The sequence below is a fragment of the Rhyacophila brunnea genome, unplaced genomic scaffold (genome assembly GCF_057557595.1).
Source record: "Rhyacophila brunnea isolate RB1 unplaced genomic scaffold, BYU_Rbru_1.0 scaffold_9, whole genome shotgun sequence".
Lineage (NCBI taxonomy): Eukaryota > Metazoa > Arthropoda > Insecta > Trichoptera > Rhyacophilidae > Rhyacophila > Rhyacophila brunnea.
Window position 1 is genome coordinate 1,303,768 of NW_028233361.1, and position 144,179 is coordinate 1,447,946.

The 144,179-nt window shown below is 32.7% G+C and overlaps 1 long non-coding RNA gene across 2 annotated transcripts; it reads left to right on the top strand.

The window, feature by feature from the left end:
* Window positions 1–3,771: 3,771 nt before the first annotated feature.
* On the top strand, window positions 3,772–85,560 carry LOC147063158 (uncharacterized). 2 transcript variants are annotated; one of them, XR_015072094.1, is made up of 6 exons: window positions 3,772–4,128; window positions 50,073–50,278; window positions 53,510–53,705; window positions 74,198–74,311; window positions 80,406–80,527; window positions 83,882–85,560. It is a non-coding gene; the product is annotated as an uncharacterized LOC147063158 (long non-coding RNA). The 2 variants fall into 2 exon arrangements; XR_015072095.1 differs by having other exon boundaries at window positions 83,885–85,560.
* Window positions 85,561–144,179: the final 58,619 nt, after the last annotated feature.

Below are 144,179 nucleotides of genomic sequence, written 5' to 3' on the forward strand. Positions count from 1 at the left end.
CCAAGTACACTCCGTGATGACGCTGTATTTCTGAGAATAATTTTATTCATTACTTGCGAATCCATTAAACGTGTACCTATTATCTATGACGAAGTGAAAACTTTGATGAACAATGTAGATGGCGAGACGAATGCCTCTGCTTAAGAGGGCTCGCACATCAGAACTCGCCGCATGCGTCTTACGACGAATTCGTCGATGTGACGTCATCGTAAACCAAGAAACAAACGTTATCAAATGGAGCTTCGCAGATTGGCCGTTGCAACTGCAACGCGAGACGATCCGCAGATGCAACATGTCGCATGTCATACAGCCTGCATGTTGGATCTAAATAAAGTCGACTCCGCGCAAGCGCACAGCTGCACAAATGGCCATTTCTCTCCAGACTGTCTCCGCGTTCGGAGCAGCCACGATGGGGCGAATGTCGATATCGCTAGGCAGATGTGTGAGGTTTTATCAAGGAACACCGCCTGCCCGTTCTCGGAAGCTATGATTTATGGCGGTTAGGCACACGAGGCGAGTTGTGATGTGCGAGCCGGCTAAGGCATGCATACAACTTGACAACTATTTGATGTAAATGTGGATGATGAAGTGATTAGATGCAGACTTAGCTATTGGTACGCAAGAACCATAGAACAGATAATAAATAGAATACCGGTAGGCTATATTCAATACGCCGCATCTTGATGCAGGGTTTTGAATGTGTGAGTGTCCTACGAAAATGAAGGACGCATTATGCACATGCAATAGTGTGTGTAATACCCTAACATTAATAAATGAGCGCAAATATTTAATGCATAAGCCGAGAGCAGTTTTCAGTATTCGACGTAAAACGTATTCTTGACACGTGTGTAAGTTTAACCCGGATTCTTCCTTACTCGAGTCGGTTACCTGCTATCGCCTTAGGGTCGTATGCATGAGATTCCCAAAAACCTTATAGGCTATATGCTGCACGTTTGTATGCATGAGTACAAACGTAATTCGTTGTTTAATGTGACGTCATCATGTGTCAGTATATCTGTATAATGGCAATCTTACTATATTTCATTCCCCGATCAATAATTCAAAATTTTGAAATTGTAAATGTGTCTGAAAGTGTGCGAACGGTACCATATAAATTTAATAATAATAAATAAATAATTATTATGAACTTTAAATAATTTATCAGTTATTTTAACACATTTATTTTATAATTCTACTGTATGAAAGGATAAAGTATTGATAGTAAATATTTTCATTTGGTGGCAATACTGAATACATATATATTATTATGACTAACTTCACTACAATTATGTGATGTCAAAACAGAATAAGAATAAATGACAAATCCAAATGGATTTAGATATTAATAATATGTAATGATCTCTGTATAATATTATCATTTATACCAATCACCGTATGACAGCGTTTCCCAACCTTTTTTGGCTCGCGTACCACTTGGTAGTAGGTTACACGCTTAATTGTACCATTTCGTAAAAATAATTGTATTTCGAGAAATTAGATATTCTATTTGCATTATAAATTTTATAGGGTGACTATATATTTCCCAAACTCAATTTATTTAAGTTTAAAAAAAATACCGAAGGTTTTATTTTTTCTGATAAAAATGAGACATTTGAACTTTACATATCACAATGTTTTTTTTTTAAATAAAAGGTGCCAAAGCTCATTTCTTGTCGAAATTCAAAACCAGGACATTTAAAGAAGTTTTTTTTTAACAACTAATTTTTATTAAAAAAAATTACATGGAATTAAATTAAATTATTTGTAAAAAAAAAATTAAATCCGCCGCAGGCAATTTTTTCCAAAAATTACCGATATTAATAGAAAATATATGTACTTATATAAAATTAATTAAACACGGTAAATGTAAAAATTCTTCTGATGAAAACGAGACAATTCAAACTTTCATTTTTACAAATTTACAGCAACGCCGCAGGCAAAATTTTTCTTTTAAATATAATAATATTAATGAAATTGTATTTTAAAATATTTTCACAGATTAGATTAGATTTTTTCTTCAAAATATCAGTAGATTGACAAAAACGTATGAAATTCAACGTTTGTGTTTAGTGAAATGGTGCATATTGACATAATCTCACAAGTGGCTTTTTTAAAAATATGTAAAAAGTGACTTTTATTCATCACGAATATCATAATTTCTTCTTTTCCTGACCAAAATTTCAGTAGATCTACTGAAATTTCAGTAGACATGGCAACACTGAACGCAAGCCGATTCTGCGCATTTTCTAAATACGAATAATCAATAAATTTGCATATCTACCACCCTACCAACGTAGGACGTTCATTATATTATCTACCTCCTGAGGAATCCAGTCGCACACACGAAAAATTGTTTGGGGAGGTACCATTTAGAAAAAAAATACATAATCATTTATTAACTATTGATGATTAAATATTGATTTTGAGATGTGATCGAGAAGTATCGAACCTCGATAAATTAATTTTCCTAAATTCTCATTTCTCGATAAATCATCGATTTAAAAAAATATACTACTTAATAATAGATATAATATAAACACATATATTCTTTATATCTACTACAACAGGCCAAGATGCATTATGATAGTAGTCTAGTGAAACAGTAGTGTATTTAGTAATATAAGTGAAACACCCGTACTCTGTCAAAACATCAGGTCAAACAATTTATAGAGATGAATCCGAGGGATTGGAATTATTTCGTCCTCCATCAAATGTACCAAACTAATCAAATACTCCATGTAGGCCTCGGTCAAGTTGGCATGATCAATTGGGGTGACATGTGGACGGACCCTGGCAAGCAATCTTTGGCCCCTTACAAACCAACCCACCCCGCGCCATACTCGGTCTTAATCAAGCGTATCACGAGAGCCTACGTCTGCTGGGAAGCATCACCAGTTTTTTACACCTAGGAATGTCCCAGGTGCAGATACACAAGTGTTGTGTTGCCACGCACTCAAGTATGCTTTGACTGATTTTATGAAGACTCTCTTTTAAGAAGTGCCCATGGGAGAATGATGCACGGTTAACTAATAAAAAAACAAATGATTCCAATTAAGTTATTGATATAGGTATAGAATGGCTCCCATAAGGGAAGGGCTGACAGAGCTCTAACATTAGACCATGGGTTCACAAACTTTTCCTTCAAAGGGACAATTTTGAAATCAAAAAAAATTGGCGGGCCGCCTTTTCTTTTGTAAATATTTTTTTTTTTTTTAAAAGGCAAAAAATATTTCATTGTATGAACTTATATCTTTAACTAAATAATATACTTACAATATTATTACTCATATTAATATACCTACTAAAAAATAATATTGAAATTTTTTCACCATGTGATTTATGCAATGATTTGTTTAATTTCTCAAATTTTCTGGACCATTCATTGTTGCTAGAGAATACTTAATTAATTTTTTTAATATAGATAATTTTTAATATTCGATATGAAGAAAAACAAATAATACGGAATAAACATAAAAAGTCAGGCAGGACACACTTTGCGAACCCCTGTTTTAGAGCGTTTTTAATAGTCGTATTGGGAGTAGTGCATTTTATTTAAATTGTGATTAAGTATATTTTAAATTAATAACTAAAAAAGATTGTTTTATAATGACGTAATATAATATTATCATCGCTATCAAGTTAAGGTGGATAATATAATAAACGCCCCTCGTATCTACGCCGTAGGGATTAAATGTGAAGAATTCACATAATATAGGTAGTATATAAGGCTATCAAATTCACTTTCACTCCGCAGTTGGTCTATGCCGCAGTTCAAGTTCACCGGTGTGGTGTTATGACGTGTCGTATCAAAATGTTATACTTTTATAACTAGTCATTAAAATCGTGATCCCCGTTTTATTAGATAATTAAGGAAAATCCATAACAAGTTTAGCAATATCTATTATATTATAATGTGTGTTAAAGTTATATATACCTACCACGTGCATTAAAAGTGTGTTTGGGTTACAAAAAATTTATGCGTAATCATTTGTATGTGCACGAAGTTGCATAATTATGAGTGTATGCACAGGTATACAAGCCTACATACCTAGGTATATCGAATATTAATCGGCACCAGCATCCTGAGATCTTACCAAATGGCTCGCGGGGAGAATAATCAAAACATTGGTAAGTACCTGGACTTATGTGTCTAATCTCAAACAAATACTATTTATTATTAATACATTGTTTTTTTTACCGTGTTAGATCCTAAGAAAATCATATCGCACCCCCAGTAAAATACTGTAGTAAGTCAAAATTGGCATTTTGCATGGGAGCCATTAGAAGTTTCAAATATTCTTTGTAAATACAGGAAAAGTCTGAATGTAAAAATTATTACTCATTTTTATGGAAAAACATATACAAACGGAGATTTTTGAATATTTCTGAGTTACGACTGTATTTTATTAGGATATTTGACAATTTCATGTTAAAATTTGAAACAACTCAATACTTTCTATGTAAATTTCCTTACCATCACTCTAATAATTTCAACTAATTTGTTGGGCACTGTAAAGGAAGGTTTTCAAAATATTAAGTTATGGTACAATCTTTAAAGATTTATTGAAAAAAAAAGAAAAATACAACTATTAGTTCAAAACAACAAAAAAATACTTAAATATTTAATTGAATGGGAAAATAAAATTTTTACATACGATTTTTAATTTTTAAACATCACTTGGAAGAGAAGCAAAAAAATCATAATACAATTCACGATGTTTAGCGGTGCAGAGGAAAGCAAATCCTTCTTTTTAATTGTCGTTATTTTTGGCCACTCTTGATATGCTTTGGATATATTGAGACCATCCATTGGTAACGGTTTACCTATTTGCTGTTGTCGAACATTCAATTTCCTACATTCTTCATGATAACTGGGTTTAAAAAAAATAATGTATGGATAGTCTCTGTCTACTTTTATAACTTTAATCTTCTGCCACAAAACTTTTTCTCCATTTTCATCCGTGTTGTAATTTTTACCGATTTCATCTGCTAGTTTTTTTCATGTTGAGAAAATTATTTGTCGTCATGGGTTTAACTATGTATGGTTGTCCTGTTTTCTTACTTGTTTGTACAATGGTAATCATTCGGCTGGGCATAAATATTGGTCCACTTTTTAGAGCCCTAGTCTTCTGCTGCTCAATTGTAGAATGGACGATATCGCCTTCATTTTGTTTATGCCCGGTGACCAAAAACTTATGAGAGATCGTTGTATTTTTTTGTGAATTCCCGGTGGCATATAAATACATTGCAGCAATGTATTTATTTTTATTCTGCCCGGCACAATTGTCACTGTAAAAAATAAAATGCTCATTGTGGTGATATTTTTCACATGCATTGTAATCGAGTACACAGCTACCAATTTTATTGGATCCTCATGCAGCTTGACTCTCGTCCCACATGTATCAGTTTGCAATACTTTCAGTGATATTATAGACTGTACGATTGTACATTGCCAAACTTTCGTTTATAATAGAAAGTTGACACATTTCCGCAAGGAAGCGGTAAAACAGCCTGCAAATCATAATATACAGCTACATTAATGACGCTATTTTGGCCATTAGTTCGGGACTCTGCTACGTCTTTGATCTTTTCATCCCTTGCCTCTTTTTTCCAGGTTGATGTGTCTCATATTTTTCTTGAAGTTGTTTTTTTTTCATCTGTTGGTGAAGAATTATTGTATAGGTCGCATTCAACGCACACATCTTTTTTTAGGCTTAAAAAAGCCAATATTAAATTCGTCATTAAATATGGATGCGTGTAATAGTGTTCTTTTCCAAATGGCATATTGCTGTCAGCTTGTTGTTTTTTGTATAACCGATACATTTCAGCAATTGTTAATTTACCATCTAAATACAATTTAGACGTCTGTGCACGCAAATAATGTTACTCGATCACTGGGAAAGACTAAATGTGAGCTCTTATATCATTTTTTTAATCATCACCAATTTTTTGTGATTTTTGTGATCTCTTTGTTCTGGAATTGGCGTTCCGGAAAGAAGATCTCTTGTTTTTCACGCAGTGGAGCAGTACCTTTCACTCCCCCCAAATGTGTTGATAAAGTATTTTTTGCATACTTCTTGTATTTTACTTCTATTTAATTGTTGATAACAAAAATTGTTGCCTCTGCTGCTTCCAGTTTTTTTTGTTTGAAAACTTTGGAACAATAATATCCATGCAATTAGTGAGAAAATTACGCTGTATCTCAAGATTTTCCTGTAGTAACTCTGTTACTACAGTATTTTTTTGAAAAGTATTGTTTTAGTTTTTTAGAAAGCTTCTTGTAAAATACTGTCGTAACTTAGTTACATCACTATTTTATTATCTATTTAACAGTATTCGGAAAGTAATGTACTGTATTAAGTGCTTTCTCTCCGACACTATTTGAGTTTGAGATACGACAGTATTTTATTAAAATAGCAAAAAAAAATACGAATCCAACCACATGCATAACCCGAAAACGTCAATTTCAGACTTACGACAGTATCTTACTGGGGGTGCGATATGCGCCTTAGTAAGGGAAAGTACCAATGCTATATCGTACCACCTCAATATCTCTAAAACTAGCCAACATTTTTAAAGACTAGTAAAATTCAGCAAAAGGTAACCAAGTTCATAATTGACATGTTATGTTTGAGTTTGTTATTGAGTAATTTCGCTTTTTTGCATACTTCATCTATTTTTTCGGATCTTGCGTAGGTGATTTCGTGGGTGAAGCGGTGAAGGTAAGTCTTTTAATTTTTTCTCAAACAAAGTTTTGCTAACATGTTCATAAGTTTAATATTGAGTCACGGTTAAAATGTTTTCAATATATAGCTTATGTTTTGGTGATATTAATTTTACAAAACTCAGAATTGGATAAATCGGAAAAATCAATCACCCATGATTTGGTAAGTCGTACCGGTACGATTTACCTTACGACAATAAAACCATTAGTTGTTTTGTGACAAACTGTTTCATTTCAGATGACATCGACAAGAAAATACTACTCGTACCAATGGTATTTTGCCAATTATGGCCAAAAATATTTTAGTTTCCTGTTTTTAAATGAAGTTGAACCTAGGTACGATCTATCCTACCAGTTCGGCAAATCGTACCGAAAGCCTTTTTTGAAAACTTGATATTTTAATAATATGTTCCAGTTATTAAAAAGCTTTTTTTTTAATAAAATATCTGAAATTTGATAAACCTTCATTTAAATCCTCTTTCATTTTTCAGACTCTTTTCAATCGATAAATAAAGGAAGTTAAGTACGAAGTGGTACGATATAGCATACCTTCCCGTATCTAGTTGTATTAAAAGATTTTTAGTTTTACAAGAAACACGTCATGTTAGCCACTTGCTCAACCTATTAGAATTAGGTCCGTACTCTAGAACAGTGGTACACAAGCTTTTTGAAAGAAGGGCCAATTTATCTATTTTCTAATTTTTCACGGGCCGCAAGGGATAAAAGTGTTGTAAAATAATGATATATTAAGTATAAGTACTAGATGGGATACTTATACATTTTATGTTTTATTTTTAGTTTAATAGTTAAGTACATAATTTTATCAGCAACTTGAATCACTCTCCACTCCGCATCACGTGCATGTTTGCACGATGGAACTTAGTAGTGAGATTTCTGACACTGCATACTGGCAGCAAGCATTTTGATGTCGGGTTCAATGTTTGTGGTTGCTATCCTCAGTACAGTACTGAGGTTATCATTGTTCAAGCGGCTTCTGTGTTGAGACTTGTTTAGTTTTAATAAAGAAAACGCTTGCTCGCAAATGTAGGTGCTTCCAAAAAGACTTGCACAAAGCGCAGCCATATTACGTAGGGTGGGAAAGTGCTCTTCAGGATGATATTTGTAAAAATTCTGCAGATCGCCTTCCTGATATTTCTATCTCATTAATCGTTGTTCTGCAAATCGATCAACTCTAGTTGCAATGATCAGCCTCATTGATGGATACTGAGAAGGGGTTGGCAAATGTCTTAAACAAGTATCGGTTACGATTAAAATCACAAATTCTCCTTTCAAGAAATTCTTCAATTCGGATGATGTGGTTATCATACTTCTGGCTGGAATCAATGCCATGTGAGGAAAACATTTCTTTGCAGTGCGGAAAGTGGCACAATTTATTTTCTTTCAGCTGTAGATCAAACAATTTAAGTTTTTCCTGGAAGGCTGATACATTGTTTGCCAAGTCTGAAATAGATATAATGATTTTTCTCCTGCAATCGAAGAATGGAATCATTAAGTCGGTCGCAAATTTATACCCGTGAAAATATAATCATATTAAATAGAAATATAATCATATTAAATAATAAATTTACACCCACGGTGGCCGCGCGGCTTAAGCGTTGGACTATCACGCCGTGGTTCTCAGGTTCGAATCCTGGGTCTGGCAAGTACACATATTGTTTTTCAATTTGTGTGCGAGTCAGGGTATGGACCTATGAGGTTGAGCAAGTGGCTGACATCCATTTCTCGTAAAAAACAAAATCTGTTAATACAAACCTCTACTCTGTGCAGGCACATATGATCCTATTAGGATCGGACATGGTAGGAATGAAAAATAAAAATAAAAAACTAGCATTAGGTTTTCTATCAGTGACGATTCAGATTATATACCGTTGCTACTGCATAATTTTTTCACATATCAAACACAGATTTTTATCATATTCAATGAAAAATTTGGTGATGAAGTACTTGTTATTTTGGGCCGCAACAAAATGCCATTTCGCGCTGCGTTTGTGCACCACTGCTCTAGAATCTAGATCGCAATACACATTGAAAAACAATATGGGATTTTTTGCAATACCCGGGATTCGAACCCGAGTCCCACGACATTATAGGCCAGTACACTACCGCACGGATAACGTGGGCATTGTATACAGTATTCCTACACTATCCTACATACCCACTAATATTTACTATTATGTGAATGTTCATAGTATCTTCAGCTATATATTATTAGTATTATTACATATTAGATTACGTATATCACCTTCAGTTTCCATCGGTACTTCTAACATAATTACTAAAATCCCATAATTTTAAAAATACGTATAAACGCATTAAAAAAAACAACGTGTAATATCAAATTGCTATAACATTCATCAATGCAAAACCAGTTACTTTACTTGTTTACATGTATTCAGGCACCATTCGGTATCATATTTACTATTACCTCACATCACAATATCTATCACGATTAATTGGTGCATGATGAGATAATCACGTGGTCGCGTCTTCTAATTAATGATGTCTGTGTTGAATTTGTTTAGAAATAGCGTAAACTAACTTAAAACAGTTTCTCACTAAATTATTATGAAGAAAGGGGACTACCCGCGTTATAGCAATACCGCCTATGAAATAAACGTCGTACACATCTAACAGTGGGTATTGTTAAATTCTAATTGATTTAAGCTTTACACTGCTCCGTTTGAGTATTTTTTTTATTTTTGCAAACAAGGGTTTCGCCTTTCGGCATTTTCAGTCAATACCCATGCGCACCCACCAATGGTAACGCACTGGATTAGTATCTACAAAACTTAAATCAATTACCTATCTATAATTGAAATTCAAATTCGATCAAGTAGGTACATACCCTCAATTGTCAATTAAATTTTCTAAATATTATTACACTTTCCAACCTAAGAAATTGTCACTTTCTAGTTATTTATATTATCCTATTATTGGAAACTATCATATTTTTTTATTATAAATGCAAATTTAATGCATCATACCAATAAGGTACGTACCAATAATTATAGTAGTGAAAAAATCACGGAAACGCTCACATAAAAACAAAAATCACATAATTATGTATTATGTCTTCGTGGGAAGTCAAACCTGGAAACCTTGCTGTAAGAAACCAGTGCCTCGCGCATTGAACCACTTCTCCTTCTTCTTCTTCGTCCATATCCGCCTCTTAGTTGGAGCATATAGACACCACGCGGCGCTTCTAAGAATCCCTGAAAACGTAGTTGATTTAATTAGTTACTTGGAAAAAATAAAACTATACATTACTTACATTAGATAATATTTGACCGTATGCTAGACAAGGAGGGGGAGGGGTTCATGGGAGGCATTGCAAGTGCCAAGTGGTATACATATCTACAATTAAAGTCACCTTGTGGAATATTCAATCGGCTCGTCGGGTGCCAGGACTGCCAGGTGGAACATAGGGATACAGCGCGGCCCCTCAATATAATCCAAATCGGTCTTCTTGCGTTTCTCCATATCAGACTCCGTAGTGAATCCAGTAGAGTTGAAGAAAAGCAGGCCAGATTAAGATTGATGAAGCATCCGTAGCACGCGTCTTTACCTTATACCTACGTGATAAGTTTTCCTTTCACGTCTCAAACCCTAAATAATATTACTGAAGTGATAAATCCAAAATGAAACAGATCTACTATGCAGCAACCCCACCCGCTGTTGAAAGGCATGTCTTGATATGATCGGGGAATATAATTATCAGGGGTCTCCAAACTTTTTGATCCGAAGGCCGCGTTGCCAGCGCGGTGGGCCAAGTCCTGAGATGACTGAAAAAAGATTTCTATACATCATATTAAAGGATTATTTTGTGTTTTGGCATTGCTTATTTGTGCGAAAAAACACTTTAAAAAAATTGGTAGGAATACTAAAACTGACTATAAATCCGATTTTACTGATAAGCACATTAAATCACTTTTGACAATCGGTACTAATAAATTTGAGCAATAACTGCAAACAATTATTATTGTCAGCGGAAAGGAATAGTTCCACAATTATTCTCATTAGGTAATAAACCCCCATTTATTGTGTAAGTAAATACTACCTACATAATAAGTATTATTATGTTTATTTTTATTTAATATAATTTATTGAGTCCAGTGTTACCGACCCTATGATTAGGATAATAGTGATGGGAAAGACATAGCCGCAACCAATTTGTAATAACAAAAACATTACCAAAGCGAACTGTTACTGTTAAGAAAAATCCTGATCCTTGATGCCAGCTCTTGTTGACGTTGAGATTTTACTGTATATATCCTCGATCCACCAACTTAGTCCAGTCAATCTGTACTTTATGGTTGCAAAAGGTCGGGTAGAAGATTTTTTTTTTAAATTTGTATATATGGTAATGAGTGACAAGAAAACGAATTTTGCCAATTTGGATGACTTCGGCACAACTTTTAGCGGGCAAAAAACCGCAAAATTTTGGGCGTTTTTTTGGTTTTAGCTTATATCTCAAAAACGGTTGGTCGTAGAAAAATATTGTTTTACACAGAATTAAAGCTTATTAAATTTCCTAAAAATATTTATAAAATAAGTTTTTTTCTATCTTTAACTGTAATAAATAGCCGATAACGCAGTTTCCAGTGTTTCCTCAGTTCTACACGCATCATTGTACAGCCTCATAAGTACCTGTTCTCCTACTACAGCTATTTCATCAGTGCTGGTATCTGGATTGTTGAATACTGTGACCACTTCCTTCAACTGAATATTCTTCTCCAAAATATCACACAATTTAATCTTTCCATGGCCAAATAGAGAGGATGTTGTATCACACCCACTGAACGCGTGTGTGAAAAGAACGGTACGTGCATCATATTTAAACGATTTTGTCGAGAACAACACATCTGGTTTACTTCCCTTTCCAGGTTTTCGAAAGAATAAGTTGTCCAAGAATTGTCCTCTTGCCGACATTAGTACAAGAAGGTCAATATCTTCACCTATTATTACTACGCTTTTAAATTCATTTGCTTTTGAAATGGCAGTAGTTACAATTAAAACATCGGCATCCTCTTCTGCCTCGTTCACTTTTATGCCAACCCGTGAGAAATGTATTTTAAGTAGTGTTATCAAGCAATTTATTTGTATTACTTTCGTTGCTCAAAAAAAGTTCCTGGTCCACTTGATTGACAGTGTTTCCTTGAAACATAATTTCAGGGCATGGTTTTAAATTTATACGGCGTAATCTTTCTACAAACTTTGTCCCACTGGATGCAGCATTGGATGGATATCCGTCAAATACAACTTCATTTAGTAACTTATAATGTTTTATCAACTAATCCGAATACATCTTCGCAATGTCATCAAAGCATGAATTTCTGGGCCAAACTACTTTATGTAGGAGCCATCCGACAACCACAATAAACTGATTGTTAATGTTGGTGCTGCGATTCTCAATGCTGGTGAAAGTAGAAATTAGAATGTGGCCCTTTCTTCCGCTCCCACTAACCGTCCTCCCATCCCCACGCACCATCTGAAACATTGCGCCCATTGACAATAAAGACTAGTTTGTAAACCCAATCTAATTAACTAATTAATAAACCCCAAATATTTTTTTTAATAGGTAACTAATATTTTATTATTATATGAGTAGATACCCTAATAATTTCAATTCTTAATAATTTTAATATTACTGACCATATTTTGAGCCAGAAACATATTCTTAAACCAATAAAAGGTAATTATATGATAATTTCAAATAACAATAACAAAATATTTAATATCAATAGCATATTAACTGAAAAAACCCAGCGAAATTAATGAACTTTATCTAACTAGTCACTCCATTACCTGTGGCCCAAATTCCTCGAATGTAATAAGCCCACCATTACCTACCCAACCTATTTATTAAATGTAAAAATAAAATAATAATATTGAAATATAAGGTAATGAACTTTGTTTTTCGTCTCCTGAACATTTCACATATTGTTGATATGGACAATATAATCCTAGAGCGACGATATACTGTTTTCAACAGCAAGTATCTCATAAACGGTCAGAGATAGAAAAAAACGTATTTTATAAACATTTTTGGAAATCTAATAAACTTTAATTTTGTATACAACAATATTTTTGCTACGACCAACCGTTTTTGAGATATAACCGAAAAACCAAAAAAACACCCAAAATTTTGCGTTTTTTTTTGCCCGCCATAAGTTGTGCCAAAGTCATCCGAATTGGCAAAACTCGTTTTCTTGACACTCATTTACCATATGTACAAATTAAAAAAAAATCTTCTTCCCGACCTTTTGCAACCATAAGGTATTTTTCGGTCTAATTTGACGGGACTAACTGCCTGTAACTGCAAATATAAATGTAAATAAGTACCAAATAAATACACAATCCTAATATTAGCATTGCAAATTTCCATGTGGACCGTTGAGGTATTGCATTCGTCAAAGGGATCATAATGGTGTAGGTAATCAATCGCTACATTTACTTCAGTTTCTGAATTATTGAAAGCCATAGTGTATGTATGTTTATTATCCTTCTTTGGTGGTATTTTCGATATTGATTTGTTCAGACGAAATGATACCATCTTCAAAATAATGCCTTTGACGCCAACTCGTTAAGATTCCCCGAGAAAGAAAAAAATACTCAGCGTGCATTCGACGCGGCACTAGGAAATTATCATGAAACTATTACGAAAACACTACAATAATAATATGTAGGTAGATAGGTACCATCTGCCTTTAATAAAAACTGGATGAAAAAATTGAAAAGATTTTTTTTCTTTCTCAGGCCTACGTAGGTAATATTACAATACATGAATAACCTCGATAGAAGATTCAGGAAAATTTTAATTGAATTGTCGGAATACCAATATGATGATTAACTTTTATAATCATATAAAACATGAATATTTAGAACAATCAAGTCTTTTGTTTTGCAGAAAATGTTCTAATGCTAAACACATATTAATTTGCTTTGATTTAATAGGTTTAAATTAATCACCCAGTGACGAGTCTTCGCCACTAATGGAAATTAGTTAATTCATTATTCTTAGAAATTCTTTTACTGAGAAATTACTCTCAGTAAACTTGGTCTTATATTATAACATGCGAACCGTCTAGCAGAATAGATTCAATATTGACATTTCAGTATGTAAATGAAATTCATTTTTCAGTTACATATCTACAATATCTACTTGCAATCGCCTGTAGATGCGTTGGCAAAAAAGAATAACATGAACACACAGGTACAATGATCACCCTTATCGCAATGTTTGTAGATAAGTTTTTTACCACATTTATTGTTTTTCGAATTAATGAAAGTTATAGATGCATGTGCAGACAGTATCCACTAGACGCGGATATCTATGGATAAGGTTAAATTTTCACATGAACAATGTATATTGTCCAATTCACTTATAATGTAGCACTCATTTCTTAAGATCACTTGAGACGGTGCGTCACTGGCCATTTAAAGGTATTTTAATAATTCGAATATTCGATATACAATAAAATAAAACCGTTTCATTTATTTATAATAAGTGTCTATATGTGGAGGAAATATCGCCTGCGAGACTGCTTAGAAAATAAGCTATGGCAATATTCATTTCACTGGGCTTGACATTAATTTCTCCAGTGGTTCTGGTGTCGGTGGAACACAGAGTCGAGGAAAAAATATTTCAGTGTAATCAATTTGTTATAGAGAACAGTTTTTGTGCTCGAGACAACTTTATATTTAGGATTTGTCCATCGCCGCCACGTGTTGTATTGAATTCCAATTAATATTTATTTTAACATTTTTATTTCACGTTCAATTAATTACAGCATTCCAGCCGCTATTTACATTATTTTTCATCAGGAATATTATAGTCTTCTGCGTAGATACTTAGTACCTATTGTCAGTCAGTCACGCACCATCTTCTGATGGTACGTCACTATTTTTTAATCCTAAATAAAACTAGGTATAACATCATTAATTTAGTGAAATGCAATTTCACTTTGTTATCGTGTATACATCATTTCGTTTTTATAAATATTTAACCACCTGAATGGACGGATTGTTTTTTTCTATCCATACCTATAAGTATATTTAAGATCTGTTCTTAATCAATACTTTCGACGCATCATTTAGAGAAGCAGTCGATAAACCATCTCTTATTTCATCAAACAGCATTTTCGGTAGCTCGCGTACATTTGTGATTAACACAATATCTCAGTTAGCCATATTGGTAAAGGACTATCTTCAGCGAGTTTAATAAAGTGCCAAATTGTTTTCGCCGTTCTTTAGTTTTGATTAACATAATAATCTTATAAAATAACTGATTCTTTAGTCGAATATTTTTTATGTGGGTACAAAGTACCTAAGATTTGATATTAAGGTAAGATATTAGCACCAAAAAGGTTGAACATTGATAGGACAACGTTAACATTTATAAATTCAGCCATTATATGTGTGTATTTTACACTACTATCACATCTTATTGGTGAATATACATTGTAATAAATAAAATAAACCACAATATTATGTAAGTGTAATGATTCCACACAATTGAATAATACGCAAAACCAGTTCTGTCCGCTTCAATATGACATTTTCTAATTACATTTTTAAACGGATTGTCTTCATGGAACATTTTCTGAGTCTAGTACATATAGGTGCATAATGTGGATGTAGCTGGACAATTTAAGTACCTAGCTCTCATGATTATTGGATATGGAGACCATTGATTTATTGACTGATGGTTCATCATTTAAAATGTCTTGTATCTGAAAACATCCCTGTATACCAATGTTCAACCGTTATCAATTTTACCAATAATTTTATCATTAAATGCACAGCCATTTAAAAATATTGATCAGATATTCATGCTTATAAATTTTCCTGTAAACACACTTCGCATACAGCGATTTCACAACACGTAATAATTATTCTACCCCAATAATTCAAAATCAGACGATAATAATAAATGTACAATATATAACGATGCTTTGGTCAACGAGTAGGTATGCGATTTCATAACAAAAATCTCCACACGAAAAATCGTTCGACAGGTGTACCTATCTATAGTCTATGGTTCGATACAATATCTTTTACAAAACTATCACAAAGATCATAAAGTTATTGAGCAGTGATCAATACAGCTTCTTCCGTTGGTTGGATGTACCTACGCATAAAATTGACATGACGCGATCACAACAAATCCATCGTTGGAAATTAAAAATTATAATGAAACAGGCAACAGATTTTAACTTGCATAGTGCCAATAATAAATTTCTATCTTTTAAATGAGTTCAAATATTTTTAATTTTCGCATTTGTATTACAGTGGCTAAGTGTGAGGCCTCAGCGCTAGTGTTCGGCGCAGCGTTGAGTATTGTGCGCAACTCAAACGTATAACAGTATAAAATGTATAACCAAAAAAAGACATTGTTTACGAACATTTTCACACACGGACCTACGTTTGAGTTGCGCAAAACGCTCAACGCTGCGCCGAACGCTACCACTGAGAACGTACGTACTTAGATTCTTATGTACAAACCCATTTTACGAGGAAGGGAAATTATTCATTCGATCAACTACCGTGCTCCGGTTCAAAAACACATTGAAAAAACAACATGTGCATGTACAGTAAAGGTGTTGCCTCTTCACCCTATTCAATCGTACAACCATATTGAATGGAAATATTATGTAAGTAAATGAATATAAATTTATGTAGGTATAATTAGTACAAAATATTCAAGAATTTAAATATTATTAGGTAGGTATATAATTGTGCTTTCCATTTTTTGGTATTGTTTTGTATCGTGATTTTTACAAAGGATATATTGTACAATAATATAGGTAAGTAGGTACAATAAAGAGTGCCTCAGACAGAATAGGTATCTACTTATTTTACTCAACTTTATAATGTACCTATGTATTATTAAAATGCTGTTCAACTTAGGTACAGTACAATTGAGTAGAATATTCTTAATATATTATGAAATCAAAAAATTATTCCACATTTTTTAGTCCCATTTCTACACAATAAATAATCCATGAGCAGGGCCTCCAATGTATGGAGATAATAATATCTAGTGGGAATTTATTATATATTCTACCAACTTAATATTACATTTGATGCATACCTACAGCTGACAATAATAAAAGTCGCCATCTACCACCTACTAGAGTAGGTAATTAATTATTACTAAACATAATTCATTCATAACATAACCAGATCATCGACGATAAAATTATTGTAATTCTACTGTACGTAGGTATCTACCACGTAGATACCTAAGATTTATTATTAAGTTTAATTACGCATATTTACACATAATCACAATAAATATACTTATTATAATAGCGCCTGTACACGTGCGTGGATTTACTTGCACCAATAGTGAGTATTTTAAACTATCGTGACAACAACTGTTTACCTACACGTAAAAGTGCTGACTATCTCTCCAATCTCATTCTTCAAGGGTAAAGGCCGGTTCGGATTAGTCGAGTAATTTAGTCGAGTGGCGAGTAATTTAGTAAAATCAATTAGTCGAGTAAATCCATTTTGTTCTATTTTTTCGATCGAGTAGCGATTCCCACCACCTCTCACTAAATACTAAGCAAACCACGAAACAAGTCTGAACATGTTATCTGTAGTCAAGTTCATTAGTTGTCATAGAATTCTTTCCTCCAATTCTTCTAATATAGCCATTATAAATGAAGTTATTAACTTAACTGTTTTTTGAAAACACTTCGAATCAGATTCATCATGCAGGTTCGAATCCTTCTGGGTGTCGTATTTTTATATAAAAAAAGATTTTTTCTATTGATTATGTATTTCTTAGAAGTTTTTTTTTTTAATTATGTGCCTCTTACAAATAGAATGTAAAATTCAAATTCAAAACAAATCTTGTAAATTATACGTTAAATTAACTCATTCACGGACCTGTTAATTACAAATTAATTACCACATTTAAATAAAATTCTAATTATGTCCAACTAATTGACATCGCATCTGTTGTGTCGGACGCACGGAATGAGTTCAAGAAACAGTTATTTATTTATTTTTGCTTTGTTACGTTGATATTTATTTTGATAAGTCACTCACTAATGTACTGTGTTCGGACACTTTTCAGTTACTAAATCATTTATTGGTAACTAAATCAATCGCCACTCGACTAAACTACTAGACCAATTCAAGCCGGCCTTAAGCGACACGAGGTGTTGTCATTTTATATTTGATAGTCGTAAAAATAATCGGTTAACCTCAAAATGAGTCTGCGCAGTGTATCTAGTTCGTTTTTTTCCGGCAGGTTTGCCACTATTGTTCTACTGCGTAGGCGCAGATATCGAACAAATCCAGCGTAAAAATTCAGAAGCTTCCGAACTTCTTTGATTCATGCATCTTGCAACTTGCAGGATAATACATGTTTACACTTGCATTTTCTTTATGGCCGCGATAATACTTACGTAGTCAGCAGTAAATCCATTCACGTGTAAACGGGATGTTATATCAACTTATAGACATCACTTCATTATGATTCTATTTATAAAATTGTATGTGATCATATAATGTATAACTTGGCAACACTGGCAGGGGGTAGGCACCTATTTATTAGGTTTATTGTTTTTTTTAATTCTAGAAATCATGTAGGTAGAACATTATTGGAGGTACCTAACTTCGTAATGTGACCAAAATAATAAATCGGCCAATTTACCAAATAAAAACTTAGTACCTAGGTAAGAACTCAGAAGAATTCAGAAAATTTGTCAATATATTATGATGGTTTAATGATGAATTTTTATAACATAACGAAACTTACTAGTTAATTACGATTTTATATGCAAGTGGAACTTACATAGGAACAACGAATTTGTATGTAAAACAAAATATATTATTTATTTGAAATAAATATGTTTGTACCTATCGCAAAATCATAATACTTATATAAATATCATCTTAGAACATGTAGGAAAGTACAACCTCCGACAACCAATGCATTAAATTTGGACTGTCGATTCAAAAGATTTTTATGAAAAAAGTATCATACTGTATGTACACTTTACTAAATTATTTCTGATAGATATTAATTATTATCATCAAGTATTTGGAAACAAGTGGGTGAACTTTTTCCATTCCGAGTGGATCTGACGATGGTCCTGAACGTGTAACGTCGAAGTTGGAATGCGCCAAAACAGTAGAGAAAAGCATTATGTTTACACTGACCACATTAATTTATTGTAGCCACATTTAGATATAGGTATTTTCGACCACTTTATATTTGGTGAATACGAAGTGAAAGATAAATTTTATAAATAAAAAGCAGCAAACAAATTTCTCTAAAATAGCAAACAATGGTTTGGCAAAGTAATCATTAGGATAGGCGACGGAAAAAAAGAGTGACGAAATCTAGCAGTTTCGGGGTGAATTCTGTAAAATTTTAGTTATAGTTTTCTTTAATTTACTGTCAGTAAATGGTATTCAAAACCCATTTATAATGGGATTAACCAAATTTGGTATAATAGATATGATGTATAAAATAGAAAAATCAATTATAATACTATTGTCCCTAGAACTACCGCGTACAGCAAAATTATATATGTGTATTGATAATTTACAAAAGAAAAATATAACAAGTGGCGATATAATGACACAGTTGTTAAGTATAATCTTTTTAGAAAGTTTTTCTTTTGTCGGCATGTCGAGCTCTCGACATACTTGTGAAACAATGTCACTATTCTTCTTAATTGAGTATATTACTTTCATACCCATAAAACACAACGGAATTAAATATAAGTGTAAAAAATAATACATCATTAACCATAATTGCTTTTCTTCATTTATAGAACACATCTTAGTTACATTATCCATAAATCTAAAACGAGGAATCGGTTCCGCCAACAACACTGCGAATGTTATTGTCAATAATATTATTGAATACACTGTAAAAGGTGTATCCGTGCTTATGTCATCTGGGAACATCTGAAATGAAACAAATAAATTAGGATCTCTGGAACAATATTATAAGAGACCGGAGTGGTAAAGTTGCCTAATTTTATTTTTACATCAATACGCTGAGGTATTGAGATAGGTAAATAAGGGACATGTTTTGTTTGAAACATAATGGGACTACGGCCTTCATATAACCAAAAAAAATCATTTTGCACCATGGTGCATGGTGGAGTTGCAATAAGTATATACTATGAGGGTAACACATGAAAAATGAATCGATAATAAATAAATCAGACAATTAATTAAGTACCTGGAATAGTGTCATGGCAAAAACATTGTCCCTGTGTACCTAATCGTAATGATTTTTATGATAACATACACACGACACACCTATTCAAAACGAAATTATTATCATTACCAAATTCTACTAAGTTCCTCAGCTACCATTAAGGATATAAAATAACCTGTTGCTTACCACAAGTCCGGCATTTAGGGCGGACCCACTTATGGAGGCCCCAAACGTTGGTAGTGTTTGGAGACCTCCAAAAAATTTGCATTCACTCGTTGACCACTCTAATTTCAATCTCCATACTTCGTATACTGTTGATGGTATCGATACGAATGATGCCAAAAAATCGCACACGGATTGCAAAATCCGCAATGCGTCTGCCAGTGTAATCTTCGTATTGTGATGATACCAAGTGCGGATATTCTAGAAAAAAAATCTTTTTAAAATATTTTTGTAAAGAAGTACCTATCTCTTCTCGAATTCTAATGGCAAAATCCTCAAGAGCAAGAGGAGTAGAAGAAGATGAGGAGGCTTTCTTCCAGAAGTAGATCAACTGCGCATCATGATTTTGTACGCTTAATCCACCCAAAAAAATCCAGCCATAATACTCAGTTACTCGATGGAAACAGTTTAAACATGAATGATAAAAATTGCATTTTTTTAAATTACAAACTATAAGTAAGTACCTAAGTGTCCTAAATACCAACCTATTTGTTCTGTTTATGTTAAAAAATACCTAAGTCATTTATGTGGTTCGACCCTAGTAACTGACGTAAGTTAGTAAGTTTTTTAATGGCTGACCGCAATTTTGTCAGTGACACACGAATATCGCCTCTATTCACGACTTCGTGTTGGCTACCATATTATATTGAGAGCAGATGAATAATCTACACTCTACAGCTACACGTTTTTTTAAAACAAGATATTGTGGAAAACTCAATGAAATGTAAATTAGCCCTCTTCGAGACATATCGAAATGCACTCGCGATTTTACTACTTAGGTATCGAGAAATTATCGTTATTTTATTAGGTAGGTACCTATTTGAGTTGATATCTTCAATCAATTTGGAGGTCTGAGATTTTATTTTTGTTTAACTTTAAGCCTTTAAGGTCAATTGCGTTTGAAACAATTAATATCTCTAGTCTCTACCATATCACTAATGGAAATTTCATATCCTCATGAAGCGGTTTCGAATGCTCAATACATAATATAGGTATGTAGGTACGAAAAAACTCGCCGTCTTTAATACCTAATATCACTGACTTTTGCGCAATGGAACTTGCGTTAAGTCATGATGTCCCATTGTCATCCGCTTTCATTGCATTGAGCTTTCCGAGAAAAGCAACAATGGCATCTTTGCACGTTACGAGATTATTTTTTTCGCGCTATTATTTAAATTAATAATAATATTAAGTATCATGAATTTATAATAATTTATGTAAGTATTTATTGAATGTTAATTTTACCATTGGTAATCATAAGTATTATAATCACCTATATTATTTTATTTTTACGGGGCACAGAAAGCTCTAGGGTGGCAGAGTTTTCTGTGCCCCCCACCCCTCCCTCATTAAAAAATGATTTTTGGCATATCGCCCCCTCGGCATATATTTTTGTGGCCCACTGTTAATAATACTGATCTGCGTATACCTAATATAATATTAATAAAATTATGGAAGAATCACATTGGCGTAGCCAGTATACTTTGGAGTAATTTTTGCATTAGCTATATTGAAAAAAAAATCGTAAACAAATATAAGTAAGTAGGTATTGTTCTGCCATAGTGATAAAAAACACTAAAAGATCAAATTATTATAATGTTGAGTTGTGCAAACTCCTAATAATACCAGATTTGAATTGACTTTTGATCGATCTTATCAAAATACTTATATATATATATATATATAGAATTATAATACTCGTACTATAAGAGTAAGTAGGTAGGTAGTCAAATACTTAAGTGTATGTAGTGTTTTCAATTGGTTCTAAAATCCAGTGAGGATCCTGGTCCGCCCCGCCTGGTTGCCTCGCAAAGAGATTTCACAACTTTGTTATACGAAAAATGGATGTTGACCATTTGCTCAACAATTTATTTCCGGCGGAATTCAAATTAGCAATACCCGATGCGGGTAGACGAATGGTTTTCAACCAGACATATTTACATCAAGTAGAGTAGTTTGCGTGTCAAAGTTCTTAAATAAACCTCGATAGTACGCTTGTACTCTAATACATACGCGGTATTCATAAAGGCATCCAGGGAAGAAGAAAAACAATTTAAGTCCTTGCTCTGGGTCCAAACATACATTGAAAACCAATATGTGATTTTGTTAGACCTTGGATTTGAATCTCAGAGTCGACACATTACCGCTTGGTCACAATTATTGGTGTCGTTTTTGCATATTACGTATATTAGTATATATTTTTACGAACATCTTACCATTGTCAAAAAAAATCCATTCGTAAGGCTGCTCAGCGCCCAAACAATTTTGTATATATCATAAAATTGTACGTACAAATTTTGTTTTATAATTTCTTGTGACACATTTTTAAACTCCATCTAAAAATAAAGGAAAACATTTTATAAGTAGTAGTAGGTAGCGCAACTTTCCGCGTATCATTCCGAGAGGTCAAATGAACGGTTCAAACGAACTAATTACGAGTACCTAAAATAAAACATTTCATTTCAATGCAATTTAACCATTAATTATAAATATTTTATACCATTAAATATTCTAATAAACTTTTAAGGTGCAAAATTTATCAAGTTTTACACAACAAAAGTTAAAAAATTGTAGGCGGATGACCCAATATTGTCGCTTGTGTTTTATAAATTATGAGTTAAACTGCTTTTGTAATTATTGTCAGCAATAATCTGCACATTCTAGAATATATTATAATAAAAAAAATAATATATAAATCTACTATTAACCGACGCGTAAAATGGCAGTGATTGATTACGCGCCGTAGTAACAGTAACACGTGTTCTACGTTCCATTGAATTTCGTTTATCTATTATGTGCAGGATCCCATAGACTTTTCGTATACATAATATGCGGAACGCATTCTGACAATTGGAATAGGTTTAAGGGTCACAAAGATATATAATGTCGATGTTGCCAGGCGATATTAGTGGTAAATTTTTTTTTATTGAGGTTTTAATCTTTTTTCTTATAACCCACCAAAAAATGTTCTGTGTTCTTCAATAAAACCATGACCGAATCAGAGATTGACTGAAAATGCAATAATTGTACCATGCCATTGGCATGTTCGTAGAAAGGTTCGTCCCATTTGAAAAAATAAAAATAGCGGGTAGTGCAATGTGTTCAAAATTATCGATTCTTAGGATCCTCCTTGGCTTAAATTATGTTATTTAGTAATAATTTTGTATAGAATCACCCAGATTGGTTTCTTTACCATATATATGCATATGACATTAGTTTTAGTATAATGGTCAATCCAGAAACAGTGTAGGTTGCACATATAGGTAGGCGAATAAATGAAATAACGATAACCACTAACCACACTAAGTGCACTTTATTAAAAAAAAAAGAAACAAGTCAAGTGTTCAAACCTTAGACAGTTCAAACTGCTTTAAGTATCATTATCACAGTTTTTACAAACACTACTTACAGATTTGCACAACGATATAGATGTCAAAGCCGATTTCTTATAACTACATGATAATTTACGGCAGTTAGAATTACATTTGCATGGTTTAACTAAATAATTTGGTAGAGGTTCATTCGTCATTTGTCTTGGATACAAATTATTTTCTCGTAACTCATAGCCAAGTTGCAGGAAATTAATAGGCTCAAATAGTAGATCAGATGAGCTTTTCCATAAATAAACTTGTGCTGAAGCCTTTAAACAGTGTAAATACAATGAATCAAATGTTCATATCACTCTTGACAAATTTAAACTAAATCCAATATTTTGTGAAATAAATTTATATCGAAGTTCATCCGCTGTTGTTTTTTGTTTACATAATAAATAAGTGCATACTTTTTCCAGGTCTTGAAACTGCTATAGTCCGTTCTACGACCATGCCGATGGCATGGCATGGCATGGTACAATTATTGCACTTTCAATCAATCCCTGATTCGGTCTTGGTTTTATTGAAGAACTCAGAACAATTTTTGGTGGATTATAAGAAAAAAAATTAAAACCTCAATAAAAAAATTTACCACTAATATCGCTTGGCAACATCGACATTATATATCTTTGTGACCGCAAAAACCTATTCTAATTGTCAGAATGCGTTCCGCATATTATGTATACGAGAATTCTATGGGATCCTGCACTATTAGTGATATCACTCAGATACCTATCAGTAATACATATGTAATAATAATAGAGGAAAAGGTGGTATCATGCCCCCCCTAAGATTTTCGTATTTCTGATATGCCATCTAGCGGTGTATCATGACATATCGTTCTCCTATGTACCACGAGTCCAATGTATGTATGTACAATAGCAGAACAAAGTACTAAGATGTACCTACAGACAAATCAAAAATATAAAATGATAACCCGCATCAATGTAAAATAGATATACAGAACGAAGAAATACTACACTAAATCAATTTCAAAATACCAACTATTTCACCCCACAAACCATCCTACAAAAATGATTTTACTAAATTACCCGACTAAATTTGACTGTTAATACGTGTTTAGCTACTAAATTACTCGACCAGTCCGAACCAGCTTGGTTGGTAATTAGGTATTATCTACCAATATTTCACAACATCAAATCAACTTTTCGATCGGAAATAAAATAGTTGGGCCAAATGTACCAATAAATTGTTTAGAGCCCATAGACTATTTCCAATTATTTTTCACCAATTCGTTAATAAGTAAAGTCGAAAAACTAATAAATATGCAAATAATAAAATTAGAAGAATTAATCCGGGCAATTAATTCTATATGGAATTCGTAGAAAATGCAACCGATGAAGAATTTAATGCATTTAAGGGTTATTTTAATTTTATGGGAATTCGAACTCATCCTGACTTACCAATTTTTTGTACATAATATACAGCGTATTCGCCATTTTTAAAAACCATCTTTAAGAGCGTTTTTTACAAATATATTGAATGTTGCACTTAGGTATACGGCAACCAAGAAATCAACTGCGAGGAAGCAAGTCATCAAAATCGAATTAACAAAGTCGATATGTATTTATATGAAGCATTTGGATGATAGATTCCGACACTACTTTCCAGGAAGATAAATAGTTGTACTTAGATGAATCTGTGGTCAATTTTAAAGGAAAATTTGTTTCATGACCTACAACCTAAACAAGCCGACTAAATGGGGTATTCGTTTATATGTATTGGCTGATTCTAGTTGTGGGTATATTTATTCATTTTCAGCGCTCGAAATGGAAAATTTTACGAACCGGAGCGCTCGACCATTTTCTGAAGATATTTACATAGACACAAATTTTATGTGTATTTTATAAAAATAAGTGTTTAGAATTTCGAGCCCCGCATTTATTCCATATTATGGCTCACTTACAACTGAGAAATTAATTAGACCTGATCTCCAATTTACGCCCAGAATCGTTTTGCACTTGTATAAAAATCTATTACAAACAATTCCAGAAGCTTAAGGTTATTGTATGTACACCAACCGGTTTTATACCAGCGTTCCGCTTTCAGATGAACTGTTGAAGCTAAAAACAGATTTAAGAGGGACAATTATGAAGAATAAAAAAAATTGCCGCCATCCATCAAAAAGCCAAACTTAAAACAAGGCGAAATAGTAGCATATGGAAGTAATGACGTCATGGTTCTTGCTTGGAAAGATAAAAGGATTTCTAACAATATTATGCAATTGGCATTCTAATGGAACGCAAATAATAAAACGGATCAAAAGAGGTGGAATAGAAGAAGATATTGTTAAACCAGAAGTAGTGATTAATTACACTAAATATATGGGAGGTGTCGATAGAGCAGATCACTAACCTAGACATACTGCTTCCAAAGGAAGACATTGAAATGGTGGCGTAAACTCTTTTTTTGGGGTTTAGAAGTTTCGGTGGTGAATTCATGCATTTGTACAAACAAAATAAAGATAAAAACAATGAGAAACCACTGAGCCATCTTCAATTTGTAGATAAACTAATTATTAAACAGCTGGTCGGAAATTACAGAGAAGGGTCAAAAACAAAAAGAGGAAGACATTCAATACATCCGGAACAGCGGTTAAATCGCGTCAATCTACATATTATAGCCTGATATTCAGAAAAGATATAGGGATTGCGTAGTTTGCGGTTATGATAAGCAAACCATACACGTACAGTTTGAGTAGCAGGTTGAACATAAAAAATAAACCAGTATATCGGCTATTTTCAAAATGTGTTTTCCGCTGTATTCCTCATAACCGAACTGTACCATAAGTCCAATAAATATATATATATATATATATATTTAGTGAAGTGTACCATAAACCCATCTCATCAATAATGGTCACACGAATGATCAAATACGATGTCAAAAAAATAATGAAGCCTTTTTCAAATTCATAATTTTGGAAAATACGTTTTTTTAGATATTCAAATACTACAGCCGATTCTATTGACGTTTCTCACTCACTGGAGCAGTAATTAATTATTTTTTAATACCTATATACATCACAAATTTTCTACTTTAAACATTTTCAAGAAAGTCCCGAATTTTTATCAGAGTAACTGATACGTTTTGGAAAAAAGTGAACAGAGTGGAAAAGGTTAATAGTTTTGTCGCGATAAAACATAATAATCTATATTTATTTTTTAATCGAAAACGCAATAGCTACCTATACAATATATCCACCTGCTACATAGGTATATCATATCGTAATCCTATTGGAATCATTTCGACACCGACTAGGTTTTGAACTGAGTTCCCTGGCTTTGAAGTACGTACAATGAAACATTAAAAACGGTAGGTACCTAGATAGTGATGACTTTTTAGCTAAGAAAAAACCCCGATTTAATAAATATTTTTGCGTGAATTAAATGTCAATGACACGGAATTTTTCTTACGAGTATATTAATGTGTTAACTGTTATCGGTGAACGTTAACATAATCTCTCTTGTTATTTTTACTTTTTCTGCATATTGTTCTACTCAAATGGTCATATAATCGCCTAAGAATATATTATAATATCAGAATTTAATAAATAGTACAACTTTTGTAGGTAGGTACCAGTAGCGAAGGGTGGAGGTAGGCTGTTAAGATCCGTCATAAATAGTGCATATTAAACTTTGTTAGTCATACGTATTTGTTTTTACTGAACTAAGACTACAACTCACAGATAATGTTGGTTAATTTAAAAAAATCAATAAAACCCTGCCTAAACCAAACCATATTAGTCTTGGTATATTTTGGGCGTTACGACAAAATTGTGCACACTTTTTCCTTCAAACTTATTTGTTTTCGTTGGATTAGGATTGCATATTACCCATATTGTTGATTCATTTTTTCTAATTCATTAAGCCCTGCCTAAACCAAACAATGATAGGTAATACATATTATTCTATCTATAAATATTTAAAATATATATGATTTCATTGCATAATCTCAGATATTTTATAGATAGACGAGTATTTTTTGACTATTATCTATTATGGCTTGGTTTCACAGGGTTTAATTGAATTTTAAAAACTAACCAACACCATCTATAAATAATTGCAGTCTACTTTCAATGAAAACAAATACGTATGAATGACAAAGTTTAATGTGCACTATTTATGGCGGATCTAAACAGCTTACCTCAACCCTTCGCCACTGGTAGGTACCTACATTCGATAATATTCCGTTCTAAAAATCAGACATTTTAAGTGATTTTCAGTTTTCCCCATATTTTTTCATCAATTTTTACATCAATAGTAAAATATTAAACAGCGGCCATTGTAAACATTTTAAAAATACATTGAGACATTCAATAAATGTGAGAAGTAGATATTTCGTAAAATATTGAAAACTAAAGTGATTAATTTTTATAGAGATTTTCAAAATAAACATTAAAACTTCATGAGATGGTTTTTTAATGACTGCACATATAAAGCTGTGTCGCAGTGACAATATTTATATTTGATTGCATTTTAGTTTCATTTTTAAAAATCCATTTTGATTGAACAATGAGTTTTCAAAAAATAAAATTCATATTGGAAATAAGATATCAAAAGTTTTTATGCTTAGAGATACCTAATTGTGCGTATAGAATCGATAGATGTGATTATGATCTCAGACATATTTTAATCAAGATTAAGATAATATTATGAAATGGAAATCAGTGGCAGTAATTATTAATATCTGAAAACAGTTCATGAGGAATTAGTAAAGGTTTTAGTATAGATTATTAAAAAAAATTCAAATTTCTAAGATCACTGTAGTTAGGGCACCGCCTCTGCCAAATTTTAATTGAATATCGTTATGTTATCACTGCATTACCCTAAGTCAATGACATTAAAAGTGCATCAAATTGTCATGGGTATAAGGGAAATACAAAATACATAATAGAACTTCACAGAAAAGTTGTGGATTTCAGCATACATACAGATCCCAAGTGAAGTTAATAAATACCAAGTCTACATAAAAAGGGTGTAGGTACCTACTAACATAAAAAATGAACCTTGTTTCGTGGTAATTATCAAACAAAATTACCTTCACCATAGTATACCATGTACACCATAGTAATGCCGAAAAAACTCAAATTTTTGAAACATTTAATCGTTCACTATGTCAGTAATGTTTCAAAAAAAATTCAATGTTGTTAATTTATTTATTATATAAAATTCTGTAGGTAGGTACTTGTAAATATCGGGATTTAGTACTACTTTTACGTACGGGAAAGTACTTTTTTATCAATATTAAATTTTATCGGTTTAACTTGCATCGTTGGAGGACAAAAATATTTATACATTTTACATAGGTACCTACTTATATACTTTCAACTGCTACCCACTATAGTACGAAAACATCTTCTTGGCTACGTGTTAATACTGTGAACTAACATGCTTCGCCAATTTTAACCGCATCTCCATTATAAACTAACAAACGCCTCCCATTTAGTAAAAAACAGCGCCTGGAAGCGTAGCCAAGAAGATGTTTTCGTACAGTACTTCCAAACTGAGCTGGCGTTTCTTAAAAATCTCAAAATGTTGCCGACCACTCTCCAGATTTCTCACAGCACCACAATATTACTTAAAACATCTCGAAATTTTTCTCCGAAAGTATTACGGCATTTCACACATATTCTTCTAACATATTTTAATTAACTAGATTTCAAAATATGTCTTATTAGGGGCTAGACGAAATGAATTAATTTATGCAATCTAACTCAATGCATTAGCTGAAAAACTTAAAACTGAATAGGTACATAAAAAATCCACTGATTACAAGGGATGTTACAAAATATTATAATTATTGATTAGAATTATCGACCAAGATTGCATGGATCATTCAGTACTAACGCTGGCATTTGTGACGATATTAAAAACACGTTTGATTTATTAATTTCTTATTTCGATGACTAGCTTTAATTTTTAAGAGAAAAATGTTATATTTTTCTAGTGATTCGAATATATAATTTAGTTAGACATCTACTCGTGGTGCAATTGTTTTTGTATATAAGCTTTAATTACACTTTAATTTCCTAGGTATTAGTTTAATTTATGTATTATCTGTAAAATTACGAAAAAAATATTAATAAGTATACCCACAAGATTTACACCTAATTTATTTTTAACAACGTGTTGGTTATGTGGAGGTTGATACTTATTCTAATTTATAATTTTTCACATTAATTATGTTATTGTTAAACTTGGCTATTTACCGCCAACTCGTAGATATATATTTTTTTAAATAAATTTTATTTTTAAGTAATTTAAGTTGTTGTTTTTATTTAATAAAACGCATTTTTTGTAGTACTTATTCCACTTTTAATCAAGAGATTAGGACCGGTTTCGTTCGCCTCAGAGGGACATTTTGGAGGGAGTTGAAAGTGGAATAAGTACTACAAAAAAATGCGTTTTATTAAATAAAAACAACAATACAATGCAGTTCCACCATGAATTGAGAGTTAAGAAAATAAAAGTAGTTTTAGTGTTAATAATTAGGTACCTACCATGTATTTATTACTGTATCTAACTGAATTTAAAAAAATGTGAAGTTTTAGTAAAGTAAATTATTTTATAAGTGTTATACGGTAAAAGAAAATAGTTTAATATCTCCCGCTCTACTATTAGTCTGTCGTATAAATTTCGAGTAGATAGGTATTATGCGGTTACACAAAACACATACATTTTATTATTCCTATTAGTTATTATTATGAATAAAAGTTTTTTAAAGTGATTTTTTGCTGGTTGGAAGCACAATTGAGTTTTATTTTATTAGTAGATGCATTCCGATACCGACTGAAAAGAAATTAACTTTAAAATATTTATGATTAGTAGTTTCACAAATTTCTTTTATGTTGAATGAAACGTGGATTTAATTAAGAAAAGAAACACTGCACAAAAGATTTATTTAAATATTTGTTTAATTTAAATATGAATTCCATATTTTAAATCGTACATACGACCTTAGGTCTAGACGATTGAATACTAACTGGTGAAGTTGTCTATATATAATGCATTCCATATGCAGACATTGTGCAACAGAGACGGGAAGGCAGGGCGTGTATGCGCACGCACAAAGTGATACCAACCGTACGATAATTATATAGTACGTTACTATTATTTTAATTCCGCGAAAAATGTAAAATACTATAATTTTAAAGGATTCAAGATGAAAATTGTTCCTGTGCCATACCTATATGTTTCGCTAACTAAATTATGTAGTAGGCTCCTACCGACTTAGAAGTATACGTAAAGAAAAATATAAGTAAACAAAAAAATAACACAACCTATAAAGGTTTTAAAAATATACCCATTATGATAAAAATCAATTTATTCTGAATTTTAAATATCGAAACATTAGGTAATGATTATATTTGTAAAAAAAGAATTGCAAATCTATGGATACATGCTTTCTCCTGCACCACCCGCTACGTCTCAACACCCTTTCAGGCATATACCATGGCGTAACGAGAAGCGTCCTTCAACACTGTGCTGGGAGCATTAGCTTTCAACCTATGTCTCTTCCTGATTGACAGAATATGATGTTCCGGCATCAATGTTGAATAAATTCTGAAAAAAATACATTACTTTTAATTATAAAGTTGAATGATCATGTCTATGTATGGAAATACTTTATTTTTAAGATTTCGGCTTCATGTATGAACAACACAATAGTATACATAATTATAACAAACCTGAGTTGGAATTGCATGTTTATACAATCGACGAAGCCCACCCTTTGTAAAGAATAAGTATTCACTTAAAAAATGATTACTGCATACAGTGGCTCCTTTTGTGGGAAACTAATTTGTTTCTTGCCTGGACCAAGCCTGGACCTTTTTATTATATCATTCCATCTCTCTTGATTAACAGCATCTCTAGGAAATCTAAAAAATAAGAACAACTTATAACAACATCCTTATGGTGATACGAATCCGATAAATAAGTGATAAACAATAATTAAAAACTACCGCTATATTTTATACACCAGCAGCCGTAGCTGATTTATTTATTTAACAAATAAGCTTGAATACGAAATAATAAAATATGTGTATGCGATTTATTGCAAAACACTAATATGGCTCTAAGAATCCTGGTTGTGAAACATTAGTTTAAATCTTTAAATATTGTATTATTATAATCTTTCTCTAATAATTTTCTTGGTGGAACGACATGTTATTGCTCCCTCTATCCCCTCTTCTATTCGTCACGTAGCCACGCCCAGTGCATACTGGCTGGAAGGCGAGGAGTTTGCGAATTTCGCTTGCCATATTTTATACTAAACTTATTGGTTTATTATAGTACCTATTTTAACATAACCTAACCTATCCTAACACATAATCCAGTATATCGGTTATTTTAAAAATTTTAACCGTGTTTTATTTAGACATGAATTTTATTACCTATATCATTACTGTACGATTCCTACACAACATTTCACGGTGAAGTGTGATACGGTGAACTGCATACGTACAAATTTCCGGACATAGGAGTATATATTTCATTATGGTTATAATATTTTGAAAATAATACCGGAATTATCCATATTACGTCATGTCGGATTGTTAGAAGCCGGACTCTGAGTTAGAGCGAAAAAACTTTTCTTTTCTTACAGAAATAGGAGCTTTTCGGCCTGTATTATTGATTTATGAGGTCATACGTCACACTTGACTGACAACTTAAGGTGATACATCAGTGAAATGGCAAATAATTTTCAACTATAGGTGCGACGAAATTTTGGACTCGCTGCCATTCGGAGAGATAACGTCGAGTTGGAAACACGTCAATTTGTTTCGTGGTGGTGACGGGCGTATTAATTCTTAAATCGTGTAAAGATGACTAAAAACGTTACCCATTTACTTTAAAAAGAAAACACGTCAATGAATATTTTATTATTCTACTGATAAAACAATAAACAGAACATTAAATGGACACATGTTGAATTTATATGACAAATTATATTTCGTTTGACATGCGTCATTTGCACCCGCGACCCGCAATCCGCGCATCGCCTAGCCACGATCTTTTTAGACCGTGCCTCAACTGAGGTATATATAGCCTTAATAGAAAAAGCAAGAAAAAATAATGTCACAATTTTAAAATTGCCTCCTGAAAGATGCTTGGAATGAATCATTGGTGAAATGGCAAAGACTACACGTAGGCTCAAAACTGCCCAAAAATGAATTTTCAAGAATAATCGTGGAAACTTGACTACCAAATAATCAAAAACGGATTTAAAAGGGAGGATTCAGCCATTTAATTGAAATGTTTAAGGCTAAGACAAGTTTGACCCTATGATTGACAGCAAAAGTATTACGGAAACTCTAATTGATTATGAGCACTGTATTGATCAGGGATCATTTGCAATGACACAATCTGCGGATGAATTAACACATCAAAAATCAACAGATTCTTCAATATTTGGCGAGGAAAATAACACATTTATTCAAGCACCTTCTAATGTAATATAATGTAATGTAATTGCATATCCAATGTTATGTGTGTTTTATAAAATAGATTTTTGTTATATGACCTATCTAACTTGGACGGTCAAATATTTTTTTCTACGAGTCGGAGCGATAATTTTGGGGATTGTGTGAACCGTAACGGCAGTCCAGTGCGCTCCCGTCGATTACAAGCCCTGCTCTTATAGTGAAAGATAATCTCATCAACATTAATCGCCTATCCAATGAAAAAGTCCACAAGTGCTAAAATCTTGATTTTATGCTTTAAATGCAAAAATAATCATAATAATATGTTTCGTTCATATAATTATTATACTGCAAAAATACCAGAATTATAGGTAATTAGAGGAAAAAAAGAAAAATATCTTCATTCTCGAGATATTTCATGTTAAACCTGTATTTTAAGAGATGCAAAACTTCAAATGAGACTTTCTCGGAATTATGATTTTGCAGTTACGATTCTTTTGTATTGGGTGGGCGATTTGTTCAGTTTACTTACCTTACCACCCCCTGTTACTGAGTCTAGCCGGTCCCACTTTCTTGAATACACTAGCCGCATACAACTAACAATATTACCGATACCACGTCATTAGTAATAGGAGATTTTAATTTATCAAATATCACCTGTTCTACGACAACAATCATTACTTGATTTCCTGTCTTTCTGTAATCTCACACAGTGCAACACACATAACCGATTAATAAATAGAATTCAGATAGACTGGCTTACCCCAATACACAACATTTTGACGCAGGGTTTTAAATGTGTGAAACGAACATTATAGACGTGCAATAGTGTGTGTTGCAACCTTCAAATATACCAATATTAAATGAGCATCAGTGCATAAACCGACAGCAGTTGTCAGATGTTTAGTACGATGTATTCTTAACACGTACCTATTTAATTTTATCCCATATTCTTCCACACTCGAGATCGGTTGTCTATTACTCCACACCCGTTAGGTATTTCAGTTCCCATTAATTAGGTGTTACCTCATGCAACAGTATTCGTAATACTAATAACAAAATACTAGATTTTGCTCTGACAAACTCACTCTTTGCAACCCGGATCTCATTCAGTACTGCTCAACTGCTCTCTTATCTGAGATGGATGAACACCATCCACCACTTGAAATCTTTGTTAAATATATAGTATAATAACACACCAATATACTACCACAATATCATTCTTTCAATTTCAAGTACAATTAAGTCTAAATACGAGGAGATAAATACTAAATTGAATGACATTTACTGGAACTGTTTACTAAAATTATACACGCATGTGGATTCCAAGCTAGAATTTTTCTATGAACATTATTATGAGCTCCATCAATAAATCTAATATGCCTCTTCTTAAACCGAATAACATTAAATATCCAACCTGGTACTCTTCGGCCCTCATTAAAACGATCAGTGAGAAAACAAAATTTCACCAAAAATACATAAAGTATAGAAACCCACTAAACAAAATACCTTTTTAATCGAGTTTTTATCTGCATATATTTTATGTATATTATGTCTATATACTCGTAATATATATATATATGTGTGTGTGTGTTTCTGTTTTCTATAACTACTTATGTGTTTTTTCTTTTTTAAACCTTTTCAATAACTCTCTAATTAAGTAGATACTTATATTAATTATTACAGCTGTACCTATTATAAAAGTATTCATTATTCTATAGGTATATTATTATAACTATCCTTATTTACCAGATAATAAACGAGCCAAATTGTCGGATAATGATATTTACACATGTTTACCTATCGTTAACAATTATGTTCGTCTATTGTATCGCCGATTGAAAAGGATCTTTGTTGTATGATGATTGGCAACCTCCCGAGAGAATATTGGATTATGGTACTTTGGCTATGATAATCGGTGTGAACATTATTACCACAGGTATAGGTGTTTCGTTCTACATCGGCACTGTTGTACGCTAAAATTGCTTCGCATCTGTGTTGGTATTATTTGTGTGTATGCATTAAGCCCTGTAATAAAACCTTACTTAGAACCGCCTGCAATTATTACCTTATCATCAATTGGTTATCCGTGCAGTTTAGGGGCATAAAAGGCGGAGTTTCTATTGTTAATTACAGTTGCTGGTAATAAACATACCATAAACTCATTCTTAGCAATCGTCTACAGTGTGTTCATATAGTGATTGTTATCGAAACGATACGCATACTGAATTATAATGTCCCGTTTAATTAGTCATACTATTAATGCCCAAACGAAGGAAGTTATATATAATATATATACATACGTAAAAAATAAAAACCAGATGTGTAGTGAAAGTAGTGTTGTGACAGAAGTTTCGAATGCATCAGGAGTTGGTTTAAGAACGGTTTGGCGTGTTTTAAGAGAAAAAAAAACAGGGACCTTTTTGAGTTCTAAAAAAAGGGTAGTTAAAAATAAATAAATTAATATTGATGACTTTGATAAATCTGTAATTCGACGGTGTATTCATGACTTTCATAAAAATCATAAAACTGTTGCAACACTGAAAAACATTCATGCCGTGTTGAAAGAAGATATTAATTTTAAGGGTGGAATTACGTCATTAAGGAAAGTTATAAAAGATATAGGATTTAGATGGAAAAAAACAGAAGACAATCGGAAGCTGCTCATGGAAAAAAGTGACATAGTTTTCAAAAGAATTGAATATTTATGAAAAATTAAAGAATATCGTGTTCAGGGGAAATCTATTATATTTACGGATGAAACTTACATACATTCCACACATACCACATCATATTCTTATTCTGACGGATCGAGTTCTGGTTTTAAGAAGCCGATTTCAAAAGGTACTCGCTTAATAATTATCCATGCTGGCGGTGAAAATGGATTTGTGCCAAATGTTTTATTAAAATTTATATCTAATTTAAAAAGTGGCGATTATCATGACCAGATAAACTACAGTAATTTTGAAAAATGGTTAAAAGAAATGTTAATTCCTAACCTACCACCTGAATCTGTTGTTGTTATAGATAATGCATCATATCACAATAAACTGTTGAACCCAGCACCAACATCAAGTAAAAAGAAGGGTGACATAATTCAGTGGCTACAGGATAATAATATACCTTTCTCATCGACGATGATCAAACCGGAGCTTTACAACTTGGTACTAATGAATAAATCTCGGCATGTAAAATACAAAATAGATGCTATTTTAAATCAGCACGGGCATTCTGTACTGAGATTACCAGGATTACCTCCTTATCACACAGAGTTAAATCCCATAGAGAACATGGTCTGTTGTTAAAGGTTATGTAGGAAAAAACAATATTGAAATGACAATGACATCTGTAGATAGATTTGTGGCAGAAGCCTGCAATCAATTACCTATAGAGCAGTGGCGAAATATCTGCGGTCATGTGGAAAAAAAAGAACGCAGTTTTTTGGAATACGACATAAGAACGGATGAATTGACCAGTGAGATTATAATCCACACCGCAGATACCTCTGACGAAGACGATATGGATACGCACACAGACAGTGACTCAAATGGGTGACATCAACGAATACCTTCAATAAATTATGTTCTTCCTACTATTTATATTACTTTAACAGCGTATCATATTGTGTACTTATAGTTGAAAATGCCATTTGTAATTGTGCTCCGAAGTTCTAATGATTGCATGTATAATTAAATGACATTTCCAACAAAAGTATGTCTTTGCGGTATTATAATTGTCTTTAATTGTTTAGTTCTCTATAAATTTATAACTAATCTGTTAAATAATGATAGTGATATCGTTAAGGCTGCTAATTCATAAATTCCAAAACATTGTATTTTCCCAATTCTAACTAAATAAATATAAAATACACGATTAAATTATGTTCTTCCTATTATTTATTTTACTTTAACAGCATTATACTTATAGTTAAAAATGCCATTTGTAATTGATCTCCGAAGTCCTAATGATTGTATGTATAATTAAATGACATTGCCAACAAAATTATGTCTTTACGGTATTATAATTGTCTTTAATTGCTTAGTTCTCTATAAATTTATAACTAATCAGTTAAATAATGATAATGATATTGTTAAGGCTAATTTATAAATTCCAAAACATTGTATATTCCTAATCCCAACTAAATAAATAATAAAACACGATGTTTTCATTGAATTGTAACTATAGGTATAAGTAAATAATATATAGGTACCTATGTTCTAATGTACGCATTTTTATTCTATATTTTATTAAAACAATAAGTCATGAAAATATGCTTATTTACCGTTATTCTTCATGCACACCCTGTGTCAATACTACCAAAGAACACCAACACAACTGCAAATCGTTTTAACGCATAACAGTGCCGATGTAGAACGAAACACCTAGGTATACTGTAATATAATATTCTCGTGCGGGGGCTGTCAATCATTTATTAATACTTCACTCAAGTTTTATTACCTGGAATCCAATTAGCTCTTCTGCATGAGTCGCCAATGGATGATTATATTAATTAAAATATGCTAATGAGATCGAAATATTTTCCAATAATGTGTATAATATAATATTTATATATTCTCGGAAATTATCGTTAAGAATTCGCATTCAAGAATAAATAATCAGGTAGGTATAGCTGTACTTCAGTCTAGTGCTCGTGTTATCAATACCATTATCTTGTTTTTTTAGTCATTTCTAATAATATAATAGTGGGAAGGTTTTGAGGTAATATTCTTAAACTTAAAGCAATAACTTGTTCTAATTGTACGGCAACTGTAATACGGTACCTAATTGTAAACAACGGTTTTTGATACACCTATCCGCTAAATAAATGTTATCATATTAGTTGATAATAATAATAAGTATGTAATGGTCACCCACGGTGGCCACGCGGCTTCTGCGTTGGACTATAAAGCCGTGGGTCCCAGGTTCGAATCTTGGGTCTGGTAAGTACACATATTGTTTTTCAATTTGTGTGTGTCAGGGTATGGACCTAATAGGTTGAGCGAGTGGCTGACATCCATTTCTCGTAAAAAACAAAATCTGTCAATACAAACCTCCACTCTGTGGAGACCCATATGATCCTATCTGGATCGGACATGGTCAAAAAAAATGGTCTTATGATATGTATAACTTGTTACTTAGTTAAAGTGGGTTTTTTTTATTTTAAATATAAATATGTTCCTTTAGTGCAGGGGGGGGCAAACTTTTTGGATGGAGGGCCAAATTCAAGAATTCAAAATGAGCGGCGGGCCGCAAATAAAATACACTTTTTAGATATACACTATTAATTATCACGAAAAATAAACATTACAAAAAAATTAATGAGAAAAAAAAAAGTTTGTTCACATATTATATAGGTTGATCCAAAAATAACGAACATTTTTCTTGCATAATCTTTAAGTTGATCGAATTCGTCTGAATTAAAGGCATTGTAAAATTTGGAGATTTCTTCACGACGATACGGTTCTCTTAAATCAGTGTCACACTGCAGATCAATAATTTCAAGTTGTAGCTCTGTTGGTACACTATCAATATCTATTGAAAATGGATCGCGTACTATTGCTAAATTTTTCGGAAGTCACCAAATCTTTGTGAAAAATTGTCATTCAGAGCTTTAAAAATTTTACCATATTCTTCAAATTTATGTTCTGGTATATTCAGCAACTTCAAAGTTGGAAAGTAGTCCTCGTTATTATTCGATATTTGTCGAAGGAATAACTTGAGTTTTAATTCAAATTCATTCAAACTTTTTACCATATCATGGGCATATATTTTTTTTCCTTGCAACGCGGAGTTAAAAGTATTTAAATGTGTCACGATGTTCAACGTAGAAAATAGTGGTTACATAGTGTGAGACGAGACGCAAGGAAGACGTACTGAGATAATACATTTACGAAACAACAAATTCTTCAAATTTTAATCTATTGTAAATATTTTTTTAAAAATTATAAAAAAGTTATTCGTAATAAGAAGTACAAAAATTAATGATGGCGGGCCGCAAAAAAATACCCGGCGGGCCACATGCGGCCCGCGCGCCGCAGTTTGCCCCCCCTGCTTTAGTGAGTTCCTAATAATATGTAGTTCATTATGGAAATATTAATATTCACTTACTTCAGCTTAATAAGTAGGTAAACTTAATGCGATTGTAATATTTTTTTATAAGCTACTGCAGTGGTCTCGAAACTCAATAATGATGAGAGCTACTACAGAAATTTCCTGGTGAGCTACTTATACATATTCCTTTTTTATAATGTTTTATCATCGTCTTTTATCGTACCATACATAATATTATTATATTATCTACTTAAAATAAATTTGGACATCGTACTTCAAATAAAACATAAAATGCTTACTTTAATAATTACAAAATAATAATTTAAAATCTAACCTTGAAATAAGTGTGAATAAAAGTAAAAATAATTAGTGAAAAGAATAGTATTTACTTTTCTCCACAATTTTTTCAATTCTTGGTGAGTAGGTACCTACCTTTTCACTCTCATCCGAATGCAATTATGAAGATGCAGGTACATCTGTGAGTATGTTTCTATAAGTATTTACTTTTAACCGTCTTCATAGTGGAAAACATTGATTTACATAAGTATTTTTTTTTTTTTTTTTGATTAATTTGAGAGGCAAATTTATAAATTTGATGAAATATCCGACCGTTTGGCGATCACTTAGCTAGGTAAACGTATTTGATTTATTTTGAACAGTGGATATCTTAGAAGTTTATTTAATTTTTATTCAAAATTTCAATAAATATTTTTTTACATTGGTTAGCACAAATATTTGTATTAATGTTGGTATATTATTCTTTCCTTATTGACATCTAATCTAACGAAAACAAATAAGTATGAATGAAAAAGTGTGCACAATTTTGTCGGATCGCCGAAAGCATACCAAAACTTTTATGATTTGGCTTAGGCAAGGTATAATTGATTTTTTAAAATTAACCGACTCCATTTGTAAGTTGTAGCTTAGTTAAATAAAAACAAATACATTAACTGATAAAGTTTAATGTGCATTATTTATGTGGGATCTTAACAGCCTACCTCCACCCTTTCATACTACTTTAGAGCAGATAATGCAGAAGCCCAATTAAGACTTAATTAAAAAAAATGTTAAACCTGGAATGACCTTTACAATTTTCAAATTTAGCAAAACAATCGGGGATATCTGAAAAGTTTCATTTGTTACTTTTGACTGCTATTCTGTAAATTATTGAATATGTATGTGACTCTATGTCAGTGGCGCACCCAGGATTTAATATTGGGGGGGCCCAAGGACGAGAATGTAAATTAGTCCCATAGGCTCTTTTTCTTCTTCATATAATTATTTTTACATATTTTCACAATATATGGCGATATATTTGTACAGTTTCTCCTAGTTTTTATTAAATTGGAGGCATAGTGGCGGTAACCGTTGAGCGTGTCATCGGCGACTGGCGGATTGGAAGTGACTAACAGCGACCATGCTGGACATGTGCACTTAATATGCTAAAACATTACTCAAATAATATCGGCTGTGCTACCCGCTTGGTCTAGAGCAGTGTTTCCCAAAGTGTGGTACGCGTACTCCCTGGGGTATGGGAAGAGTTTGGTGGGGGTACGCGCTGTACCGGGGTATGGCTGCGCCTGGTGCAACAAGCATTAATACAACATCCATGCTAGAAGGTTTATCGCATGCGGAAGAAGAGAAATTGTTGGAATTATTAGCTTCAGACAGATTCTTGCAAAATAAATATAAGGAGCGTACTTAAACATCATTTAGGTTGCAAATGCAATATGTTTATCCAGTTTTAACAGAGAAATTCCTGAAATACATCTTACTTTTTCCAACTTCATGGTGTGGAACCGCATCTCAGATCAAAATTAATAACCAGGGAACCAAATTACGATGATCTGTCGTTTCAACATAAACAATTTAATCCTTCTCATTGATTACAATGAATGTTATTTTTTATAATATAACTTTTATTTATATTTTAGTATGAATGAATTTATTTTTCGTTTATTATTATTTTGCTTATGTACTACAAAAGAAAAATATAAATATATTTTGATTCTTATTAAAGTACTTATATGCATTTTTTTTGACGAGGGGTACTCAGTGTTACGAGAATTATAGAAGGGGTATACAGATGTTGAAAGTTTGGGGAACACTGGTCTAGAGAGCTACAATATTTATGCCGAATTCCACCGGAAAAAATGTTCTTTTGATTTACACCACCACTGACTGTAGTGGGTGTAGTCGTTCTTTTCGCCGAATGTATATCGTAGATTTTTGGTTTTGTATTGAGGTTCCAAAATATTAATTGAAAATGGACAAAAAAAAGTATTATTGCATTTAACTTATACACAAACCTCTCAACACAACATCGCTTAATTTTTCGTCTATCGGTCTTTTGTCTATTGCACTCGGTGTACCTACACCATGGCCCCCACATCCTGAAACGGGCCCTCAGGCTAGGGTATTTGACGGGCCCCCTATCCACCGCTTAGATTAAAGGCAGTGTGAAACACTATTTCTTTTTTGTGTTTTAGCTCAAATTGAGGGTACTTATACAGTGAATTATTGGCGATTTTTAATACATCTACTTTAAGCACCTACTGGAGCTATCGAGTATCGACACATAATAATCAGAAAATATAATGGACAGTTATATAATTTAAAATGTTCATGGTCATGAAGTATAATAGGGCTTAGACTAAGAGAGAGAATTAAGATAGACTTTTTTTTCTATTAAAGCTAATTTACGAGGGTGGGTCAATAATTCCTTAGAAAAAAGCATTAAAACAGTTTTTATTTTTGTATTTTTTTTTTATTTCTCAACATGATCTCCTTGGAGCTCAATACACTTGGTTAGACGTTTCTCAATTTTTTTTAAACCGTCAGAAAAATAAGTTTTCGGAAGGTCCTCAAAATAAGCATTTGTCCGATCGATGACTTCTTCATTTGAAAAAAAACGTTGTCCACTTAGCCATTTTTTTAAGTTTGGGAAAAGGAAAAAGTCACTCTAAATCTGGCGAATACGGTGGGTGGTCGACCAATTCGAACTTCAATTCTTCAATTTTAGCCATTGATCGTAAACATGTGTGAACACGGGCATTGTCCTGATGAAAGAGGATTTTTTTCCTGTTTAAATGAGGCCGTTTTTATTCAATTTTGTTTTTTAGCTGGTCCAATAAAGATGCATAATAATCCCCTGTTATTGTTTTTCCTTTTTCCAAATAGTCAACGAAAATAATTTCACGTGCATCCCAAAATACAGTAGCCATAACCTTACCAGCTGATTTTACGGTTTTCGCCTTCTTTGGACATGGTTTGCCTTTCGCAATCCACTGCTTTGACTGTTCTTTCGTCTCGGGAGTATAGTGGTGTATTCATGTTTCATCTACAGTCACAAAGCGACGAAAAAAATCATCCGGATTGCGTTGCATGAGTGACAACAGGGCTTTAGAGGCCACCACCCTATTGCGTTTATTGTCGACTGTGAGCAAACGCGGCACCCATCTTGCAGAAATTTTTTTCATGCCCAATTTGTCATGTAAAATAGAAATGACGCTACCTTTTGAGATCCCTGTAACCTCAATTATCTCACTCAACTTTAATCTTCGGTCACTTAACACCATATCGTGGATTTTATTGATCATTTCTGGTGTAGTCACCTCTACAGGACGTCCTGAGCGTGGTTCATCCTTTGTTGATGTACGACCACGTTTAAATTCATTTAACCAGTTATAAATAGTTGCAAGTGAAGGAGCAGATATGCCGTGAACTAAATCCAACTCATTTTTTATTTCCTTTGCTGTTAACCCTTTTATATTAAAATGTTTAATAACAGCTCTAAACTCAATTTTCTCCATTTTCCATTTTTCCATTTTCCACAAGCAAATTTTTTTTTAAATGTACGAGAAACACACAACAACCCGACCAATCTGATTGAAACTTTGCAGCATACTGAATCGGTAGTGCCGCTGCATGAAAACAAACCGCTTACAGTACTAGTCGCGCCACCTGTCGGCTTTTCTAAGGACTTATTGATCCACCCTCGTATGGTGTGTGTTTATCTCACTTATCTGGTCAACGCGACACGCCGGCCCCCCCACAGCCCGGGCCCTCAGGCTAGAGCCCTGTCAGCCCTCCCCAGCCATGACCTATACCACTCTGGAATTCGGGTGGACACGGAGAATTTTTTGACAGTTCATTAGGGAACGGGTTTCTGAAAAACCCGACATTAGTGTTTTGAAATTTTTGTGTTAGAAATTAAAATCTAAGAAATTTTTCTAAAAAGTGTGCTGGAGAATTACAAATCATTTTTTTGCCGTGTTATTTGTCTAAGCCCAAGGTATAGTTTCTTGACTTTAAATTTCAATGGGTAAAATCATTCCGATGATTTTCATATTTTGGGGGATGCCAGGGCCCCCTGCCCCCCTTGGGTGCGCCACTGCTCTATGTACAGCTACTAGTGATGCTTCACACCTAGACGTAGGGATTCATGATCCGCCTGATTAAGACCGGGTGTGGTGCGAGACGATTTTTTTAGTAGTAGGTAGGTATATGTATGTTTTGTCACCTCAGCTGACCATATCTCACTCTGCAGCGATGCTACAAACGCGATCTACGTGCTGCATATTTCACATCGTAGGAGGTACGAGACGTTGCTATAAACACAGGAAAATGCCACTCCGGTGCTGAATGAAAATGAATGATATTGTGAAGTAGCGTAGTTAATCCTAAGTACACAAACGCGTATTTTACAATAACAATACTAATATTAACTTAAACAATAATAAAATTAAATGGTTCGTAAAATTACAGGTTCTGATTAAGTATTCGAGATAGCTTATAATAAGATGTACTATACGGAAGTAAAAGGTTCAATAAATAACGCAATAATAATACAATTATGTTCAATGGGAATATTTTTACGAACACATTCTTACAAAGACAGCATCCATTCAATCGGAGATGCGGATATCGTATTTCGAGAAAACCATTCAGCTATTTCTCTCAGCTATTCCCAAGCTCTGTGTAGGTACCTACCTTGTATTTATCTAGTATGCGCTCCATTATTGGTTTGAAGTAAAATAGAATTTAATAACCTTTGAATATTTTATTATCGATTCTCAACAGAATGAAATAAATCCAGAGCTTTCGCTGTAAGTTTTTTTTTTTACGATTGATGGGAAAAATCTTTATTTTGAATAAGCGCATGATAAAACAGATATAAGATAATGAAAGTACTCCTCGAAGAGAATAGTAATGATATATATTGTTGCCTTCTTACTCGAATGCATAAGCACAGCATTTGTTTGAAAAGTAATAATAGACATGGAGACTCAAGAGTCAATGAGCCACATCAAACCTATGGTTCTAATAACAGTGACATAAAAATGTATAACTCTGACCATTTCTTGTATAATTTTTGTTTGAAAATAGGGTGACCAATAAATTATTCTAAAATAGTAATAAGTAACATATTATTGTGTTGGCCACTCAACCATCCTGTTGTGTCCAATAAACAGTCAAAACTATGTTGTGCAGTAATATATAGTAGGCTTATAAAAATCGATAATTATCATTTCTGTACTTTGCCTGAAGTTATTGCAATCCAACAAGATATTGGTGTAAATATGTGGTCTAAAATGAAAAAAATATATAAGTAATATCCAATAGAAAAATAATTTAAAAAATGATTGTCTCATACTTAAATACTACTGTGTGGTCACCCGAGTAACCTTTTTTTTCAAACGAATTATTTAATTTTAAGACGGCATGTTGGAATCATTTTCTTCTATATTAGGTAGTTTATGAAATTGTCTATATGCCCATCAATGAATCAATGAATAGGATTAGAGTCTACTATTCCATAAAGGTTGTGGTTCTTTTAGGGACGTTCTATTTGTAATAAAATTAATTTTATTCGATTGTTTTTCATGACAATTATTAATGTGGTTGACGATGATTTGTCAGTTTTCTTAATATTTCTCCACACTCTGAGACTCCAAATTATTTTTATTCTTGCAGTAATTCTTTTGTCTACGGTGTAACTGTAGAGTGTAGACTTGTAGAGTGTAAGTGAAGGTGGAGACTGTACACAGTCTACCTACACTCTACATACTTATATTACCTGATTATTCTTGAACTGAATGGTTTGCGTAGGAGTCGATCCCAATGAACAATGTTTTAAATTGCACCGATTAAATCCCGGGCCATCAATATTTCAATGAATGATTTTGCACTTCCATAAATCGTGGAAAAATGGCCAATTTGTGCTGGCTATTTATAGGTACGTACCTATCACGCTACTTACGATGTTTTGATTGTACAGTTGGCATTGGAAAATTACTCTCTCATATTAATTTGGTCCTCACGTACCAACACTCGGTTTGTTTCATATTATCATTGACTGAATTCTGACTTCACTAGATTTAACAAAATGTTGTTACTTCTGGATAAAGGCCATAGCACCTACGATGACCGCGCGGCTTAAGAGTTGGCCTAGTATAGCGACGTGGGTACCAGGTTCGAATCCTGGGTCTGGCAAGCACACATATTATTTTTAAATTTGTGTATGAGTCAGAGTATGGACCTAATAAGTTGAGCAAGTAGCTGACATCTATTTCTCGTAAAATAAAACAAAATCTGTTAATACAAACCTCCACTCTGTGGAGGCCCATATGATCATATTAAGATCGGACAAACTCCTATTTTTTTAAAACCTCGGTTCCAGGTTTGGTTCTAGTAAAAAAACAGGTTTAGTGAGGTTGTGGGATCGGTGATATACTATAATCACTATTATTAGTGTTATGTTGTATGAATGATAGCTAAACGTCGGTAGGTACCTATATACTAATTATACAAGTTATTTTTATGTACTTATACTTATTTCATTCTATAGGGTAGGTATTATTGAATATCGCTTTTGCCACGCTATAATGATTCTAGTATAGCGACGTAATTTTTGAACATCTAATTTAAAAACATATATACTTACATTGATAAGATTATGTACTTAATAATTTATTAGAGCAGTAGTAATTAAAAATATAAGACGGGTGATGGTTTGAAAGGGTAAAAAAGACCTCAATTATTATGACTTTTGAAAAAAAAATCTCCACCTATGTTTTTACTATTGTCAGTAAAACTATTTCCATTTAAGTACAAATCATTCTTTCTAGGCATAATATTCTGCTATCATAACTAAATGGCCTTCTATGACATCACATAACATAACATAACATAACATAACATAACATAACTGGTAATATTCATAAAATCCATAACAGCTTATTAATAGTACTGCAATTCTCGTTGAAATAATATATATTTTGAGTTTTCAGTTTTCAACCCCTACGTCTTCGCTGCCACGCGTAGTACAAAGTAAACGTCGGATGTGTTAATGTTATTGAAATTGAATCTCTCGCCCATTCTAAATAGAATGTAAGCACTAAGCGAAATTGTATTTCCATCGAAAGTTTTTGCAAGTCTTCAGAACAACGCTGTGTATTTCACCCTTTGTTAATTAAAATTTGCAAGATTTCTCTACCTACATCGAATTACATACGTTTTGATGAAATTAAATAAAACATATTATAATATTGTAATTTATAATAAGTACCTATAAGTATATTATAAGACTGGTTTTTTCATGTGTGTTTAACATAATGTACTTAGTACATATGTTAAACACACATGAAAAAACCAGTTTATTTTAGCTCCCGTCATCATCAGCATATTCACTTGCTGGATGAAGGCCTTTCCAAACTGATTCCACTTTTCTCGGTCCTGTGCGTTGCGTTGCCACGTAATTCCGCAGAACTTTATCATTTCATCGATCTAGCGGCCTCTAGGTCTACCTTGCGGATGTTTTGTACCTCTTGGATAGCACTGGATGACTAAGTTTGTCCAACGATTGTCGAAGAAGGGACAATTAGCTCCTGTAAAATCACCAAAACATGCCACCCACAACACAGCATTGTTTGGATTTCCCAGGGATTAGGTACATGTAAATTGTACGTATGCATATCATCACGACACAGTTCATCGTTTTCTTTGTACCGAAATCAGATGGCCATATAGCATTGAGATCGCGTTGTTATTTATATTAACAAATATACAGATTGAAATTATTTGTTGTAGAACACGTTAAAAAGTTATAAACATTAATTAAAATATACTGGTCCAGTGAGTTTTAATTCGTTGCTATAGTCGTTTAGTGCTCCTTGGGTACCACCGTATGACTGCATTTGTCCAGCAGTTGTCCACTCCCTGGGCGACATATCCGGCCCATTGACATTTCACCAGCACTGTGGCCTCTATCACAACGCGTTATTGTTTGCCTGATGCCTCTTTATAGTTGGATTTTTCTTACATACATATACATGATCCATGTTTCATGCATACATGAACGCTGGTAGCGCATGCGCATATTGGCTAAACACTAAACTTTACCTTTACACGTTAGGAATAATATGAAGCCACTTTGGAAGAGAAGATACTATTCAGGCGCCCAAATGCGCTCCATATTAGTTTGGTTCTGCGATAATCTCGTCATACATACCAATGTCAATTGACATTTAGTTACCTAATATAAACGAACCTATCTGTTGACCTACTTGGCTTGAGTGCTATTGATAAGGATCGCTTTCGCATCAGCAAAGCAATTAATAATTACCTTTATTTGACAGATATTTATTTTTCGCGAGGACAACAATGTCATCTGCAAAGTGCAAGGGATTGAGTTATTAGCCGTTAATAACTATTTGTCTTATCAATTAATAAAACGCAATTATTATTATTTACAAATTACAAAGAAATCTCAGCTACAGCTATGACGCTTATTAAAAATGAATTTGAAATGCAAAAAATGACGACAAAAATAAAGCCTTCGGACGTTCTTATCAAAAACGCAAATTCATTTTATTATACAGGCGCGGTAGCTAAAGAAATCAACAATTCTGAGGTTTGAAGGTTTTCTTTAAAAAATAATAGTGAAACGGTCGAACTCGATTTTCAGATACCTACAAATTTATTAGCACTTTCTTAAAACATTTTAGATTACTTATATAATATAACAAAATATAATTCTATTAAGGGTGACCATAACCACCCGAGGCCAGCGAATTTGAAAACTGCAATGTAATACATTGTAGGTATTGGTAATTTTCATTTTAAATACCTAATCAATAAAAAGTCAGATTATAGCAATTTATCTTGAAGGTAAATAAATAAAGATTAATTCACATAAAGTGATTACCCCACGATGGCCGCGCGGCTTAAGCGTCGGCCTATGGCGTCGTGGGTCCCAGGTTCGAATCCTGGGTCTGGCAAGCACACGTCATATTCTTTTTCAATTTGTGTATGAGTCAGAGTATGGACCTAATAGGTTGAGCAAGTGGCTGACATCCATTTCTCGTAAAAACAAAATCTGTTAATACAAACCTCCATTCTGTTGAGGCCCATATGATCCTATTAGGATCGGATATGGTCGGAAAGTGATTTTATATCAAAGATAAAGAACTCATCATTCTATAATATATAGATAGTAGAGGTGAGTTGAAAATACTGTCACCAGTTTGTGTACTCAAGTATCGAATGAAACTACCCATTCTCAGTACGTGTGGCCCAACAAACTTGTTCCAAAAAACTTGTGATGATATCATCGCGAGTCGCTGGCTAGTTGGTAGACTTTCAATACTATTAACACTAAACGCGCGCGAGCGAGGTAGCACTTGAATACAATTATATTTTAATTTATTAGTCAATACATGCGAGTAACATCATCTTATGTATGAACAAATAGGTTAATAATATAATATAATTAAAGAAAATTCCCTCGGAAATGTGGTGAGGTGACTGAGGTGACGCAGTTTACAATAAAAAAAATCATTGTTATTCATTTTATGTTAAGGTGACGCATCAGTGAAACGCCAAATAATTTTCAACTGTACGCGCGACGAAATTTTGGACTCGCTGCCATTCACTGAGAGAATGTTGACCCAGGAACACGTCACTTTGCTGCGTGATGGCGACGGGTCAATTAATTCTAAAATCGTGTAAAGATGACTAAAAACGTTACCCATTTACTTTAAAAAGAAAACATGTCAATGAATATATTATTATTGTTACTAATAGAACAATAAACAGAACATAAAATGGACGTATGTTGGATTTATATGACAATTAATATTTCGTTTGACAGGCGTCATTTTCACCCGCCACCCGCAATCCGCGCATCGCCTAGCGACGATCTTTTTAGACCGTGCCTCAACTAATGCATGGCCTTAACAAGAATATTATAACATAACACAACACAAAAACAACTCATAAATTTAAAATGTGTTTAAAATTTTATAATAAATGGGACATTTCGAAAACCCCAGCTCAGTGTATTTTTAGCGATTCTATTAAAGCCGATATTTCAAATACTATGGAGTTAAGTTTTAGTTCCAGTTTAGTATGAGACTTATGTCGCATACGCACGCCAACCGCTCTATATAGTATTCCAAATACTAATATGTATTTTGGAACAAGTTTTGATACTTAAATAGTACTTAAAGATTTTAGATACTTAAAAATAAAGTATTTTTTTATACTGGTAGTAAGTATACTTAGTCTTCAAAATCGACCAGTTTTCCCACCTCTAATAGATAGGTATATGGAGTCTATGTGAGCGAATGCGAAGCCGAAAAAAGAATCCCCCGTCTACCGATTAAGTTAGCTGCAATTATTATCAGACATAAAAATGCCAATTACTAATACTTATAATTAAAACATAATAGTAATTATGTTAATATATTTAAAAATAATGTGTTGCAGGAATATCTTCTTATTATTTTATAAAAATGATTTTAGAAAATTACTTATTAATTTGGCCATTGAAAATATATTTTAAAAAAATGTGGATCAAACAACTGAAACGTCAGACACATCTGCTGCTTATTGCATAGTAACCGTCATTACATAATTTTGATAGGCAAACCTCACAAGGTGTCACCCTCAATCACATAATAATTATGCAACATCTTTGGTGATTATAATAATATTCCTAGATTTTACGATTCTCACTCTCTCTTATTTTTTGTATTATAGGATGCACCCGTGTACCGGGTGTTCCAATGAACCAGATGGAAATCGCCTGCGGTAAGGTAGTCGGGCTGGGGAGATGGCTGAGAAGATGTACCTACCTACCTACCCACCTGTGGCGCCAAAAACGTGATAGCATTATTTGAAATCAGCCAGCCCGCTGTGCGATTTAACATGCCGGAGAGAACACTGTGAACATGTACATAATTAAGGTAAATTATTGTAGATTGTAATATATTTTATATCAAATCAAAATAATTTGGAACACCGTCTTCGATAAAATACGATACTTTGTAGCATTGTATTTTGCGGCGTTGTAAACAAAATCATCCACAAAGAAATGCAGAGTATGATAGGTATATACAGAGTGGTCGGAAGAAATATATTTAGCTCTCATCAAACTATACCGTATTTTGGAATCCTCAAGATGCTAATACATGCCAGTATATTATTGTCTTTCAATGCACAATCTCCTTACAATTCAATTACAAACTTCAGGAACATTTTTTTTGATAGCATGCTTCGAAATTTTAAACAAATATTGCAGACTGGTAAAACTATCACCGGTGGCTAAAAATCTTAAGGTTAAAGCGAGCATATCTTGAGCCGATATAGCCTTTTGGAATTTAGTATCTTTTCTTTGGATTGAAGGTGTTACTATACTGAGCAGATGTTCAAAATTGACGAAGATATTTGCTTAAAAATTCTACAATTATACATATTTATCTCTGTTTTTGTTAAAATTGTCAAAAACGAGGAGGCTTTTTAAAATTTAATGAACGAATATGAAAGCAGCACTTGCCACTGATTCAGGTGACATGTTTGCTTAACGTTCAGATGAACCATAGATAAGATACTTGAGCATGAATACTGCGGAGCACATGCGGAGCGACCGTGTTTGCAAAGCACGTCACACGTCTCCTTTTGAACGGTTACAGGTTCACGGAACGCAAATGGTTTGCGAACGTAGTGGATACGCGGCTTTAAGTCTATGGGTATGGAGTAACTCAAATTCGCGGATTAATTGCGTGCATGAAAGTAAAATAATTGTTTTAAATTAATACGGTTCCCATGTAAGTAAGTATTAGTCTTTAATAGGTTAATGTAAATTTTAACATGTACGAAAGTAAATTAATTTTATTATATTAATATCTACTATCGACCGAGGGGAGGGTACTTGGTGGAGTTTGAATTTAAATTTTAGTTGATTAAAGCTTAGTACTATTCCAATTGAGTCGTTTTTTTGCGATCCTGGTTTCCCTTTTCGGCTTTTTCAGGTACTGTCCGCACTCACTGTTAAATACGTACTGACAACGGAAGCACTTTCGCATAATAACCTTTTATAACAGGAAGTAGATCCTTATTTTAGAATTATGGAATTACAAGAAGTTCACAGCATTGTCCTAACGGAAAAACGAAAATTACTTTTAGGTATAACTTTACTGTATAATAGATAATATATTTTCTACAAAATATAATTTCATCATCGTCGACATTTTTCGTCTGCTGCTCGACGAGTCTGCTGCTGGTTGTTGAGGAATAAAAATAAATCATAATAGGTAGGTACTAAAAAGTTGGAGCATATTATATTTTATATTGTATCACTTCCGGCTTCATTTTTGTCAGTTTTTAACTTTTTTAAATTTTGTATTACAATATGTTGAACGTAACTTATTTAATTTTGGTTTAACCAATAATTATTGTTTTTCATAGATACTATTAACAAAGCATTGTAAGCAGCTTCTCGTTTGTTAGCATTGTGGTAGGTACTATAGATCATTTTTATTCCATAAGCAAACACAGTGACGATAAACTGAATTCAGTTCGTGGTTTTTTGACATGGCAGGAGATTCGGGCTTGACAGGCTATCGAGAATACTGACACTTGGACAGACGATTCTGTTTACAGTCAGTTTTCATAGGCAACTCTAAAAACCGATAGAAAATCCATCCTCTATTCATAATATGCATAAATACAATTTTTTGTTTGGAATTCTTAAAAATATACTTATCTAACTCTGAAATAAAATATAAATCTAACCTAACCTAACGTATTTAAAATATATAAAACACATATTCGGGAATTGAAAATCTTACATTGGGTAGATATCTTATTATCATATCTATTAATATCATGCAAAACATGTACCCTTAGGCGGTTTTGAAAGCATAACAATAATTGAACACACATAATTTGAAAACACCTCAGATATACGTATGTAGGTATACCTACTAGAAAATAACTTTTTGAAAAACACGTGCTTTACCAATCGAGCCATGTGGATCCTATCTAATTATGATAAGTAGTTTTTTACATTTGGATTAAGATAAACATAAAGGAACCTGGAGAAAACTAAACCTGAAAACCTGAAAAGGAACTGAAAATTTGATAAATAGAGATATTGAGCTTCAAAGTGTTTACCTACTTGTTTTTAGATACTTTATGTAAATATCATGAACGTGAAAACTATTAAATACTGTGGCTATTATTAATATTTACAATCTATGTTACCAGTTAAACAATATAGAATGCAGTGATATAGCTTTGGTTGATTTTCAATGCAAACAATCACTAGAAATTATTTTACATGAAAAAATCAACAAACAAGTTATTCACTTTTTATTATTCCGTATCACATGCAAAGTCAAATTAATAAGTTATGCATCATAAAACATAACAAAAAATAACTTAATATAAAAATAGAGCACTCCATATTATGATAAAAAAAGACTTCGACTACTTGCCTCTACTCTACTAACTAATTAGCAGTTTTCATAAAAATTTAGACGTTTAGAATATCAGCTGTCTGTTAAACAAAAAGTGAGAAATAATGTTAACAAAATGGGAACTAGGTACACCGATCTCGTTAGCAACTTAAAAATTGGAATATTTTTAGGACTAATTCCCTTTCATAACTTGAAATAGGTGGGTACCTACCTACATAAGTATATTAAAACGTTAATTGGTCTTCAAGTTTATGTCAATCCATTTTTGAAGCGCTTTACAAATTGCGTTAATTTTGGCAGTCGGCTGACTATTTTCTTTTTCTTGCGCAAATTATAATATCTACACTTATAACTTATAACTACAAAAAGTACCCGTCTATATACACTTAATATCCATTCCTTTTATGTACGCTATTATTTTTTCATTGTTTTAGGAGTGTCAAATAAATAAGTAATTTTTATAAATATTATATGCCTACTTATTTCAAAGCATATTATTCATATCAAAGGATAGATTCAGGCTGATGATAATGATGATGACTTAATGAAACAGCTATCAATATTTCAAAAGAATTATTAACAAAATATCTGTTCCCAAATCAATAAGTATGTTCTTATTTATTTAATATGCGTAGTGTCTTGTCTACCACCGACATACATGTGAGTTCCTCTCCATTCTTCTGGGTATTAATACTTACTTAATTGTATTGCTTTCAGCACACCGCGGCCTGAAGTGAAGATTCTTTGAACATCTCTACAGTGGAGTGCGGTGGTGTAGCGGTCGACGTGAAGTCTAGAGTATACAATGGCGTCCATATCACGTGACCAACCCAGATCAGCAGTTCATCTTCACACGTCCTCTTTCATCTCATCTCATGCATAACAAGTTACTCCAAGTCGTGATCACCGCAAGGTATACTGCATACAGCTATATATTAACTAGTCTTTGTAGGCCTGCATAGTAGAGTCCTTACAACCTACGTCAATCATATATTATATAGGTAGGTACCTAGGTAATATGAAAAAATAAAAATGGTCTTGCAAATTTTGCCAAAGTACGGCGATAATAACCTATGTTCATACCAATATTATGCCGGGTCCACACTGGCAACATGTCGCCGGCAACCTCGTTAAATTTTACGATAATTATCATAATTGCTTAAGAAATTTTACGATAATTATGATACTTATCATAAAATTTAACGAGGTTGCCGGCCACATGTTGCCAGTGTGGACCCGGCATTATGTTCAGCTAGGTAGGTACATACTGAATCAGTGGCGGCCGGTGATAATAAAATTAGGGAGTGCAGTTAAAGACATGCATTTTCCTTTTTGTGGTATTGAAAAAAATCGCCAATAGCCTTCAGAGTGGAGGTAGGCTTATGCTTAAATATATAATACATCTTGGGGGCGGGTTGAGAAACGAAACGACGCTCACATTCACTGACAGCATTTATTTATTGTCAAAAAAAAAGTCCAAGCTTCTGGATATGATAGGTATGATGCAAAAGGCATACAAACTCTTTTCGATTTTTATTGTAATACATTTCATATGTGCCAACGTAGTTTCCACGTTTGACACTCCTAACTTCCATAAATTATAACTGATGCAAGTAGTTTAGACATATTATGTCATTGGGACAAAGCCGTAAACTCCTCATTTGTGTAGCTCCGATGGGTAGTACGCGGGTTATGGTCGGTTCAAGTTCACATACTGACGCAATTCGGGAATATCTTATACTCCCCTTTCGGTTATTTGCATCCCACATTCCCCCCATATACCTACGCGCTGTATCATTTTGATAAATACTATGGACCGGTGATTTTTCAACGGGATATAGTTACTATCTGTTAAAAAATTGCTAATACTTTTGTACACCTCAACTCCAGAATTGCACTCCAAATGGGACTGATTTGAAAGACGTATTCAAAATCAAAAATACTTCGGTAACACGAATATTTTATTTGATAGAATAATTTATATTTCTTTTCTTCAATAATTGACATTGGAAAATTGCTTTGTTCATCTTCTGAAAAAATATTTTATTCTCTTTTACGTTGAAAAATAACGCTCATACTCATTGAAATACATAATATTGTAGAAATTTTACAATGTAACGCTTTCGTTAAATAACTATTTCTCTTAGAGTAGTATAAGTAGGTACGTAAAAAGTTGTAGTATGTATATATTATGCAAAGGTTATTAATAGTTTATCAATTACTTACAAGTTTACTTTGCTCTAGGAATAATAAAATTATTTAATTTTTAAAGGTATAGTAATTATAAAATTGGTATTTGTATGTTGAGATTGCTACACCTAACTTAATGATCACAATATCACTCTAGTCGATATTGTGATCGATTCAATATTATATGGCAAAGAACGGAGCATTTACCTCATAACGTACGAAATAATAATATAATAATTTGAAATATTACGCGGAAATCTTGTACCGACTTCAAAAGCGTTTGTGAGTTGTATTATTCGCGCCAGTCAAACACAGTATTGTCGTGAAATGTCGTATGCGCTCGTAAGCTCAGATTGGGAGGAACAGTGTTCCAAGTGGGGTAAATATTGCACGTTCGGAAATAAAAAAAGATCACAACTGAGCCCACATTATCGGAAGCGTGAAAAAAAATCATCGCCAGGCGGTTCGATTTCTCTCCTGCACAATTAATACTACGAAAGACGTACCTATGCATACATGCAAGCCGCCAGAAATTACGCGCATGTTATGCGTGCAGACGGCGACAAATTAAAGTTATTTTACAATAACTAATTCATACAATATGTAGGTATTTTAATACGTACTTATTATTACATAGTTATGCAATAATTTGGGAGATCAGTGCACCTTTACTCCTATACAAGAGCCGTCCCTGTACTGAATAATTTTACAATATTTAATGTTTCTAATACAACATTATCATTTATGAATGGAATAATAAATTATAAATGTAGGTACCTACGTATACGTATACTTAGTATGTTCAGAAATATTTCACGTTTAAATTATTGTTACATGTCATGATAAAGTTTAATAAACGTTTAGTATGTATCTATCAAACTTTTGCAACAGTAATTTATAAGTCACTAACCACAATGAAACGTTGAAATTGTGCCACGATAAATCTAAATGTAATCATGAAGTTACATCAAAATATAATTTTTCAGAAATTCAGTTATATACAAAATTAATTGAATCTTTCATTCATTCGGTAGATACTACACTTAATACTGCAATGAACTTAAAATGAATGTCGTTACATGAAAATGTAATAATATACCTAGTTTCGTAAATATTTTTTTTTATAATACCGAATGGATTTAAAGTCTTCTCGGCGTCAAGGCTAAGATCAAAGTATATTGAAGTTTATCTGCCGATTTTTTCCCCAATATTTTTGTGTGCTGGAAAATTATGCAGTGTATTGCTTTCTTTTCCTAGTCACTGTAATTACTTTTTAAGTTATGTGTTTGTAATTGTATTATTAGTAATCGGATCACCAGTGAGAGAGGCGGACATAATTATTTCGCAATATAATGCATAACGTAATGTATGTATGTCATGCCCGACCATTTGTAAAACAATCATCCAGTTTTACTCAATTAATACCGCCTATAATGGAATCAAATATACTCATCAACTCATATCTCTTGGCTACAATTATTGTTCATATAAAAACAAAATTATACCTAAACTTGAACATGATAATTAAATAACATTCGACGTAATAGACATTGAACGATGTCGTTTTGTTTCTGTGTTGTATTCCGCACCCTGCTTCTATACAAGAAAAAGATTAAAACCATTGAAAAGGCCGAAAATGGGATGAACTGAAATTTATTTATTTTTCATAATATTAGATATATATTATAAAATTTAATCAATACCAATCATTTCTCATTTTCAATCATTTAAGCTGTAACGTATCTATATGTTTATAAAGAAGTGGGTATCGGGTTTAAATTGAGAGTCTGGCACATTCACATGTTACTCTATTAACTATTTGATTAACTAATGCTTTCTGAATCCACTTGTAATTAGGATAAACAATTTTTGTGGGATTCTAATGGAATCGATCCACTGTAAGATGAAAGCCTCTTCTAGCTCCTTCCACTCTTTCCAGTCCCTAGTTCTTTGGCGTCTTTATGAGACCGTCGATCCAGGCGGTTTACGACGTCCCTATGGTATTTTAATACTTCTTGGGTACCACTGTATGACATATTTTATTTAGCGGTTGTTCATTCGCCGAGCAACATGCTGGCCCATTGCCATTGTATCAATTTCGTGACTTCTATCCCACCGAGTAAGTATAAGTTCCCTTGTCTGCCTCTTCATCCATTGGTTTATTATGTGATTCACATTTTTCGTGTATACGAGTATACGTGAGTACCTACTGGTAGCACTTGGTTGAACACTTAATGCTTTGAACACAGTGGCCAATAGAAAGTCACGTTTATATACTATCGAAGCGATACAATGTGCCCCGTTTAGGTCTACCTGGTCTGCGAGCAACCTCGTCATAATATAAAATATTTCCTTTGTCATTATTACGATAATATTATAGTATGGTGGTTAAAAAGAAATGATCTTCGCTTTTAATTTTGCAATATTTCGATTATTTTCTTTGCAATAAATGGGTTATGAATAACGCATAAAGGTTCAATAAATAAAAATACATATCAATATTTACATTAATATATTGTTATGTATCAATTTTATTTAAATTCGTATTTATCTTTTGAAAAAATATTTATTTAGACATGAATTATATGTCAGTACTATACGACCCAAAGAGGTTCGACGGTCTTTTATACGGCCATATATTTATGACACATCATTATACGGTGAAGTGTGATACGGCGAACTGTATACGTTCAAGTTTCCGGATACGTTTGCAACCAATGCTGAAAATTCTATAGAAGCGCTTTCCCTATAAATTTGAGTGGAATTGGTTAGATTGAGAAACGACGGGACGCTAAAACTGACCTTCGCCGATGTTACATTGGCTATTTTCTGGATTTCGGTTAATAAAGAATATCCTCGGATTTCCGACAAGGCTATCGCAGTTCAGCTCCCATTTCCTATGACATAAATCTAGGTGAGCAAAGTTTTTCAACTCAAGTTATAATTTAAAATAATTAGCAGTCTTGCTTGAAAGGTCTTGACCGACAACTTCGGGTTGCTCTTTCAAATATCAAGTGTCAAGTCAAAATATATAAAACTTTTACGGTCATTGAAACAAGCTCTATACTATCTATCAGTGGCGAAGGGTGGAGGTAGGCTGTTAAGATCTGCCATAAATAGTGCACATTAACATTTTTCAGTCAAATGTATATGTTTTTATTGAAATAAGACTACAATTTACAGATGGTATTGGTTGGGTTTTAAAAATCAATTAAGCCCTGTCTTAAGCAAACAATAATAGTATTGGTATATTTTAGGCGATATGACAAAATTGTGCACATTTTTTCATTCTTACTTATTTGTTTCCGTTAGATTTCGAATACGTATTACACATATTGTTGGTTCATTTTTTTAATTCATCAAGCTATGCCTAAACCAAACTATAATAGATAAAAATTATTATTCTATCTATAAAATATCCAAATTTATGTATGATTTAATTGCATAATTTTGAGTATTTTTTGACTATTATCTATTATGGCTTGGTTTCGCAGGGTTTAATTGAATTTTAAAAACTAACTAACACCATCTGTAAAATGAAGTCTTATGTCAATGAAAACAAGTATGTATGACTGACAAAGTTTAGTGTGCACTATTTATGGCGGATCTTAACAGCCTACCTCCACCCTTCGCCGGTGCTATCTATGTATATTTATAATACCAATACATGGAAATATGTATGTAAATTTTTAGTTCTTCATTGTGTGTTTTTTTTGTACTTATATTTAATTATTTATCAAAAAAAAATAATATAAATTAATGTAATTTTGGTGCATGGCCCCCACTAGGGGGGAGCTGACAGGAGACCCGGCGTGGCAGGTCAATCAGATAAGTGAGATAAACACAAATTACTAATTTGCATTAATAGTAACAAAGTCGCCTGCGGCGCTATTTTACTACGCTGGTATTAATATTTTAAAATATGCGATTGTAGGATACAATTTATAATAATTATTATGTTAATACTCGACAATTAATAAAAATATTCTTAAATTCAAAAAATGTGAAAAATTGATTGTTTTTTTAATTAGGTACAATAAAAATAAATCATTATCAAGTCACCAATAATTATTATTTTTGTATACAAAAATCAGTTTTCCTTGAAAAAATGGATTTACGATAGATTTGGATAATTAATGTCGGTGTGCGTCTTATTTTAAAATTAGTTGATTAGACGGAATAATTATGTTATAACGAGATAGATATACGAAATATATCGTTTCTAGAAGTGATCCGGAATCCATTGCAATGCATCCAACTTTTTCCCCCGTAAATTCAAAATGATAGTACTTGCGGACTTTTATGTCGTACATAGTACGCGGGCCAAAATTATAGTACATATACTATAATTATGGTACGGTTGGCATCATTGCGCCGGACATAAGTACACCCACCACTACTCCCACCTTTCGCAAGTCTTTCCTCTCACCCCGCTTCATCTCGTAATGCCACTCGAGATTCGAGTAGTTAGTCAGTAGTCAGCCAACTCGCGGACGCATCCACTCAGTGAATCAGGTTGTGTTCAATTCGTAGGCGAAAGATTAAAATGGATATGGATATTTTAAACAAAAAGTCCCCCATGCCCAATGAAGTAAGTAACATGAATTAATATACTCATATAAGTCATAGACCGTATTAATGATTGTAGTATTTTTTTTTCGTTAATATAATATAATATACATAATAATTAATATTATTAAGTAAACAGGGTTTTCTATTTTTAATGTTGGAATTTTTTACCATGTTCTATCCTTAGAAGATCGTAAAGGCCTTCACATGGTGAAGGTTATTTCATTTTGTTTTTTGCAACAAGTTGATGTTAATCACCAGTGAACAATTAATGGCATCTTCTGGTTTACCCTACTGGGTGTAGTATTAGTGGCAAAAGGTGGAGGTAGGCTGTTAAAATCCGATATAAATAGTTCTCACTAAACTTTCTCAGTCATACGTGTTTGTTTTCATTGAACTAAGATTATAATGTGCACAGAGTGTTGGGTTATCTTTTTTAAATCAATTAAACCCTGTCTAAACCAAACTATAATAGTTTTGTTTGGCTATGGGTGCTCCAACAAAAATAGTGCAAAATCATAGGTACCTGTTTTTTCCGTTGAATTAAGAATACATAAATTACAGATTGTATTTTTGTAATATTTTTAAAATTCACATAAAACAATGTACAAAAACAAGTATCGCATTAATTATAAAGTAGTAGAATATTTTGAATAAATTCTTTATTTTTTTTTATAGATATATTGTGTGGCCCAACGCTCAGTAATAATTTTTTGGCCGACCAAACGATTTGGGTTGGACATTCCTGCTCTAATTAGTCTAATTATTAGGTGACTACTCTGACTCCAAGCAAACATGTGTATTTTCCAGACCAAGGATTCGAACCCGACATTATAAGCCGGCGACTGGGTGCCAATCGGTGAAATAATTAGTTATTAGAATAGGTAGGTATACCTACTAGTTACCTTAATATTATTCGCACTATTTCGACGGGGGTAGGAAGGCACCTACTAGGTACCTAGAGTACTGAAGGGTGGAGGTAGGCTGTTAGATCCGCCATAAATAGTGCACATTAAACTTTGTTAGTTGTACATATTTGTTTTTATTGAACTGAGACTACAATTTACAGATGGTGATGGTTAGTTTTTTAAAACCAATTAAACCCTGCCTAAACTAAACCATAATAATTTTGGTATAGGTAACTACTTTGGGCGATACGACAAAATTGTGCACACTTTTTCATTCATACTTATTTGTTTTCATTGTCATATTATTATTACGCATTGTTGATTCATTTTTTTAAATCCATTAAACTCTACCTCAGGGGTTCACAAACTTTTTCGTCAGGATAATTTTGACATCAAAAATATTTGGCGTGCCCGCCCTGCCCTGTCTTTTGTAAATATTTTCTGTTTTTAAAAAACATAAGTAGCAAAAAAATAAAAAAAAATATTTTATTATGTAAACTTATATTTTTACTAAATATACATTAGATATTATTACAGTTATTAATATACTTACCATGTGATTTATGCAATTGTTTGTTTGAAACGAAATCCTGCAATCTAGGCTCAAATTTTGTGGTGTGAATACGCAAAACAGATGCGATATGGTTGTCTGTTAATTTTGATCTTTTGTTTGATTTAGTAATGCTCATTGTAGAAAATGTTTTTCCACAAATATAGGTAGTACCTACTTCCAAATAAAGAATCCATTTGATGAGCATGTTTAACTATATTTGGATATACCTCAAGTGAAAGTCCTTTGTAGAATTCAATTAAATTCATATCACGATAAGATGTTTTTACTTCCACGTTATCTTGCAAATCTATTAATACAAACTGCATATTTATGAGAACAGCGTTCGGGTTACATGAAAAGGGATCTTGAAAAATATTAAAATTCATTTGATGTTTCTTAACATCCAGGAAGCACTTTTAGAAGGAAGTATTTTTCTGATCACAGAATACTGGAAGCCTTGGTAGATTCATTCAAAAGAGTCTGACATGCTTCCAAATGACAAACATTTCCAACATCGAATTGTTGTTGAATAAGTCGAACATTTTGGTCTGAAGCCTTCACATAGGTAATTAAAGAGATCGGAAATATCCACATTATTTCTTTGGAGTTTTATATTCAACTCAGTGAGAATTCCAGTAATGTCAAAAAAGAATGCCAGGTTACACAACCAATTAATATCGCGTAACTCAAGAAGATCATTGTGATTTTGACATAGAAATTCTGCTACTTCTTTCCGCATATCGAAAAAGTATTTTAATGTGACACCTGTACTCAACCACTGAACAGCTGAATAATAAACCACATCTCCAAACTTGGCTTCACACTCATTAGTGAACTTCTGAACTTGACGTTGATTCAAAGCATTATTTTGATGAAATTAACTGTTTTTACCACAACGCACAACATTCATAACATTATCCATACGCAATCCACGAGCAGCAAGAGCTTCTTGATAAATAATTCAATGGAAATTAATAATATTTGTTCCGGTTCCTTCAATAACTTTTTGTATAAAATAACAAAGTGTGACCATTCAATCTTGCCAGAGGACACCTATTTAATTTTGTAACTGTAGTTTTTAATATTCGATATGAAGCATAAAAAATAATCCTACAGATTTAACATAAATCTCGCGGGACACATCAAAAAGTCACGCGGGACAAAAATTGGCCCGAAGAACACACTTTGTGAACCCCTGATCTACCTTAACTAAATTAAAATAGAAAATATTATTCTGACACCCCGTAAGTCCGAGTAGGGAGGGGAGACGGGGCCACGCGGCCGATCCGACCTCCGCGCTCGACTCTCCGGTCCTCGTAGCGTGCCGTCGGCAGAACGCGGGAGCCACACGACCAGCTTCCACCTTTCGACTAGCTCAGAATAGTTCAAGGCGGTCAATAGTAGCTGGTTTTTAGTTCGGTAGAGCACGTTCAGTGTAAGGTAGGTCTTGACAGTTGGGGGTAAATGCAGGATTGACGGGATGGTAAAATGACGAACGCACGTTGTTCGTAGCACAAATCGTTGCCGAAAGTTTTATTATTAATAAGGGTTCACAACAAAAACAAAAAAAATTACATACTCAACAGAATACACAATTATTAAGTTTTCACAGTTTATAAATTTTGAACAGCCCTAATTTTTTTTTAAATGGGCGCCTAGGCTGTCAATTAAAATCTAAAGGATCTAATCCTTCCACGTTCGTAACACGTGTACGCTGAAATTATTCTTTTCACAATAGGCGAAAACCCTAGGAATGGTTCGCGAGGACACACAGTCCTATCCAACGACCTCGGTGGTACTACTTTCCTTCTCCCCTTTTCGACCCCTCGTATCCTTAGATGGATTAGGCGAGAGTCTCGCACCTCTCTGATTGGCCGGTCAGATCAGGCGAAGAAATTTTATTCGTCAATTTTAGGGATTCCCCAGGAGGCCTTTCGCGGGTTAATCCAACCCGCTTATCCGCCCGCGGCTACCGACTGCATTTGGCAGGGGTAAAAAAATCCTGGACTGAAAACTTCGCGAACACACTTTCGTTCACGAGGTTTTACATATAGTGGATTACAAACAAAAAATAATAAAATAATACCTATTACATTTAAAAATATTTATCAGAATAACACTTCCGCAAGGAAATTCCACGATACATAATTCGAGATACTTGTCGACATAGGTACATAAATTCAATTTCACTTTTCACCAACAGTGTTACTAATTTTGAAATACCTGCAATGATAGTTATCATTATTACAATTGATACAGAAGGGCCGTCGGCTTCAATTGAAAGTTATAAAAATTAACATGGGTAATCCACAACGAAAATTTACGGAAAGAATGTAATCTATAATAATCATTAAATTATTAGTTAGACGCAAGAGATATCAAAATAAAAATGTAAATAAAAACAATACCTCCCACGGGGGGCAACCTAATAAAACAATTCACTCGTAAAGTTTAGCACTCCTGGGTTACACCGGGAGTTTCTTTACCTGCGCAGGTATATTATTTTAAAAAAAAACCCGCCTTCTCTTGCCTTAATAACGACCCAAGGTTTTACCTGTTCAAAATTTTGTAAAAATTTAAATTTAAATTCCCGCGCTGTGTCCTTTAACTACGTACTCATTACATTTTGTTTCGAATTGTTATCAATCTTGCGTGATCAGCCTCTATCTCGCGTATCTGGTAATTTGAACATTTATAGGTAATTAATACAAATAAAAGTATAGAGCATTCCACCTGATCGAGCAGCGACAAAGGGAAATCCGGTTTGGCGGACTACAAAAAACATGAATGTGGCATCCATAACTTCGCTCGTACTTTACCCTTAAGGGGTCCTCTATTCACGTATAAACGTGGAGGTATCAATTCTATATGATAAATTTTCAAAGTTATATGTGATTTAATTGCATAATTTTAGATATTTTATAGAGGCGAGTATTTTTTGACTATTTTCTATTATGGCTTGGTTTTCAAAGGGTTTATTTGAATTTTAAAAACTAACCAACACCATCTGTAAATTGTAGTCTTATTTCAATGAAAACAAATACGTATGACTGACAAAGTTGAGTGTGCACCATTTACGGCGGATCTCAACAGCCTATCTCCACCATTCGCCACTGGTACTAGGTAGGTATACTACCTATAACTTGATGTATCGTATCTTGAATAATTGAATCACAAATTTTCATTTTGCCGTCATACTGGGATATATTTTAAGTCCCCCCTGCTGCCATCAGCCGTGTATTTCTTTAACGGTGAGTTATTTTTTAATGTGCACAGAGTAACTTATTTAAGAAAACCTGCATTTAATCAATAGTTACGGAACTAATAACATAAAAATATTTTTCTACTTAAAAATTAATTTACAAATTAGAAGATGTAGCGGCCATTACTTCGAAAAGTGACCCACAAATGGCGCTTCTCATTTGCCTGGAAGTCGCAATATGTATTTTAAAACAAAATCGAAATGCGTGTTTGAGATCCCAACTGGTTATTGGCAAATTTATATTTCTTAAGTTCACAATACGCAAACATATTATTAAATGTTATGCGAAATAACGATATCGAAATAAAAATAATAATGTTTTTGTTTTTTTATTTAATCAGCATTTTGTAGGTATATGACCTATATTATAGCCTCACTCAAGTTCATTTTAAACAGTCAATTGTAATTTTGTTATCAGAATTAGACCACAAAACGTTTATAAATGTGTATTAAGGTGGAGGTTATATTAACGGACTTTTCGTGAGGAATGGTTATTAGCCACTCGCTTAGCCCATTTTGCACCCATGGCAGCCAAGTTCAGGTTCAGGTCGTCTGTAAAGCCATGGGTCACGGCCCACGGATTTGAATCCGAAGCTGAACAATTAATATAGTAGGTACCTTCATAGGTAGGTATGTTGTTTTTTGAAGTATGTGAAAGTTATAATGACATATTACCTACCTATGTTGCTTTTTTCTGTTAGGTTAAATCTGTGCTCAAAGAAAAGATTGATGATATCTGTGTTCCATGTATGTGCAGAATTATTTGAAAATTGTCTTCTGATTCTGCTATAATAATATGTACCTGTAGGTACAAGTGGAGAGCTATATACTTTGCTTTTGTCCACTTCACGGTTGAAGAAAAATACACTTTGATTCAGTGGCGAACTCATTTTCCATATACCTAGCAGGCAGTGTACCTACCTACTATTCGTACATTTTTAAATGGTGCGTATTTTTCACAATTTGTGTGTAAAACGTCAACCAAAGAATTTTAGCCTAGCACTTAGTAGGAATTCACTATGTCTGTGTTTTTAGGTACCACTCAGTGGTGATTTATCGATTAGGTAATATTTTTAACCCTTACAAGCTTCGTGGTTTCATTATTATGCCACAGTTTTGAATATTTTTCACGATTCGGCGTTGTGGTATTTGTCTCCAACCACAGTGTTATTATTATTTAACGGACGCCATCTATTAGAAAAAAATATAAGATTTGAAAAATTCCATTACGCTATGGTAATGTAGGATTCTATCTGTGGCCTCATTTGACATTTGCTGCTTGTTGTGACTAGACTTGAGTATTGTAAGTATTTTTGAACTGCTTGTAGACATGGCTGGTAAGTACTTATTTTGTACATACATTATATACAGCAGATTGAGATTATGATATGTATTTATGTTTTTATGTTATAAGTTGATTTTTATAGTCTAAATATAGTGTGGTATATATTATAACTAACCTCAAAGCTGCATACAATTGTAACAATACTGTTTTTTTTTTTAAATTGACAGAAAAAGCCATAAATGGTGGCCGAGAATTTTCCGGCATTTTCTTGACGTAGTCGTTGTAAATTCATTTATTACCTATACACAACGATCCACAGATTCCAGCATGACCTTAAAATTTTTTCGACTGGCTGTAATAACTGGTTTGATACGTGCTGGTATTGAAATAGATCAAAAGGATAAACATTGCTAACGGTAATGCTTTCAAAGTGCATTTTCCTGAATATAGACTTCAAGAAGATGTGATTTGTGTAGTACCAGAGAAAAACCTCGTAGAACAATAAATTGTAGTCTGTATTTTACTATATATGGTAAATACATTTTAACTTTCAAATTGTTTTCTTCGAAAATACATGTTAATCATAATTTTAGTGATATTGCTGCTTTGTGGTTTATTAAATAAACCACCTAAAAATCATACTTAGAAATAAAAAAAATACGTTTGAAATTTTATTTTACATGGTTTTAATAAAATTTACCGAAAAAAAATCTAAAAAGTTACAAAACTCACAAAGCTGCTTGTAAAGGGGGCTCTAAAAGATTACAAAGAGAAATGACCATGTGTCTAATAGTCAATTTTGCTTGGCAAAGAATATGCCTTTTTTTCCAGAAAACTTTTATATTAGTAAAATGTCAGATAGTCTATAAAACCAATTTCGTAAAAAATGCACTTGGTCACTTTCTCTTGTATGACGACGATATAATTATAGTATCCAAATCGATCAAAAGACAAAGACATTTAGGTTTTGTTAATACTGTGTACGTTCAATCTTGGAAATACATAGGTTTAATTAATGGAGTAAATAATATTGTACCTAATATAAATAATAATGTGAAAGTAAAACAGTTTTATTTATTTATGAAAAGATAACAAAAACAAATAATACAAGTTCAATTAAAATAAAAAATAACACTGTGCTGACAATAAATACAATAGGTATAAAAAATTAAAGATTTGATTAATTAAAACATTATTATGAATAATATTCCCGAAGTAATACCAAAGCATGAAGGGTTTTTTTTAGTTTTTTCTGATGTTGTTACGATTATTTAAGACAGCAAAAAATGGTTACCTATTTATTATCTGGTGATTCCCCCTGTGACCAGTGGGTCTCCAGAATAGCATTTTCTGGTAGAAACGTCTCGCTAAATGTTTCTTGACATATTTATTCTATTTCTCAAATTCATATCACGGATGTTACCAGAATCAGACATATTATGTGGATTCTTTAAATTTAAGTTAGGTAAATTATTTACAAATCTAAACGATTTTCGTTTATAAAATTTTGTAGAATCAATATTGTGGTTAGTGTTTACATTTATTATATGAGATTGCTGTTTCTGATAGTAAAGACTTAATGAATGGGTTAGCGAGATTAAAAATAGTAAATTAAATCATAGTTTAAGGCCTTCCCGCTTCATAAATCTAATTAGTCAGCCAAATAAGAAACTGTCGTAAAAAGTATGAGATCATGGTGGAATCACTTTGTCAAAAGTGCGAAGTATTGTTATTTTCCAATCTTTCTGATTTTTATTAATTTAGGTATGTGAAAAAATAAAATGAATTAGCAACACATGTGTAATAAATCAAACTTCATTTAAACTCAGTTTATTTCTAATGGTAGTTAGGTATATGTTATTGAGAGTATTTTGTTCTGTTATATTTTCGTTTTTATTTTATTTTCCATAAAAATTGATAAAAAAAATCAATCTCGAAAGTTTCGAGATTATGTTTACCAATCTCGGGATCGGAATCCCTAGTATCCAGGTAGAGGTAGATAAATCAGCAGAAGAAGCATTTTAATTCTCTTGAGAGTGGCTACATTTTCTAGGGACCTTCGTCACTTCGTCAATTGGTAAGGTACTATCAGCGCCGGCGCGAGGTTATTTGGTGCCCTAGGCAACGTTTATTTGCGTGCCCCCTTTTTTACAAATTGTCTCATTTTTTCGAAGTAATAAAAAAACATTAACGGATCATTAGACATAATAATTAATAGACACTTATTAATAAAATAATTTTAGATTCTTCCAAAAATTTTAATTTAATAAATCATTATAAAACGAACACACGCGCACAAGAGAAAAATCATAAGAAAATTATAAACTCTTTATTTTTAATTTAATTTAATATTTTATTCCACTATAAAGAGCAGTAGGTACTTCTGGTGGTGGCATGGATTTTGAAAGTCTTCGAGCTACTGCTAGAAGCTCACTGCATATATTGTTAGCATCAATATCTTTGTTAGCATTATGAGTCAAAGCATTTTCTAAATTTTTGCAGTTGACAAGTAGGTATATCTGCAGGTGGGAAGCCAAATAATATATTATGTTGCTCCAATTGTTTGAATCTCTCTTCGATAGATTGCATAGCCATATCTAAAACTGGATAGTAGAAACCTATGTTGTATTGCTGTTTAGGTTCTTGGGATGCCTCGTCTATAGCTTCATATTGAAAGTGCCATTTCTGTCTTCTCCTTCGAACATGTTTTGTGTTAAATTTTGGTTCTGTTTCTAGCATCTTTGCAATATCAGCAGCATCAATTAAAACTTGTTTATAACTTTCATCACTCATGCATCTTAATAAATATTTTTTAGTTAGCTCTAATTGATTTGAAGCAGAATATATATCAATATCCTTTCATTGTAATATTTTACTTGCAATATTTACGTCTAAACTAAAAGAATATTATACCATGCGGCAATTAACACCATAAATTAAAAATTGCTAATTACATCAGTAAGGGCCGTTGCTTCAATTCGGGAAGAATTTACAGATGAATTATTCAATATTGGGTCATCAAATATTATATCTTAATTAAAGGCTTCAAAGATTCAATTCGTCTCTCCTACCTTGTTTTGCTCAATGGTTTGAGAGTAAACATTGGGATACGGTTAGATAAAACTTTCCAATGACGTGTCGACCCAGAGAAATAATTATATATTTTTTAAACTATATTCATATAAATTGCTGAGATAAAACGTATACCGTCTCTTTTTATCATGGATTAGCTTAGACCGCCTACTTGGAAATGTCGTAGTTTTAATAAAAATTGTCGATAGAAAATAAAATATTTGATTAGCCATCGGAATCTTTTTCGAATCTCGTGGCGAGAGACCCAGAACCGCCTTGTAAACGTTTTTAGTAATTAGGCTAAACAATACACAGCTGTGTGACAAAACCCCGGGATTTCTATCGTTTGTACCGTTTGTATCTGACTGTATCATTTGTATACCTGAAGCTGGCCATGGAACGCCACCAGATTCCAAATCCCATCACTACTTATGACACATAATTACAAAAAACAGATAAACACGTCAAAATAAAATAAAACATATAAGTAATTTAAAATTATGAAAATATGGAAATTAATTTCAGTTCTCCATTTATGTGCCCCCTTATGTTTTGTGCCCTAGGCGGTTGCTTAGTTTGCCTATATGGACGCGCCGGCCCTGGGTACTATACATATCTACCTATCTAGGTACTACATACCTATAGTTTATTTTAGTTTAAATAATATACTGTTTTTCTACCAAGCTAAACTAAGTTTAAGTTAAGTGAAGTCTAAACAGTTAAATAAATTGGGTAGGTATAGTGTGTACCTATTTAAATTATGGTCTGGCAAATTCACATCTTGTCTGTCAACGTGTGCTGAAATCCAGAGTAGGTAACATACTTATTTGGTTGAGCAAGTGGCTAATATTCTTTTCTCATAAACATAACCTCCACTCTGTAGGTACCTATAATATGATCTTCTTAAGTTCGGACATGGTTAGAAAAAATTAGACGCCTCATAAATTGTGATCCTGTACCTACATACTAATAATAATGTATTATTTAATCCCAACACCCTTGTCCGATGACTGATGACCGTTTCTAACTTGATGTAAGAAAATTTTGACTCTTTGAATAGGGCAGCAATGGCAATAGCAATGGCACTTTGGCTGCTACGATGTTTTTCAAAATTCGGGCGAGGATTCCTACCAATAATTGTGGATAAATTAAAGTATTGTATTATTTTTAGACACCTTACCACTCTAATTGATTCTGCGAAATCGGAATATTATGAAAACACGTTTTGTAATTAATTTATCTTTTTGAATAGATAATGAGGCAATTAGATATCCCGTGCTGCATCTACTGTTAAAAGTAATTGACATATCTCTTTTTTGCTCCATCATACGGGCGATCGTGAGAGCGAGCGAAATGCACGATCCACGCACAGAGTTTTGATTTTTGCCAGTTATTGGAAACAATCGGCTATCCTACACGAGGGATAATACAAAGTAGTGGAATTAGAAAACTACCCGGCTGAAAAGAAAAATTTTGCATGGTGGTCTCGTTAAAAGATCGCGTAGAATATACGTGATTTGTGAAAAAGATCTTTATGGTGTTTGTTTATTGGACTATTTTAACACTTAGAATGCTACGCAACGATATATAGTTGTTTTTGATAATGGCCAAAAATGCTAACAACGATCGTCGTTTTGCTTTTGATGCCTGAAATGTTAAGTTAATTTGGGAACATACTACTGCACCAGTGGTACGAAACATTGTTTTATCTATTTAGTTTTATTGTTGTGTAATATAACCCGATTCATATATGTTTTGGACTGGGTAGGCTTAGAACTTATAACTATTGTATATTTTTTTCATGGCATCACCCTTTTTATAATAAAAACAATTCCAAATACAAATTTCAGTTTACAATATAAAAATTTGTTTACAGTCAAATTCTTGGTGGAAGGACAATGTTTTATTTTATTTTATGGATTTGAACCAATGGGAAAGTCTTTTACTCAACTCAGTGTTTAAAGTAAAGTGGATTTGTGCTTTATAAAAACAGTTTCATTTATAAAAAAATAATGAAATAAGATCATTTGCAATACATATTTTAAATGTTCCAATAAGCAAACACCATAAAGACCTTTTTCACAAATCACGCATATTGTATGAGATCTTTTAACGAGGCCACCATGCATTTTTTTTCAGCCGGATAGTTTCCTAATTCCACTACTTTGTATTATCCCTCGTGTGGGATAACCGATTGTTTCCAATAACTGGTAAAATTCAAAACTCTGTGCGCGGATCGTGCATTTCGCTCGCTCTCGCGATCACCCGTATGATAGAGCGAGAAAGAGATATCTCAATTACTTTTAACAGTAGATGCAGCTCGGGATATCTAATTGCCTCATTATCTATTCAAAACGATAAATTAATTACGAAATGTGTTTTCATAATATTCCGATTACGCAGAATCAATTAGAGTGGTAGGGTGTCTGAAAATAATACAATACTTTAATAATGTATCGACAATTATTGGTAGCAATCCTCGGCCAGATTTTGCATAACATCATAGCATTGGGAAGGCGGAATAACAATTGGTGACCAGAAAATAAACAACTTAAGATTCGCAGATGATACCACACTAATCGCTGCTCATGAAAGAAAACTCACAGAGCTGCTACACCGGGTAGAGGAAGAGAGTCGTAAATACGGCCTCCTTATTAATTGGAATAAGACTAAGTTAATGGTTGTTGATCTGGCTAACCTTCTACCAACAGCAAGTACCTACACTCCAAAACCTCGAAACAGTCAACGAGTTTGTTTATCTGGGATCGACTATCAGTGGAAAGGGCGGATATGAAGCGGAAATAAGAAGGCGCATACAGATTGCAAAAAAATGCGATGACTCGTCTTACGGAAGGATCGGGAAATTTCGATTACCACAAAAATGATGCTTGTGCAAACAGAGTGTTCTCGATATTTCTATATGGAGTCGAGTCGTGGACCCTAAAGGCAAGGGAACGGAATGCAATTGACGCCTTTGAAATGTGGTGTTGATGCCGAATGCTTCGTATTTCATGGACGGAGCACAGAACAAACCGGTCAATCATCCATAGACTGAAGATAAAGGAAATTCTCTCGACAATATGTCTGAGACGAGTTCTGCAGTTTTTTAAACATATTGTCAGGCGCGGACCGGACAACTTGGAGAGACTGGTGGTTTTGGGTGGCCTCCAGGGAAGGCGAAGCAGAGAAAGAGCGTCTGCGCGCTAGAGCGACCAAGTGAAAGAGCTGACTGAAGGCACCATCCATTCTGCCCTGAGAGAAGTGGAAGATTGAGAAGGATGGAAAGTCTTGGTCGCTCAAAAGATGACAAAATTAAAATGTGGTAGCGATCCTCAGCCATGAGTGTACGACCAAGAAGAGAGATCATGTCCACACTTAAAAAAGAATGGCACGCGCCATAAATTAAAAAAAATCGGTTTATTTTGGCACGCCGATCAAATCCTATTTGCCATTCCTGGAATAGGGCAAGAGTGTTAACAGTTATGGGTTAATGTGATTTATAACACAGTATGAATTACCATTATATGCTACCAATCAAGTAGAAAGCCTTTACTTTTTAGAATTAGGTATACCATACTAATATTATGGTTTCTTAAAAGATATTATATAAATAGTAGGTATATTTACCTATACCAAAGTTGCACATTTAGGTATTGCACATCAAAACTCGTCTCGCCTAAAAACGTGGCGAATACGTCGATGTGACGTCATCGTTATTTAGTAAAACAACAAAACACAGTCATGTTGCCAAATTGAGCTCCACAGATTGATCAATTGCAACTGTTTCGTCTGAAAAAAAACATCTGGCTATTGCAATCGACATGTTGCATCTAGAGTTGGGTTTCAGAAATTTCCCGACGGGAATTTTTGAGAAATTTTTGAGATTTTCAATCCCTAATCTTGAAAATTGAATTTTTTTAACATTTCGGTAAATCCCGGATCTCGAGAATCTTTTCTCGGGATAGTATTATCAAATATTAATTGAAAAAAAAACGATTTTCTATATATGGATAGAAAACACAAAACGTTCAAAAACTGATCGAGCATTTAAGGGGGAGAGGCACGCCAGCAGAGAACCTAGCGGAGAAATACGAAGCTAGCAATTTGAGATTTTTTTTGATAATATACAATTTCAACTGTATTAATTAATAAATATGTATCTGAAAACATTAAAAAGATTTAAATTTTTTTTTAAATTTAAAGATTACTAGTTAGACTTACAATTGTAAAAAAATATAATAAAATATGAATTCGTTGCAGGGTCACATCTTATTATTGCATTATATTTTTTGGTCATAATTATTATTAAAATTTAGTTTACTAGGTTTTAGATTTTTTGTCGTTTAGATTTTTGATTAATTCATCGTTTTAATATTTTTATATTTATTTTAAAAAACATCGATTTTTATAAAAATATAAATGTGTAGATATAACTTGAAAGTCTTTTTATTTATATCAAATCGAGCTTCAATATTGGGACCATGCCTAAAATAAAATTTGATATAAATAAAAAGGATTTCAAGTTATACACTTATAGTTATATATTTATATAAAAATTGATGTTTTTTAAAATAAATATAAAAAAATAATAAAACGATGAATTACCCAAAAATCTAAACTACAAAAAATCTAAAACTTAATAAACTAAATTTTAATAATAAATATGACGATAATATATAATGCAATAATAAGATGTGACCCTGCAACGAATTCACATTTTATTACATTTTTTTACAAATGTTTGTTAATCTTTAAATTAAAAAAAAAATCTTTTTAATGTTTTCAGATACATATTTATTAATTAATATAGTTGAAATTGTAAATTATCAAAAAAAAAATCTCAAATTGCAAGCTTCATATTTTTCCGCTAGGTTCTCTGCTGGCATGCCTCTCCCCCTTAACACAATTAAACCAACGTCGACTCAAAATAAGCGCAATTTTTGCAACATCAGGGAATTTTGTGTATCAAAATCGTACGCGATTGTCAGACGCAGCGGTTGACAGTCTGTGTTTTTTGAAAATCTATTTTAATAAGTAATGTTTTGAAATATTTTTGTTTTCCTACTTCTATTTTGTTTGTCTTCTCACATAAATAAAAAAAAACATACTTTTTTGGAATTTGTCTGTTTTTACAATGATTTTAGAATTTTCACAGGTTTTTTTATATTTCCCAATATTTGGAGAATTCTCGAGAATTCTTTTCTGGAAATGCCGAATTTCGAGAATTCACAATTTCATCATTTCGGAAAATCCCGAACCTCGAGATTTTCTCGGGAAATACCCAATTCTAGTTGCATCCTTCTCGGGCTCTGAGTCGGAGGGTCGAAGTCACAAACAAGCACCTACGAATTGGTCATTCCTATATCGGCTCGCCGATGACCGCATTGGCATACCGACATGACACACTAGCCGGCCGGTCTCGGAAGTTTTGATTTATGGCTATCAGGCACACGAGGCGAGTTCTAACGTGCGAGCCGGCTTACAGCAAGTTAGAACTTGAACGTTTATTGTGAAACTGTACCTACTTACAACCTATATATTATTGGCGTTTTAAATCTGTTTACAGGAATGCGAGCACCATCAAGAAAACGAACTTCAAACATCCCTTCTAAGAGGATTTATCAAGACAATAGCGATAATACTAACTATTGTTATCGTCGTATATATGGGATACGAAATAGTAAGTTATCGGTATTTAATGTACTCGTAATAAAAATATTATATTTATTATATTATAGATAGTTACCTATTAAGCATACCCAATGGTACACCTACAATGGCTGACTCTCGCTTATTCTAATACCTACCGGTGCCAATTCTAAGACAGTTTATAGTTTTAGTTAGTAGGTAGTTACCTACCTAGATACCTACCTATAAGTAAGTATTTATTTATATTAATTTCTAACGCATACGGGACAGACAGACAAACATACATTCATTGTTATATATATATAGATAAACTGTATAAATCGCACGCGTTGAAAGCTAAATTTTCTTTGTTTGGGTCGAAATCCCGATGGCCAGAATCCCGATGGCCGAAATCCCGAATGCTGAAATATCGAATGGCTGAAATCCCGAATGGTCGAAATCCCGAACGCTGAAAACCCAGAAAATATAGCTTTCAACGCGTGCGATTTATACAGTTTATCTATATATATATAACAATGAATGTATGTTTGTCTGTCTGTCCCGTATGGGTTTCTATAGCATTCATCCGATTGCGATGAAACTTTCGTCAGTTATTATGTTCATACTCGCGAAGGTGTCTCAATTAGTACAACTATCGTTTTCTTCTTATTTTCTATTCTTATGCGTTCCTATACCATTCATCCGATTGTAATGAAACTTTGGCGAGTAGTTGTTCGCACACTCGCTAATGTTTCTGAAATAGTACAACCATCGTCTTCTTCTTCTTCTATTCGTGTGAGGTTTCTGAATGAGTACAACCATCGTCATGTTTTATTCTATCTTCTTCTATTCGTATGCGTTCCTATACCATTCATCCGATTGCGATGAAACTTTCGTCAGTTGTTGTGTTTATACTCGCAAAGGTGTATCAATTAGTACAACCATCGTCTTCTTCTTATTTTCTATTCTTATGCGTTCCTATACCATTCATCCGATTGTAATGAAACTTTGGTGAGTAGTTGTTCGCACACTCGCAAATGTTTCTGAAATAGTACAACCATCGTCTTCTTCTTCTTCTATTCGTGTGAGGTTTCTGAATGAGTACAACCATCTTCATGTTTTATTCTATCTTCTTCTATTCGTATGCGTTCCTATACCATTCATCCGATTGCGATGAAACTTTCGTCAGTTGTTGTGTTCATACTCGCAAAGGTGTCTCAATTAGTACAACCATCGTCTTCTTCTTATTTTCTATTCTTATGCGTTCCTATACCATTCATCCGATTGTAATGAAACTTTGGTGAGTAGTTGTTCGCACACTCGCAAATGTTTCTGAAATAGTACAACCATTGTCTTCTTCTTCTTCTATTCGTGTGAGGTTTCTGAATGAGTACAACCATCTTCATGTTTTATTCTATCTTCTTCTATTCGTATGCGTTCCTATACCATTCATCTGATTGCGATGAAACTTTCGTCAGTTGTTGTGTTCATACTCGCAAAGGTGTCTCAATTAGTACAACCATCGTCTTCTTCTTATTTTCTATTCTTATGCGTTCCTATACCATTCATCCGATTGTAATGAAACTTTGGTGAGTAGTTGTTCGCACACTCGCAAATGTTTCTGAAATAGTACAACCATCGTCTTCTTCTTCTTCTATTCGTGTGAGGTTTCTGAATGAGTACAACCATCTTCATGTTTTATTCTATCTTCTTCTATTCGTATGCGTTCCTATACCATTCATCTGATTGCGATGAAACTTTCGTCAGTTGTTGTGTTCATACTCGCAAAGGTGTCTCAATTAGTACAACCATCGTCTTCTTCTTATTTTCTATTCTTATGCGTTCCTATACCATTCATCCGATTGTAATAAAACTTTGGTGAGTAGTTGTTCGCACACTCGCAAATGTTTCTGAAATAGTACAACCATTGTCTTCTTCTTCTTCTATTCGTGTGAGGTTTCTGAATGAGTACAACCATCTTCATGTTTTATTCTATCTTCTTCTATTCGTATGCGTTCCTATACCATTCATCTGATTGCGATGAAACTTTCGTTAGTTGTTGTGTTCATACTCGCAAAGGTGTCTCAATTAGTACAACCATCGTCTTCTTCTTATTTTCTATTCTTATGCGTTCCTATACCATTCATCCGATTGTAATGAAACTTTGGTGAGTAGTTGTTCGCACACTCGCAAATGTTTCTGAAATAGTACAACCATCGTCTTCTTCTTCTTCTATTCGTGTGAGGTTTCTGAATGAGTACAACCATCTTCATGTTTTATTCTATCTTCTTCTATTCGTATGCGTTCCTATACCATTCATCTGATTGCGATGAAACTTTCGTCAGTTGTTGTGTTCATACTCGCAAAGGTGTCTCAATTAGTACAACCATCGTCCTCTTCTTATTTTCTATTCTTATGCGTTCCTATACCATTCATCCGATTGTAATGAAACTTTGGTGAGTAGTTGTTCGCACACTCGCAAATGTTTCTGAAATAGTACAACCATCGTCTTCTTCTTCTTCTATTCGTGTGAGGTTTCTGAATGAGTACAACCATCTTCATGTTTTATTCTATCTTCTTCTATTCGTATGCGTTCCTATACCATTCATCCGATTGCGATGAAACTTTCGTCAGTTGTTGTGTTCATACTCGCAAAGGTGTCTCAATTAGTACAACCATCGTCTTCTTCTTATTTTCTATTCTTATGCGTTCCTATACCATTCATCCGATTGTAATGAAACTTTGGTGAGTAGTTGTTCGCACACTCGCAAATGTTTATGAAATAGTACAACCATCGTATTCTTCTTCTTCTTTTCTTTCTTCTTCTATTCGTGTGAGGTTTCTGAATGAGTACAACCATCTTCATGTTTTATTCTATCTTCTTCTATTCGTATGCGTTCCTATACCATTCATCTGATTGCGATGAAACTTTCGTCAGTTGTTGTGTTCATACTCGCAAAGGTGTTTCAATTAGTACAACCATCGTCTTCTTCTTATTTTCTATTCTTATGCGTTCCTATACCATTCATCCGATTGTAATGAAACTTTGGTGAGTAGTTGTTCGCACACTCGCAAATGTTTCTGAAATAGTACAATCATCGTCTTCTTCTTCTTCTATTCGTGTGAGGTTTCTGAATGAATACAACCATCTTCATGTTTTATTCTATCTTCTTCTATTCGTATGCGTTCCTATACCATTCATCCGATTGCGATGAAACTTTCGTCAGTTGTTGTGTTCATACTCGCAAAGGTGTCTCAATTAGTACAACCATCGTCTTCTTCTTATTTTCTATTCTTATGCGTTCCTATACCATTCATCCGATTGTAATGAAACTTTGGTGAGTAGTTGTTCGCACACTCGCAAATGTTTCTGAAATAGTACAACCATCGTCTTCTTCTTCTTCTATTCTATCTTCTTCTATTCGTGTGAGGTTTCTGAATGAGTACAACCATCTTCATGTTTTATTCTATCTTCTTCTATTCGTATGCGTTCCTATAATATTTATCCGATTGCGATGAAACTTTCGTCAGTTGTTATGTTCATACTCGCGAAGGAGTCTCAATTAGTACAACCATCGTCTTCTTCTTATTTTCTATTCTTATGCGTTCCTATACCATTCATCCGATTGTAATGAAACTTTGGTGAGTAGTTGTTCGCACACTCGCAAATGATTCTGAAATAGTACAACCATCGTCTTTTTCTTCTTCTATTCGTGTGAGGTTTCTGAATGAATACAACCATCTTCATGTTTTATTCTATCTTCTTCTATTCGTATGCGTTCCTATACCATTCATCCGATTGCGATGAAACTTTGGTGAGTAGTTGTTCGCACACTCGCAAATGTTTCTGAAATAGTACAACCATCGTCTTCTTCTTCTTCTATTCGTGTGAGGTTTCTGAATGAGTACAACCATCTTCATGTTTTATTCTATCTTCTTCTATTCGTATGCGTTCCTATACCATTCATCCGATTGCGATGAAACTTTCGTCAGTTGTTGTGTTCATACTCGCAAAGGAGTCTCAATTAGTACAACCATCGTCTTCTTCTTTTTTTCTATTCTTATGCGTTCCTATATCATTCATCCGATTGTAATGAAACTTTGGTGAGTTGTTGTGCGCACACTCGCAAATGTTTATGAAATAGTACAACCATCGTCTTCTTCTTCTTCTATTTGTGTAAGGTTTCTGAATGAGTACAACCATCTTCATGTTTTATTCTATCTTCTTCTATTCGTATGCGTTCCTATACCATTCATCTGATTGTAATGAAACTTTGGTGAGTAGTTGTTCGCACACTCGTTAATGTTTCTGAAATAGTACAACCATCGTTTTTCTTCTTCTTCTATTCTATCTTCTTCTATTCGTGTGAGGTTTCTGAATGAGTACAACCATCTTCATCTTTTATTCTATCTTCTTCTATTCTTATGCGTTCCTATACCATTCATCCGATTGCGATGAAACTTTGGTGAGTAGTTATTCGCACACTCGCAAATGTTTCTGAAATAGTACAACCATCGTCTTCTTCTTCTTCTATTCGTGTGAGGTTTCTGAATGAGTACAACCATCGTCATGTTTTATTCTATCTTCTTCTATTCGTATGCGTTCCTATACCATTCATCCGATTGCGATGTCTCAATTAGTACAACCATCGTCTTCTTCTTATTTTCTATTCTTATGCGTTCCTATCCCTTACCATCTATCCGATTGCGATGAAACTTTCGTCAGTTGTTATGTTTATACTCGCGAAGGAGTGTCAATTAGTACAACCATCGTCTTCTTCTTATTTTCTATTCTTATGCGTTCCTATACCATTCATCCGATTGTAATGAAACTTTGGTGAGTAGTTGTTCGCACACTCGCAAATGTTTCTGAAATAGTACAACCATCGTCTTCTTCTTCTTCTATTCTATCTTCTTCTATTCGTGTGAGGTTTCTGAATGTATACAACCATCTTCATGTTTTATTCTATCTTCTTCTATTTGTATGCGTTCCTATACCATTCATCCGATTGTAATGAAACTTTGGTGAGTAGTTGTTCGCACACTCGCTAATGTTTCTGAAATAGTACAACCATCGTTTTTCTTCATCTTCTATTCTATCTTCTTCTATTCGTGTGAGGTTTCTGAATGAGTACAACCATCTTCATGTTTTATTCTATCTTCTTCTATTCGTATGCGTTCCTATACCATTCATCTGATTGTAATGAAACTTTGGTGAGTAGTTGTTCGCACACTCGCAAATGTTTCTGAAATAGTACAACCATCGTCTTCTTCTATTCGTGTGAGGTTTCTGAATGAGTACAACCATCTTCATGTTTTATTCTATCTTCTTCTATTCGTATGCGTTCCTATACCATTCATCCGATTGCGATGAAACTTTCGTCAGTTCCTTCAATTTCGCCAGTCCTCAATGCACAAACAAAAGTTATTAAAGATTAATGGCATGAATAGGCTCTACCTATACTTACTTATTTATATTTTATAATAAATTGAAATCCTCAATAGATAATAATTATTGTATCAAATCAAGCTTCGATGTTACCTACCTACTCGAACACGGAAGCCATACCTAATGTTTCAGGTCCATGTCCGATCCTAAGATTATCATATGGGCTGATTAACAGATTGTTTTTGTTACGAGAAATGGATGTTAGCCACGTGCTCAACTTACTTATTAGCTCCATACTCTGGGTGCAAACACATTGTAAAACAATAGATATGTAAATTTTTGTTGCCAGACCCGGCATTTGAACCCGGGACTCACGACGTCATAGACAGGCCGACGCTTTACCAGCGATCGTAGGCGTTTCTATTACCTACTGATAAAATAATAATAGGTAGGTACCTACTTATCATACTTAACCTACACCCACGATAGCCGAGTGGCTTAAGCATTGGCTAAGTGTCATGGGTCCCAGGTTCGAATCCTGGGTCTGACTTATTGTTTTTCAATTTTTTGTTTGAGCAAGATTATGGACATTTTTTTTTTCTGAAAAAAAAAAGTATGGACATTACGTTGAGCAAGTGGCTAACATCCATTTCTCGTAAAACAAAGCTCTGTTATTACAAACTACACACTGTGGAGGACCATATGAACTTATTAGGATCTGACATGGTCAAAAAAAAAAAATACTTTACTTTTCTAGTTCCAGAGATCTGGATCCAGCAATCTAGGATCCAGCAATCAGGATCCAGGAATTCGAAATTTCATGGAAACTAGTCACCACCCACGCCGTGCTCCAATGAGATCCCCTCAACACGAACCAAAGTAATGCTTATTAAAATTATTTTTTTCTTCATTTTATTGCATGTACCTATTTACTATTTTTATTTATACATACACGTATAAAAAGTGTTATCAAATTAGAGAGACATAGGTATGTTTATACTTATTAGGTATATAATTAGATATGATATAGGTAGGTATACGTAGTTGTACTAAACTCTTCTCTCAATAAGTTGATTGTGTCACGAGCTGTAGGTATGGCATGTTGCACCATCTTGTTGAAACCACATATCGTCCAGAAAAAAAAGAGTGTTTCTGTAGTGTTCTCCATTGACAGTAGCTAATAATTTCATTACCATTTTCGTTTTTAAAAAAATACGGTCCAATTACACAACCACACCGAAAATTGTATGGATTTAACATCAATCAAGAATAAGCATGTGATTTTTCATTACTCTAAGGTCACGGTCAGGATAGAGACGCTCATGCGACTCGCGATGAAGTCTAGACTAATTATCCTCTCCGAATGCTTGCCCTGTCCAACGTAGAAGCGTCTTTTACGAGCGGTTGGAGCCAGTGGCACTTCACCTTTTCAATATAAATATATAGGTATTTAATATATTTAATGAAATTCATCTTTGAGTTCATTTTGGCTTTCTTAGATGAGAACGAAACCGTTTCCCTATCCAACGCGGAGGATATAACGAATATCATTCTACAATGTGCAGAAAAAACAGGCGTAAAAATCTCAGAAGTTACACCTTCCACCAAGCTTTCGAAGGCAACATTGAATCTTATGGAGCAGAGAAGGAAAACCAAGAGCGATAGACAGGCACAAAACGATATGGAGTTTTCATCACTTTGCAAAACCCTCCGAAGGAAGATTAGAGAAGACCTTCGTAAATTCAATGTAAACCTCATACAAGCAATTGTGAAAGCAGGCAGAAGTTTAAACAAAAACAAGCAATGCTTGTCGATAGGAAAACGTCAAATCACAGCACTAAAAGCAAAAGATGGTTCTATCGTCAGAAATTGGTAACACTTGTTAAGCCGAGTTGAAGAGTTCTACAGCGATCTCTACAGTGATGACACTGACAATACGACTATAGACTTAGATCTTCAGAGAAATGGAAATTCGGAAGACCATACTCCCGAAATTACATCCTGGGAAGTAACCCATGCTTTAAATTACATGAAAAGTGGGAAAGCCCTCGGGGAAGACGGTTTAACGATAGATATCTTCAAAAAAGCAGGAAAGGATGCAAATGAAGTACTTGCACAATTGTTCACAGCCTGCATATGCAAAGAGGATGTCCCAGAGGTATGTAAAAATGCCAGCATTGTCATTCTTCACAAAAAAGGTGACAGAGAAGACCTAGCAAATTATCGTCCAATAAGTCTACTCCCTATTCTCTACAAGACGTTCACAAAAATTCTCTCAAACCGTCTGCAAAATGTACTAGACGAGAACCAACCGAGAGAACAAGCCGGATTTAGAGGAGGATACAGCACTATGGACCATATCCAAGTCGTCAGAGAAATCATAGAGCGGTACCAGGAATACAAACTGCCACTATGCATGGGTTTTATAGACTATGAGAAGGCGTTTGATTCGATAAAGAAATGTTCAATACTCGACGCACTCAGAAAACAAGGAATCCCTGGACGCTATATAAATATTTTCAATAATATATACAGTAGCGCAACAGCATCTGTAAATCTCCATAAACCATCGCGCAGATTTCCTATCAGCAAAGGAGTCCGACAAGGTGATACAATCTCACCTAAACTATTTACAGCTACCCTTGAAGACTTATTCAGGCAACTTGACTGGAATGACAAAGGGATCCCCATAAATGGAGAATACCTGAGTCATCTGCGCTTTGCCGATGACATAGTAATTTTCTCGCAAGACTCAGAAGACCTCCAAAGCAGAATGCAGGAACTCGCTGAAGTAAGCAACAAAGTAGGTTTGAAAATAAATGTAACAAAGACGAAAGTCATGTTCAACTGCTTTGCAGGCCAAAAAGAGATCCTCATCAATGGCACTCAGCTCGAACAGGTGAAAAGCTACATCTATCTGGGACAACAAGTATCTATAGATGGATGTATATTTGATGAAATTGTTCGCAGAGTAAAGCTAGGCTGGAGTGCTTTTGGCCGCCTGAATAATGTCTTCAAAAGTGACCTTCCACTGTGCCTAAAGCGCAAAGTGTTCAACCAGTGTGTGCTTCCCGTGATGACATATGCGTGTGAAACATGGACTCTAAGTAAAAGAGAGATCCAGAAACTTAGAGTAGCACAACGTGGTATGGAGAGGTGCATGCTGGGCATAACGCGAAAGGACAAAAAGAGGAATGAGTGGATAAGGAAGCAGACAAGGGTTTGCGATGTAATAGAGTTTATTAAAAGCCTTAAATGGAGATGGGCTGGACACATAGCTCGAAGAAGAGACAATCGTTGGACAAATCTAGTCATCCAGGGGTATCCAAGAAGCACAAAACGTCCACAAGGTAGACCTAGAGGCCGGTGGATCGATGAAATGATAAAGTTCTGCGGAAGTACGTGGCAACGCAATGCACAGGACCGAGAGAAGTGGAAGCAACTTGAAGAGGCCTTCATCCAGCAGTGGATAGATTCAGGCTGATGATGATGATGATGATGAATGAAATTGAGAACCTGAACAGAGTTGTTTGGATTATAACCAGAAGGTGTTGTATGATCTTTTGGTAGAATACCCACTCCACTCCAAGATAGTTTGCCCGGAAATAAGTTACACCTATAATTGTTTGTAAACTTTTAGGTATCGCTCAACAATTGCACGTCACAAACATTTGGAAATACAATTGTACTTATTTACGAAGCCATTTAACCAAAAATGAGCTTCATCGCTGAAGATGTTTTTTACATAAAATAATGAGTCTGTGCTCTAAAACCCAATCAGCAAAAATTAGACGCACCAAATGATCATTGGTTTAAGTTATTGTGTTAATTGTATTTTATACGCCTTCAAATGCAAATCTTTGTGAAGAATATTCCATGTAGTGCCATAAGAAAAACCAAGTTCTTGAAAACGACCTGTAATTGTTTGTTCTAGACTAGATTTTCATCACACTTTTCACCACATCGGTATTTCTAGCACTACGTTTACATTTTTGACGAGTTGGGTTCTTAAAATTATCATTTGACTCAAATTTTCTAATAAAATTACGATTACGACGTAATAAATTTTAACAATTTATTTATATAGGTACGCTGTACAACTGTGTATCATTCTATGATGATTTTCCAAACATTACTGAATATAGTCAATTTTGGTGCGAAAAAAATGCGCTATGACGTTCTATTTTCACGTTTTCATCAAAATCCTATAAGTATACTTAATGATTGTTTCAGCAGGAATCCAGGAAATGGAAAACGTGGACCGCCGCACCATCCGAAGAAACCCTCTAAAAAAATACCCATGCAAACAGGGGGGGGGGGTAATAATAATATAAAATCTTAAAGTAACTATAGTTATAATTATTATTAATAAAATAATAAAATTTGCATAATTTATTCTTATTATCATTTGTATAAAAATAACTTGTAATTGTACGAAAATAACATTCTACGAAATTATGTTTATAATATCTAGTATATAAATATATGATAATACTCGTACGTACCTATTATAATGGGTAGATACTTAAGGGCGGACGTGCCCAGCGTGGGTCAAAATTGAGCTTTTTTTCTATTTTCAAAGCATGATCCTGGACATACCTTAAACGTTGTAGATAATCTATTTATATAATTTTGAAGCCTTATTATCCTTTATATTTATTTTAAACATTTGATGACTGCATAAAGTATTTTTATTACATAAAATAGTATTCTTTTAAACCTCTCGCTCTAATGTTTTAGAATATAGTCATATTTCAGTACATACATGTGCAGTGGTGTTAAGATTTTTTACATTTATTAATTTTTAAACGCATTATAAAACCATAAGTATAATTTATGTCGACATTATTATAGTGAAATATTTACGATAAAAAATTAGTGATCCCAAATTTGACAAGAATTAGGCATTTTATTATTCAAAAAATGGGCAAGATTAACACATTTAAAGATAATTCTAAAGATACTAATTATAAGCTATGCCTTTGACCATTCAAGTGTGATAAATATCCTACGAATAATGATTACTTTATAATAATTATTGACCTAAGAATAAGGTAGTGTTTTTTTGAAATACGCCATTTCTTTTGGCATTTCCCAGTCGTTAAGCTACAACATACGGCCGTAGCCATAAATTGACAAACTATAATTGAAGTAGGGAGTAAAATGATATTAACGCGCGTGTTTAAAATTTTACTTTTTTCGTGCTTCAAAATTATATAAATAGATTATCTAGAACGTTTAAGGTATATCCAGGATTATGCTTTGAAAATAGAACAAAAGCTCCATTTTGACCTACGCTGAGCATGTCCGTCCCCCCTTAAGAAAACTTAAAAAAAATCAGAGCACGAAAAATCTAACTTGTTAATCACGGAGAAAATATGTACGTACTACTGGATCTTGTTTCAGCGAATCATATATAATATAATAATACCTACCTACATAATGAATAATAATACCTACCTATAACCTTGTTATGTTATTAATAGGTATAAGTACCTTTTATCTACAACTGTCTGTGAAAAATAAATTATTTATGTGCTCTTTAACACTCATTGCTTCATTTTTTGCAAAATTACAAATAACTTTATGTAAGTCACTGCCACTTAATATAATGATTTGTGAAAACCTAATAGGTAAATATTAATAAAGGTATCATAAAAAAATAAGTAAAAGTATAGGTAAATCATTCTACAGTGGCACCATGAGAACGGAAAAAGCGACTTGCAGTTGTAGTGGTATTGTTTGTTATTTGTTATCGTTTGTATTAAACCAGGCATTGCAGCAAGCAATTCGAATACATACGCGTAACGCCTATGGTGCTACTGTAGAATGATTTACCTATACAATCGATGATGTCTTTATATATCTATAAATATCATTATGTGTACACTATTAAACTGAAATAAAACTGTATCCTGATTAATTGTTTTAATTTAGTTTTAATTAAAATTCCATAACCCAAACTCATTACAATTTCCTTCTGAAAGAGGTTTCTATCCCAAATATCGATATCTCAAATCAACATTACATGTATCGCTGTATTTATGTATATAGATACGATAGCCGTGCGGCTTAAGAGTCGGCCTATAGCGTCGTGGGTCCCAGGTTCGAATCCTGGGTCTGGGAAGTAGGTACACATATTGTTTTTCAATTTGTGTATAAGTCAGAGTATAGATCAAATAGGTTGAGCAAGTGGCTGACATGCATTTCTCGTAAAAACAAAATTTGTTAAAGACAAGCCTTCACTCTGTGGAGGCCCATATATTATGATCTTATTAGGATCGGATATTTATTTATTTATTTAAGAAAACAGAACATTGTGCACATAACAAATCTAAATTCAAGGCGTTCACAACATGCGATTTACATTATAATAAATATTATCCTCACAAAAGAGAAGAAGAGAATATAATAGATCTTAGATCTATATATATAAGTATATGAATGAATCATTGAAAGAAAGATCTCCGATAAGTAAGGGCATGGTAGTTGAAGAACGTCCTGACTCAAGAACCTTAGTGACTGGTTTGAGCTCAGCACTTCATCTCTATTTAAAACATGGATGGGCAGGGAAAAAATGGTCGTACGCATTGCCAACGTCCGATAATGGACATATGGCACAAAAAAAAGAAAACATAATGTTAAATTCTAAAATCTTCTTCTCAAATACTTTTGTATTTATTAGTTTGATATTTTGGAAAAATATGTGTAATCTAAAAACGTATTTGTATTCTATAATAAAAATCATTAATTTTCATACTTTTAACAAAAAAAATATTTTAGTTATAATATTATAAAAGAACTGCTTAATTTTAATAATTTTAATAATTTTTAAAAAATTTAGAGTATTGTACTATAATTATTATAGTACGGTTGGCATCACTGAGCAGAATGTACATGAGTATGCGGCCAAATTCTGATAATCCACCAGCTGCTTTTATAATATGTGTTTAGATACTTAATTAATATGTTCAGCAATTATCTAATAATTATGTATTTATTGTAAAAGGAATCTTTAAAAAAATCATTGGGAGGTGACCAAGACTTGTATTAGAGGTAAAATAATCTTGTAGGTAAATGTATTGAATAGAAATAAAAATCCAGAAATACAGTAGGTATATTCAATGAATTCAATAATAATTATACATTATTGGCTTTATTTAAGTGATTTCAAATAAGCATTAAAGTATAAAAATGATAATAACTAAATAAGAACTCTGCCATTCTTGGTAGTATTGACTTGTGTTTCCCTGATTTATCTTAGAAATCAGGAGCTTCAGTTTTTTGTTCTCCCAAGGAGCAGATCTAACCTGCCATTGCTGATGCCAATTCATTAGGAGGGCAATAACTCTGTTCAACCAAATCACTGATATTAAGTTATTCCACTTGCATGCGGATGAGTATTTATAGGTGGACGTTGTTTTATAAATTATTAAAATAGGGTCTGCTTAGCTCATTCGTTGAACTTCCTTGTATCTAATTTATATTGTTCTATATTTACACTTTTATACTGTTTCATAACTTAATTAATACTGATCTATTTCTTTTTTTATATAAAACTGTTTTAATAATATTACTTTGTTTCTAAATAATGTCATGCTGTGAACATCTTAAATTAATAATTTGTATTATTCACTATATGCAAAAATAAATAAAATTTTAATTTGAATTATAATAATATGTAAACTGATATTTATAAACTATTGAATATTTTTATTGGTTTTTAATTAAACGTGTTAGAATGGTTTACGAATGATCAGTTCATTCGCTTGTGACAATCATTTCGTACAAAAACATTATACAAATTTTTAAAGCAATGACAGATTTTTTTAAATTCGTTATTTCCAATATGACAAATTGTAATAGAAAAAACTAATAGATGATAAAACTCTTTTTGGCTCCTTTGATAAAAGGCTTCTTTACGCCGTTCAACTTTATTAAAGACTTTAGAAACAATTAAAACTTTCAAATGAATTTCATACTAGAACGACGATTTTTTTAAATTTTTACTTGAGTTGTAAACATGGATGATATTAATTTTGCTTGACTTAGTCTATCAATCAATAATTATTATCTAATAGTTATTTAAAATACAAGATTTTTTTTTCTTTTTAATAAAAACGATGGCAACAAAAAAATTAGAACCGAGAAGAGCAAACAGCAATGAGAGATCTTAATCTAGCAGTGAATGGAGACGATGATAATGTAGAGGTATATTTTTTGTTTTTAATGATTTCTATTCGTTTACGTTTCTATACAATTCATTCGATTGTAATGAAACTTGTACGTACCAGACGGGAAAACAAAAAATATTGTGTATCCAAAAGCATTTCAATAAACAGAATTAAAAACACAAACACTTTCTTTCGTTGAGTGACATTGCAACGCATGCCGGGTCTCACTAGTAGGTAGGTACTTATATAAAAATAAAAAAACCATAAGTACAATTTTACACAGAAAAATAAAAATTCGAATAGGTACCTACAAAATACATAACACGTTACCAAAAATGTCTACGTCTTTGGGAAGCGCATTGACTAGTCTTGCACCCATCACTAATAAACTAATCACACGAAGAAACGGTTCCGACCCAGAATAAATCATGGCTGCGACCACGTAGGTTGTTATGTGGTTATCTTAGCAACAGGAGTGGTAGGTGTATCAATCAAAGGCTTTTGAAGATTATTAAGAACTTATATTTTATTCGTCTCTAAAGTGCACAATTATAAAGTATGAAATACAGGAATACAGATTCAGAGATCAGATGGTGTTTGAATTAAATATCAAGAATGAATGTCACTAATAAGAGGGGTTACTCTCTTTATATAATAATTACACTTGTAAGTATCAGTGATGCGGTTGAACACGTGTATGTTAGATATCACAAGTGTTAGGTTAGGGGATTACATTAGAGTTGATCAATACAATAAAATATCGAAATCGATTTATTGATTTCGATGGGGTGGAAATAATACAATAAAATGCCCTAAAAGTAATATGTTGATTTTCACATGAATTCAATGAGTGAAATGAAACATGCAATAAAATTAGATTCGCTTACTATTAAATGGTTAATACTATAGAATGTTAAACACACAATACACCGAATAAAGTGGCTTTGATTACAAATAAAATGGGGTGGCAAACTTAGCAATAAATATTCAATAAAAATAGGGTGTTACGAGAGTCACTACATGACATCTCACCCCTAAGATTTAAGAATAATTATAATAGATAATTTTCTTAATTATTAGCAAGTGTTGACAATGTCGCGCTCCTTCTCAGTGGGGCAGCGCTTTCGGCTTCTTGAGTTAAAGACATTTCAACATTTCAGTTTGATTATTTCGGTTAACATTTCCCGAACACATATTAAATACATTTGCTAAATCTGCGTCGGATCTATTAGCTCTTGACATTCTTAATCTAAGGTAAAAATACATTCGTATACATTTATAAAGTATGTAAATTACTACCGAGGTACTTATAATATAAATATGATATTGATAAAATGTTATATGCCTTTTCATTTGTGGCTTTTCAAGCAATTCATCAATATTTTTAGTAAAAGAAGTAATCTTATGAGATATTATATTTATATCTTCTAAACCAGTATTTGAAAAATTAATGTTTTCTAACAATGGAATATGAATGCTGTCATTGAGTTTTTCTTCGTTGCAACAATTGTCATTAATTATATCAATTTTTGGAATAATTGCAGTAAAATTACTTTTTTGTTCGATAATTGACGTAAATATTGCATTCGAAGAATAACCCTTACAATTTGACAATAACTTTAAAATACCTGTTCCAATTAAATTTTCATCATAAATCTTACCATTACAATTTAAAGTTAACATATCCTTATTATGAAGAACATATATCCATTCTGACGGTGATTGTAATTTATGCCATATGTTTAGTGCCTTGAGTGTTTTTTGGGTGTTACATATTGTATTACATTGGTATTCGACAATAATTCTGTTTCACACGTCGGTTTAGAGTGTGTCGAATAAATAATATGTTTTTGTTCACACAATCTCGATTTATCGCTTAATATTTTGCAATTGCTTAAGTCTGGAAGACTGCAATACTCGAGTTTTGATTCAGAGATCGCTAAATATTTTATATTTGGGTGAATCGATAAATATGCATCATTATTTTTTATTGGTAATGGAATAACGTGAAACAATCTGAATATGGTATGACTAATTAAAGGAATAGAAATAATATAAATTAGTCTAGAGTTACTATATAGAGTCTTAATGTCTACAATAGAAAACAACTCGTGAGCGTTTTTTATATCTACGGTGACAGGATAAGAGGTCGATGTCGGAAGTTTAGAAATTGTTTCTTTTAATGCTTTTATAAACTGAGTAGGCGTAATAACTGAAGGGTGCAATATATTTTGTTTCGCAAATAAAATACAATCAATAACTGTGTTTAATTCTATCTCTAATTGAGAAACATAATAAAACAAAGAAGAAATGTGTTCCAAAACGGCTTCAACTAGAGTGATAGTGTTTACTCGAGCTCCTAATTTTGAAGAATACGAATTAAACGATGCAATATTTTTATTAAATGCATCTTCAATTATCTTAATGTGTGTAATGGAATGATTAAAATTGCCTATCGTAGTTTTCAGGATTTGAGTTTGATCTCTAACTACATTAGAATATTTTTATCGTCAGATACTACTTTATCTATTAATTTTTCATAATACTCTCCATCGCTTTGATCCAGAGTTCCAAATAATGTTTTTGAAATTGCTCTAATAGCATTTATCAATCCTCTTTTCTGTCTAGACTTAACTTGATTTTGGTCACTATGACCCACTAAATTATACAAAGATTTTTCTAACGCCTTTAGGTTAGGTAATTTTGCTTCAATATTTTTTATATTTTGATTACATATATGAGTTTCCATTTTCTTAGTTGTTAAGTAGCAAACGTAAGAAGTCTTTTTGTAAATATTGTCTACCATTTTAATTTCTGCAATAAGTGTTGATATATTGTCATAATATGTCACAAGTTTCCATGAAGAATCATAAAATTTGAGAAATCCTAAATTATCGAAATATATACCTGGTGACGTAGAAATCGTTTCAATTTCGTAGTCGGCATGCTGACTGCACGCAGATGCTATCAATCTGAAATAGCATGTTTTAACCTATTAGTATGCACTCTTATTAACTTATTTTTTATCTTAATACTAACATTCACAGGAGAATTAGGTAATTAGGGCTTAATTTTTTAGACTTAGTAATACTGTTATTGTACAAATATACTGAGTCTCCTTTATTAAATTTAATAACTTTTGCCTTCTTATCATAATATTTTTTAGATAAGGTGCATTGGGGTAATTCCGAATATGGGTATATTCCGAAAGTTCAAAAATTCTACCAATCGAAGCGATATTTTCCTATTGGCAACATTAAGTCTAGAAGCCATGTTCATTGTGATCGCTTCGTAAGTCGTCGCTAGTCGCTAGTGTCAACAATGCGTGCATACCATCAAGTTTTTTCGGAGAAGTGTTTTTCGCGCCATTTTTGCTGATTTGTAATTACCCCAACTTACATATCTCGGAATTCTGGTAAGTTATTTGAATAAGTGATTGCTTTTACGATAGATTATCGTTTTTTACGAATTCGTCAGAGGAGCACAACGTCCTAAGTGTGTTTTTAATTTTTTTTTGGAAATACCCCTTTGGGGTTATTCCGATACATATTCACTCCGCAATAGCCCACTTAACTTTTTCATAGTAATTGGCAGTGATTCTCAATCTGTAAAGAAACTAAAATTATATCTAATTTAGATGTACATAATATACTTAATTAAATTAATATTAAAGTAAGTAAATTTAGCGTCGTCCTAATAAGAAGCTATCGCACGCCCTATTATAATCTTGGGTATGTGTGGTAACGCCAGCCTTCACTTAACAGCATAACTAGTGTATCCGACATCATGAGCTAATATAGCAATGCTGATATTATAGATTATCTTGATTTTGAAGAATTGATGGATGAATACTCTGAAGATGATTGAAAAATATACAAGGAAGAACCGAGGTCACAAAAAAAACAAAAGATGTGAAATATGGTGAAAGTTTAACTGAGGAAAAGATACTCACCAACAACGATTCAAATTCTCTCTGTACTAAGAGGTGTTGGAAAAAAAGTAAAGGTAAAGAAAATCAAGCGGATAAAACAGACAAAAAAAAACGAAGAGAAAAGACACATTGAAAGAGATGACAAAGACAACGTTGATGTTTTTATAAAAGGAAAAAATATGACAACTAGAGAAGACTCAAAAGAAAAAGACAAAGATGAACAACTGCTACTAAAACTGAAAAATAAATATATAGTATACAAAACTCAAGAAAAGGACCCTGCCATGAAGGAAAATTACAAATTAAATGATTCAGTGCTTGTCAGATATTCAATCAGAAAAAATGGAGGTACTATATTGGGTTCATAGAAGAAATAATAAAACATGAGGAAACATACTTCTCTATCAACTTCTTAAAAACTATGAGACCACAGCAGCAGCTAACCTTTATTACGACCAAAAGAAAAGATAGTGACAACGTTCCAGAGTCATTAATAGTGAAGAAAATAGATATACAAAAAATGTGCCGATGAAATAGAATATTACTTATGTAATGATAAAGATAGAATTTAATTTGACTAATTGCGTACCAAACCAATAGATCATTATTATGTATATGTGAGGCTTTCAGACCATGTCTTAAGCAATTCTGTTATATTTTTTTAACAGTGTAGCCCGCATTTTAGTTTTAGGTTTGCTAGCAGGAATAAATTATAAGTTTATGCCATAAAAGTAGATGAAAATGATTAAAAACACAAGTTCCGACTTTGATTTAACATTTTTAATGTTGACTAATTTAATTGAATGGTTATGAAGAAAGTTTATTTTGCTATGCAAAAAGCAGTAAGTAAACAAAAGATATCTTTATAAAAAATATTGTTCTATCAAGGTAGTCAAATAAGAATGTAGACTCAAATAAAAATTGATTTTTAAAATTATCACCTTCTTTGATTTTCCTCGTCTTTATTTTAATGATTTAAGGTGGTAGGTACTTGTGTCATATTGGGATATTTTTTCTCTTTATTTGTCACCTGTGGGAACAAAACTGGTAGTAACAACCGGGAATAAACCTACTCTGCTCCATCCCGTTCCACAATCCCTTTAATCCTAAGTTCTTAACTGAAATGTTGAGAACCACTATCTTTTTTTGGGGTAATTCCGAACTAATAGTATCAAAAGTTAGGGATTTTGGATACTATTAACAAAATTGATGATATTTTGTGTTAGGATTAATTACGGTCAAAAAAGAAAGGTAAACCTTCGGTCAAAGTGCAATAAAATCAACTTTTGAATAATTTCGGAATTACCCCAAGATAGTTCGTAATTTCCCCAATGCAAAAAAAAAATGAATCAATATTTCAAACCCTCAATTTAAATAACACAACTATATATTCAAGAATCTAATATATATTTATCATACATCTTTTCTTTAAGTACACAGAGGTAAAACAATAATGGCAGTAAATATAAAACACTTTGAATAATTAACCGAAATATATAACCTCTAGTCATCTCATAGAAATTCCTGTCGGAATTACCCCAATGCACCTTATATGCTTTTGATTAATCAAATTATTCCTAGCAATTTCGTGTGATCTGGTTAATCGAAGCTTGAGATTATCGAGAAAAGAATTATAAGTATATTTAAATTCTGTATGCTTTAATGCTGTTGGTAATACAGGTTTTTGTCCAAATACTAATTCATGCGGTGAAAATTTTGTAGATGTGTGTGGGGTTGAATTATATGAAAAAATAGCAAATGGGACCCATTCCTCCCAATTATTTAGCTTATCTGAAATAAAATGTTTTAAATAATCAGCTAAGCAAGCGTGAAATTTTTCAATTCCGCCATTAGACTGTGGTCGATATGCTGTTGTTTGGATCTGCTTAATTTTAAATAGTTTTGCTACATTCTTTAGTAAATTTGATGTGAAATCTTTTCCTTGATCGGTAAATATACTAGTTGGAATATCAAAGTTACATATAAATTTTTCTGTCAATTGTTTTGCAATAGTTTCTGCTTCATGATTAGGTATAGGGTATGCTTGTGAAAATTTAGTAAGATCGTCTTGTAAGGTAAGTATATACCTGTTTCCATTTTCTGACATATTAAGTAGACCTACTATATCCAAAGCTATACGCTGGAAAGCTGTGGTACTTGTCGTAGTTATTTCTAACGGTTGACGTGTTAATTGACGGTTAACCTTATTTTTCTGACATGATTCACATTGACGTACATACTGTTTAATATCTCTATGCATATTAGACCATCTATATTTAAGTTTAATACGATTAATTGTCCTATGGAGCCCTGAATGTCCGCCTGTTGGCAGATCATGATTTTCTCTTAATATCTGAGGTATTTGATCAATACTCGGATTGATAATAATATTATGACAAATAAATACCTTTATGTTGGTATTATTAAATACGTATTCGATTATTTCTTTAACCTTATTCCAATTCAAATTATCATAACCACTCCCTATTCGTGGTAATGATACCTCAGTATGTGAGTTTTTTAATAACTCATTTCGTAAATTTCTTAAACCTAGAAATATCTCGTGATAACTGGTTTTTTCCCAATAATTTTGCTTAACTATAACATGATATATAGTTAAATTATCTTTATGTGGGGATGTTAAAACATCGCCTACTTTAGAATCAGACGCTATAATTTTGTCATAATTATCAATTAATTCCTTTACTTCAAACGCTATTTTCTGTGACATTTTTTTGTCATTTGAAATACAATGTGCCAAATGATTATTTTGACTAAATATAGATTTATCAATCTCATTAATATTAGAATTATCTAACTTATTTTTCATATAATAATTTTCCATAAAATCTTTATATGTGTCTTTGGACGATTGAACTTGTAAAATATTGTTTTCTAATTGGATACGTGACAGTGCATCTGCATTCGAGTTTATCTTACCTGGTTTATAAACAATTTCATAATCAAATTCTTCTAATTTTAAACGCCATCTAACAAGACGCGATCCTGGATCTTTAATATTAAATAGCCATGTTAACGGTTTATGATCTGTAACGATTTTAAATTTCTTACCAAACAAATAAGGTCTATAGTGTCGAACGCTCCAGACGATTCCTAAAAGTTCCTTTTCGATTGTAGAATAGTTCATTTCTGCTTTATTTAATGTACCACTACTATAAGAAATTGGAAGATCAGATGGACCTTGCGATAAAATTGCTCCAATTGCATAATTACTAGCATCTGTTGTTAAAGTAAATTGTTTTGTAAAGTCTGGAAATTGTAATATGGGATCTGATGTGAGCTTTTCTTTAAGAGTTTTAAATGCATAGTCTTGTTTGTCCGTCCGGACAAACTTAACATCTTTTTTTAAAAGCGAAGTTAACGGTCTTGCAATGTCACTGAAATTTTCAATAAATTTACGATAATAACCGGTGAGACCTAAAAATGATTTTATTTCCCTTTCATTTTTCGGTTGTGGATATTCTTTAACCGCTCTAACTGTATCGGGATTGGTTTTCAATCCTTCACTGGAAATAATATGTCCTAGATAAACTACCTCACGTCTCATAAATTCACACTTATCTGGTTGAAGTTTCAAATTAAACTTATCTAACCTTTTAAAAATCTCATTTAATTTTTGAGTGTGCGTTTCAATATTATCTGCATATACTACGATGTTGTCCATATATACAAAAGCACTTAGTCCTTGTAAACCTGACAAGACGTTATTCATATAACGCTGGAATTTCACTGGTCCTGTATGAAACCAAATGGAAGTCTATTATATTGAAAATGACCAAAAGGCGTAGAAAATGCCGTCTTATGTGCATCTTCTTTTCTCATTGGGATTTGGTGAAATCCGGATGCGAGATCTAGAGTAGTAAAATACTTTGAGTGACCTAATTGGTCTAAAATATCGGCGATAAGAGGCAGTGGATACGAGTCACCTGCCGTAATACTATTAAGTTTTCTATAGTCTATAACTATACGCCATTTTTTATTACCGGATGAATCCGATTTTTTCGCTACTATCCATAATGGAGAGCTCCAACTCGAAGTAGATGGACTTATTATTTTGTCCTCTAACATTTTATTAATTTGCTTAGAAACTCAGCCTTATGTATTTCAGGATACCTATACGATTTGGTAAAGATTGGAGGATGGTCACCAGTATTTATTTCATGTTGTACTGACCTCGCGAAAGTCAGTGCATCATTTTCTAATAAGAATATATTATTAAATTTATAACACAATTCTAATACAGATCTGGCCTCCTCCTTATTAAGATGATCCGTCCTAAGGATCTCTTTTAATTTATCATTTCTGGAAATATCTACTGACGTACGAATATTCCTATGACAATTTTCTATTCTAAATATAGAACGTTTATTTATTGGCTCGAGATTAAGAGATAAATGTTTTACTTTCACTACTTTTTCTTTCTGTAGTATTTAAAATGCTTGCAAAAGCTTTCGAATTAGAGTTGACTGACGTCATACATCTAGATATATAGACACCGTCTAATATTTTTACGTCCGGAACGAATCCTTCCTTAATTTCAGGGTTTAAAACAGTAAATTCGACGAATGTTTCTGACCTAGGTTGAAGCATAAACATATATCCATTATTTGTATTAGAAGATCCGTCTCCTCTAACATAAAATGGAATGCTTAATTCTTGAAATGATAAACATTTAGTTTTATAACTAATTTCGGCTTCAACCTTGTTAAGGAAATCTTCACCTAAGATTTACACATTCATTACACAGGACATTAAGTTCTTTTGGTAGAACATGCAGTTTATGAATATAATTGAAATCGTTAAAATTAAGATTTACAAAACAATAACCTAATGTTGTTAATGATGTATCGCAAGTGTTAATTCCTTTTAAATTAATTTGCTCTTCATTATATATCGGTACCAGTGGCGAAGGGTGACTTTTGGGAAGAGGTAAGCTGTAGAGATCAGAGAAAAATAGCACACTTGTAAGGTATACTTACAGGAAATAAGAAGATAATACTTACGGTATTAGTACTGATGAATAATAATATGTGCACACTAATGACAACGCCACACTGAATCGTTGAAATTTCAATAGCTCACCGACGGTATAAAATTGAGCGATGAGTTTAAATTATGTATTTTCATAAACATTCATACACGTAACATATGCCCAAAAATATATCATTGGTGGCTTTGAAAAAAGCCGTTGTTGTCATTTTGCCATTCAAAACACTTCAAGATATTTCAGTAGGTAATTAATATAAAGGCTTACTATATGATCATTTGTACTCTAAGTCAATTCGTCTGTTTTTCTGCAGAAATTTTTTTAAAACATCATCATAAAATGTTTGCCCACGTTTTAATTTAATTAATAATTCTTTTTCAATAGCTATAATTGAAAGATTCGATAATCTAGTTTGATTTTGAGTATTTCGACAATATGTGTGGACACGTTTTAGAGTAGAAAAACTCCTTTCTGCCGTCGCTGTCGTGGTCGGTAGCGTTAAAAATAATTTGACTAGTTTATAAGTCTGTGAGAAAGCTTCCACTAGACATTTTTTGTTTTTAAAATATTCGAACAACTCTCTTAAATTTGAATCTTGAAATTCTGGTAAAGAATAAATGACTTTAAGTTCGTTTTTCAATTGACTTGAATCAAAAATACCAGAATAACTGTTTTTCAGGGATTCAAATAGTTTATCTGGAAATTTTCGTTTAAACGATTTAAATAGCGTCGGTTCAAGTAATTCTAAAAAATTTAATTTTTCAAATGAAACAAATCTATCGTTCATTTGCATTAAAATGTTATCGCAAACCTCCTTAAAAATGATTTTAAAATATTGCTCATTATTTAATTCATTTCTGCGACGTTTTTTTGGTGGTTCACAGAGGTTTTTATATTTATTATATAAATTACTAAAACTATTTTCGAAGTCGGTCTCTAACCATTTTTTAAATTCGTTAATTTTTTTAATGGAATAAAAAATGTTTACAGTTCTACTTTGAATAATTTTAAATAAAATATCCGTTCGGGCATAGATTTCGGAGAATATTCCTAAGTAAAAGTTAAATTCAAATTCTTTAAATTTACTATCATAAGCATCTGCAAAGGTTAAAGAATCTTCATCCCATTTAGAAGAATTATTCTGTATTGTCTCGAATGTCGTTATGAATCAGATCTATTGTCATGTATTACATTAAGTATACGAGAGTGGTAGTGCCACCTGGTCGATGCAACACTTGGAAGACGGCGATCCATTATTTCATTGAGCAATGCACTTCTCTTTGTAGATGTATTAAAAAAACTCACTAATTTATTAATGTGTCCAAAAAATTTTTTACATTCCGCAACATTTTCAACGGATCTAGATAAAACTAAATTTAAAATATGAGCGTGGCACGGTACAAATATGGCCATAGAACATTTTTCTTGAACTTTTGATTGAACTCCATTTAATTCTGAAGACATTACTGCAGCCCCATCATAACTTTGCGCTACCAATTTTTCACTACAATTAAACTTTTCTAATATGGAGAATACATGTGAACTCAAAACAATGGCAGTTTTCTCTGAACTTACGTCTACATAACCTAAAAATCGTTCTTCTACAGAATTATTTGAAACGTATCGCAAAATGGTTGTTAACTGTTCACGGCGACTAATATCTGGTGTTTCATCTATCATTATAGAAACAAAACTAGCTTCTGCAATTTCAGCCTTAATTTCTGAAATAATTACGGATGATATTGACGAAATTAAATCATTCTGAATCTCACCTGATAATCCAGAAAAGGCGCACGAAGATTTTAATGAATTAAAATGTCCTTCAATTACAGAATCGTAAGATGATAAAAATTGAAGAGATTCTATGAAACTTCCACGATTATTTGATGATTCACTTTCATCGTGTGCTCGAAAAGATAATTCTTGTTTACCCAAAAAAATTGTTGTATCTATCAATCTACGCATTATATTAAGGTTTCTGTCAACTTTCTCATTGTGTACTCTTGCAATTGCTTTTTGTTGTTTATCAACGGCAAATTCGATTCTAGTTTTACCAAAAGATTCCAGATTTACGATTGAATGTAAATGTTTTTCTGTAGTCACATGTTTTACCACTAAATTTGTCAAATTATTTAAATCACTTATACCAGAATAATTTCACGCAGACTTATCTGTGGCAAATAGCATACATGGCCAACAATATAGTTTATTTAATTGACAACTGCCAGTCAAAAACGAATATTTGTCATATAAATTGTTGTGGAAATGTCTAACATAAGTTTTTTTTGCTGTATGCAAATTTAAATGAACGGTTGATCTTCCAGCTTTGATAATTTCTAATTTTTGGATAAACGTCAAACTTGAAAATGATATTTTTAAATTTGATCTGTACTACAGCAATGACCAATTTCAGTTGGAAAACTAGACATTTTTACAAATAATTTGTATTTGAAGCACTGACGAATGACTTAGGGTACAAAAAAGATAATCTATCCACATTCAGAATACAATAAATCACAGAATTGTCTCACAAAATAAAACTATACCACCATGTTTTGAACAACAATATGACTGAATTAAAACGATATAAATTATGTTTGTCTATGACTGAACTAATCTAAATAATTATCACGAGATACAATTATTTGTTATTTTTAAAATCAATTAATAATTATATCTGATTGAACCCAATAGACATTATTTTTTTAAATCATCTTATTTATTTATTATTATTTAAAGCGGCAGGCATAGACAATAAACTTTGCAAAAAGAGTTGGAAAGCGGTCACTCGAACGCTTCCAAGACGTGATAAAATTTGTAGACTTGCTCGAAGAGATGAGTCATAAAAGGTATAGAAAACAATTTTCGATTATGAAGTCAATAATCGACAATCGTCATTCAAAGAAAAACAACAGATGTCGTTACTCGCTTGTAATTTTTTGTTTGATTCTAAACTTGGCTAATTTACATAGTCGGGCCAATCTACATTCAAATTCACACAATAGATGACTCTTAATATTTTAAAATTTTCTATATATTTTTTTATTGCAATTTGAAATAAATACTTGAACCTTTGCCACTGATCGGTACATTAGAACATAAACAATCACAATTAATTAGCGACACGTCTGCATTTGTATTTGATTGTATTAAAACTTAAATTTTACTTTGGTCCTAAACTCAAATTGTTTAATGCAATTTTGGCTACCTCATTTTTAGAGTTTGTATTATGCATACACGCCCACGGTGGCCGCACGGCTTAAACGTTCGACTATAACGCCGTGGGTCCCAGGTTCGAATCCTGGGTCTGGCAAGTACACATATTGTTTTTCAATTTGTGTATGTCAGGGTATGGACCTAATAGGTTGAGCAAGCGGCTGACATCCATTTCTCGTAAAAAACAAAATCTGTCAATACAAAACCTCTATTCTGTGGAGGCCCATATGATCCTATTAGGATCGGACATGGTCGAAAGAAAGAATTATATGAAAAAAACTTCCCTTTATTTAGTTTGCTTATTTTATTTTGTGTTTTTTTTTTTTTAAATTAATGTTGATGTTTCAAATTATGTTTCAAATTAAATTTGAAATTAATCGCGGTGCATCAATTATGTGTAGAAACTTGAGGAAGTCAAATTGTTTTTACGAGATTAGCCCAATGACATTATTAAGATTAGCCACATGTTAAATACTTGCTCACGGTGACGGCTCTAGCACTTTGGAGGTTTGATGGGTCATATAATATGTAGGTACTATGAACCAATATTCAATAGGTATCGATAAATCCCTTATTCCCATATTATATAGAAATATGTAGGTACATTTCCGCGTTAAAAAAATGCTTTCAAACAAAATGACTTGGTTTTTTTTCGACCTTGTCCGATCCTAATAAGTTCATAATATACCTATAGGCATCCACAGAATGGTGTTTTATATTCACAGAATTTTTACGAGAAATCGATGTCAGTCCCTTGCTCAACTTATTGGGTCCATACTCTGACTCATACACAAATTAAACAACTATAGGTATGTGGTATGTGTACTTGCCAGATCCAGGTTTCGAACCTGGGACCCACGATGCTATATACATAGTAGGTACTAAGGTAGTAGTTATAGGTGATAATGCAATCGTAACGACTATACAGTATAATATTATATAGTTTATAAAATTATTCCATTACCTAGGCAGCGAATTTATTATTAAATGTACTCACGAAGAATTTTTCCATTGCCTAGGAAACGAATTTATTATTGTTGGCTAAAATAAAATAAAAACAATGAGAAATACTTAAATAATTTATTTAGTGATATAAGTTAAAGTGTCTAGAAATAAACCAGCGGCACTCCAATAAGCGGTCCTCCTTTATTCTAGTTTTTATTGATAGGTATAGGGCTATTAAAACGTCAATTCTATCTTATATCATACTTTATTATTTGACAGATCTGAAACATGACCTCTTGCGCAATGATAGAGGTGAAACTTTTTTTTCATTTTAGAGTGATTACACTCATTTATGTACCTATCTATAATTTGTTGAATTGCAATAACTTGCGATGTTAAAAATAAAATACAGAAACCACATCACCAATTTTGATAGGTTTACTATTAGGTAGGTATATGGTAATGACGGGAATACCTACACATTTTTGAGCAAACCCAATGGGATGGGTGAATGGCTAACGACCATTATTCTTAAAAAGCCTGTTAATATAAGTTCATCTCTGTGGAAGACCATATGCGTAGGGATAAAAAAATGAAAATATCTACATACTTATATCTATTTATGCATTCCACCCACCGTGGCCTAGTTAGTATAGTGCCTGTCTCTAGTACGACACGGGCTCGATCCCACGGCTGGTGTAGCCAATGTTCAATGTTTGATCCAGTGCATGGATCTAATGGGTTAGGTTAGGTTTGGACACGTATTTCCTTACCCTATTCGCATATTGTTGGCAATTAATAGTAGTGGCAAGGCAACCCAGGCTTCAATAAGTTTTTGATCGTATTAAGTAAGGTTTTCAATCAAGATTTTATATGTAAAAGTATTTATAAGTACTTACGGTAGGTAAGACCGCTAATTTCGGTATAGTAACTAATACGTCGATCTTTTCTACCTTCGCTTCTACGAATGGTTCTGCATTACGCTGTACATCCATTGATATGGACAATGGCGGCTCGTCCACTTTCTAAGTGGTGGGGTTTAGTCATTAATTATCAAATATATGTACAAGTATATACCTACCTACATTATCATATTATTATAGGTAGTTACATTATAAACGAAGCTAGTTATAATAATATGATTTTATTAATGAGGAAATGAGTAATTTTTCAGAGTCGTTACTTAATCACATCTAAAAATCATGCTTAAAAATATAAACTTAATTAATAATAATAATTATTATTGATTTACCATCATCAGTTTTGAACAACAACATACAACGAGCGTTTTTACTCATCTATGGGGTCCTTCTATGCGGTCCCTAGTATGCGTATAATAAAGCTAATGCATTCATATACTTTGTAGAAGGAGATTTGTATCGCAACAACGGGATGGGACTGAGTGACCCCGATCAGCGAAACAATAGACGCCATAGCTTTCTTAACTTGTACATAGGTGTCACCATGAAATAGAGCGTATTTAATTTAATAGATTATTTTAATACCGCGTTATCATTATTATGTTATCACATAATATACAATTATTGCTTTATCTATTTATATAATAATAACATCTCTCTAAAATTGCGAGGGGTATAGATAGATGAAATAAATTAAATAATTCATATAATCATTTAATTAAGTAGGTATATTATGACAATGATAAAAATTTCGGACGTTTTTTACGCACTCTCTCCATGATAACGATGTGGGGATGGTCCCTATGAACCCTTAAGGTAGAGCCGCCCCTGGATATGAATAATAAAACTGAAATGTCTATCGCTGTGGGTCTATTCTATAAGACCGCTAAAGTGATAGATATTATCAAACTTAAGGTAGGTTTGTATCAAAGTATTAGCACTAATTTTAACAATTGCAATAAGTTGGTTGTAATTGTTGCAATAAGTGCTATATTTTAACAACACTTATTGCAAAAATTACAACCAACTTATTGTAATTGTTACAATAAGTGCTAATTCTTTGATACAAACCTACCCTAAGTTTGATAATATTTATCACTTTATCTCTTTAGCGGACGCTAAGTATAGAATAGACCCACTGATGAAGTCCTACGACTCGTATATTGATGATGGCATGCGGGCCGGGCCGTTGAGGAAAAAGTGAGTAATTTTGGAATGAAGGGGTGTAGGTATATAATCGTTTAGTAGATAAGATTTTAATCATGTGCCATTGTATAAAATGTTTCGTTTAAATAATAGCATAATTGTATAAAAATGTTAATATAAATAATAACCAGTACCTACATATATTATGTAAACAGTATAAAAGATGCAGTATGTAGGTTGTATCGGATGAATGATACTTGAACTGAAAGAGTTGATAGTATAAATTTTAATAGTAGATAGCATAATAATTAGTATTAAAATTATTTTAGAGTACCTACCTATGTGATTAATATTAAGAGTGTAAATACAATATAATAATATGTACCTATAGCGTAATCATCGAAGAGGGTTATAATTAAAATTCAGTAGCTTCGTTTATAATATTAAAATAGTAAAATCATATGCTCAAAATACATAGTAGGTACCTACCTAATAGCTTTGCCGCGTATAAATTCAATCGCTCGGTGCAGATGTACCGATGCAAGAAAGATTGTGTATGTGTGAGTGCGCAGCGGGCACACCGATAGGCGAAACGGGAAAAACATTTTCTCGTTTCGCTTTGCGGGCGATATTTTTCAATTTGAACGGAGCAATATACGGGTAGCTCGTCTTTTTCGTAACATGAAAGTTAATTTCATTAATAATAAAGTTTTACGAAAATTGCTTCGATGATTATGCTTAGAATAATTATACCTACCACCTAAGATCATAATGGTAAGGCTAGCCGTGCACTAGGCTGCCACAATAATGGGCAGCCAGTCAGCCAGCTAATGTCACCAATTCGCACTGATCGCTGCGTCGAGATGAACGTAGAAGATACAGTAGTTATTATATTTACCTCTTGAACGAAGGGAAAAAAAGAAACGTTATTGGATTCACCCCTTGCTTCTCGAGCGGCACTCATAAAGTGTATTTTGAAAATAGAATTAAAAAAAAGAACATTAAAAACATTAAAGAAAGAAAAACACCCGGAATCTTTTTTAAGTATGCAAGAATGTCAGTACAGTCGTTTAACGAGATGTTGGATACTGTTCGAGAATCAATCATGGGAACTGAGACTCGAATGCGGGCTTGTATAAGTTCAGAAGAAAAAATATTTGTCACACTGAGGTGTATGTACCTACATAAAACAAAATTTTGTGTTTGAATTTTTTTGAAGTTATACTTCTTTTGGCGCATTTGGGAAAACAGATCAGTGTATTTTTGGCGTGTAACGCCGATGTAATGCCTTTGGCGTGTAACGGAAGTTGCGCGCGCCGATGCAACACAATTTATTATTATGATTATACATTAAGATTTGAGGCTATATTTATGTAAGTATTATTTATTTTATGAGTAAACTTATATATCAATAATTAAATAAATTTTGTGAATGTTGAGTTGGTAAATAATTCAAACAATGGTATGTTGTAAATTTACAATATTAAGACACTTCATACACAAAAATAAATATTTTTACGGGTATATTATTTAAGGTAGGATAATATTATTTGTCGTATCCCATGTCAATTTATTTATTAGCGGTTTGTAATAATTGAAGACAATAATAATTATTAGTTTTCATCACAAAAGCCAATATTACGTTTCAGTTAAACCATTAAATAGGCTATAATTTACTTTTGATTTGTAATAAATTATTATTGTTAACGAAAATAGTTGTACAGTCATCTGTTTAATAATCCTCGTCTTTTGATAATCCTCATTTATGGGGCACCTGGGCTTAGAGCTCTTATCACCTTCATCTGTAGTATTTTGTCTGTACTAGACTTTTTTTTTAATTTAAATTTAATTTACTTTTGTAAGTTTGTACTAAGTGTACTGGTGTGCGATTCTATTTTTAAACCGGCTCTTGATGAGAGCCGGGTGAGGTTGTTGCCTCGTAGGGTTGATTGCTTGAGAGTATTTCCTCGTTATCGAGCCGCCCTCGCGACCAGCAATACAATAAGATGGTTTGGTCATCTCGGGCTGCTAGGGGTCTGAAATTAGAAGAAAAATGTTGGTAGGTCTTGGATGTTTTGGTCGTCGGAGACTGATGGGGTCTATTGGGAGGTACTTACTAATAAACGCAGCTTTATACATACGTGCGATGCTTGGACGAACGCCTTCATGTGGATAGCACTTGCTAATACAGCACTGCTGATAAATATACACGAATACAAACTTGGCGCGAAATGGTGAGTTTATGCGGGTTCCCGTACTACGGCAAAACTCATTTTTATTTTGTAAAAATGTGTAAATATTATTTCAAAATTTTGTAGAGTGTATAAACATAAGTTAAAAAATGTTATCAAATGTTAAATTAATTTCTTTTATTTTGGTAACTGTCAATTCATGGTGGAACTGCTTTGTATTGTTGTTTTTATTTAATAAAACGCAATTTTTTATAGTACTTATTCCACTTTTAATTAATATATTAGGACCGGTTTCGTCCGCCTCAGTGGGACATTTTCAACTGAATACATTTTTTTTAAAACAATATTTATCAAACAAAATTCAAAGCGATAGAAATAATATAACAATAGGTACATAATAATTATCCGTCCAATAATACCTTCCCAATAACAGACTAATTTAAAACTAATGAGGTTGGACATTAATATTTCATACTACGTCAGGGGCATTAAACAAATTATTTAAAATATTAACAAACCACAAAATATGAGACAATCTACACTTACAATAACATTAATATCAACAAATAATTCTAATTAGTCAAAATTAACAATATTTTTTTTTTTTTTTATAAAAAAATAAATAAAATTATCAATTGAAGTGAGAAGGAATAAAAAACAAATACAACCAAAATATGAGTCAGAATTCAATAAAAATAATAAATAGATAGATAAAATTTAAGGCGAGCCACACATAGGACGATGACCTTTTTTATTTTTAAATAAGCACAATAGGTAGCAGAAAACATAATAATATTACACTACTACTATTTATTACTACTTCTAATCTACTACAAATTAAAAACAATACAGGACAAACAAAACTTATTAATAATCAATGTGAAGACTGGCATTGCATCTCTTCGGCCAGTTTATTATACTCTGGTAGATAAGGTGTTACAGCAAGAGTCATACAATTACAACCATTCAGATGTTCATTTGTTAATCTGGACCTGAAATTAGGCGAAATTCTGGCGGCAAGTCTAACAGGATCATCGATAATATCACTGTTATTTTTACCACTCAGGATTTGACAGACATCTTTGCACCAACTATGGATAACTGTTTTAATGGATAAAGTACAAAATTTCCTAATAAATTCAGTCTTATGGATATCACAATTTATAAAATTAAAAATAACATGTTTATATACCTGATCATGAATTTTCTTCTGCAAACCTAATGTGTGGCAATCATGTCTTAAATAACGGCAAGTAATTTCTTTAATACGGTTGAATGCAGTTATTACATCAACAGATGGATAACCAAGTGAGTGATGTTTAGTGTTATATTCGCGGGAATCAATGACCTGCATGCCGGGTGCATTAGGATTGCCGAAAGAAAAGGCATTGCACAGGGAACATTTTTTAAATAAGGTCTTTTGTAACTTCTTAGCTACATAGCCAGCAACATAATTTGCTGCGCCAGCCTGTATAGAAGTCATATTGTCAGATACTGTACTTTCAGAAAATAATATATTGTTTTCCAAATCTGTACTTATATCTTGCTCAGGGGTAATGTCTTCATCACGCAAAAATATTCGCAGTGAATCTAGACATTTCCCTGAGTCATCCTCCTCACAATTAGAACCTACAGAGTGGGACGAAGTCATATTATTTATAAGGAGCGTCTTGTACGCGGCTTCAAATCCTGAGCATGTCGGCATAACATTCCGAACCCCTTGGCTTCGAATAGATCCGAAGAAATTTTCCAGGGGGTCTTGATTGAAATGCCGAAGAAGCAAGGATTTGACGCCACGACCTTTCATATCCCTAGAAATGTCTTTGAAACCCCTCAGTGTTCTCCCCCAGTTCCCCAAGGTAGGTGGCTTGCTACACTTACCATTGCCATCGACAAAACATGCAGTCTCGAGTGTGGAGATGGCCTCTGACCAAAATTCCCAATGGAAAGAGTTTTCAGTCAGAGGTGCTCGGAATATTTTCCCTCCGACAAGAGTGGAGCTGCAATTGCAAGAATCAAACAGCTTGTCGAAGAAGAGCAATATTCGAGCAGTCTCACATGCTTCACTCGGGATTAGGTTGACATCTGAAAATGAAAGAGATGATCACAATAAATTTCATCATGCTAATAAATCATATAGGCACATACTCAGGACTATTTCAATTTTTATACCTCTTCAGAACATATGTATTATGTATTTATATTATCAGACTAAATTGGCAAAAAAAAGGTTTAAATTCAATGCACACTAAGTATATAAAATAATGGGGCACTTGTTTTTATGCTGAAAAATCAGAATAAATACCTATAATATACTATATTCAGAAACAAATTGTATAATATACGTACTGGCAAAGAGTAGCATGTTCGCGCCCACTCCATGACTAAAAATCTGACTGGCATATTTCACCTTCATTTTTGGGATTTTATCTGGTACTACATGGAGCTCTGTCAATTTTGGTAACACCCTAATCTCATTCATTGTAGTATCAGCATGATATACTTGTACCACATGATCCCATTTTCCAACTAATTGCTTTCCGTCAATTGTGCATTTTAAGTGTTTTGTCAATAAATTGTTTCTCATTCCTTTCATTAAATGGGGAATATCAAATAGTGGTATTACTTTGTGCCCATTTACTTCAAAGAAATTATCCTCACTCTTATACAGATGAGCTCGTTTCTCGTCGCTCAAATACGATCTTTTTGTCTGCTGGATGAGTTGCTTGATGGCAGCCTCATTACTCTTGCCTTGATCGCATACTGTTGCTACAACCCTTAGTCCAGTTGAGTTGACAGCTTCTATAACGGCTTTCAACTGAAACATGAGTTCAGGTGTTTTTGTTGACCCTGTACAGAATGTGTAAGCAACCGGTTGTTTAAATTTACGACGTATGCCTCTTATCATAAAAACAAGCACATGATCAGCAATTATGTTGGTCCTTCGATTATTGCCATAGTCTTCGAAGCTTTCGATTCTGTCCTTCCTTTCATCATATTGTAAACGGGGACTCAGAGCCATTTCATCAAAGAGTAATGCGCAATATCTTTGTTCATGTGGTATTCTACGCACAATCTGTTTGCGGTGAGTAAATATATGCTCATTAATGCCAGCAGTCAATGGTACTCTCTGAAGAACTTTCAGCAATATTCGTGGAGCAGGCAAAACAAACACCTTAGATAAAAATCTATAAGCTTTTGGGCTCTATTTGTATAATGATAGCGAAAGTATTTTTTCATCCTCCGTAAAGCGTCTTCCTCTAGCCTTCTTGCCAGACTGTTTTGCTTGAAGAGAGGTAAAGATTTTTGCAGGAGCTGTCATATTATCCGTAACCTGCATCAATGCCTCATCTTTTGAAAATACCTCCGCTGCATGAAGTCTACTTCTAAAACTTCTGCATTTCTTTAATGCCCTTTTCATCTGCCTTCGAACATTAACCGATGTTCTATGGAGTATTCTTGCCTTGGGGGTGAGTTGTTCAACACGAGGGACACCAACACGAGCTAAAATGCTGTCATATCTTTTACCTGAAACATCATAAAACAATGTATTATTTACTTATAATTATAACAATAAATCTTTTATTTTTCAGTTTTGTATAGTTGGCCAAATAATTAATTTAAAACAAAAGCTACGATGTTTTTGAGAACACCATGTGTAATATGTATACATTATAATTTAATTATTATTCTTGCAAGTCGGATTTTTATAGTCCCAGTAAATTTAGCATCTTGTGAACCTGCCAATTTTAGTATTTTTTAGTTGTGTGGATATGATTGATTTCTGTCAAACAGCCCTAGTTTTGTGCTTCAAGGCACCTAAAAAAATATTACTCACATTTCTCTTGCCGAACAGCAGAAGTGCTAGGCCTCTCCAACTGACGCTGTTGCTGCAACGACAAGTGCACTGGCGATTCTACACGTTCAACTGAAATCGTACAATATTGACCATCATTAATAGTCGTTGAGGAACAGTCTATCCTACCGGCTAACAAATCAAGCAGTATTGAAATAAAGTTACTATCGTGATAATAATTGTTCACACGTAAAAGTTCTGACTGCCTCGCCAAACTCATTCTTCAAGTGTTAGCGAGACGTGATGTTGTCAATGTATGGTGCTATTTGACAGGTTGTGAAAATTGGGAAACGTCAAATGAGCTCCGCACTGACGTGTACTGCATATTATTTCCAAAAGGTTTGCTTCTATCGCTCAACTGCGCATGCATATCTGCCAAGCAAGTCCTGACTACTGCATTTGGTAGGTACGTTACTTAAAAATATTACTCACTTTCCTCTTGCCGAACAGCAGTAGTTCTAGGCTGCACCAACTGAGGCTGTTGCCCTATCGTCAAGGATGATTCTGCACCTGAAATCGTGCAATGTTCGCCATAATTAGTAATCGTTGAAGAAGAGTTTACCACGCCTTCTTCTTTGGTAGTCTGCAGTATGAATTGTACAGTATTTATTGATTTGATGTTTATAGTGGAACAAATGTAAATCAAATAGCTTAAAGAAGCATGATACATAACTGATAAATTTACTCTTACCTGGAATATGTAGCGTTGGTATTGCCAATATGCTGAGTCTATTATTACGCATTCGATACTTATACTCAAAGTGAGCATCACATATCTGTCGGTGCTTACGTATAAAAGTCGCATCTAATTGTTTTATATGGACGCCGCTGACTCGTACCCATTCTAAAAATCTATCTGCTTCTTTCTCTGGGTGTGGATAACTGTGAAGGACCACTCCAGCTGAAATATAAAATAATACCAAATTACTGCAGCGGTGCTACAAGAGCGACCTACGTGCTGCAGGTCTGACATGGCGGGAGGCGCAAGAGTTGGCGATGGATCAAGGGAAGTGGCGCCAACTTGTGCTTGCCCTATGTCCCAATGTTGGGACGTGACAGGGTGGAAGAAGAAGAAGACTACATATTTTTCAGACACCATGGAGCGGGGCTTATACAGACTTTTCTACAGGTCTTTGAGTAATATTCATATTTGAGAGAAAGTTTGACATATTATTGTATGTAGAAATGTTTTTTGGGACCGCGAAGTCTCATATTAAAATTAGTGCAGATGTTTTAATACTAATATTGATAACTTACGTCTAAAAATAACACATCCATCAACAGCACATTTTTTGTTTGACATTTTACAGCTATGAATACTTAACACAAGAATATAGAGTATAATATTATTGTTTGCTGGACACACAATTATATTAGGCTAGTATTCTGGACACAAGAATAGACCAAGACACAAGGATTTCTCCTTAATTTTATAAAAATCAAGAAATTATAAACATAACAAACTGACACAACATAAGCAAAATTTGATTTTAAATTTTCTAACGATGTTTGCAGTGCTGCCAGATGAAATGAACTTGCCAGTTTATTATTATTTTTCCAAGATGGAATTATTATTAATTATTTAATATTAGATTAGCACGAAATAAATAAATAACAACATAATAGATATAAAGATTTAATTTTGAATATTAATCCAATATCCCACAAGCCAGATTGGCATGAAAAAATAAATGTAAAATGACACTGCCATCTATCTGTAGTGACTAGTGGTCGACTTAGATTTGCTTTAAACAAGTACCGTTATTTCAGTTTCCCCCCCCCCATTAGGGTTTTTGACAATATCTAGATATTTAATAATCTATTGAATTGATGGATTGGATGAATATAAAAGTCTGTTAAAATGCTTGCAGTTTTAGATAGATCCGAGAGACACCAAAAGTACGAAGTTTGAAAACTGCGAATAAAAAATTCAAAATAATATATTTCAATACTAAAAATCTAGCATTCAAAAATCTTGTGATGGTATACACTTATATAGTACTTATACATACTATATTCAGTAGGCACATATTAAATAAATTTTATTAAAAAAAAAAAAACACAAGCTCTAATTCCTGCTGGCAATATGATAATATCTTGACTGAAATTACAAATTATTACTTAAGGCCGCTAACAAAATCTAACAGGTACCACTAATATTGGTATACTTATTAGGTTCTACCTACAGTCTACACTCACGATGGTCGCGCGGCTTAAGCGTCGTGGGTCCCGGGTTCCAATCCTGGGTCTGGCAAGTACCTACACATATTGTTTTTTCAATTTGTGTATGAGTCAGAGTGTGGACCTAATAGGTTGAGCAAGTGGCTAATATACATATGTCGTAAAAACAAAAATCTGTTAATACAAAACCACCACTCTGTGGAGGCCCATATGATCATATTAGGATCGGACATGGTCAAAAAAAAGTTCTTCTACTTATAACTTCTAACTTGTCGCTTCCACCGCGGAGATCTGCGTTTTTTGGGTACTTTCTCTATTTCCAGACACTCCGTACTTTGAGTCTAACGAACCTGACCTGCAGCTACAACCACACGTCCTCACCTACAAGTTATTCCGACCTGTCGTATCCACAAGTTGTCATCGAATACTCGTGGTCTATCTATATTGCCCCCGCAAGGAGAGGGGAGGGGTGGGGGGAGGGGTGGGGGGAGGGTTGGGGGGAGGGGTGAAAGAGTTCTAGGTCAAGGGCCCAGATTTAGGGGGAGGACTGGCTTGGCGGGTGGTTATGTGGTGGAAGTGTTATGAACAGAAGACAAAAGCGAATTTAATAAATATTGACTTTTGTTATGTATATGTTACGCCGAATGTGCGAAATTGACTATTACATGAAATGGGCAAAATTTTGGCTAATTCATGTAATAGTCAAGCCCGTTGCCTTATTCATGAATTAGGTAAATTATTTGCCGAGTGCGTGAATTCGCCAGGGTATGAAATTCTGAAAAACTGTCAACATGACAGTAGAAAAAGTCAATTTAATACGGATGGTTTTATTAGTTATAATTGGACATAATATAATATTATTATTATTAGGTTAGGTTGGGTTAGGTTAGGTTAGGTTTTTAATTCCGAATTCAACTGAATGTCCATTTTGAGGTTAGCTAACAAGTATCAACAAACTATCACAAACATACAATTGACCATTGCACGATTGACACCCAAGCACGAAACTAGTCGCGAAAATACATTTTAATAAAATTCTTCCGTTATCATAATTATTATAGTTCTAGATTTTTTTGCGCATAGTAAATGGATATGAAAGTCATTGTAGCTATTGATTGGTATATTTTTATATTATAATCAATGACATTTGACACATTTGGTTAGTTTGATTAGTTGCAAAAAATACCACCGGAGCGCGAACATCTATTTTGACCATAGATAAAATAAGTAAATTTTGACCAATGCATGAGCATTTGACAGATTTAGTTTAGTTGCAAAAAACACCACCGTAGCGCTACTATCTAATTTGTCCAATGCATGAACTAGGCTGAAAAATTACTGCCGAATTTACGCACTTGGCAGATATTTTGTTTAATTCATGAATAAGGCAACGGGCTTGCATTTTTCATGATTTATGCAAAATTTTGCCCAGTTCATGTAATAATCAATTTCGCACATTCGGCGTAACATATATATATCCAATTATTATTTAAATGGATACATTGTATTATCCTCTTTTATCATCATTAACATTTTAAACATTAGTATTTAACATTGGCATATTATCCCAAATCTTGTGAAGTAGCATTTTTATTAATTAAATTCAGTCACGGAATAAAAATTCTAAGGTTTTCCTCTTAATTATATGATAACTATGGTGTCGGATACTTTTATCATTTTAGATATATGGAAATCGTTTTCTGATGAAAAAATCCTTTGTAGATATGCACTGCAAATAAAAAAAAAATTATTACTATTAGGAATAAATTTAAATCATTAATTTCCAACCCATGGGTAGTGTGATTTTTAGGGGGTGGTCAGCTACTCTCCAATTATTATGAAAATTATTTTTCATACTATATATAAGTAGTACCTATTAGGTATAGCATTTACCTAAATAGTTTGTACCTTTTGATTTCGTCAGGGGGGGGTCTGGATCCGAACTTATGTGTGTTTCTGAAACTTTTCAAAACGATGTATTTTCAATAATATGAATCTAACATTCTTAAATCTTTTGTATATAATAATCATAATCAATGTTTAATTCGATAAAAAATCTCAGAATAGAACAGAGAACACAAAATTAGTTACCTGGGGAATAACGATGTACCCACCTAAACGTAAACCCTAAACTAAACCTTACTACGAGACATGCATAAATACAAAATAATAAACAGTCAGAGCCGCCAATGCACGGAGATAATAATTAATTCATGCGCAAAGTGCTCAGTTAGTGTTAGCATAGATTTCCTATTTTAAAAAGATGACGGTGAAAACAGTGGCTTTACTTATTAGGGTTCAAATAGACTAATTATGACGATCGGGCACATATATGCTAAGAGCATTTTAGTGTCTATGATCAAATCTATGACATTCTGACATATTATACATACATATTATTGTATGGGAGCTATGACATCGTATTTACACTCTGTGACACCCTGTGACACAGGATGCCAACATAAGAAACGGGTTTTTTGACATATATATGACCGATCGTCATAGAGAGTATCTGAAGCATTAATCTGCTTATGGTGGAGACGTGTTATTAGGGACGTGCAGTGACGGATTTACCAATCATGTCGCAGCCTCACAAGGGTACACTATGTGACAAAAACTTGTTAGGAGGAAATGGTTGTCATTTTTTTTAATACCAATAAGAGAGTTATTAGATATTTATATATTATCATTATGTAAATATCCTAAAAAAATAACATTTTATCTAAAATGATAAAGTATCACCTTAAATTCCCTCCCATATTTAAATTAAATCAATTTATGTAATACAGTGTAGTATAACAATAAATCATTTTACACTCCTTTGATATTCATGTTGATGTCATGCAAATTTATCTGAAATATTATGGTAAACTAAATTTCTACAAAAATAGTGCAGCCTTGCTCAGAAACTTGAACTGATTCTACATATTTTGTAATTCATAAGTCACCCTTGTACTGAAGCAGCAATGTATTACTGAAAACAATTGAGGTACCTACACAATAAAAAAAAAACATCATCGGCCGGGGTGGGGTGAATCTGCTTCTGCTTCTGCTTCTGGATGAAATCCTCATATAGTCCATCCTACTCTTCTTCTTACAGTAAGTTGTTAGGTGCTACACACATCCACCGAATTTTATGATTTCGTCGATTCACCAGGTTCTAGGGCGTTTTGTGCTTGCTGAGTGTTATGTCCTACTTATTTTCACTTCATCTACTCGGCAACGTAATAACGTACTCTTGTCACCCTCTTTATTCATTGTTTTGTGCATTACGCGTTATGGCCAGCATGCACCTTTCCATGCCTCGTTGCGTTACTCTTATTTTTTATTTCCTTACATTAACAGACCATATTTCACATGCATACATGACATTGGTTATCACTGAGCACTCTATTAAAGGTTCTGTAAGTAATCTCGCCATTTTCTATCCGAGATAGACATAGTTTTCGGCCCGCTTGACTTTTATATGTTTGATGAGGATCGGTATTGTGACAGTGAAGGGCCACCTACATTGAGGTGCATGTCATGGTGCTTGTCGCCTGCTGTCACGGGCTTCCGCTACGGGAAAAAAAAGTGTGTAATGTCGTTGTTCTTGGTCTTTAAAATCTTATCAGACTGATGCTCCCATCCCGTAGCACATTTTGAACCTTTAAACGAACATTGACAGTTGGAAAAATCTGCCGTAATCACTAAAACAACAATGAGGGCACTTCACGCTGAACTTGACTGCATCGGCACCTGCATGATTCAATAGACGACAATTGAACGTTTTTATCATATTCCACATGCCAACACTTTTCTTCTGTCACGTCAAACTGTCAAACTGACGTTCTTTTTTGTTTTTAGCAGTTGGCACTATTTGTTTTCTATGAGAATGTTGTCTGTTATCCACGGTCTCCAGGTTGTGTTCTATTATCTATGAATGTCATGCCGCATGTATTTTAACGTACGCACACGTAGAAACTGTTAAAATGAATTGAAATTAGCATAAATAATTAATAATAATTCAAAGTACTAATACATTATAGTACGTATGGTACTCTTCATCAGTGTCATTATTCAGCGAATTTACGAGATGGTGCGCGTTCAAAATATTCTGCAAAATGATGAAACCATAGACATTTTTATCGCCGTGAGTTCACGTGATAGTCCGCGACATGCACCTCAATGTGGGTCGCCTTTTTAGTATTTTTGTCTTCGTGATGTGTATCTTTAAACTTTTTGGCTTTTATTTGCAAACTTCTGCATCCTGTCCTGGAGTAAGTAAGTGCCTACTATAATTATTATACACTTTAATCAGACGCAGTGTAATATTATAAAAACACGTTTTTCATCGAATTTATTCTCCAAACATGTTCGAAATGTTTTCAATTAGAATAAGATTTCGAAATTAAAAATAGGTGGCTGACAATTCCTTATTGTATTCCCTGGCAAATGTCTGACACGGATTTGTATAAATAAGTAACGAAAAGATACATTACATAGTTTACATTATAGTAAAATGAAAAATGTTTTATGTTAATTGTACGAAAACCTAAAATAGTCCAAAATACCAAAGTCGATCAAAAATTATCTATACTTACTTACATTTTTTCTGGACCTCAATTTTATTAGATAATTCACAAAGAATTATTTTGTTTTTAAATATGACACTTTTTATAATTTTTAATTAAATTAATTAAATAAGTAATCCACTATGTGTTCATTTAAAATTTTTATATTCATATATGGCGGGATACGTAAATGAGGGAAGGAAAATTTTCGCTGGAACCCGGTTGACAGCCACGCTTGGCGCAGAACTGACAGTAAATAAGGAATAATTTATACGGATTAACTTTTAAGCATACTTTGTAGACGACCAAATACGCTCATACAAGTTTTAATTCCAAATATAAATAAGTTACGGGACTTACTACATAATAATGATAATATTAATAGGAGATACTAATCATTCACCGAATTTTGTATTACAATTTTTTCTTTCTTACTATTTGAACTGCAAAAGTTCGGAATATTTCCTCAATCCTATCTAATTTCATAACAGGCTGCTAAAATTATAATTACAACGATACAACCGTAGTAATTATTTTGTAAACTGTCACTTCACATAGTTTCACACTTTTCACAAATTTGTGCTTAAAATTAAAAAAATATATTGAAACTAGAAAACATAAATTTGTTGAACGAAATAGTTTTTATTGTTTTTTTATCAGTTTCAGTATTCTGTCGCTGGAATCATTTCCATCTAATCACGAATTCATCCTTGCTAATCATCACTAAACATTTACAGGGACACCCTAAAACCCGCTGGATAGACGAGCTCATAATGTTCGATGGTTGTACGTTGGAGCGAAGAACTAGGAACCGAGGAGAGTTAGAGAGAGAGAGCTATGGGGAGGCCTTCATCCAGCAGTGGACCTACACCGGCTGATGATGATGATGATGATGAATACTTCCGACACTAAAGACTTAATAACGTTCAGATTTAGCGTGCGTGGAAGAATTCACAAGCTTTTAACTATTTACTACGCAATACCAAATGATAATAATTGTGTATTATTGACCTCGTTGTTTCACTACAAATAGCTATAGATTTGATTGTCAGTTGAACAAAAAATATTTTCTTTTTCTTCCTATGACAACAGAATATGCAGAATGACTTTAAAAATAAGTAGGTACAGGTGCCACTTAAGTACCCTACATATTATAACCTTATAACTCTTATATGTATACCTATATCATATTTTCTTGTTTTGTAATACATATTAAGATCACTTATCGTTTTTTAAACTATACTTATGCCAAGTTGTCATATATTGTATATTATTATAATTATATAAAATGTATATCAAATTGGTGGCTTATTGAATATGTTGTGAATAATAAATGCAACAGCGCCGCCAATATTAATTAATGTTTATTCAACTTCCAAAATGATAATTTTGATTATATCGCATATTTGCGAGATTCTGGTGAGCAACATTACACAGCAGAACAGCTGACTTTAATGAATGAAAAGATCATTTTTTCACTACCAGAGCAAACATTTTGATTATAATGGTGTCATAGACAAATATTTTGAAAAAAACTCTTTAAAAATTATTACGGAGTCAAAACTTATTACTGTGATGCGAAAAAATGTAGGAGATATTTTATGTAGGCCTATGATATTTAAAATTTTATAAACATTAATTATTATTGTTTAACTCTTTCTGTTTCAATTTAACACGGTTATTTGTAATTCATTGATATTTTATTTTACTCTTTATATTTATTTTATTGTGATATTGTGTATATACCTACATTATGTTAATTATCTGAAAATCATATTATTCATTCTATGTTGTTAAAGAAAACAGAAAATGTTATGAAAAGAGAAAAACCTACTTACGGAAACAATTTATTAACCAAAATACAACTTAAATCTTATTGAATTTAAAATACATCATATTGTTTTATTACGTTTTCAGATTTTCATATGCAATCAAGAAGATGAAATTAAAAGAAACTATAATCTATTTAATTTATATCTCAGAAATCTATTTTATCATGTACTTAAGTGTGTTAAATATAATTTAAAGAATATTGTCAACTGTTGTTAACGACTTTACTATGTGAACAAACAAAATTTGTAAAGTTATTTAGTCGACTCAATCCCCAGAGTTCTCTGACTCAATCCGTTTTATTCTAATTATTTGTTCGAGTAGCGGCCCTCACCACCCCCCACTAAACCAAATAAGTCTAAACATCTCACGTTCATTAACATTGTCAGAAAAATATCGTTTCGACGAAGCGAAGATACAACTTTAAAATTTGTGTCAGAATATAGAAAATAGAAATAGAAATAGAAAACCAGGAGTGCCTTTGGTTTTTAAATCTCCACGCCATAAACATAAACACTGCTCTCATAAGTAAAAGGGCAGCTTTTCGACAAAAATCATAAAATGAGTTAGTACCTATGTGGATATTAAACTTTTTTGACATAAAGTCAAAAGCAGTATAAAATTTATTTCAGTTGTTTTTCATTTTTTCGCAAAAACTGTAGTTATAAAGAAGAAGACAGTAGGTATACAGAGATTCGTAAACAAAAACCCAGCATGGCTTGAAAAATACTAGCCATTTTTGTTTTTCTAGCTAATTTCTTGTACCTAATGTAGCCATTACAAATGCTTTTATTTATTTTTACTTTATATTTTACTCTGTTCATCTTGACTGTCACTCACTAATAAATATGAACCGTGTCCGGACACTTTTCAAATACTCAATCGTTTTAATGGTAAGTAAGTAACTCAACACTCGATTAAAATACTAGCATAATCTGAATCAGACTTAAGATCAAACTGAATCATGGAATAAATTGAACGAGAATAACAATTAAAAGAAATCGACGCGAATTGCGCTGGAGACTTACTTATTGAAAAATAATTACAAGATAAAAAGAACTTTTTATATACTTACCACGTTTTTAAATTTTCTGTTGAATCATATAAACTTGACATTTGTATGTATTGATAAAAACTTGATAGAAATACTGAATAAATATAGAATACTGAAATGTCATTTTGACATTGCATATTGATTTCTATAGTAAGGCACGTAGGTATATATTAATAATTTAGTTGCTAGCACTGGACACACAAGAAAAAATGTGTAGGTACTGGACAAACAAGAATACTAGCTAATAATCTATTCGGCGTTGTTTTTGAATGGACAATACTTTATAACTTTTTTAAACTGTCTTTTTGACGTCTGGGAAATTATCTATATATTTTATATTCAATAATTAGCACATGTTGCAAATTAAGGTTTTCTTTGTTTATTATGTTAAAAAAACGATTGTTCTCTTTTTAGTTGAAAATACTCCTATTTTTAACGAAAGCCATCTTAACCATATATGCATTATCTTTAGCAATATGGTACACTGTAGGTATAAATAATGATCGCTATTATTATAAAACTACACGTTGTGAAAACATTATTAACGTTATTAGCTTGTTAGATACCTACTAGCATTCATGAATTAATAATTTTCAATATTATGAATTTAATAACCGACATCAACACAGGATAATAAAATTATTCCAAAAATGCTGTAGCAAAATTATTTATACTTCCATACTGTCTCCCTTCACTAGATTGAATAGTAGGGGAAGGTGTTTTATCTATCTGTGGACAATTTTTGGTTGTTCATTTCTAAGTCGTCAAATATATCATACTCGTAATATGATGCAATGTTTTTGACATCACCAATAAAGATGATTATCTAGGCTTATAATTACAAAATAAAAAACATATTTGGTGCAAAGGGTTTTTATTTATTGACAAATAATCGAAGACCGGCAACTTGTCCACAGATACAACACGATGTTATACCTGTAGACAGCGTATATTGTACCTTTGAACATACAAGATAATATACCATCTACTAGCCAAGTTTTAGGGTCGACATTGAGAATTAAAATTGTTTTTTTAGTCGATTAGGTTTACCTAGCATCTAAGGTGAAAACAATTTTGAAAAATCCTACCGACAGAATATTTTTTTTGATCAAATTAAATAAATATGTGTAAAATGGACATATTTAAGATGTTTGTAACATTAATAACTAATTATATAAAAATTGCTTTTTTTAAGCTTAAAATCATGATTATTTTATCAATAAAATCGATGCATGTTGTACCTTTGGACGCGTCCACAAGTACTACCAGCAATATATTATCCAAAGGTAGGTAGGTACAACAAATTAAAATTTTACATTAAAAGTATGCTGAAGTTTTTTGAGTACAAGTATGTTTTGACAAAATGCATTCTTTTAACGTAACAATTAATAATTCCCAAATCAAACTACACATAAATTGTATTCAATGATCTCTCAATAATTATGATAAAATAAACACTAAATAGTCAAATACTTTGTTTTGGGTCTAAAAAACACAAATTTAAAATAATTCAAAATCTGAAAGCTGTCCTGGACTGACAATTGGATTGAGTGTTGCCAGAGTAAATCCCTAGAACACTGTATTGCAAAAATATGTATACCTACTGAAACAAGCCCGTGTCCACAGGTACAAGAACTTCCCCTATACTAACAATACTGAATTAAATTGGAATACACAAAGTCAAAATCTCTTAATATACCTAACACACCGGCGTTTCATTTTATTTCTTACCCATTTTTAAATTAGAATATGAATAATTTTAATGTTTTTAGTTTTACGTGCATTTTACATTCGAGATTGGCATACCTATCTGATATTAAACATAATTCCGATGCGTGAAGAGTAAGGAGTAAACAAATAATAAATATCCGTAATTAATAGCTCTGTAGTCGGACTAATATGACGTCATACAATGTGATCTTTGTACGATATTCAGCAACTCGCATGGCGAAAACGATTGGCACTGTTTCAATTATTTTATAATGGATTTAGTTAGTACCAGAGCGTTGGAGCGGAGCTCGGAGCAGGAGCACGGAGCAGTGGAGCAATGGGGTTTTACCCGGAGCAGGAGCTGAGCCGGAGCACCGAAAATTTGTAGTGCTCCACTGCTCCAGGTGTTTTTTTTATTATTATTAAATTTTCGCTCTAAAATTAATTCTAAGTGAGAAGAGGTAGATAATTAAAGACGATTTGCTGTCAGTAATTATGGTAAACAGGATTAATAATGAAAATGACGAATAATAAACTTATTCAAAATTAATTATTTTTAAAATTTTGTATCATATGTACTAGATAAATATTCAAACTTTTTACCCGGAATGGAGCAGATCCTGGAGCGGAGCTGGAGCGAGTATTACGTCCCGGAGCGGAACTGGAGCGAAGCAACTCAAAAAAGGGTCCGCTTCAACTCTCTGGTTGGTTCATACCGAGTTTTGGGTTCATTTTAAGAAAAAACTAAACTAAACCTATTGTCGGAGCCCAAATGATTCGAGTGAAGATGACGTATAATGTACAAATGGTGCCTAAACTGGCAATGTGGGCATATTGGTTTATGGTTTGGATTACAATAAACATACAATGAAACAATATGATTCACGATGTTGAGCGTTGTTTCAAAACAATGCAAGTGGTGATTGTGGTGAGTAGTGCACTTGTATGATGTTGGACTAGCCGCCGCTACTATAATAGAGGATTATTATCGAATTTTATCATAGCGTTGAGTGGATTATGTAGGTACTGCTAGCGGGTACGCACTTAAGAGAGTTTTGGGGGTGCATACTAGAACGGCAGAATTTATAAAGCGGCATAATTTATAGAAAACACATTGCCCAATAATATTGTATATTAATAATAAAATACATACAATTTAATTGCTTAATTGAACTGGCGATTACGTGGTGGAAATCAATTTTTGAAACCAAGTTATTTTTGTTAATACTATATTCTATAAGAGTTATATTCGACCATTCTGAATATGGTTCATAGCCTTATACACCAGTGTCAACGTATATGACTCAATTAAAGTAGAGTCAACAAAAATAAGTTTGTTTCAAAACCATTATGGTAATAGGTATAATACTGAAATAAATGAAAGATTTGTGTGATGCATAAGGACAACACTTATCGAAGGGTGGCAAACCAAAAAATAACGGAAAACATAATATGTGAAGATAATAATATGTAGGTAGGTACCTATATATTAATACCCCTATGTATGGTGGCAAGATCTCTGTTCTATGACTAATGACATGCATCATTGTCGTATAGTGTATACAAATAGCTATATGTATGTACTGAAAAACATCATATCGAAGACTTAATAGGATAGTTCAGTGTCCTATGTCTACCATAATAGGCAAATTATTATGTAATTTTATATGGCCAGGAAATTAACTCAGTCATTAGTATACTATTTCAAGGGTCCATATACTCTAAGAAAATGGTTTGATGGATATTAAAAAATCGCCTGCGATATAATCTTTAACACATACAACTTTATTTATTTTGATGAGAATAAAATAATGATTTCATTTTTTTTTCATTTATCAATTGATATATTTATATGTGATTACATATGCGTGTGAAACATGGACCCTAAGTAAAAGAGAGATCCAGAAACTTAGAGCAGCACAACGTGGTATGGAGAGGTGCATGCTGAGCATAACGCCAAAAGACAAGAAGAGGAATGAGTGGATAAGGAAGCAGACAAAGGTTTGCGATGTAATAGTTTATTCATAGCCTTAAATGGAGATGGGCTGGACACAGGTCGAAGAAGAGACAATCGTTGGACAAATCTAGTCATCCAGTGGTATCCAAGAAGTACGAAACGTCCGCAAGGTAGACGTAGAGGCCGCTGGATTGATGAAATGATAAAGTTCTGCGGAAGTACGTGGCAACGCAATGCACAGGACCGAGAGAAGTCGAAGCAGCTTAAAGAGGCCTTCATCCAGCAGTGGATATATTCAGGCTGATGATGATGATGATATTTACATATATAAGTTTTACTAATGCGGATTTCATTTTATTTTCTCTATTTGTGAACCAACGTGATAAAAATAATAACATTGTTATTGCTTCACCTAGGTTGTTGGTTAAACAGTAGTAGATATATTTAGTAATTAGGTACTAATTGTACAATAAAAAAAGCATATTCACATTCACAGAACATCGGCTCACCCCTACAGAGTTAAAAATTCTTTTACGAAAAAAAGATGATAGTATTTTTTTCAATCTAATGGAAACTTGCCCCATTGAATAAACAAAACCTATTATTTTACTGCAATTATCTAAGTAGTAGTAGCCCCCTTTAAATGCATATTGTGTGAGATGACGCATGCTGAAATTCTTTTATGTTTTCACTTGTCAATGTCAAATTAAATAATGAAATTTTCTGACCCTACTAAACGAAAATGTTTGTCTGGTTAGAACGGACGGTATGCTAGCATTTTAGTCGTGTGGGATGTAATTTGGTTACAAAACGTGTATCCGTGAGACGGCTCTCGTGCTGCAGTGAGTTAGGCGCTGGCCTTCCACCCGAGAGTTCTGGGTTCGATTCCGGTGAGGAGAGGACACAATATTTATGTGTTTTTCTCAAAGCCTGGGTGTTTGCGATTGTTCAAAATTACTAACAACCACCTTGTACGAAAAAGCAAGGACATGGTTATTGATAATTCTAAATAAAACGTGTTTCCGTGTACGAACAGACAAATTAATTTAGTGGAGTATCTACTTTAGTAAAGTCAGTCAATTAAATCCATTTTGTTATATTTTTCGATCGAGTAGCGACCCCCACCCTCATCATTAAAATACTGAACACGTAATACTGATTAGTAAAGTTCAGTATTGTCGTAGAAATTTCGTTTCATTGTAGTGCAGAGTGCAGATACACTTTAAAATCTGTGTCGAAATATTTAAACGGGTGGGAATTAATTGCACATTGCTTTAGTTAAAATTCACAGTAACAAAAAATACTAATTTATTTAGAATAAGTATAGTTTTAAGATAACTTAAATAATACCAACACAATTGCGCGCGAGACGTTAAAATATTTGAGATCTATCAAAATACAGTAAGTACGTTATTACTGTATAAATTGTCGTTTTAATATCCCTATATAAATAAAATCGAATGTAAAAGCATACGAATTAACAATTATTATTAAATTTTATTTTCTCGTTTGACATTATTTATATGTAAAAATAACATAACACGAAACTATGAATAAGTACATCTAAAAAACTAACTTTCATTTATAAATTTATTGGCTTGTTCAGCATTTCTTGGTACTTAAAAAAACACAGAATTGATACATATTGTCTTTGGAGTCAGAATATGGACCTGATAGGTTGAGCAAATGGCTAAAATCCATTTATCGTAAAAAATCTGTTGATACAAACCTTCACTCTTTAGAGGCCCATATGATCTTATTAAGATCGGACATGGTAAAAAAAATATTATATCTGAATATAATGATGATAATTTATGGTCATTACCTACCAACTATTATAAGAGCTAAGAAGAGCAATAAATCGTACTGTATATACTATATTCCCCTATTTAAACCTTGATAAATCTCCACTCTATAAAAATAAACATGTCAGGGAATATGCTAACAATTATTTGGAAATTGCAGTAAACATCTGGATTTTTTGAGAATAATATTAGCGGGAATATTGAAAACATAACGTCAGTACGCATAAAATTTATCTTCCGCTTAAAATTTCATGCGATCTGAAACACTGCACAGATGTTTGGAAAATAATTTTGATGCCTAGAAAGGGTTGAATCCTCGAAATAGAGAGGGCGCGCTAATACTTAGTCTGCTTAGTCTACTTAGAGTAGAGTCTACTTAGAGTAGAGTCTACTTTATGATATAAAATTGATATTAATTTTACTAAACACAAAGAAATGATTTGTAGGATATTTTCTTTTATTACCACAATCATTTAAAATATTATTAGATGAAATATTGTTTTATTCAACGAATAATTCACAAGATTTGAGAATGAAACATTCTCTATTACAGGATTTCCCAAACTATGGTCCGCGGAACACCGGTGTCCGCGGAGCTTGAATAGGTGTTCCGCAAATTTATCAGAAGTGTTACCCCGGTGTGTCAAAACTAGTTATTATTGTTTTGCTTCTGTTTAATTGAAGTATTTATGTGAAGCAGGATATAATTCTTATTATGCTACAACGAAGTCAAAGTGCAGGAACAGATTCGACGTGACACCAGATATAAAAATTCAACTTTCTAATATTGTGCCTAATATCAAAAACAGTTACAATGTCAGACCCAAAATCATCGAAATTATTAAAAACTTCAATCATTTCTATTTTCAATAATAAATGTAGGTATGTATGTGTTATGTTTTAAAAATAATTACTAAATAAATAATTACATAATAATAATTCAATACCCACGATGGCCGTATGGCTAAAGCGACGGCCTATAGCGTCGTGGGTCCCAGGTTTGAATCCGGGGTCTGACAAGTACACATATTGTTTTTCAAATTATGTACGAGTCCATAGTATGGACCTAATAGGTTGAGAAAATGACTGACATCTATTTCTCGTGAAAACAAAATCTTTTAATACAAACCTCCACTACGTGGAGGCCCATATTATGATCGGACACTTTTAAAATTATTGATTATATAAATATTATTTACTTACTCTAAAAAAATGTCAGGATTTGCGAAGTGTTCCATCGCAGGAAAGGTTTGAGCATTAACAGGGCTTGAAATGGACTGGAGCGCACCGGAGCACAGTTCCGGTTAATGAATTCCTCGAGATTATCGCTCCGTCTCGTGGACAAATTAATTAGATTGTCTAAACTAGGTAGATCATTATTATTATAACAAAAGATTTAACACACTTATTTTTAAAAAATATACCTATAAAAGGGTGAATATTTTTGGGAAATTAATGGGCACTCTGATTTGTAAATCTATCCATTTCGAGTGCTGAGCATTAAACATTATGCCTACGTAATCTAATTGATGCAAGTTCACGTCACGCGCGGTGTGGTATTTTTTTCCAAAGATTGTTTCTAATACCTATGTACCTAGATATGTTTTTAAATTGTGAATTAATCGCACTCTTTTAAGTGCACAAATGTATTTACTAATATTTATTTACCAATGATTCTGAATATGCACTAAATTATTATTAGTTTCTGTTATGCGAGATTTAACATTTATTTTTTTATTTTGGCCCCTTCGACGATACTCGACCCCGGCTACGCCTGGACCGGCACTCGCTCGCTTATCACTTATATTGCCACTGTGCGATATACACAAATTTCAAAATAATTCTCACCAAATTCCTAGACGGGAAGCGAAAGATGGGAAGACATAAACTAGAAAAAAATACGAAGCCTCAGACGTTAATAGTGGAAAAATCTACACTAACGATTAATATTGTACATACCTAGTTAATAGGTGTACTCATGTGTATGTATTCCAATCAAATTAAATTTAGAAATATCCACATTGTAACACATATATTTATAATTATGGAGCCAGGGGCGTATCAAGGTGTTTTACGCGTCCGCGACCATAGCAAAATATGCGGTCTAACGTAATACAAAACTTGTACACTTTTATTTTGCTACCTACAACCATCATCTTCGACTGTAATGTATTTAAAAAAAGGATTAAAAAATTAATAATATAGGTACTTACCTACCATAAGTTTCCCGGCGCCCTAAAATTGAGCAAACAATTGAATACCTGTTTTTGCATAGTAAGTATATCATAATTACCGATAAATGAAAAATAGTGATTATGATAAAAAATTGAAACAATCAATAAACGATAACCATTGTTTTATTTTTAATGAAAAATCAATAATTTTCATCTTTCATGTGCAACTTTGGGGTTGTAGGTGTTTTATCATCGAAATCTTACGTAAATACAAAATTCATTATCCATGGGAAATATTGCATTTTTTTGTAATTTTATATTTAGTGAATATATCCACTAAATACGATCGAAAAACGGTTGCATCTACCTAATTCTAGAGTATGGATCCAAATCAATGATGTTGATACGAGTTTTGTAAACGTACGGTTACTCTTTTTATAGTTCGTAAATGCTTTGCAGAATCTACAAAAATAATGAGATTCTTAATTTATGCCGCAAACGCTAGTAATGATGGTTCTACCTACAAAAAAAAATACGGCTGCCACTTTGACGACGACCACTGCACGTAGTACGGAGTGGCGTTTACAATTTTATGTCAATCGACCAGACCATCCAAGTTGATACGAGTAGTCCAAGATATTCTGACGCTTACGGCTCTAATACATATTCTTCTGAAATAACCAGTGATTTGAATAACTTGACATACGAAAATTTACCTTTTTAAAAAATTTCATAATATATTAATAATTTAAAATTTTATTTAAATTAGGTACCTACTAATATTTTTTCAGTTCTACGCTATAACCCAGGCCGTGGTTGGGGGCGCTATCACTCTGGCACCCCTCTTGCTACGACATTGAGAATGAATGAAAACGTAAAATATGCAATGAGAATTAAATTATCGTTATTTAGTCACCGTTTTCAAACAGATCCCCTCCAACCGAGCGACTGAAACTCCTGTTTCATAAAACCAGTCATGACAAAAACACTGATGTTCGACCCCTCCCCGAGGATAATAAAAGATGAAGGGCAACCTGCCGCCCGACGCTGGGATGAAGGAGATAGGGGGCCCAGCCCCTGAGCTCCACTTTTATGTAAAAAGCAATACACTAACAACAACAACAAGACGATCAAAAAGAAATAAGATTTAAAGTTTGTCAAAATTCGAGTAAGCATAATAAAATGAACGGCGTAAACATATATTATAGATATCAATGTCGTTTTAGTATTTTTCATTCATAATTGGTTTTATGTAGATTGTAGAACAAGATTTGAAGGGTGAACTTTTACGCGATTCATAACACTAGAACGCCCGCTGTGCTTAATAATGTTTTTGCATTATGATTCAAATAAAAGGATTTATCCCTCTGCAGCCGTATCTAGTATCTACCAGTCAACTTCAATACGGAGCATAATAATATTATTAATAGAGCTATGCACTATGTGGGTTTCACTTTACAGAATTTTGACGTACGCAACCAATTACTGTGCGCTGATATGTTGGGATTGCATAGCAATTTTGTGAAACCTTTGAAAGATTTGTTCCGACATACTCTGCTTATTTAATATTAAACTAATACAAACAACACTCACTTGAGTTCTGTACTAAAACAACTGAACACAACACTCAACAGTCGATTTTCATTGGAAATTTACATATATGTATGCTATAAATACTAATTTATCTAAGTATATTTTGTATAAATGTTCATTCTGATTAGCATGCGCCCTTTATAAATAGATAAATACTTACCTAAGTATATTTAACAATGCCATCGTATAGTTAAATTAAAAACCAACTCAGCAGTTTCCGTATAGAAAATTGTTATTGATATCTGAAGAGATTGACGAGTTGATTACAAAAAAGACATTTTTGTCATAAAACATGATTTTTCAGGACAGAGGAAAAACTTTTCATCTTGGCTAATAATCAAAATCAGATGAAAAATATATGAGACAAAATAATAACTTAAAGTTTGAGAAAAAATACTAAATAGGTAAGAAAACACATGAGTTCAGTTTAAAAAACGTTGTTTTTAATAAATATTCAGATATGATTATAACAGTTGAACAGTAGATAGGTACTAATTATTTAAAAACCAGAATCTTAGTGGGTATATAGAAAAGATAGATCTTATTTTTTTTAAAACCAAATAGGTACCTACTTACGATTAGGTGCATGTTTTTGGGAAATCAACATATTTTTGTTTGATTTTTATGAAAATACAATAGTAGAAAAATATGTACAGAATGAATTAATAAAATTATAAATCCAACTTCATAATATGCACTACTATTTTTATTGTCAGACATTTCAATATCATGGACGACCTGGTCTTCAGATGCCATCAAATTATCATAAAACTTACGATTTTAAGGGTTCATGAAAGCTTTTACAACTTAAATTTATTTATTTCTACATTTTCAAGATGCATAAGTTCAAAAGATATTTTGTTAGACAACTTAGTTAGTAGGAGTATACCACCGTATGTACATGTTATGTAGATATTATACTTACATTCGTATGCTTTTTAGTTTTATTTCAAGTTAAGGCGATTAAAATAAATAATATTGATAGGTTAGTTTCTTAACATTATAAAAATATCAATATTCGGTGAAACATAACGAAATATAGATTTTGCATATTAAAATCAAAAGAAGTTTTGGCGTGCTTCAGCTTCCAAGCAAGTCAAAAATGAATTATCCTTCCTTAGATGTATTTATCAATAGAAGTTCTTAGAATTCCAACATTTTCTCATGCATCTAACTTTATTTTCAATAAATCACATTCCGTACAGGTGTCCGAGCGTCGCGAATCGTATGTTAAATTTACTGTGAAATACAGACATGCCCTATGTATGATATCCGTATGCAGTACCTACTCGGACGGAAACATTTTATGAATTACATTTACTGACATACCAAAGATAAATATATTTTTTCCCATAAAAAGATTATTTGTCTGTGAAATCTGACGTTTTTGTTAGACAATCTTTGTTATCAAATAATAATGTTTTTTGTAGAAACAACAATTTTTCCGATTTAAATATCTGTTTATCCGTCCGATACGATTTATAAAATCGAAAAAAAAGAGATAGTATAGTAAACGCCCGCAAAATGCTATTTTAAATGTCGATTTTGATAAAAAGTCACATAGTCATATCCTTTTTATATTTTACTCGACGATTATTCTTTATAACACTTTCATTCATCGCAATCGCGCCCTTTCCAAGCGGGTAAAATGTGCAAGGCGCAAAGGCAGCCTTATTTAAAAAAAGTATCATGCATAATATAACCACTCCGCTTAGGAGAGTGATGGTAACAAGTTTTTATCATGCTCTACTTCACTATCACCAATCAACCTATCGCCGATACCTTGATGCAATGTTATATAGTTTATGAGGATCTTATAGAATAACTCTATCGTAGGAGTGAAATTAAATCCGTACGAACGTAAATAATATCGCCAAAACGTTGTGCATTTTGCGGTGTGCATTATTTTCCTTCGGTTAAAAATACTCGTAGCATACAAGTAAAATATTTCGTTTCTATAGCTACCTCTAATTGCTCTGATCGAGCCAGACGTGCGGCCTGAATGTATCTCCAGGTAAATATACATTATTACCATAGCGACCGCCGCTGCACCTTCCTACGCCCCCATCCCACGTGGGGGCGATCTCAATTCTAACTGTACGGCGAAATCGATTGCGTAGAATTCTTTGTCATGGACTAAACACGTGCGCAATTCCTGTTTATTAGAGAGATTATTGCGGCTGTCTCGTGTACGAATTTAAAAAAAGTTAGTTACGGTTCGTGAACAAACAAGAAAATAAGTGATTTTAATTAGGTTTCTACATATTTTCCTTAAAATTTAATTCGAAACTTATCGACCACATTTCAAAAAACAATTTTAAAGACATGTCGTAAACATTATTTCTGCCACCAGTAATGAGATTTTATTTTATTTTGCTATACCTTAGAGAATTAGGCGATTATATTTTTATTCAATTTTGTCCTTCATATAAAAGAGATCTTTTTATAACATGTAATAATTATTTAAAATAACAATAATGATAATAATAATAGGGCTTTGATTGCTCATCTCCCAAATTTGTTAAAAAATAGAAATACCGCGGAAAGAAAACGTTAAAATCGCTTACTATACAATCTAGTAGGGATACGAAGTGTCCAGTAGGAATTACAATGCCTGCAAACCAAAGGGTCGCATACTTGATAAAATATACATAAAGCACGTGTGAATATTTATTATAATTATGTTATTAAAAAAATAATCGATTAAAGGATTGTAACAAAAAATAGTTACTTAATAGTACAAAATGAGTAACGTTCTGTAGTGGTTGGAAGACTATGCACTGCTTATGGGCGGCATATAAATAAAATTTAAAAAAAAAACCTTTTTATTTCTTACAAACAAAAAAATTAAATGACAGTGAATTGACTATATCTAATGTATATATGACCTATGATTATATCTATTATGTATATATATATATATATATCTATCTATCTATGATTTTTTATATTTTATCTATGATGTTTTTATATTTTTTTTATAATACATATAATATTAAGATTTTTATTTTGTATATAATACTAATAAATAATGTTTATATATTAAACAGTGCTATGTAACGTTTTTAATATTAGTATATATTTTTGTATTTGTAACTTAAATAATATTTTTAATGCTAAGATACTAGTTTGTTTGGTTTGTAAGAACCCCTCTTAGGGTGAAGACCTCCTCCAAAGAAAGAAGTCCCACTGGACTCTGTCTTTGGCTTAAAAAGCTTTAGATAAAAAGTACCAATTTCTTCTTCTTTCGCTATTTGCTATTTCTGTGGGTGCGTATACTTGTATGAGAGATAATTCATTTCCTTGTATTTTTAAATTCAATAGTGCTACTCTATCTGTTATACCTATGAAGTTTTCTATGTTATTCTTGTGCTTTTTATGTATTAAGAATCCGACTACGGATTGGCGTCAGATTCTTAATACATGGGCGGCATATAAGGGAAGAAAATTTATTTATTTAAGAAAACAAAACATTGTGGACATAACAAATCTAATTTAAAGATGTTCACAACATGAGATTTACATTATAATAAATATTACCCTCACAAGAAAGAAGAAGAAAATATTTAAAAAAAAAAATATATAATTTTATAAGTACAGAAAAATAAAACTTCGAAAACATAGCACGTCACTGGAAATGTCTATATTTTTAGTTAGCGCATTGACTAGTCTTGCACCCCTCGCTAATGGTGCCTGAGTAGGGATTGCAATACCGAATGAAAATATCAATACCGGTATTTCGGCATTTCTTTTTGAATACCGGTATTCCTCAAAACATTTTATAGAAGTAAAGAAGTACCTATCAATAAATAACATTAATAAAATCACAACATAACTTTATAGCAACAAAAAGTATCTACCTACATTTATTATGTTTACCGTTTTAAATATGTATAGATCATAATATTTTATAACCGCTCAGTACAAATTTAATACTGCAAGTCCGGGTACAGAAAAATCGCTCTGAAATTCAACGTTTATTGGATGTACCTACTATCAACGTTGGATTAATAGTAAATAGAATAATTGGAAATATTTGCCACGAATATTTTCTTTTTCGAAATATGTTAATGCATCGCGACAATTCTATAAGTATATTATGTGAGGAATTTTGTTTGAATGTTATTTAATTTTGGTTGGTTTCAGTCAATTTGTGCTTTGACAACATAAAACTTATTCACTAAATTTAATATACAATAAATATTACATACTAATTAGTAAATAATGAAAAAATAACATTAAATTCATATTTGAAAAACATATACGTGTATGCTTTCTTTATACTTCGTCCGTCAATCACTATGCAAATTCGATTTGACATTCATACGCAATCATAGGTATAAATGAGAACTTCCAGTCAGAGCCATTTTGGGCAATGTTGACCTGTGTGTCCCTGATAACTATGGTAGAAATAGAGACCATAAGTTGTTTATTCTCCCAGGGTGCAGAACCTTCCTGCCACTGGTAATGCCAATTGGGAGAGCGATAACTATGTTCAACGAAATTGCTTCGGGCGTTGATATATTCCACCTACGTGAGAATGAGTTTAGGTGAATGTAGTTTTATAAATTCTTAAAATAGGGTCTGCTTAACTCATCCGGTGTACTTCCTTGTACCTATCTAATTTATCTACTGATATATCTCTTTTTTATGTAAAACTGTTATATTTATATATCTTTGTTTCTAAATGTCATGTTGTGAACGTCTTAAACTTATAATTTGTAATGTCCACAATATGTTAAAAAAAAAAATTGAAATTGAAATTGAATTCGGACCGGAAAAAAATCTGTAATTGTTTTAAACATTTTCATTGATTAATTTGTTAATTTACACATTAGAAAATGTGAGATTTATCAATTATTTTTTTATTTGTATTTATGAAATTCATAAAAGAAAACGTAAAACTTGTGTTGTTTTCACTGCTATATTATTTTATGCAAGTCTACTTATAAATAACACAAAATTATAGGATTATCGGAAGACATTACGATAATCGCAACTTTTGACGTTTGACACCTCGACTTTTTTATTCGTTCGTTGATCAGTAGCAGAGCATAGACAAATCTGACGATTTATTGTCCTCGGACTTTTGGCTCGCCAATGGAGTGCTGGCTTTAAATAAGCTTGTAGGAAACTAGACAAGAATATTACGCACTAACGAGACGTACTACGAGCACTACGAGTGTGCGGTATGCATATGAAAATTGTATACATAGTAGTATTTTTGACACTAGGTTCCTATATACTTACAGTACCTATATACAGTTTTTAATTTTGTAATGGGATTGGATTTAGTAAAGGAGAGAGTATATCCATATCGTGTTGTTGATGATCATCACAGCGCATCAAAGAAATACTCAGACTTGAAAATATCACATCTTAATGTATTGAGATTATCTACCTATAACCATTTGTCCACCTTAAACATTTTTGTATTGCCAGACTAGGTAGGTAATCAATTATGATTGTATAATGGAAATTCCATTAAGATTATATATATATAACATGTCAATATGCCTACTATAATAATATACTGCTAAATTAATGTCGATTACCATTATTTCCAGCACTAAACACATTTCTTTACAAGACAAAAAACATAATATTATAAATTATAATATATGCTAATTTGCCACTGGTTGAAGGTAAGCGCTAGAGATTAGAATAGAGTGAGATTTGATGGTTAGAGAGTGAAGCGTTGCAGACTTAGGGCCGTATGTATGAGATTCCCAAATTCTTTATATAAGCTATTTAACCGATTTTCCATCGAATAGCTAATAACACTCTTTGTGACGTCAGCGATCTGACGTCACGCGCCATTAAAAATGGCTGCCTCAGCTAGCTGTCACTTTCAAATGTCATTTTAATTTTGCATTCATTGCAAAAAACATTTGGTTGAGGCCCTTATTCGTTTTGTAGATTCTGTAAAACATTTGCGAACTTTAAAAACAGTTCCTAGTCGTGCTGTTTACAAAATACGTATAATTTTGATCCCTAGTCTATAATCTAGATAGTAGGTAACTGATAAAATGCCTCGCTTATTTCGCCTATTTCGCTTGCAATATTTCTCATGGAGACATAAGATGGACTTACGTAAGATTACGATAAAATATCTCCGCTAAACCACCGCAAAAATATGTATCTACTGCTGTATCTGGCATTAAAATATACAATTGTAAGCATTCTGCGTTCTTCAAAATATTACGGTACCACCTACCTACCTACTTAATTATTGTAAAGGCCATATTCCATTGGCAGACGCACAGACCCAACCCGATCCAACGATCGACGCCAACGCCAACGCTAGCTATTTGCAATTACACGCAACGATTCAATCTCGTTGGTCCTTGATTTGATTGGTTAAAATAATACTAGTGTTGCTATTATTAAAAATATAGGTTGAGTGAAAACTAGATATTTCTTAGATTGGTGGCTACACTGAACGCATTCCCGCGCAATTTTACGTCAACAAAACTGAGCTGTCAGCTGTCAAACCTAGCGAGCATCAGATCTGTTAAAATTTATGCGGCCGTTTGACATTTATAGAAAGTTTGTATACTTATTGTTAATTTACATCATGAATAACTGGGCGAGCTTGAATCTCCAAAACCAATTGAGTAATTCGAATATCGAAATCGAATAATCCAAAGACTAATTTATTGTAGCAAGTATGGCTATATTTCAACTCGCCGTAAACAAAAACACTGGGTCAAAAGTTGGCTAACTGAAGAACAGCGTGATCGCCATTGAATATGGCGGATTTTTTTACGTTCCACACTATATCTTTGGCGTGTATTTATTCGACGAGGACTGTGTCCTCGGTGATACTCCATATATATTTTTTAAGTTTTCGTCATCTTGTAGTTGTTCAGTTGAAATTGACCAGTAGAATGAAATGAACGACCGTTTGCATGACTCAGGCGCATATTCGGCTATTTTCGTACGCTTTCGGCAATCTTCGCTTGATAATGAAAGGATCGCACGACGGATAATAGAAAATTTTCCACTTTCGACCCGATCGCTCACGATCCTTGAAAACCATAGAGAATAGAGTTTGACAGTCGTGGCAGACGATCGGGCCAGACGCAATCTGCCAATGGAATATGGGCTTTAGATAACTGTAATAAACAAGGCACAACTCTCAAATACACTGGAAACATCAATAGTATCATACGGTGATTGGTATAAATGATAATATTATACAGAGATCATTACATATTATTGTCTTAAATCATTTGCATTTTCTGTCATTTATTCTTATTCTCTTTTGAGATCTCAATAATTGAAGTGAAGTTAGTCATAATAATATTCAGTATTGCCACCAAATGTATTCAGTGTTGCCACCAAATGGAAAAGTTTACTGGCAATACAACCTTTCGTACAGTAGAATAATTATAAAATACATGTGATAAAATAGCTGATAAATTATTTAAATTTCATAATAATTATTCATGTATAATTATCAAATTTATATGGTACCGTTCGCACACTTTCAGACACATTTACAATTTTAAAATTTTGAATTATTTATCGGGGAATGAAATTTTATAATACGAACACCATGACACATGATATGTCACATTCGTGACGTCACTTAACAGCTAATTACGTTTTTACTCATGCATACAAACGTGCAGTACCTATATAGCCTATAAGGTTTTTGGGAATCTCATGCATACGACAGTTAGCGTTTATCTTGCCAGCATCAAATATGTTTGCTGGGAAACTTGTTTACAAAAATCGCACTTATTTTTTTTGATATTGCAACTAACTTTAAGTTTTCATAGACACTTTATATTTTGTTGTTCAAAGAATAAATTAATTATCTAATTAATAAACACTAAAATAACGGTTGTTGAGTGAATTGAAAAAAAATTGTCGACGCTCCAAAAAAACTCCCAAAATGGAATGGATGTTATTTTCAATTAATATGTTTTTCTTCAGAAGAACTAAAAGGCCATCAATTATTTTCGTAAATGGTAATCTTTGGATTGCATCACACTTTTTTTCGAGATATCTTAATTGTTAAGAGCGTACATAAGTGAAACGGAAAATAATTTTCAACTGTAGGTGCGACGAAATTTCGGGCTGGCTGCCAATCGGAGGGCGAAAGTCGAGGTGTGAACACGTCAATTTGTTTTGTGATGGCTTCGGGGGAATTAATTTTTAAACTGTGTAGACATGACTAAAAAACCTTAACCATTTACTTGAAAAAGAAAACATGTCAATGAATACATTATTATTATTACAAATAGAACAATAAACATAACACTAAAACGACGCATGTTGAATTTTTATGACAAACTAGCTGAAGTACCCGGCTTCACACAGGGTCGCGTCGTGGATACATTTATCTTAGATATTTAAAAAATAATATAAAGTAATTATCTTTTTAATATTAAAATATCTGTGTGATACAATATGGCAATATGAAAGTAATTCTAATATGAGTAAAGGTTAAACAAAAGAACACTAAATTAAAATCGAATCCAAAATCTGCAAACGTTATTAATAGTATTAAAATGTAGTAAAAAAAATCAAAATTAGATGGAACAAACAAACAACAAACTTTGTATTTTATATACTTAATACTATATAATATAATACTTATAACCGAAAAAAAATCTTTTTTTTAAACAGTACATGTTCAAACACGCTCGTTAACATCATTTTACTCCCTACTTCAATTATAGTTTGTCAATTTATGGCTACGGTCGTATGTTGTAGCTTAACCACTGGGGAATGCCGAAAGAAATGGCGTATTTCAAAAAAACACTACCTTATTCTTAGGTCAATAATTATTATAAAGCAATCATTATTCGTAGGATGTTAATCACACTTGAATGGTCAAAAACATAGCTTATAATAAGTATCTTTAGAATTATCTTCAAATGTGTTAATCTTGCCCATTTTTTAAATAAAAAAATGCCTAATTCTTGTCAAATTTGAGATAATCAATATAATTTTTTATCGTAAATATTTTACTAAAATTATCTCGTCATAAATTATACTAATGGTTTGATAAATGCGTTTAAAAATTAATAAATGTAAAAAATCTTAACACCACTGCACAGTTATGTACTGAAATATGACTATATTCTAAAACATTAGAGCGAGAGGTTTAAAAGAATACTATTTTATGTAATAAAAATACTTTATGCAGTCATAAAATGTTCAAAATAAATTTAAAGGATAATAAGGCTTCAAAATTATATAAATAGATTATCTACAACGTCTAAGGTATGTCCAGGATCATGCTTTGAACATAGAAAAAAAACTCCATTTTGACCCACGCTGAGCACGTCCGCCCTTAAGGTTTTTAGAAAACTTTATTATATCGCATTCTGTTATTTGTTGTGAAGGCGTATACACACAGAGAAAGAGTAAAAGTTGAAAACCTCATAAAAATTGATAAACCCCGAGTCTCACAAGTTGCACGTTATATTGTGTTTCAATTTTTGTTTGGAATCAGAGTATGGATTTAATAGGTTGAGCGAGTGGTTAAATCGTGCAATTTTAAATATGTTGTTCTCTTGACAAGTAGGTAGCATATGCCGTCATATGTTTTCCATGGTGCAATATATTATTGTTGTTATTATAAATTAAAATAAAACTATTGACATGCACATAATTGTGGCTCGTAAACGCCAGTAAGGAACTTTCGCATTCATACTTATTTATAGAATATGTAGGTATATCATTTTTATATAAAAAAATTACATTTACATCCATCGTTTTTTGACACTATCTTCTTCCAGGTACATTATATACTGACGTTGTTTCATCCAATCTTCTAGTGGTGCTGTGGTGTTAAAAACGTTTTAAACGGTTAGTGATACTAATTCAGTAATTTGACAGTAGGTACCTACGCCCAGTTTTGCCAATAATATGCTAGATGGGGTACAAAAACAAGCCATATGGCAGGAAAAAGCACTAGATTTTGTGGAAAATATCACTTTTTTGCCTACTGAAAAAAAGTGAAAAAATTGAAAAAAAAATCGGTATAGGTACCTGCGGGGAAAAATCACACCACTTTTTCCCAGAAACTCATTTCAACATTATCAAAAAATAATTTATTTATCTAACAACCTACGATAAGCAATAATTAGGTAGGTAATACCAGAGAGTGGAATCCCCGATAATCGTCAATCCGATGCCACATTCCTAAGCACATATTAAATTATAATATCTGATACTATTATATCACTAAAATGCCAAGAATGCCCCTAATATTTCATTGCATTGTTTTATTAATCAAGTATTGACACCTTCATTTAATCTCTTAAATCTCTCAAAAATTAGATGTGCAAGAAAATTAATAAACTGAATATCTTCAGGAAGGCATGAAAAACGTTAAAAAACGACATAATCTAAATGAATTTTTTGCAAGCTAGAGCCTATCGAAAAATGTTAATTATGGTAAGTAAAACGCTAAGTTGGTAACACTGCCTACGCCCACTTCTCTTAACGAGCGACCAATAATATATGGGAATGTGACAACTGGACTCCGGACAATTGGACGCCGCACTGTCGTAGACACGTATACATAACGTAGACGAGGTATTTTAATTAGTTTCTATCTACTACTTAGTAGTTTTAATTCATTTTACTCTGAACATAATGTATTCTTTATTGCGGATTGAGAATTACCATGCCGAAGGCTTTATATAAACTGAAAAACTCTTTTTTCGTTGGAACTTAAACATATGTACGATTAAATCATTATTTACGTTATTTACATCTTTATACGTATTTCTCATACGTTATTTACATCTCACGAACTATTACATCATAATATAATCATTTAAATATAAATAATAGTATTAAATATTTTTCTTGAAAATCTTGAAAAACCTTTTTGAAAAAAGTAAGAAAGTTTGTATGTTCAATAATTAGAATGGTACATTCTTAACCCTTAGAATGATACACAAGATATATCGTTGTTTTTCATAATGGCGAGGAATGCTAACAACGATCGTCGTTTTACTGTTGATGCCTGAAATGTTAAGGTTATTTGGTAACATACTACTGCCTCAGTGGTACGAAATATTTTTTTATCTATTTAGTTTTATTGTTGTGTAATATAACCCGATTGATATATGTTTTGTGACTGCGTAGGTTTAGAAATGATAACTATTGTATTTTTTTGTGGTGGCATATGAGTTTTATCGATGAAATCTTGATCCAAAAACACCTAGGAAATTCCTTTTTTGATTTCAGAAATTAAAATAAACGACAAATAAATTATAATACAAATGAGGAACTATTTTCACAATAAGATGTTATGGGGAGTACGTGTTTTAGCTAACGCAATCGAATGGAATTAAAATAATATTTTGAAGTAACCGATTGTTTCCAATAGCTGGTAAAAATCAAAACTCCGAGTGCGGATGGTTCGTTTCGCTCGCACACGTGATTGTCAGTATGATAGAGCGAGAAAGAGATGTTCAATTAATTTTAACGGTATATGCAGCGCGGGTTATATAATTGCCTCATTATCTATTCAAAACGATAAATTATGAAACTTGTTTTCATAATATTCCGATTTCAAAGAATCAATTAGAGTGGTAGCATGTCTAAAAATAATACAATATTTTCATTTATCGAGAATAATTGGTAGCAATTCTCGCCCGGGTTTTGAAAAACATCCTAGCAGCCAAAATGTTGATTAAATCTTGTGAATTATTCGTTTGAATAAAAGAAATAGTTAATTACAAATTATTAGCAAGTTCGAGTAAATTACAACATAAAGTATTGGAGAGATTCGTGACGTCGGTTAGTAATTAAAGTAGCAGGTACCTACCTACTTTGATTTAATTAACAAAAACCGACCAATAATAGCAGCTTAATTTGGAAGAGCGCTGATGAGCAAGTATTATAAGGGCCAATAGTTATAATTTGTCGTAATTAGTATGTCACCTAGTAGCATAGTGGACAATGCGCACGGGGCGTAAATCCAAGAGATGCAGGTTCGATTCCTGCCGGGTGTCTTACTTTTTTCAAAAAGATTTTTTTCTATTGGTTATACTTAATACTTTGGACGCTGAAGACGCACATTCGCGTAATGACCAGGCGGCCGATCGATGTAATTAACGTGCATTTTAAAGATGCTTATTAAAAAATCATTATCTACTCAGCAGCGAATGCGTTAATATATTTTCTCAAAGATGTTTTTCAAAAATTATGTATGTTCAATAATTATAATGGTAGGTATATTCTTAAATCTTGTGAATTATTTGTTTGAATAAAATAAATAGTTTATTAATAAGATTTGTACTTTGAATAATGCATAATGCGTTATTTATGTATTACAATCCACAGATTAAAATGTTCGGCTCATGATCTACGATTTGAGAAATGGGTGTGTAAAATTAATATGTTTTTCACCTTTAATCACTATAACGTGTGTTTGAATTCGTGGCATGAACCGATATATTATTTGTTAAAAGTTTCTGAATATGCATACCACCTGCATCACTATGGTACATCACATCGACCGTGTTTAGGAAAAACGGCGTAACCCTCACAGAACAAATTTTACAGGAGGGGAAAAAAACGCTTTTTGAATGATTTTGATTCAATAATAAAAAAAATATGCACAGACATTAGGTGCATGATGATTGATGATTTGGTGTAATATATATTTGATCTAATAATAATTAAAGAAGTAATTACACAAAAATATATTAAAATTGAGGGTAAATGTTAAGATGGTAAAAGCTCAATTAAAACTTGAATTTAGATAATAATTTGGTATTTGCGGCTTACTTCCTTTTTGCAGAACGTGTATTTAGTTGTATACATTGTTAATATCTAATAAAAGCATTTTTCGAAAAATCGAGAGTTACACCCTTTTTCCTAAACACAGCCGACATGATATATATTATGGAGCATAATGGTGATTTACCCATTTAGTAATAATATATTATAGTTATGTCTTTTGAGATACCCCTGTTATCAAATTAAATTTTACGTTTGTCCAAAAATTTCTACGTAGGTATGTAGGTACCTCTACCTATACAATTTGCCGTATCATCACACTTTACCGTGAATTTACGTTACGTTTATTGGAAATATATGACCATAAAGTTTTGACGTAAAATTCATGTCTAAATAAAACATTTACCTATACGTAATAAAAACCACCGGAATACTAAGGAAAAACAGAATGAAAAAAATGGTAAATTAGAAATCACATAGGTAGTGTAAGATACTTATATACAATTCTAGCTATAAAGAATCAAGTCGTAGATACCAGTGGCAAAGACACCATACTAGGCTATTATTTGAAGCCTACCTTCTTAAGAAAAATAATTTTTAATTGCATATTAACGTATTTCAATAAAAACTTGATTATTTTATATTCTACAAAAATAATTTAATTTGCCAACGAATTCAGACAATTCTGTAATACACGTAGTAATGTAATATTATAAATACATATAAGTATATACAGAACTATCTGTCAAATGTTAAAAAAAAATCAACAGCGCCATCTCTCTTCAACTACTGTATGTATCGGATTATTGTGCGATGAATGTCAGATTTTTTGTATGGAATTTACTTCACGGACCTCAGCCCCATCTACACTAACGTACGCAATGCGGTAGGCTCGAGAGGCGAAGCCTAAACCCTTTGGGCATAATATTATTGTCGAAAATAATTAATAATAAGATAATTTAATAGATTTTTGATGGTTATAAATCTTTATAAAAATACATAATTTAAGCCTATCGCTCAATTTTATATCGTCAGCAAGCTATAGCAAGAAATGTCATCGATGTAGTGTGTTGTTGTCATTAGTGTTTGTATACCTCTTCATCAGTAGTAATATCGTATTTATTCTTATTTCCCGTAAGTATACCTCACAAGTGTGCTATTTTTCTCTGATATAAACAGCCTACCTCTTTCCAAAAGTCACCCTTCGCCACTGGTAGGTACCTATGATATATTATCAGATAATAATTACAGCGGTGTTATCAGATTTTTGATACCAATCAACACCAACTTTATGTTCTTATTGAATCTCATATAATTTGAATATTACAGTTTGCAATGCTCCACAAACAACGCGTATTTTGTTAGTTTAGTAAGTTTAGTTTATATTAATGCCATATTTTTCCAGAAAAACAGCAGATAGCTTACGGTAAACTGTACTACGGCGAAATCTAATACATACAATTTATTTACGTCTGACGTAAATATAAAATATGTCTTTGCATTTTCCGATGATACATAATAACAACGTTTTTCTCCATTCTCAGATAATCTGTAGTTACCTACGTATATGTTTTAATTCCTGTTCAGGGCAAGGGATTACTCGATTGAGCTTCCACCTTTGATGTGTGATTTGATGTGGAATGTTTTGTCCAGAGAATAATACATCGATTCTCGGACCTACGGGCGTATTTGTAAATCCTCTCATATAACATGTCGAGGGTAATAATATGTAGGTACCTACTTAGTTTAATACCGTCATTGACAAAATGCGACAGACAGCTTTGGCATTGAAAGGGGGGAAAATATATTGTCAACGATCAGAGATACTTATTATACTATTGATAAATATTATACCATGCATCTTAAATTACACAATAAACAACTTTTCAAATATTTTCTGTAGTAAAATTCGAATTGATGGAGGGAAAACATTTTTTTCTATTCAAATACTTAGTGAATTTATTTTATAATATTTAACCGCACAGTTTATGTTCATAGTTTTATTAATAAACATATTTATAATATTATAATTAAAAATAACAATTAGTGGGAATTGCAGTCATGGTATTATAAATTATTAGATCTGGCTTCGTAAGCTGAAATTTAAAAAATCCCAATTATTATAAAACTTTGACACACAATTAGGTGGGAATATAAATTCTAGATATTAGAAAAAGGGCATAACTACTTAGATTATGTACTTTATATGAAATGAATAATATATTTAACATATTGTACAGATCAATTATACAAAATATTAAGTACTAGACTCACCCAGAAACGAAAAAAAAAATAAACAATCGAATGGAATATTACTTCCTTTTATTTTTCTTTAGGACTTCATGGCCCAAATAATTTCTATCAAACAGCCTTCTCAAGAGACTGGCCCCACTCTTCTCAGTATTCTACGATACAAGAGGCTTTTGGCTACTGGAAAACCCGTAGCATTCTTAAACTGTTAGGTACTACTATCTAGGGAATCCAATGTTTGCTTTATTATTCCGATGCGTCATATCTAAAAGATAAGATAACGTGGATGACATAAACGGACACCAACGATTCTAATAATGTTTACTGTTAAGCCACGTGCATTCGATACTCACTTGTGGATGCGGCAACTCGCAATAAGTCGCAAGCCAGGTATTTATCGCTGAATCAAAGTGTGAAGTATCTAAGTATAGAGAACGTAAGTTGAAAAGTGCGTTATTTCACGGTTGGGGTAAATGTGGAAGTCAGTGGCAACTGCTAGATTTTGATAACCTCGCGTCCCCCCGCGTCAAAATCCATAAAGTTATATTATAGATTTTTTTTTCTAAATGAACCCCCAAACATTTTTTTGTGGGCGCGCCCTGTCATTAAGATTAAATAATAACAATATACAGAGCAATATTTACGTACACTAGGTAAAGGAATAACATTGCGGCCACGACAAATTCACTGTGGAACGGTGTTAGTGACATTTGAAAGTAACGATACCAACACAAAGAGGAGTCTCATACAGTGCCAGCAGAATCTGACACCATTATAATACCAAATATAACATTAATTTCATTCATTATAACTAGGGATCGGCTTTATATGCAACGAAAAAAATGATTATATGCACGCACATGTGCACTTAAAATGATTAAAATATGCATTAAATGAAAAAATATGCAGTAAAAATTGAGTTTTTTATGGAAAAAATGTAGATGTAGGCACTTTGCCCAATATTAATAATAATCGGAAAAAGAATTATTGATGTTAATCATCATCTCCTATATATTATTATCCTACAGCTGTGCCCGTTTTTGCGAGCGATTGTGTGACTTATTCGTCATGTCCAATAGGTTTAAATGAAAAATTCAGTAGAGAAACGTTCTTTATTCAAGTATAAAAGTATGGAATTTGATAAATTTCGTTGCGTTTTAGGGTTTTTTAGGGTTATTTTGACTGTTTTACAATAGATTTTCGATCGGCACGTGACTTTTTTTACAACACATATTAATTAGGGAATTTATTTTTTCGATGTGTTTGCAACACTGAAAATATTATATTTCAAAATGGCGGCTACTCCGTCAATCGTA